The sequence below is a fragment of the Mercenaria mercenaria genome, chromosome 19 (assembly GCF_021730395.1).
Source record: "Mercenaria mercenaria strain notata chromosome 19, MADL_Memer_1, whole genome shotgun sequence".
NCBI lineage: Eukaryota > Metazoa > Mollusca > Bivalvia > Venerida > Veneridae > Mercenaria > Mercenaria mercenaria.
In genome coordinates this window covers 5,481,752-5,625,930 of record NC_069379.1, presented here as the reverse complement: position 1 = coordinate 5,625,930, position 144,179 = coordinate 5,481,752, and the positions used below count along the sequence as shown (strand labels likewise).

At 35.3% G+C, this 144,179-nt stretch overlaps 2 protein-coding genes and 1 long non-coding RNA gene across 4 annotated transcripts; 2 read left to right on the top strand and 1 right to left on the bottom strand.

The window, feature by feature from the left end:
- Positions 1 to 17,929: 17,929 nt before the first annotated feature.
- LOC123541802 (fucolectin-6-like) lies at positions 17,930 to 32,589 on the top strand. The gene is made up of 5 exons (XM_053531442.1): positions 17,930 to 18,109; positions 23,637 to 23,801; positions 29,804 to 30,037; positions 31,195 to 31,393; positions 32,467 to 32,589. The coding sequence occupies exons 2-4, from the start codon at positions 23,720 to 23,722 to the stop codon at positions 31,389 to 31,391; spliced, it is 513 nt and encodes a 170-aa protein (XP_053387417.1). The 5' UTR covers positions 17,930 to 18,109; positions 23,637 to 23,719; the 3' UTR covers positions 31,392 to 31,393; positions 32,467 to 32,589.
- A 34,991-nt stretch (positions 32,590 to 67,580) lies between these two features.
- On the bottom strand, positions 67,581 to 140,210 carry LOC123542183 (carnitine O-palmitoyltransferase 1, liver isoform-like). Of its 2 annotated transcripts, none has more exons than XM_045327882.2 (16): positions 139,997 to 140,210; positions 130,524 to 130,678; positions 129,292 to 129,414; positions 128,639 to 128,747; positions 121,692 to 121,886; positions 117,383 to 117,487; positions 116,221 to 116,407; positions 115,730 to 115,859; positions 114,438 to 114,577; positions 113,840 to 114,039; positions 110,427 to 110,601; positions 104,295 to 104,366; positions 102,761 to 102,921; positions 71,286 to 71,442; positions 69,793 to 69,909; positions 67,581 to 68,216 (listed from the first exon to the last, which is right to left on the bottom strand). In XM_045327882.2, the coding sequence occupies exons 1-16, from the start codon at positions 140,119 to 140,121 to the stop codon at positions 68,019 to 68,021; spliced, it is 2,349 nt and encodes a 782-aa protein (XP_045183817.2). In that variant the 5' UTR covers positions 140,122 to 140,210; the 3' UTR covers positions 67,581 to 68,018. The 2 variants fall into 2 exon arrangements, with proteins under 2 accessions (XP_045183817.2, XP_045183818.2); XM_045327883.2 differs by lacking the exon at positions 110,427 to 110,601 and adding an exon at positions 108,046 to 108,205.
- A 962-nt stretch (positions 140,211 to 141,172) lies between these two features.
- On the top strand, positions 141,173 to 143,254 carry LOC123543160 (uncharacterized). Its single transcript, XR_006684897.2, has 2 exons — positions 141,173 to 142,851; positions 143,124 to 143,254. It is a non-coding gene; the product is annotated as an uncharacterized LOC123543160 (long non-coding RNA).
- Positions 143,255 to 144,179: the final 925 nt, after the last annotated feature.

Below are 144,179 nucleotides of genomic sequence, written 5' to 3'. Positions count from 1 at the left end.
AGACTTCTTAATCTTATGCAGCTCTTTCTCTACATCTCCAATACGGGAATTAAACTGTCTCATTTGATTGTTCAAATCCTGTAATTGTTGAAGTAATTTGTTTTCAACAGAGGACATAAACTGACCAGCTTGCTCGGGTTTTGGTTCACAAGGTCTCTGATTTGCATCAGGTTTATTTTCAGGAAAGTTTGGACCAGCCACTTTTGAAGAGTTAGATGGGGGAAGAGGTTTCCGAGTAACCTGTAGATCTTGTTCTATCTGACGAAGTTCCCGTCTAAGAACATTAAAATTATCGATGGTCTCATACTTGTAACGAGATGCATTGCGGAGTTCAACATCGCGTAAGCCTGACCAAAGTCTATTACAAAGCATCTCATTCTTGGTGGACCAATCTAGTCTGACATTTGATTTACAAAGTAGCTGTTCAAGTCTAAGACTGTAATCAGCTATGGATTCCCTGGGCTCTTGCTGGGCACAGTAAAACTTTTCTTTAAGTTTTTCACCTGTGGCTACACTACCATACACACCTTCAAGTTCAGTTAGAATTTCATATACAGAAGCACCTTCACCAAGATGCAGTAAAACTGTGCGGGCCTTGCCCTTAAGGCTCCTTCTAATAGCTTCCAGGATAATATGCTCTGGATAGAGAGCATTTCTTAGCAAGCAATTAACATCATACCTCCACATTTCAAAATCACAATCACTTTTACCTTCACCTGTAAAGTCCTGAAGTTTAGGAATTCTGGAGGACTGAGATAAGGTCTGCAGAGAATGTGATGAAGGGAAAAGAGATTCCCTGGCAGGTGGTGGAGGTCTTAAGGGTTGTTGTGAATTTTCAGGATCAACAGCTAGGGGTCTAGAACACTCAGGGTTCTTCTCCTCTATGGTTGTTATTGTATAGATGAAATACTGAGGGTTAATATTAGTCTCACCAACACCAAATGTTACTGTAATACTTCATGCAGCTCCGTGTACTCTGTGTAGGGACTGTGACTCTCTCGGCTTTCAACACACACCAGCTTCAAACAACAACCAACTCTAACACAATTCAGTTTTAAGAAAATGTATGCAGAGTTTAAGCATACAGGAGCATCCTGCAATGCACAAAAGAAAAAGAAATCAAACACTAAAATATATATACAAACAATATGGTGTAGTGTAAAATAATATAGTTCTTATTTAATACAATGTTCAATAAAGTACTAAAATTTTAAACTGAGGTCACTGATTCACTCAACTTTGAAAGGTAACTGAATAACTACATGTAGAATTCAAATAGCTGTTATTCCTGTCAAACTGAATTTCCTAACTGCACAGTCTGCAGTGCATCAATTAGATTTCCTTGAAATTGAATGAATTCTGACGAAGAGCTGTTTATCTAAATGTAACTCTGGAGTGATTCCTACCGATAACGAAGTTTATATCCGGATATATTATTCACAATTCTAAAATATTTAATAGATTTTCAAAACTGCATGTATAAATTCCTGAGGATATCCGTGGAAAGTGTAAATATTGTATGACGTATGCACAATTTGTGCTTCACCACTTCTGGCGTTTTGATTGGCTGAATGGAGGAATGCCCTCTGACGTCATGCCACTTCGGTACCCTTTCGCACCTATTTCTGTTCGTACCGTAACATGTCGACCCAAAGTAACACTGGCCACCAATTTGTTACCCGTTCAGATAGTCGGGATTTGTAGGTTCTCTTCAGGTCTGTATGTTAGTGACCTGAAAGGGGCACGCAAACAGCACAAATAAATAAATAAGTCGAGACACAAAGATTTTACGTCCTCACGTGTAATCTCTCTACTGATGTGCGCCTTACAACAAATGCATAATTTCAAAATACAACGAAATATGGAAAATGATGAATAGCAAAATGAAGAACATTGCTTTATATAACTAAACATGTACATAGGTTACCTGAAAGGGGCACGCAAACAGCACAAATAAATAAATAAGTCGAGACACAAAGATTTTACGTCCTCACGTATAATCTCTCTACTGATGTGCGCATGCGTGACAAACAATTGGCGGTTAGGTAAATAACGGAGGCCCGTCACCTATATTAGATACATGTTAGTTATAGGACTCTATTGGATTTAGTAATTATGGGGTTTATAGGAGATGAATATGAATATAATGATAAATGAAAGTGGAATATTATGATATATACCTTGATGAAACATAAATAACAGAAAAGACAAATGAACCCGTGACATATTATCTTTTATTAATTATATAAAGTTGCTCCTGCAACAACGTTGTGAATGTCCGCCATTTTGTTTCCCAGAATTCTAGAGGGCGACCCAGTTTTTACGGGAAAACCTGATTCTAGATGACATCACAATGTAAACAAAAACATTCATATAAATAGGCCGAATTTTAAATGGCCATCAGTTGGGGACTGGATATTGATCTGAATGGTAAAGATAGAATAAGATAAAGATAAAGATAAAAATAAAGATCAAGAAGATATATTGAGCATGAATACTCATAAGATACAGGTATTATTCAATGAATGGTTACAGTTAAATATTGTTGTTGTATAAATAATTATTGACATATTTTTACACCAGGTTGAGTGTGAAAATAAATATAGTAAACTTTTATTGCTTTTGTTATTTAACATTTGGCCCTCGATCCATCCTAACAATATAATATAAATATAATCGAGAAGTGCTCTTATTTCCTGCTACAAGTAAACACCGTCGTTTATATGACTGTATAATTGTTGAAAAAGACATTAATCCCGAACACACACGCACGCACGAACGTACGCACGCACATATATACGTGTTCAAATATTTGAGATATGCTGTCAAGTTATTGTAAAGACTGTTTGTCCAATGGTGGTATAAATTTATCTGTTCAAAAGAAAAATAAAGAAGTCTATTATCATAATTGAAATGATCCATAAGGCCGTCCACTAAAAACTAACGAGATTTCGTTTTGTGAAACTGAAAACTAATTATATATATTTTAATTCAATAAACTGTCTAGAAAATATTCCATACACTTATCTATTTTATATGCTGCTCATTTTTATTTAAGGATTCCTGTACTTTAAATGTTTTCGATAGTTCTAGTTGTACCACACCTTGTTTTTCTTAGAAAAAGATATTGAGAGCTCGTGGAAAGCTAAATTATTCCATGAATTTGTAATTTATAGTTCAGAAGAGTTTATTGCACTCAACGCATTTGATCGAACACGATTTATCTGGAAGAAAGACAGGGTTCAAACATGAACTTCCTGCTAAAACACTATCGAGATATCGTGTTATATTCTTAATAATTATGAAACGTTAAATTCATTTTACAATGGTAGTTTAACTATGGAGCAATTGTTTTGTCTTTGTCTAATTAACTTTTTTTTTCGTGCAGATCACATTCAACCAGGGCAATGTGAAATTTAGATTAATATTCGTTTACTGTATAATTACACAATAAATTGTTTTCTTAGGAAACCTCACTCAGACTTCCGTGATAAACTGAAAATATTCCACGAATTTGTAACTGCTACTTAGATTACCGAAGTTTATCGACTGACACATCCTGTTATATTTCAAGAGGGCACTTGATCTAACACGGCTGAACTGATGTAAGATGAAAGATAAATGAGCCGCGCCATGAGAAAACGAACATAGTGCGTCCGCGCATTATGCTGTTAGCTGACAATTTTTCTAATTGCAATAGAATTTGAACAGTATGGATCCTGATCAGACTGTGTTATGTTGGTTTTCTAACGGCGCGGCTCAAGTATCAAACATGAGCTTCCTGACTGTTTAAGGCTCGAACCCACATCGGTGAGGAGCATGTTATTCAAAGTCAGGAATCCAGTTTCAAAATACATGTATATAGGTGGAAGTTACGTATAATTGTAGTAAAGACATTAGTTTAGTAACTGATTAACAGTGACTAAGCTACTCAGAAGATACATACATTACTCAGAAGATACATGCATTACTTAGAATATACATACATTACTAAGAAGATACATGCAGAAGATACATGCATTACTCAGAAGATACATGCAGAAGATACATGCATTACTTAGAATATACATACATTACTAAGAAGATACATGCAGAAGATACATGCATTACTCAGAAGATACATGCAGAAGATACATGCATTACTCAGAAGATACATGCAGAAGATACATGCATTACTTAGAATATACATACATTACTAAGAAGATACATGCAGAAGATACATGCATTACTCAGAAGATACATGCAGAAGATACATGCATTACTTAGAAGATACATGCATTACTTAGAAGATACATTTATTACTCAGAAGATATATGTATTACTCAGAAGATACATGCAGAAGATACATGCATTACTCAGAAGATACATGCATTACTCAGAAGATACATGCATAACTTAGAAGATACATGTACCGTTCTGAATATTTTAAAGTAAATATTTCTAACAAAACAATTCATAAACTATCATGTACAATTTCTAATATTCAATTTTGAAACGATTCATACATGAAAATGAATGTATAATTTTGCACAAAATTTATTTCTGCACGAAAATCATTTTGTTCAATCTGTGATAAATTAAATGTAACGATTGCCTGGTAAATAACGATAACAAATCACATTTAATCAAATTAAAGACTTTTCCTATATTTTTCCATGTTTTAATCCTACATATATTATATCTACTTCAATGTATACTCTATCAATTCCAGTCATCATTAGAATATCCTACTATGGCCGTTTAGAAGGTACGGACAGGATAAGTGCACCACCAATTTAAAATTCAAACCAAGAACTCAGCAAACGATGAAATAAATTTCATGACAAATTGATTTAATTCACTTTAATTTCATTTTCAGTGTATAAAATATAGCATAACTTTTACACATATTTTTTCCATTTTTTTTATTTCTGTGCTAAATTCTCAGTTATAGTAAAAATGATATTTTTCAATAGGTTTTCTTCTTTTACTCTACAAGTAGCTTATATCATATAAAGCAGAACGAAACCATATAAATCATGTTTATTCATTTTTTTTCCAGAGAATTTCAGATTCATTCCTCCATACTGCACAATTAACACAAGGGAGACAATCTGTTAAGCACTATACAGTGAATGACGTACACGGTGTTCTCCCTTCTCTAAAAAAAACAAACACTGAAGATTACTTTCAAGAATTGATATTTACGCCATCTTGATCTTTATCTTGCTAAATTTCTAAACTCGACTAGTCTATCATTCAATTTGGGCAGTACCATTTATTATTCGAAAGGATGTTCACAGACGGTTTACTAACTGAATAGTGAACAGTGCAGATCATAACGTGCCTGCACGGCTCATCTTAGTCTGCACTGGCCGCAAAGGCAGAATCGTTGCCACCAGGCTAAAGGTAAACGTGTGTTTATATTTTAAGCCATCGTTTAAGTTATAAGGTATCAAAATAGTACATGATTCAATCGTGTGGTTTTCTGTGATGATAAATCTGATATAGGTGGTTAGATCCTTAAATGATGAATGAATTTCAGGACTGAGAAACCTATGGAGGCATTGTCTTGACTAACCATCTCTAAAGCCTATTTGCATAACAGCTATTAAAATTGTCTATATCGTTTGTGCTCAAATGGGAGAAAAGAAATATGTAAAAAGTGTAACTGCTGTACCGATAATATTGTAAATGGAATACACAACTGCTTCAAAAATAGAGGACTCAATCATTGTACATGTCAAAAACAAACAAATTCTACAAACTTGGGGATGTCAGTCATTTTAATGACACTAAGGCCTATGTTACTGTGTCTTTTTCCAAATACTCTTCGTGTCTAATTAAAGTCTAAAGCTAAATTAAACTTTCTTTAACTGTTTAAAGTTCTTAAAGTGACAGTCAGAAAAAGATTTAAAAAACTACAATTATATACTTTTTCCAGATTATATATACCCTGAACCTTCTCTGTCATAAAATGGCTTATAAGGAGAACAACTTTTACATCACTGATGATGTCATAGTGTACATGTGTGCAATTGCAAATAGACTAGTTTCGCTTTGAAAACAACAACTTTTCTAAAAAATAGTTTAACAGGCTCAATCAAACCGAGCCGGCAACATTTTCGTTTTTGTCGTGTTGAGCGACCTGTGAAGTTTCCACTTTTCTCTATTTTATTACATAAGAGTTAGAATTGACTTCTTTATTCATCCTAAAATAAGTATAGTTTTCAACAAAAAACTAGATCTAATTAGGTTTTATAAATTTTAAAATTTATTGCATTAATTTTTAGTGTGGAACTATGTTATATTCTATATATTAAATAATTATATTCGGTGTTCTACAAATATATGTACATCTGCTGTCTTTAATTATGGAAATATATTACTACCCTTCTTAACAATTATCATGAGTATGTTATGGCTGCATTTTTTAATATAAAAAGATTTTCTGTTTTACATAGACTATTTTGGCAGCCTATTTTTCCTGACCTTTCAACGCGAAACTATTCTATATGACAAGTAATGAAGTTCTTAATGTAGGCACTGTTTCTTTTTAATTCTTAGTGAAGAATATTCATTTTCAACAATGGAAACATGAAGTTTTACTCTAAAAGAGTTTATTTCCAAATAGAATATCTTATCATTAAAAAACGTTTATAACTTTTAATGCGAAACTATTCTATGTGCATCTGTTCGTATAGACTTGCTTCGCATTAACACAAAAACAGGTGCATTAGATAGACTATTATGACACATTACCTTTTTGGCATAATGAATCATCCTCTAAGGAAAGATTTTTTTCAGTCTATGCCTATGCCCAAGTTCTTTAAGAATTTGCAATAAAAACATTTTTGGAAAAAATGTCACAAAAACAAGTTTCGCGTTGAGCCCTCGAATTCACTTCTGACTTTTTTGCATCTTATCACTGTCATTCTTTAATTAAGCCTTTTCTAAGGCGTTAAGATAATTATTCTTAATTACCTTTAATTTGAGTTATTAAATTGGCCCGGGAGGATATATGAAATTACGGGCTTCCGTCCCTGCAGCCATATTTTCACGGCCCCGCCTTCTAAAGTTCGAGCTTTTCATTGGACAACACCACCAACACAGAAAGCGAGTTTGAGCCTTTATAAGATACCTTTTTCCAGAGGGTCAGCACAATACTCGCTGACAGCTTAAAGTGTCAAATAAACTGGAAAAGGGATCTTATGAACTTTTTATTCTAATTTTTAGGTAAGCAATTTTGTATTTTCCTATTTGAGCCGTGCCATGAGAAAACCAACATAGTGGCTTTGCGACCAGCATGGATCTAGACCAGCCTGCGCAAGCGCACAGCTGGTCAGGATCCATGCTGTTCGCTTTCAAAGCCTATTGCAATAACGCTGTCTCGTATGTAAGGATCTGTGACGTCACTGACAATGTCTGCTATCTAAAAATAGCACAGGTCTCGATGTGCGGACAAACAGTCGGTGCTTTTCCTGTATATTAGCATCAGTAATTCACAGATTTTGCATTTATCTCCTCGTGTATTTTAAAGTTGATGCATATCAAACGAATGTGTTTCACATAGCTTTCAATTTCTATATACTACGCCTAAATACTGAACAGTAAGAAATTCTTAAAAATGTTGACAGCACAGTTTTGAATTTTTAAAATCCACGTCAGTAATAACACATCGAATTGTCATCAGTATATGAAAGGATGATGTTGTTCTACTATTTGTCTTACACATTCCAGTTACGGTCATATATCAATATAATTATATCCATTTGCTATTTACCTCATTCGCAAGTGTTCAAACATTTATCACTATTCTGCGTTTTTTGCAAAATGTAAATATATGATATCACATGATCACATCCTAGTAATCCGATTGAAATTTCGAAATGTCATGAACAATATGTATAACTGAAAGTCAGCAATATTTCATAACTTAGATCTATAGTTCTTCATTGAAACAATTAACATCTCTGTGAAATGCATCACTATAATGATATGTTACAAATGACACCTTAGTGTGACATGTAGATATTTGACTTTTAGCAATGATATTTAGATGTGATCTGATAAAACATGGTGCTAATTTAATGCAACACCATATACAGTTCTACCTACGTCCTGTCATATATTTTTTTCAATTATGAAGTATTTAATGGACCACGCTTTCAAGTACCTCGTATTGAGGCTCAGCGCGGTGTTGTGTGAACCAAATGTATGGAAAGAAGTACATGTGTTAATGATTGTGCTGATATATGCTTTGAAAATCATGAATCAAAATTATAATCTTGCACTTACTTTTTCGACCGCTGGTGTTTCGAATCCGAAAATATTGTATATTTGTGATAAAGACTTTAAGCCAGTCCTTCTGATGCTATACTTTATTGATGTAATTTGCAGATTATTGAGTAATTTGTATGCAATGTACTGTACTTTTTAAATTTTTTTATTTGAACACATCTTTTTAATGGCCCCGGTCTAACGAAACGCTAAAATAATATGTCTATTTATTTCCTACGTTTATTTCAATATATATGCCTATTGATTCCTTTATTTAGCAGGTTTTTCAAGGAATTTTGTCCAGCCAAAGTGAATTTTCCGTATTTTATTTTTTAAATTCTCTTCGAAGTTTACTGAAAGGTTAATAAATTTTTTTAGTATATATACGTTATATATATAAACAACGGTCCCTTGTCCGCAATTCGCGCATTGCATTATGGTATCTCTGCGGTGTGTTCTATTTATAGAATACGAGAGAGCGCTATTAGAGAAACCGTAAAGCGAACAGCATGGATCCTGACCAAACTGCGCGGAAAGCCATTATGTTGGTTTTCTCATGGCACGGCTCGTATATTTATGAATCGAATACTTTCGATACATCTTATGTAATTGTTTGGAGCAAATGTATATTTGATACTTTGAGTTTAACTTAAGAATCTGAGTGTTGCATTACTTATAGTGCGGTATGTTTAACGAGTTCACATGCACTTAATTTACAAATTATATACCGTTGTTGACAAAATCGTAGAATCTGCCTGAACTCGTCGATTCCTTCTAAACATTTTTGTTTTAAATGTTTTCTGTCATTTTGATAGTCATGTATTTATATTACAAATGTACATGTGTTAGTTATGTCAGTAATTAATAACATGTACATATATTTTAAAAACACAACACTCGCTGGTAGCTTAAGGTTAAAGTGTAAAATAAACTGAAAAAAAAGGATTTTATGAATTTCTTATAAGGATTTTATGAACTTCTTATTCTGTTCTTTTTAGATTCCCCATTATAACAGTTGTTGTGCAATAATCCTAGCACATCAATACCAGCTGGAACTACAGTTTGGACTACTTCGCACGTAACACCGAGTAGTCACTTCCTGTTTGGTGTAAACAGTACTGGAGGTGCGACAGTAGCTATTAGGTGTAAACAGTCCTGGAGGTGCGACAGTAGCTATATTGTTGTAAACAGTCCTGTAGGTGCGACAGTAGGCCTACTCTGCATGCTCAGCTTTTTGTAAAGAACTAAGGAATAACTTGTACTATGATGTCCTTTCTTTGACAACTTCGTCTGCTGACAAATCACTTCCGGAAATACCTTCACAAGGAGACTGATCGAACTGCAGCAAGGAGGATCGTCTGCGAAATCACGTGCAGCGAAATATAACTGTTAACAATAGGAGGAGAAATGAGCATCAACAAGCAATAGATGAAAGATTTGAATAAAACAATTTCACAGATACTAATATAAACGCAACACGTACCTAGCCCTGCTGGAAAAATGTTGTATTTACATGAAGCAATGCCAAAGCCAGAAGATCGGTTTAGTTGCGATGTGTGTCAGAAGTTTTTTCAGTCTAAATCTGCACTTTTATGTCACATTCTAACTCACTTTGACAACAAATCAACGCCCCCCTACAAATGTGAATTTTGCGACCGGTCTTTCGTCCGCATGTGGAGGCTGAAAGAACATAGAATTAAACACACGGGAGTTATTTCACACGACCGCAAATATTGCACAGATACTTTCAGTGATGAAAATGACCTCGGTTTACACATGAAATTACACGAAGGTGAAAGGAAATACTTTTGTAAAATATGTAATGCAAGATTTAAGTATAGAGTTGGTTTAACCGTTCATTTGAAAATACATTCTGGAAAAAAAGATCATGTTTGCGACATCTGCCAGAAAGCGTTCAATTATGCGTTCAGGCTCAAACGACATATGAACGTGCATATTCAAAGTGAAAGTGTAATTTGTGATATATGTAACAAAAGGTTTTCGTGTAAAGATGCGCTTAGCTTACATAAAGTCAGGCATGTATTAACGAAAGATTATACTTGCGACCTGTGTGGGAAATCATTCATTGCAATCGAGGATGTGAAAAAACACATAAAAAATCATTACAATATTGGGATCATGTATCCATGCAGTGTATGTGGCAAGCAGATCAAAACAAAAAAGTATTTAGAAGTGCACGAGAACTTGCACAATGTAAACCGGAAACGAAGAACTGCACAAAAACGTGTACAAAGTAAACCGGAAACGAAGAACTGCACAAGAACGTGTACAATGTAAACCGGAAACGAAGAAGTTCACAAGAATGTGTACAATGTAAACCGGAAACGAAGAACTGCACAAGAACGTGTACAATGTAAACCGGAAACGAAGAACTGCACAAGAAAGTGTACAATGTAAACCAGAAACGAAGGTGAACAATGTAAACTGGCAACAAGAACTGCATAAGAACGTGTACAATGTAAACCGGAAACGAAAAACTGCACAAGAACGTGTACAATGTAAACCGGAAACGAAGAATTGCACAAGACCGTGCACAGTGTAAACCGGAAACGAACGTATATTTGTGATTTGTGCGGTAAATCATGTTTTACTAATGCGCAACTGAACTTGTGCGCATGTCAACCGCCATAATGTGCATGCAGAGGTCGAATGCAAATTTTGCGGAAAGGTATATTGAAGTCAATCAGTAATCTAAATTATTACATGGAAAGGTATATGCTGACAAAATATTCATGTGTAATAAAGCGTTTACGGCTAACAGTGATCTGCAACGGCACATGCGTATTCACACCGGAGAAAAACCTTACTCCTGGTAGATTTGTAACGCAGAGTTCAACTGTTATGCACATATGCATAGACACATACGCACTGTTCATTCTGATGAAAAAGTCTTTGAATTCAAAGCATGTCACAGAAAATTCAATACTCAAGATAAATTGAAAGCGATGGGTTCTAACAATTTCCAAACCCGGACCAGACGGGTTTTAGCATTTTCTAGTGAGGTTGCTTACTACATACTTGGAGCGGTCTTCTGCGCATGTCAGGAAGTGACCATCAATCTAAAGGGTTAGGATTACCATGGTTACAATATATATACATTAAAGATTTCTGCCTTTTTCGATGCCAAGAAGGAGGTATTTCCCCGCGTGATCGGGCGTCATGTGAATGATGTGATTTGAAAACAATAAACTAAATTACCGGTAACTGCTGTAAAGTAACTTCGCTTTTAATGAAAACATTGTAGGATATAATAACATTTGAATTGGAAAAAATGTAAGTGTAACAGCAAGTGTACAAACAACAACTCATTACTGCGAACTACGGTATATTGGTATAACGGTTACACATGTATAAAGGTTACTAAAGTATAGTTCGGAAGATCTTCACAATGGATTAATAAGAACAACTCAAGTGAAATTCACTAAGATTTTTATTCACAAAAATAAAACAAAACAACGTTTTCTGAGGAATTAACAGTTTGGATTTTGATTGACCATCACACCTAATTATACCATTATCGGTAATTGTTAGATGACGAAGGTAATTTCCAAAAATTAGACCATGCCATTGTGTACTTCGGATTACCTCGTCTCCATAGCGTGAAACAACGTTGGTAAAAAAAATGCAGATTGTTTGCGTTTTAAATTTTTGCTTGATGAATATTTACTGGAAATATTTTTGCGACTCTACCGAGAGACCGCAGAAACATTTCCACTGTAGAAATAACCCGCTGTACGGTACTTATAATTCAAATCGCTTGAATCCGATACATATCGAAGTCTGTTTATGATCACAGGCACTCCAGGTCTTTTTTGTCACAGCCATATTCTGTTGTACATACCAGGAACAAACAGTTTCGAGTATTATTTCCTTACTAATCAGAACCAGACAGGTTCTTGCATTTACTGACTTTGGCCTGATACTTCCAGACTTAGATTTTTGCCCAGTGTTATTCACTCGCTTGTGTTCTGCCTTTGTGAATTTTCAAACTTTTCCGCGAGATTTATTTGATGGCATTCATTTCTGATTTGTATAACTGTACTTAAACTGTTTATCACAATAAAATATATCACAAAAAATTTAGTATATATTTTGATATGTTTTTCAAGGTCGCGGTAGTCTTCAGTATAGAAAAAAAATAGGTCATACGGTGATATTCCAGCTTATGATGACGGAAAAAGACCAGTATGTCACTGTAATCATTATTTCTGGCAAGGTGAGAGGGACACCTTAGTAGAACAGCGAACTTTCGTAATCCATAATTACCTAGAAAAATAACTCCTGTACTTTTGAAGTTCTTGGTCTTCCCAGACATGGTATACAAATTGGTTTATTTGAGGTATTCATAAGAAGGTTGAACCTATAAAGTTTTAAATGTACTATAGTATGGTTACTTCAGCCAACTACAAGTAGTTGCCTCAGTCGCATCTAATCATGATCAAACTAGTATATCACTGAAGTTCCCATATGAACCGCCATATGAACACATCTGCGGATGTCTCTGAATTGTTTTAGTACTTGTTACATGTTTAAATATTAAATTCTGCTCAACCTGGGGCTGGAGGGGGTAGTCAGTAGCATACATTTCCGCTACCTTTCATGAACAGGCTCGATCTAACCGAGCCTGCAACATTTTCATTCCCGGCGTGCTGGGCGGCCTGTGGAGTTCGCATCCTTGCGTCTTATCATCACAGCAGTGTTGTTTATACCGTGTGGTGTATTCTCAGTCAGAGCTGTTATACAATGTATTTCGATCTTTTTAGATTTTATGTTGTGGTACTGGTACAGTTTAGTTTTTCAGCTTAAATATTTCGACTTGGGTGGTTCCAATACTCCCGCTTTCATAGCTTTGGGTATTTAATGATCACCTTTTGGATATGACGCCTAGCTTTCACTTTTGTCTTTTGGCAATTTCTCTGATATGCAGGCTCCGTAGTCTCAGATCCTCCTAAATTCTAGTCTGATTAGTTCTGGCCATTGTTTTCTCGTGTTTAGCACCCATTATTTTAACCGGGATCGGCATACGCCGCTTTTCATGGAATTACACAATAATGTATCATTGGAGGTTCCATGTGCCCCGCCGTACGAACACATCTGCGAATGTCTCTAAATTGTTTTCGCTACTTTTAACATGTGTAAATGCTGAGTTCTGCTCAACCCGGGTCTAGAGGATGTGGCCGTTAGCATGCATTTTCACTTCTTCCATGAACAGGCTGATTCAAACCGAGCCTTCAACATTTTTACTTCTGGCGTGTTGGGCTATCATATCATATCATATCATATCATATCATAAAAAAGCAAGTACTTACAGTTCAATTGTTTTACATTAAGTTATTTTCATGGAGCACCGTCTCGCACTATTGTCTGTTTCAATGGATAAAGTCGGTAATTCGGTCAAATGGTATAGTCGACAGAAAATGATCCTAATGTTTCCATTTCTCCACTTTTGGCACAATTTCTCGTAGAACGGATGCTTAAAGTCAAACTTTTCTACTGATAGAGTGGATTCTGCATGAAATGAGAGTTTTCATTTTTATACCTCAACACCGACAAGTTTCGCTGATAATTGATATATAAAAGCTTTAACTGAATGGTTTTTGCATTAAAAAAAAGACACCACTATTTCATCATTTAAGGGTCTAACCACCTATACCAGATTTATCATCACAGAAAACCACACGATTGAATCATGTACTATTTTGATACCTTATAACTTGAACGATGGCTTAAAATATAAACACACGCTAACCTTTAGCCCTGGTGGCAACGATTCTGCCTTTGCGGCCAGTGCAGACCAAGATGAGCCGTGCAGGCTCGTTATGATTTGCACTGTTCACTATTCAGTTAGTAAACCTTTTGTGAACATTCCTTCGAATAATAAATGTTACTGCCCAAATTGAATGATAGACTAATCCAATTTAGCAGTATAAAGTTCAAGATGGCGTAAATATCAAAATACTAGCCAGTTCAAGTAATCTTCGGTGTTTGTTTTTCTTTTCCTTTTTCTTTTTTTTTTTTTTTTTTTTTCAGAGAGAAGGGAGAACACTGTGTACATCATTGATTGTATAGTGCTTAACAGATTGTCTCCCTTGTGTTAACTGTACAGTATGGAGTAATGAATCTGAAATTCTCAAAAAAAGAAAAACATGAATAAACATGATTTATATGGTTTCGTTCTGCTGTATATGATATGAGCCGCGCCATGAGAAAACCAACATAGTGGCTTTGCGATCAGCATGGATCCAGATCAGCCTGCACATCCGCGCAGTCTGGTAAGGATCCATGCTGGTCGCTAACGGTCTCTCTAATTGCAATAGGCTTTGAAAGCGAACAGCATGGATCCTGACCAGACTGCGCGGATGCGCAGGCTGGTCTGGATCCATGCTGGTCGAAACGCCACATGTTGGTTTTCTCATGGCGCGGCTCAATTATTATGATGATTCATTTCGTTTAGCTTCGAACTCTTCCAAATGCGTTTTGTCAATACAATGCAATCAATAATATAAAATTTCCCTTAAAGACCCATCACGGCCTAGTGATCAACTTTGTCGCCCACAAAAACTTCATGAAAATTATTCTTATAAAATAGGTAATATAGAGCTATACTACAAATTTACAGGTGAAAAATTTTGGTTCTGCCTGAATAAATGAGCCGCGCCACGAGAAAACAAACATAGTGCGTTTGCGATCAGCATGGATCCAGACCAGCCTGCTCATCCGCGCAGTGTGGTCAGGATCCATGCTGTTTGCTTTCAAAGTCTATTGCAATTAGAGAAATTGTAAGTGAACAGCATGGATCCTGACCGGACTGCGCGCATGCGCAGGCTGGTCTGGATCCATGCCGGTGGCAAACGCACTTTGTTGGTTTTCTCATGGCGCGGCTGATATATGCTTTCGCAACTTTATCTGCAAACTAATACAGCAAATCTCTTTTCAACATAGTTTAAAGACTATAAATGACTAACTGTCTTACACTGTAGAAACAAAATGTGATTAAAATGTATTTATGTACAGATTACTACACTAATTCAATAAAATGTTAAGACATTAAACACATTGTCTTGGCCTAATATATGTCACTGTCAGCATAATTTCAAAAACATAGATGAATAAACTATCTTACACTGTAGAAACAAAATGTGATTGAAATGTCACTTTATACACTGATTTTTGTACATAGTGCTACAGTTATTCAATAAAATGTTTAAACATTACACACATTGTCTTGGCCTAATACATGTCACTGTCAATTTGTAACTAGAAATTTGTTTTTTCTCATTTTCTTCATGCAAAGCATGTATAATTACCATCTTGGAAACACAAAGAATACAGTTATTTTGTGATGCCTCTTTAAAGCCCGCGGCTCTTCAAATTCTATGGTGTGTATGCAACCAATGATTACAATAGGTAACAGTTAACAGCCACGCACCACACTTTAGCACGCAAAACAAGTATTTTATATAGAATTTTATATAAAGTAAGACTATTTTGACAGGCGTCATCATAGTCAGGATTTTCATGCTTTTTCAGTGACAATTTAATGTCAAAATATAGGACTGGAGCAGGTCTTTAATAAGGGACAAACCAAATTACTAATGTTAGACGAAATTGTGGTCCACCTCTTCTACCTTTCATAGGATGTTTGTGTATGTTCATATATACGTTCATTGTATACATATGTTGTCATAAAAAGGAAGGAATAAAATATGTTTAAATCAATTATGATACTATATACATCATGTTTTTCGTGAAAAAGATATGATGCAATATTGTAGTATTCGCATTATAAAATATTCAAGCAGTTCTATGTTTAGCCCTTACTTTAAATGTATTCTACAAGAAATGAGCCGTGCCATCGCGTTTGCGACAAGCATGGATCCAGACCAGCCTGCACATCCGCTCAGTCTGGTCAGGATCCATGCTGATCACTTTCAAAGCCTATTGCAATTAGAGAAACTGTAAGCGAACCGTGATCATGGATCCGCGCAGTCTGGTCTGGATCCATGCTGTTCGCAAATGGACTATGTTAGTTTTCTCATGGTGCGGCTCATATATGATATATGATCAATCGTGTTAACCCTTAGCATGATAAACATGACTGTTTCTGCCTTTGCGACCAGTGTCTTCACATCTGTGCAGTCTGATCATGATCTACACTGTTCGCTATTCAGTCAGTATCATTCTGGTATGCACCCCTTTTAACAGTTAATGGTACTGTCCAAATTGAAATATGGACAAGTTCATTATAGAAATTTAGCAAGGTATGGGTTAATTGAGTTGCTTGTTTTTTTTTTTACTAAGATTAATTTTAGACCAATCGGATCTCAAGTGCTCCTGTGAGAAAAAATCATACTATTTAGTAAACACTAATCTAGCACTAATAATTTAGCTAGCAATAATACAGAAAATGAATCTGTAAGACTGATTTTGAAATTTTCATGACTAAGACTGTCGTCTGCAGAATTTATGCAATGATTCATTTAACGTACAACTCGTATTTCAGGTAAGCATTTTCAACACCTGCTGCTGCTTTGTTCCTCTAGATGTCTGAGATTTATTTGTTTACATCATTGTCTGTAAAGACAGTTGAAACAATATAGACATTTTCCATCTTTTGATTAATTACCAAGTGTTTCCAAGTATTTATCTATCTCTCATTATACTGAAATCTTCTTAGTGAAACTGAATAATTTTATCAAACGTCTATTTCTATAGAATGCCATATTCAATGCAGTTGTACATAACAATAATGCGTGCGGCATATTTCTATCTTTTCTTTTAATCTTATAATTGCGTAACTGTTACCTCAAAGTGTCCATCGAATAAGCATAAAGTAAATAATATATTTATTACTCATTATTTCACTTGGCTCGACTATTCGAAGAATAAGGAGAATTGATTTTTGTGCTGTAGTCGGCGGTTGGCGTCGGCGTCGGTGTCGGTGTCGGTGGTCGGCGTCGGCGTTGGCGGTTGCCGTAGGCGTCGGTGGCGGCGGTTGATGTTGCTATAACGTTAAAGTTTTGTGGTTCGCTGTATTTTGTTAACCACTACCCCTGTTATCATTAAACATAATGCAAAGATATTCTTAGATACGGGAAAGTACTTTTTGGTTCAAGGGCAGGTACCTAAAGGTCAACTTGTCAATGGGCTCAGCTTTGCTATCGTTTATGTACTGGCCCCATTATTATCAAAGCAATTAATTGTTAATCTAGGAAAGAAACAGATATCTTTCTGTGTAGAGTCACGTGCCCAGAAGGTCAAGGTCGCTCGGTTCAGATATCGAAATAGTGTCGGATAAAGTTACATATTACGGTCTTTCTATATGATCTTATTACTGCTTCTTATTTAGTAGGTGCGCTCCACCAATTATTACACCTAAAATTACGTTATTAAATTTGTGTCAATTATGAGTTCATAACTTCACGCATTCATGCGAACATACCTAAGCCCCGCTCTCATTACTTGTTTCTTAGTAGTCCCAAGCCAGACTCCCTCCCACCGCACACGCACGCACGCACGCACGAACGCATTTCTATTATTTTACTACATATCTGTATTTTATCCACCGCTTATGTGGTGTTCATTTTCTCTTCAGTCGAGCGCTATGTTTAGAATACCTCTTGTATGTAAATATATACTGGTCAAATTGTTACGACAGTCATTGTGAAGGAGAAAAGCGCTTTGATTGCATCTAAAGGAGAATCGCCGTTAGCTCTGACTAATCATAACGGTTGGTGGATCGTCGTTCTCGCCTAAACAGTTTGGAACCCGTTACGCCGACGAAGCCGGAATCTGATTCGCCATTTCATAGGTCGGATATTCCAGAATTGTAAGTACCTTGTTATCTTTTATTTTGCTAGGTGTTAAATTACTGCGACGAAATTTATGTATAGGATAGACAACGAGTGCCGTTGTCTACGGGATATATACAACGAGCAAAGCGAGTTGTATATATCCCGTAGACAACGGCACGAGTTGTCTATCCGACTTAGACCACGTGACATAAAAACTGCAATTACTGAAAACTCTCCCACGCGTTCTATAGAAATTAGGATTAACGTGTTTTTATAAGAGTAATATCATCTTTGTACCGTTAGCGCTTAATTGCCAGTAGGACATATGAAAGAATGCAGGTTATTTGTATAAATTCAGTTTTACTCAAATACCGGATTTACTAAGATTTAACGTTCATTAACACTTTGAGTCATTTGCAGTCACAAAATTAATGCTAAACAGTTAAATATGGATTTCTCAAAAATACTCAAAATTGGACTGCATGCTGAACAATTAGTCTTTGTGAGGAGTTTGCATGTTGGCGAAACACGATGACAGATACGTTGCTTCGTTGATAGCCAGGTTATTTATTTATTTAGTTAGTTAGTTAGTTTTTTTTTATTTGTTTACTTTGTTTATCAGGATATAGTTAGTGCGTAGATGCTCGTAGGACTACGAATACCTTTTACTATATCGTGCCCTTCTTGTAAGAATGATGTAGTTGTTTTACTTTCTAACTGGGCCAAGTTGTTCGAAACTTTAACGGACTGTAATTTAGTTTAGTTTATACTTATTTGTTTTAGCTCGATTGTGATGAAAGCTTTAACTGTTTAAGCTTATTGTAACCACTCTCGAGTCCGTTTCCTATGAAAATTAGTACTGGGGTCATATAAGAAGTCATGGTCGTGACCCCAATGATGCTCGAACCCACGACCACTGCATTAAGCTGTTAAACTAACCGCCTGTTAAATTTTTATTTATGATACTAGTCTTGGTGGGTGGGAAACACTAGTATTATGTTTTAATTTTACTGTAAAGATGGTTTAGTGTTTATAATCCTTAACAAGTGCATTTGATTTTCTAAGTTTTCTAAACTGTCGAAATCTACTGATAAAGTCAATCGACCGTTAACTCAATCGCCTGTTAAAGTTTCGAGCAACTGGATCCAGTTGATTGCAAATGTAAGGATCGTGCTGACATGTCTTTTTTATAACAAGTGAACATAAAAAGTTACAACTGTTGGAAACGTTTCAGTGAATGCGTAAATTACGTTTTTACCCAGCTGGTTCTACACTACAAATATGTAGTTTATTGTAATTCATTTTTATTGATATCTAATAACATGGGGTCATTTTTACAATATTAATATTCAGACGTTGTCAACTGAATTTACCTTCAAGTCAGTCTTATTTTTTATCCCATTGATAACTGGTGAGAATATTGCAAGGTCATATAACTCCGGCGTTAGCCTGTATTGTTAGATGGTAAATTGGCACGAAATTCACGCGTTTTTTGCCCAAGTTTCCCCCGATATATATACAACGCTACTGTTGTATATGAAATATAGACGGATACAAGTCTGCTTTGCGATTGGCTATTTACGGATTATCGTGGTCTAAGGATCTATGTAGGGTTATTTCGCTTATTTTAGGTTTAGATCGGAACATTAGGTTCGACGGTAGCTGAATTCACGGTAACATAGCTTGATAGAGTAAATTTTAGGATTTTTGGAGGATATTCCCATCTGCACCCACAACCAGTGACAGAACTTTCAATAATCGTGTTCGACAAATAACAGTGAAATATTATGACACGAATGTTTTTTTTATAATTATTTACTTACCGGATTGTAGGGAATTCTTGTCCGTAAATTAACAAATAATCAAGGCCCTCCAGTGGTTTGTCGTCTAATCTATCACGGTTCAGAGTTCAGATGCGCAGGAATTTAACCACGAGGGCGTTAGCCCGAGTGGTTTAATATCTGAGCATCGGAAGGATGAACCGGGTTTAATAAGGCGACAAACCAGAAGATTCATTCTTACATGTTCAATGAAACATTTTGATAACAATTATGATAGGCTTCATTTATTCAAGTAGTAATGAACCGGATGTCATGAGGCAATTCGACGTTATAATGCTCTCTTACCGGTCCGCGCGTCAACCGTTGTTTATCGCAAAATATACAGAGCTTGAACTTCTTCTTTGTTTAACTGGCAAGAAAAACGAGCCATGTTAGATTAAAAAATACGCAACGATACCTTATTTTATATTATTGCCTACGCCGTAACGTTATGTATGTTTCGTAAAATGAAGTTTTATGAATCAAGAAACATACTTTAAAAGGATTGCCAACCCAGTGAACATTGCAGTATCGTACACACGAAGTAATCTCTTAATTCAGGTAACGTTGAAGCTTATAATATTCTTATTACCTGACTGACAGAATGATACAAAAAGCGTGGAGGACAGATAAATGAGCCTTTTCTCGGCGTGTGGTACACATTCTCAATACTTACCTTAAACTCTTCGCTCAAATGCTTATTTTTTTTTCACGGACCTAAAAGTCCCAATAGTCCGCTTTGAGTGCGAGAGGTCTGGGGTTCGATCCTCTGCCGGATTATTCTAAAGATGTAAAAAAAATGGTACTGGTAGTTCCCTTGCTTGGCACTCGGCATTTGAAAGGATGGTACCAGGAGGTAAAATTATGTTCGATATATTTCTTAAAACCTGTGTTTCTCATAAAGTACAAATGTATCTGTCGCCGAATAGCGTTCTTATGTTGTTGTTGTTGTTGTTGTTGTTGTTCGTGTTGTGCCGAGACAAAAATTTAAAAAAGTTTGGAAATTACACAGGAAGTATTGAAGACTGTTAGAAGATCTTCTTTTAGCATGTCGGTCATAACCGCAAAGAAATGTTTCAACCGTTAAACATCTACCGCAATATTATTCAACGGTTTCAGTGGCTATTTATTTTTATGTTACTTAAAAATCAAGTATTGCGTCTAGAAATATTCATTGAATAAATAAATAAATCTTTTTCCCACCATAAGATGAAAAGTATACAATTCACATTACTATAAAGAAATTATATGAACATATAATACATAGAGAAACACATCTATTGAACACATCCGTTGAGCAATGATAAAGTATAAAAGCTCTTATTAATAACAAGGAGATAAATGACAATTTATAAATGCTAATATTGAATGTTCAAGAGCTGGTCCATGATATTATTTTAAACAAACATAAACAACAATAATAGTGTAAAACATACTACATGCATATATTTATCTACAGCTGTTTTCATTCAGTAAGAAAATGCGTGCTAAATATATTTGACTGAATATTTATTGATATATTAATCAAGAATGAACTTTCATTCTTGTTAATTTTGGATAGTGCATTACAATTTACTTAACAGTATAACTTATACGAAATGAAACGCAGAATGCAAATAATGCCGACTATGTTAAAACGCCCACTTTACAGAACACCTACGTAGTTTAGCTCTATATTTTAAAGGCCCATAATGCTTTAATTTTTTTATCTTACAATCAGATGAAACAGCTTTCCAAATAGATGTTATGTCTACATACATTGTTAGAAAAACACTACTTTTAATATTGCACATGAACTGTTATAGTTAGAGCCATAAAGGGAGGTAATAAAAAACAATAGATTCAATAAAACATTCTAATGTATTCAGCAATATTCAAACCTTTGGTAAATGTTAAAGAATGTAATTATCAGAAATAGGATTTAACAAGAAATTAATATATTTTATGTTCATAACAGAAAATGTGGCAACCACATTTTAAAAATGGCATTAGGAGCCTTTAAAGTGGCATTATGCGCGTCTAATACTGCACATAGTGTGTTTTGGGTGAGTGTTCTATAAAAGCAATTTCCGGTTGCTGTGCATTTAGATATGTTAAATTAACGATTATGTCACATTAGTATTTGAAGTTGATGCTTTACAAATAAAGAAATCGTACGGATAAAATAATAGATATTTTCTTCAATCTTCTACGCAATGATCTCCCTTACCTAAAAATAGAAATTTCTAAAGTAGAAGGGAAGCAACTCCTGTTTGCAGTTTGACGTTTTTAAAAGGACTGCCCCAGTCAAAATGATAAGAAAAGTCATATTTGGTAACCTATTATTTCGTACTGGTCACTGGAAGAGTTTGGTATGTTCGGTTAAAAGCTATAATTTCCACAATCTTTTTTACATACACGTCTATTTCAACTGGATTTTTACTTGAAAAATGCATATAATTCCACTTTAATCTTTTCATAGTGAACTAATACAAATTTCACCCGGGTATAGGTTGCACTTTACTCGGAATTTATTCTAGACTCTTTGTGTTAAATCCATAAAATATAATGAATTAAATTTGTCACTTTTCCGTTTTATAATAAAAGAACTATATTAGTCTATTGTTTGAATTTAGTCGGGTAAACTTTTGACTTAGTAAACAAATATGATGAATTCAATAATTCATTGTACTATTCATGAACAAACTTATTACTGGACGCCTAGAAAACTATAAGATGATCAATCTGGTCGCCTTTATGCTATGCAATTCTAACGGAGGATTCCGGAGATGGCCGAGGATTCCCGATTGTAAAATGATAAGCTAGGCGCTCGGTTACCGGAAAATGCCGATTGCGAGGATATGTATTACAGGCTATAAACCAATAAAAGAAATTGTTCTTTGTTTCATAAAAAAATTCAGCTACTTCAGAAAAATTTTGTTACAGTTTCTAAATTTTCATTCCGTCGTAGACCTATTTTCCACAAGATATCCATACATCTGCTACAAGAAAACGAAAAGAAAAGGGGTGTTGAATAGTATGCATTGAAATTCAAGTCAACTGAAGTCATGTATCCTCATATTGCCGCATTTCAGAAAGTGGTCCGCAGAATAGACACTCTACTTTCGGTTTAAAGTAAATAACTCGAAAACATGCGAATATTAGCATGAAAAGTGTCCTATTTTATGTAAAGTTCATTCTACGAGTGAAATAATGCCCATCTGGCCCCCGATTTACGCGCAAATGCGCGAAAAATGGAAAAAAATTGATATATTTATTGGGGTCTTCTTTCGACCACGGAAGCACATTTTTGACCGAATTACTGCAATATAACCTATAAGGGGAACTATTTTATTTGATTTTCATTTTGTTTTCACCCCATGTGCGAAAATTTGGTCAAAAATAAAAAATATCTGAAAATAAGTCTCTGTTTTGTGCTCAAATGCCGTTATACGTGATTAGAAATAGAATTATGAAATTGGCACTTTGAGAAAAATACCTGATTTACCACTTATACAGTAGCATGACTTGTTTTATAAATTGCCGGTTCATAGTTTGTGCGTTTGGCCATTCTAGAGTTCAACATAATATATTTCTGTGCTAAAGTCAAACCTTGACGCAAGAAAATATGAAAAATTATTTCTAATTTCTCGCCTTGTTTTACTGTAGACCTGCAAGCCATACTATTCGTAAAACTATAGACTTGCCAGCTCCTCAGCAAGTCGCTAAGTGTCTACTACAATAGATTTTCTTTTCTCTTCAGTTGATTACCCTCTCACTACTTAGAAACAACAAGAGGTAGACGGATTAATTTTGTCACCATCGTGAGAGGCCAGAGAAGATAAAATGAATATATCCGCAGTTCTACTTGTCCTTATTTCTGTGACTACAACAACATATGCAATTACTGGATTGTACCAAGCTATCAGTAAGTCCTTAACTTTTTCGATTTCGTAACCCAGAAATTAGGTAAAGGTTCATCTACTTCAGCCATTAATACATTCATTTCGTGATTGTTTAAGACCCGATGTCGTTTTCTTCCGTATGTCAAACAAAAATTACACTCATTTGTCAATGAGTAAACCTTGTGTATGAAAAATGCGGAATTCTCTCTCTTTGAAAGTATTATTGGCTACGATATTTTAGTAGATTGTTTCAATACTGACTTTCAGATATTAGCAATTTGCTTATGTAACTGTCCTAAATCAATTAAAGGCTCACTATAACAATTTATTCCAAATTTTGACTATTTCTTCCAAAATTTAGGGGTTAAAATACCCCACCCACCCGAGCTACATTTTCGTCATTTTTAATAAGTCATAAAAAAAATAAAAAATTACTGTATTTTTTTAATAAGATATCATCAAATAATTGTGTTAAGATTCACAATTTTATATATTTTCATGAGAAAATATCAGCCGCGCCATGAGAAAACCAACGAAGTGGCTTTTTGACCAGTCTGGTCAGGATCCATGCTGTTCGCTTTCAAAGTCTATTGCAATTAGAGAAACTGTTAGCGAACAGCATGGATCATGACCAGACTGCGCGGATGCGCAGGCTGGTCTGGATCCATACTGGTCGCAAAGCTACTATGTTGGTTTTCTCATGGCACAGCTCATATAATACTTTGCAATGAGTTTAGGTTATAGACAACGTGCAAACATTTGTAACACATATAAATCACATGCTGTTCCTCAATAAATCGAGCCTATTTGTATTTCATAAAGGTTTGAGGTACAAATAATTTCCTTGTATTTTAGATGTCAAAGTAAACCTACTTGTATAATTTTGACTTTTAGATGATAAGATACTTTAAAATGTAACATACGTAACAGCGGCCACTCAAAGATACTTTACAATGTAACATACGTAACAGCCGCCACTCGAATTTTCCACCTTGAAGAATTAGCAACATTGAAAACAAACCAACAACAGCATTAAGTGTACTGAACATGCACACATGACCGTGATGATTTTGTTGAACTTAACCCACCCTGTTACTATCCTCAATATTATATGATGTCGACAAACTACAGTAAAACAATGATGCCTGCAAAGATAGCATAGATTAGCAATTTTTACGGCTTTTGCTTCAAACATAGATAGCATATTGATAGTTAACAATAGACAGTATATGCGCAGTCTGAATATTTTTGACTTTCATTCAAAAGAAATACAGAACATCAGGGTATCTAAGAATAAAATATACGTTACCTAAGTTTTAAAGGTCACCTATTCAAATTGAATTATATTTCGTATATTATTATTCCAGGCTAATGCATAAATCATTCTTATTGGCATGGCAAAGCACCTACACAGTTAGTTTTTACACCATTACAAAGATGAAATTAAACATACGTTACCAATATTACATAGAACATTAAGTAACATAAAGCTAGGATAGGTTTTGGTTTTCGATGGCCTGTGGTGGTTTCAAGATGGAGGTTTTTATATTTTCAATGCGTTCTTTTGATATTTATGGAAGGTAAATTTGTATTCATTACTGAAATCATCGGTTTATATGCATTATTTGTTCAAAGCTGCTGATGTAAATAAACACAGCGTATTCTGAACTTACAGGACATTATACATGTACAGTACAACATGGGTAGTGAAACAAATGTAACTTTTGGTAAAACATATTTCTTCAATTAGTTCTGTTTCTTTGGCTATAGTGACTTTCAAATATCACGTATACTGTGTGACGGAATTACTGAATTACGCAATCATATTACATTTCCTTAATGAAATCAAAGGTGAGACTCTTATTTCATATTGTGGTTGTGGTATAATTGTTGTCAATTCTGAGTTCTTACTTAAATTCAATATTCTACTTTTAAAATGATCAACAAATACAAACAAACTAGTTCTTTCAAAAGATGATGTATTTCAACTGTTACGTATAGATTACCTCGTAGATTGGCTCCCGTCCCTGTTTGTTCTTACTTACACGTATATAAGTGTATTCATTTAGAGGGAAGTAACTCCAGCAGGTTGTTTCTACATTGACATTTTTATTGCCCCTCCGTACATGGTTCAGCCATCAGATTAAATGTGCTATTTTAGAGGCTTAAGATTGTCTGATTTTGCTTGCAGTATTTATAAAAAAAAATAACCATGCAGCCAGGGAGCCAGGCTAATTACCTCGGTATGGAACTGTGTTTAAAACACTAAGTTTAGTAACTACCTTTACCCAAATTCGGTAACGTATATTACATAACTACACAAGAGGACGCATTTTGATATCCATGTACACCATATGACATAAAAATATACTCTAAAAATTGATGCGAGAGGTTGTGAGAAGTCTCTTTTTGGTATCAGTAACACAATAAGTTCATCATACATGCATAGATGCATATGTACATACTTACAAAGTCTGCACCATTTGTTTGGAACACCACAGTCGTGCATTGATGTCTTAATGACAGATATGATACACAACTTCTTGATTCCAGGACTTGCTCAGTTTATAGCTGTGAAGCTCTGTACTACCTGTTCATAATGTCAAGCAAAATGCATAATTATAGATGTATTCATAATAATTTGACACCATTTCAGATGCATTATGATATTTCTGTAAATTTCTATTTCAAACAAACTTTGAGAGATAAAACGTTCAAGCACCACCAAAAGGTACATCAATATATATGTATCATAAATTGCTTTGATAGGTTATCTGAATAAATTCCAATCCCTTGGAAACTTATTTGATTTCTTTTGTGATACTGAATATTTAAACAGTAGTAGCTCATCAATATTTGTACGTGTAACCGATTATATGTGGTCATTTTGTGTAACATGTTTAAATCAGTATCGGTTGATTTCTGTTACAGTTTTGGCTTTTGAAGAGCTATACCTCTTTCATGTCTACAGGTCTGTGTAACTAAATAACCTATTTTTTGTTGGTTGTTTAACAAATTTATTTTTGGGTGATTTAATTACTATGTACATAATGACTATTAAAAAGACTTACGCCAGCATAAAAGAGAATTAAAGTCATCAAAATAGAAAACCTTTGGTGGCATTTATTCATATGTATAATATTTTCGGATTAATTTGAAATAGCTGTCATCTTGAATAAAGACTGCTGGGTCTGCTCCTTATAGGGAACTTCCTTGAAAGTTTTGCGACCGTATCAGCTTTCGCAATACTTTCATCATTTCTACTCCACTGGCAAAGAATATGTCTGACAGTGTGCAAATCGTCCAGAAATGAAACACTAACTATAGATTTGGCCAACTGACATTAAGGTGCAAAGGCATCTGAATTTTTTTAGTTATTATTCATTCATTTTGTTTTCTTTATTGTAAACATGAGGGTTCTGTTCTTTTATAAAGGATAAGAAGTTATTAGATTTCCCGCGTAAGTAAATGTACTAATATGGTGGGTGGGGTACATCAACATCTACCTTTTACATTGTATTCGGTATATTATAAATAGCGTAGCATTATTTGACAATCACAGTAGATTACTGGTTATTGCAGGCATTAAAAGATAAGATTTATCATTGGAAATGTCACATTAATTTCTTTTTAACCATCATCCAAATCAGCGTTATCCCTATGCGATGCTGAATTGTGTTCATTAGACACCAGCGTTTTTAAAATCGTCATTTAATTTTACTGACATGTTGCTCAGACCGACATCCACCCTTAAAAGTTTCCTGAATGATAGTATAACATCGTGGTTAAGCTCAACCATTGCCTAATTTCTGGGTTACGATTTTCAATTTTTTGGCCTTGGCCCACGGACCATACTACTTTATTCGTGTTATTTATACTGTGTAAGAAAAAGACTGGTTCCCTGCAATCATTTTGATGGGAATCGTTATAGGACAGGGAACCATATTACTAGCAAACATATTCTTTCAATATATCATTTACAGCGACGGCTCTTGTTTGGGTCTTCCCTGAAAAAAGTCAGTGTTGTGGCAAACATTGTGTTTTCCTATGAAAAAACTGCAAGAGATTTTTCGACATGCAAGTCACTTATTTTTACATGAAGAAATAGTTAATGACAGAAATTGAAAGCAAATATTCTCGAAGTAAAAACATTTAAACTCGAGCCTGAACGCCATGTTTCCACACTCGAAAGTCAAAAGCACGATAGCGAAAGTCGAATGCAAAATGACGGAAATCGAAAGTCGAAATGAAGATGATGAAAACGCGAAAACACAATGGTAAAGACGCGAAATGATACCGTGTAAACTTACATCATCGTCGTTCCGTGATTTCGATAAACATCATCGTAATTTCGAGTTTTCACCAGCGTGATTTAGACTTTCCATACTGAAGAATTGGATAAAAATCGATACTATTATCTTCCCTTGTTTATTAAGATCAACGCTATACACAGTTGTCTCCCTTCCACCGTCTAACTCAATAAACAGATCAATATCGGATTATTTAGGCACTATACCAATAAAAGAAATTGTTCATTGTTTCATATAAAATCCAGCTACTTCAGATCAATTTTGATACAGTTTCTAAATTTTCACTCTGTCGTAGACCTATTTTCTGAAGATATCCATTCCATACATCTGCTACAAGAAAACGAAAAGAAAAAGGGGTGTTGAATAGTATGCAGTGAAATGCAAGTCAACTGAAGTTAGGTACCCTCGTATTGCCGCATTTCAGAAAGCGGTCTGCAGAATAAACACTCTACTTTCGTTTTCAAGTAAACAACTCGAAAACATGCGAATATAAGCATGAAAAGTGTCTTATTCTATGTAAAATTCATGCCACCAGTGAAATAATGCCAATTTGGTCCCCGATTTACGCGCAAATGCGCGAAAGATGGTAAAATTAGGATCTATTTATTAGGGACTTCTTTTGACTACACGAATTACTGCTATATAACCTTTAGCGAGGAGCGCAGACGACATGCTTCGGCTATTTCCATCGTGTTTTAGACTGTCATCATCGTAGTTTTAAAGGTATGGGGTTCAGAAATATTAACATCGATGATGGGTCAGCCGGAACACCGTAGCTTTTTTTGTTTAAAAAAAAGAAGAAGAAGAAAACCCTTCCTACCTTTATTTCATTAAAGTGGCATTATGCGCATCTAATACTGCACATAGTGTGTTTTGGGTGAGTGTTCTATAAAAGCAATTTTCGGTTGCTGTGCATTTAGATATGTTAAATTAACGATTATGTCACATTAGTATTTGAAGTTGATGCTTTACAAATAAAGAAATCGGATGGATAAAATAATAGATATTTTCTTCAATCTTCTACGCAATGATCTCCCTTACCTAAAAATAGAAATTTCTAAAGTAGAAGGGAAGCAAATCCTGTTTGCAGTTTGACGTTTTTTAAAAGGACTGCCCCAGTCAAAATAAGAAAAGTCATATTTGGTAACCTATTATTTCGTACTGGTCACTGGAAGAGTTTGGTATGTTCGGTTAAAAGCTATAATTTCCACAATCCTTTTTACATACACGTCTATTTCAACTGGATTTTTACTTGAAAAATGCATATAATTCCACTTTAATAAAGTATTACAACAGCGAGCTCCTATCTGATCATAAAATATTTTTTTTGTGAAGTGATTATTCCGTTGTCATAGTTATGTGCAAAGAAGTATAAATACATATATATTGTTACATTATACTTATACCTCTTGGTTATGTGTAAACATTAGGTTCCGATTTGTTTATTAATAACCATTCTCATTCATCTTACAAGCACTTTAAATGAATCGTCAACGGAAAACTGCCGAACAGTCTCGACGGTCGATTTACCGCAAGTTGTTTAAACTGAGATTTATGTTTTGTATGCAAGGACTATTCTAAAGCTGAAGTAATAAAATATCCTGTTCTTGGTGTGTGTGCGTGTTTTTTTTGTTTTTTGTTTTGTTGTTTTTTTTTCTCAAAGTAGCTGTTTCCGGTGTGTTTTCGGCATTTTACATTTCATTATCCGATTTCAGTGGCGAACCTTAAAAAAGTTCCTGCAGGCAAGCCAGCGTACCAATCTAGTCTATACACAAACAATAGTAAATTTGCGGCTTCGAAAGCTGTGGACGGAAACACTAATACAAACATGGACACAGGCTCATGTTTCCATACTGAAACAAACAGGACCAACTGGTGGTACGTCGACTTGCAGCAAACCTACAGACAGATTAGGAAAATAGAACTGTATAGCAGAACTGATTGTTGTGGTAATACTAACTTTTATTTGTTAAAACGACGCAGTCCGTAAGTATAGCTTATATTAATTTAATTTTGTTCATTTGTGAAACAAGTACCACAGACTTACAATAACCACTCTCGACACCTCATTCCTAATGGAAGCCTTCAAAATGAGCGGCTGTGGTTAGAGAGGACAGTTTCTCTTTTAATGCTGAGCTCCACGCAATGAAGCTACAGGTGCCATTTTTTGTATTTGGTACGACGCGGCAAAAGGTCGAACCCGAGACCTACCGCACTGAAAGGAAATGGTGTACCACTAGACTACCAAGGTTGTCTGTTAGTGTTGGGGTCTCATTTTTTAACTGATTATACAGTGTGTTTGTTTGACATATTGCCCTTTCAACAAACATAGCATCCACTTTTCCTCTGATTTTTATTCAGCACTGACAACGTTCTTTAAGAAAACATAAGCCACACACATTTAAAACGTGTGCTGCTGTGTATAATGAATTCATTTAACTTTCTAATTTTGACAGAATGTAAAAACTAAATAGTAAGCTATAAAATTTGTTTTTGCCTACAAAATACATTCCCGTCTTTACACGCCGCCAAGAGGCGGTGGGTTTATTGGTATGCTAATTTTTTTTTCGCGTGTGGGACATGGAGCAAGTCACGTGACAGGTTTTCGATAACCACCTGTTCAGTGAGATGATAACATTTGAAATATAAAGATATGTAAAGTTTCTCAAGTAAATGGAAATGTGTTTACATTACTTCTGTTAGGCTTCTGGTTAGGAAAGTGTGGTTAGTTTGCATAAACTATAGATATTAGTTTTTTAGTATAAAATTTAATATATTTAGATTTCCATGACCTGTAGATGACCCAAATTGTTTTTGAGATCATTAGCTCACAAAATATTGCCCACAATAAAAAAGAACTTTCATTATGACTGATCTGAATACAGTCAAACCTGTGTTAAAGACCGCCTCTGAACAGAGACCACCTGGCTCTAAAAACCACGTGTTTTGTTTCCCATTTTAACATTTACAGTGTATTTTTACCTGTGAATAAAGACCACCTCCCAATAAAGAGCACATTTTGACTCTCCCAAGGGTGGTCTTTATAGACAGGTTTGACTGTATACATTTCTGGCGGCGGAAAAACTTTTGACTTGTTATATTTTAGCTGAGAGAAACAAAATGATTTCTGTGCAGATCGGTACTTCTTTGGATAACATGAGGCAAGTGAAGTACTGGTCGTCTCAGATCGGGGGCCACGAGAAAATAACTTTCACACATGATCAAGTAGCGCGATACGTTAAACTTGTACACACTGCAAACACTTATTTTCATATGTGCGAACTTGAAGTGTATCATCAGTGAACGTAAGTACTGGTGATAGGTCAATTCTTATCAATTCAGAGTTTAAAGACCTGCTCCAGTCCTACCTTTTAACCTTAAATTGTCGCTGAAAAAGTACGAAAATCCTGACTATGAACAGTGACGCCTGTCAAACTAGAGTCTACTTTATATAAAATTCTATATAAAATACCTGTAGTTTTGCTTGCTTAAGTGTATCGCGTGGTCAACTGTAACCTATTGTAATCATGGGTTGCATACACACAATAGAATTTGAATAGCCCTGGAGCAGGGCTTTAAGTTTGCAAATGAAGTTGTGAAAACACTTTAATTTAGGAAGGGCCTAAATATTGTCCACCTGTCATCTTGTAGAATCGTTTTATCAGAATGATTTGCACGAAGTTCATGTTGGAGGAAAACGTATGTCACTAGGTCGTGGTGAGTCTTTAACAGACACCACAAAATAACTTTCCATCATGGTAATTATTCATGATTTGTATTGAGATTGACTGAATAAGTTCGTAGATAAAGTTGTGAAAACGCATTTATTCAGGACGGGTCTAAATTGTCCACCCGAAAACTTGTAGTAGCTGAATATTACCGGTAATAAAAGAATGATTTTCATGAAGTTTTTGTGGGAGAAATAAAGTAGTTCACTAGGTCGTGGTGGGTCTTTAAATGAAGAAAATTCACCAGCCAACGCATCAAATGTACAATTCGTTTAAGAAATGGGTCAACCGTGTTGTTGTACTTATAAAACAGACTGGCCCTCTTTATAGGTTGGTCAGGGTTACAATATGTATTGTATTTTGCCATCAAAATATTTCTAATAAAATGCTTCTTCCCCTTCTGTTTGGATCCGTCCATGTTTACAAATACTTTTGCTTATTTTATGGACTGTAAAGATATGTAACACACGAAAAAAGTGTTTATTTCATGTTGACGTACACGAACATGTATATTTTGTGTTGCCGCACACGAACATATGTATGCGTAATATATCTTTTATCATGACTATAACATGCATTTATGACTGAAATTGGTAAAGTTTGTTCAACATGATTATAGCTATATCATCTGTGTACTCGTTTATTTTCAGAGACATGAATTGCCTGACGGAACAAACACATATACATCGGTGACCATACATGGTTATGAAAATGAAATTTTACAGTATATGTATATGTGAACATTTTGGCCGTCAATAAACTTGAGCATTGAAGTTGTGTTACTCTATTCATTACACTAAACAGCCCAATCTTAAATCTGCTCGATATAGAGGACGCAGATCTAAGGATCGATTCCCGGGCGAGGCATGTGTTTCTCCCTCACGATTTGATAAAGAGTCGCACCATGAAAAAAGAAACAACAACATAGTGCGTTTGCGACCAGTATGGATCAAGACCAGCCTTCGCATCCGCACAGTCTAGTCAAGATCCATACTGTTCGCTAACAGTTTCTCTAATTGTAAAAGGTTTAGAAAGCGAACAGCATGGATCCTGACCAGAATGCGCAGATGCGATCGATGCGCAGGCTGGTCTGGATCCATGCTGGTCGCAAACGCACTATGTTGGTTTTCTCATGGCGCGGCTCATTTCTAAATGAAATTTAATGTTTTCGATAAATCTAGAACTCTATTTGGCTGTACATGTTTAACAAATGGTTTTCTTATAAAATAGTCGTTTCAAGAGTGTTCTTGGTAGATTCTAAACTAAATTATTCCATGATATATATTACAAATCGAATTCATGGAATAATCTGAGCCGTGCCATGAGAAAACCAACAGAGCGACCTTGCGACCAGCATGGATCCAGACCAGCCTGTGCATCCGCGCAGTCTGGTCAAGATCCATGCTGTTTGCTTTCAAAGCCTATTGCAATCAGAGAAACTTTTAACGAACAGCATGGATCCTGACCAGACTGCGCGGGTCCGCAGGCTGGTCTGGATCCATGCTGGTCGCAAACGCACTATGTTGAATTTCTCATGGCGCGGCTCATTTTTTGAAATGAACAGGCTTGTTAGAACAGTATTTACTTTGAAGAGAGATAGCTCTAACACCCTTTTAAATATTAAGGGGACGCATACTTTGAAATTAGAAAAAAGTGGGTGGGGTATTATAAAATTTACCTGCAAAAAAGTACAAGGTTTTGGTAAATGAAATGAATACTGTTTCAACTGTTATAAGTACACAAAGGATTGCTCACTAAAATAAAAATGATAAAAACTGAAACAAGAAAGTTATTGTTGAATTACATAAGACTTCTTGTGTACATTCAAAGTCAACAATTAAGACTTTTTGGTGCGAAAATAATAGTGCTTCACTTTGTCCAAACATTTATCAGTGTCCTACAGATTCTAATTTAAAGAAAGAATGTGAAATAAGTTCACTGTCTTGCTTTTCATTTCACATATGTGAGCTAAAACACATTATTTAGTTTGTTTACAAAGTAGTGCATAAGAAAAGATACGGTGGTCAAGGAATGCCACATTACAAAACTAAAAGAGTATATTCCCCTTAATACATTAAACATTTATCGTTACAGAAGTCTAGTGGCTTACAATAAAGGCCTAGAAATGTTGCCATTATTAATTTTTAACTTGGTATTCATGAACTACAATGCACTTAAATATCAAAACACATTCAACAAACTTTTGAATTGTATTGTCTTAAAAATCCCTAAAATAAGGTATGAAATTTGGCTGAGAGGTCCAATCAATGTGTATATGTGCAAAAGCAACATTATAATCTTGTTCACAAAAGTTACTAATAAACAGCAGGAATGTAAATGATCAAAACTGGACGAATATACAGTTATCCTCACTTTAATGTCATTTATATTTTGTCCTTGAATTCTCCACCATACTTTTCATAATTCTGTTTGCACGAGTTGCACGAGAATGCTGTCATTCACGTAAAAACGGGGTCAGATAAGTTGTAAATGCAATATCATCTAAACGTAATTAATGGATTATGCAGTTCAAGATAAACTTTATCTCATAACGTAACGAACATGTATAATGTTGTAACAACAACTTTACTTACACTGATTTAAGTAGCAGTCGGTTTATAAGTGACTTTATTGATTCATTTTGTGTTTTGTTATTGTTGTCAAAAAGTATAACGGAAGTGCCTCACAACTGAAGCGGAAACCAGTTTGATGCGCAAAGTAGTCCACTGTAAGTAATATTATTTGACAAATGTCCACAGAAATTAATAATTTTCTAATATTAAAGACGAATATCTGAATAGGATTCATTATTTGATAAGAAATTATAATCATCGACATGTTTTTTTTAAAATCGTACACGTGCTGACACCTAAGTTGTCTCCCGTTGTTTATTAGAGTTACCTTTCGTCCGGCGCAGTAATACATTTGCAGTGAATCGCCGAGAAGTCGTGGGAAAATTAAAAACCATGTAAACAAACTAAAATTAACCACCTTTTAAAGATGAATTTCAAGTGATCGACATTATGCATTTAACCCGCCTGACCTGTGTAGCATCTTAGATACCTGTTCTAAGGTATTCATTGTGTAGAATGTCATGTTATGCCCTTGCAATGCTAATCCCACTCTGATTTTTTTGTTTACATTTTTTATCAATGAGAAATATGGCGTCCGTCTCGAGATGAACAGACGTGGCGTTAAATTTTTACATGTTTAAGCAAACCTGGTGTGTTAGAAAGAAAATCTCATCCCTTCAACATTATTTGGAACACTGTTATTGTAAAAAACCTGTATTTTCCTTATACAAAAGCTTAATATTTTGTGTTGAATGTACTTTCACAAAGACCTCTGTTTTCCTATTACATTCATAGTACCACATCCTTATCCACAAAATACTGAATATTACAGGTGTCCATCAGTATTATATCAGTTTAGGAATATGTTTTTTATTTTCCCACCATCGATTTCTTGAATATGCACCCCTTCCGCATTGCTGTATGAACTGTGAATGTAGCAATATGCGTCCCCTTAAGAGACAAAAAAGACTTCAATAGTATGGCATTTGCTGTTTTTTTTGTAATAACAGATCATACATGTATTCAAAAATTCTACCAGGAACGCGTATCGAAATTCACTAGTAATATTATAGTTTCATTAAAGGCCCCTTGCATACAAAAATGAGGATTCAACCCTGTTTTCAGCATCTAGATATGTTTAGCTGTCAAGCTGGCTGTATTTTGTGGCAATTTTAAGTCACTGGTACTGTGCTGGACCTGCTTTAGGAAGCTACAAACACATGCATGAGCACCCATGGAACTGACTGCATAAGACCACGAGTCCATTTTAAGACCTCAGTTTGATCATGATCACTTTTCTCGAGTGACGAAACATGAGAAAAACGCTATTTTTGATTCAAACCTTTCAAAACCTATCTATTTCAAAGAAAAATATGTCTATTTTCTAAACTTCGTGTGCTGTGACTGGCGTCTATGTTATATGCAATATGTACATAAATTCTAAACTGAAACGAACAGTGAAATACTGATTGAAAGAACATACTGCCGAAAGTACCCCTGAAGTCTGTTCCACAGTCCGAGCCGCTATTTTGCTCTTTAAAAGCTTATTGAATAAATAGATATAAACGATTTTGCATTTAAATGCGTTATTCGATAACTTAATGTCACAGAAAACATCTGTCTAGCCAAAATGGTTTCATAACAGACCTATCTTTCATTTTATCTGCTTGTAAAACACTGTAAAACTGACTTTCGTGTCTGAATCCAGTTACAAATGTATCTCTCCTTAATTATTGCTCTTAAAAACTCGCGTTTTGTTTCAAAATAATTTTTAACACCCGCATTCCTTCACAAATTATACCTCTCAGACATCAAATAAATGCACATGGAAGAACTTACAAATCTTAAAGATTTGCCCTTAATTAGGCAGTAAACAGTTTTCAGAGCTTCTCGGCATATTTATAGGTTATTACCTTTGTATCGGGAAATATGCACGAGTTCTTCAGCGAAAATATTGCGCAAATTTAGGAGCGCAATATTCTTCCGCTGAAGAACGAATGCATATTTCCCGATGCAAAGATAATAACCTTTTTATTACATAAGCATCTACACGTATAAATATTATGTAAATATCAGAAATATGTTCAATAGCCTTAATAGGATTGACAGTACTAAACCAAATAGAACAAAATAGTGCAACAACAAACACTGAATTACGTCACGCACCCGATATGAAATTCAGGCGTCAGTGTATGGAAAAATATTGACGTTTCCGGTACCAGTGTAACTTAACGGGGAATAGAAACGAGTATGTAATAATTCCCGATGCAAAGATAATAACCTTTTCATTAAATACTCATCTATACGTATAAATATAATGTAAGTACCATAAATTTGTTCAATAGCCTGGATAGGAATGACAATACTGAACCAAATAGAAAAAAATAGTGCAACAACAAGCACTGAATTACGTCACGCACCCGATATGAAATTCAGGCGTCAGTGTATGGGAAAATATTGACGTTTCCGGTACCAGTGTAACTTAACGGGGAATAGAAACGAGTATGTAATAATATATTAATATTATTATTATTATACCAGATTTATAAAGCGCCCTTTTCATGATCAATTTTACGTTCAAAGGCGCTTTACATAGTTCAAATGCAGCCACACAGGGCGCATAATTCATCCTCTACTAGTACAGACACAGAGCGATCTGACCAGAGGGACAGAGTGAGACAAAGCCGCCACGACAGAGAGATCACAAATCAGATAAAGGCTTGTCCGTCTAACTTAGCCTAGCTCGTTTCGAATAGACAACCTGGTTCTTTAACGTGCCCAGTGTATATCAATGATACACGCAAGGATTGCCTGGGTTTCTGACCAGTGCACCTTTAGTTAGGTGGGAAACACTGAAAAGCGTGTCTGAAAACTCCCGAGTAGCTGCCGGGGATCGAACCCCCGACCTCAGGATTGGAAAGCCAGTTTACTGCCTCCTTTAGAAGTGGTATTGTCCAAACTAATTAAGTAGGGTACAGGTTTAATTCTTGCGAGATTTCGTGTCATATTTAGATAATTTTGAAAACTGGATAAACTGTACTCCAGGTTATGCCTTTGTCTATTTAACTTATTTGCGTGCCGTGATCACATTACTGTTTACTTACTAGGATTAAACAAGATATTGTTTTCTTAGAAAACCCCATTAAGAATTTCGTGATAAACCGAACTATTCCACGACTTTGTTTATTTATTTATTTTGTTGGGCTTTACGCCGCACCGACACATTTATAGGTCATACGGCGGCTTTCCAGCTATGACGGTGGAAGAAGACCCCAGGTGCGCCTCCGTGCATTATTTATTTCATCATAAGCGGACAGCTGGGTAAAACCATCGACCTTCCGTAAGTCGGCTGGATGGCTTTCTCACATGAAGAATTAAACGCCTCGGGTAAGGCTCGAACACACATCGATGAGAGGCAAGTGATTTGAAGTCAGCAACATTTACCACTCGGCCATGGAGGTCCCCACGAGTTTGTAATTACATGTACTACATTCAAACGAGGGCAATCGAATGAAACATCCTGCCATCTCTATTTCAAGAGGGCACTTGATCAAACATGACTGACAATGACCGTTCGTTCGTGTGTATGTCTAACCCTTATCCTGCTATATTTCTATAATGAACTAGTCCATCTTTTAATTTAGATAGTATCATTAACTGTTAAAAGAGGTGTTTACCTAAAAGACACTGACTGAATAGCGAAAAGTACAGATCATGATCAGACTGCACGGATGTGCAGGCTGATCTTGGTCTGCACTGGCCGCAAAGGCAGAATGGCTTACCGTCAGCGGCTAAAGGTTCATAAGGATCCATTCGCCCTTTAAGACACAGTATAGCATTAAGCTGTGTACACGTATACTTGGCATGCCGTTACAGAGAATTTTGAAGCCAAATTTGGAAGAGAATTTACCTCTACGCAATTTCTGTAGAGTATTTTTCGAAAAAATTCAAATAATTTTGAATCCAAAAGTGAATCACTGTCACGGCCAATGAGACCGTAAGTGACAGTGACCCGAGAAGGGACGTGTTTGCATGACAATAGAAAATGAAGGCAAGCATGGTCGCCCTAACAAGGGCGGTTGGAGCCACAAGTTGCTGTCGCTAGTCCCTCGTCGTGGAGTTGATGTGCCTCTCCCTCACCCCACGTTGAGCGTAGGGATCGTGAAGCTCTAGGTCTTCTCTGTATGCCGTCTATCTGCAGGCCATCAACCAAAGAGGTAGCTCCTTTCACAAACGGCCCCCTTTTAGGGCCACTCCCGTCGGCTTCAGTCAGGACACTGACGGAAAAAAGGTCAATATAATTATGACCTAGTGCCGTCAATGTCCTGTGCCTGGTCGAGACGTGAACTCACCGGCGGCTCTTAGAAGAGACTGACAATGAAGAAAGACAAGAACTTCCGGACTGAAAGACCAATAGTAATTACAACTGTTCAAAAGAATCAAGTTAAGGAATTAAGTCTTTCAATTACTATATACAGTCAATATCGGTGAAATGTATAGGTAAACTAGTACATGTAGTAAAACAAGAGCGGTCATAGGAGAGAGCGCGCTCGACTATTTCGATGCTGGAACAATTGTTCTAAGTTTGAACCAGGTCTATTTAGTAATAACTGATTTCGGGAAAATTGGAGCAAAAAGGTGGTCTCTAGAGTGTGTACAAGCATTTCCTTTCATTTGACCCAATGACCTAGTTTTTGGCCCAACGTGACCCAGATTCGCAATCATCCAAGACTTTATAAGATAGAATAACAAGAAGGCCATGAAGGCCCTGTATCGCTCACCTGACCTATTGACCTAAAGATTATCAAGATTAACATTCTGACCAAGTTTCATTAAGATATGTTCATAAATATGGTCTCTAAATGGTTAACTAGCTTTTCCTTTGATTTGACCCGGTGACATAGTTTTTGACTTCACATGACCAAGATTCGAACTTGACCTAAAAATCATCAAGATTAACATTTTAACTAAGTTTCATGAAGATACAGTCATAAATGTGGCATCTATGATGTTAACAAGCTTTTCCTTTGATTTGACCTAGTGACCTACTTTTTGACCCCACCTAATCCAGATTTGATCTTCACCTATAAATCATCAAGATCAACATTCTGACCAAGTTTCATTAAGATACAGTCATAAATGTGGCCTCTAGTGTTAACTAGCTTTTCCTTTGATTTGACCTGGTGACCTAGTTTTTAATCCTACATGACCTAGATTCAAACTGGACCTTAAAACTATCAAGATTAACATTCTGACCAAAATTCATATTGATATAGTCATAAATTTGACCTCAACAGTGTTAACAAGCTTTTCCTTTTATTTGACCTGGTGACCTAGTTTTTGACCCAAGATGATTCAATATCAAATTCATCCCAAATTTTATTGAGGGTAACATTCTGACCAAGTTTCATTAAGATTGGACTAAAATTGTGACCTCTAAAGTGTTAACAAGCTTTTCCTTTGATTTGACCTGGTGACCTAGTTTTCGACCCCAGATGACCCAATATCGAACTTGTCCAAGATTTTATTGAGGGTAACATTCTGAACAAGTTTCATCAAGATTGGGCCAACATTGTGACCTCTAGAGTGTTAACAGTCAAATTGTTGACGACTGACGATGGACGACTGACTGACGGACGGACGACAACAGACGACGGACACAGGGTGATCACAAAAGCTCACCTTTGAGCACTTTGTGCTCAGGTGAGCTAAAAATGTGACCCCTAGAGTGTAAACAAGTTTATACTTTGATTTGCCTGGTGACCTAGTTTTTAACCCAACGTATTTATCAGAGATTTCATGCAGAAAAACATTCTGACAAAGTTACATGTACAGTGAAACCTCTCCAGAGCGGCCCTCTCTACAGCAAAAACTCTCCACAACAGCATCATCAAAATTTCCCATAGTGGAATTTTACTATCAATTTAACCTCTATAGAGCAACAACCTCTCAACAGAGGTCAATATTTGCGCTTCCCAAAGGGTGTTGCTCTACAGAGGTTGCACTGTACTTAAAATGAAAATGCAGCCACTATTGCATATACAAGGTTTTTCTTTTATTTCAACATGTGACCTAGTATTGGACCTCAGAAATATTTTGACCAAATTTCAGTAAGATATGGTCATAAACATGACCTTTAAAGTGTTATCAAACTTTTGCTTTGAGTTGGCTGGATGGCCTAGTTTTCGACCCAACATGGCCCAGATACAAACGTGACCTAGAGGTCATTAACAAAAACATTGTGATCAAAATTTCATGAAGATCCAGTGTAAAATGCAGTCCCTATTGCATACACAAGGTTTTTCTTTTATTTGACCTTGCGACCTAGTTTTTGCCCAAGATTATCCATATTGAAACTTGTTCTAGATTTCAAGAAGGCTGCCATACTGACTAAATTTTATGAATAGCTAGTGTAAAATGCAGCTCCTACTGCCACAAAAGGTTTTTCTTTGATTTGACGGGTGACCTTGTTTTTGACCCCAGACGACCCATATTCGAACTTGACCTAGACTTTATCTAGACAGACATATTAATCAAATTTCATGAAGATCTGGCGTAGATGATTTGACATAGTAACCTGGTTTTCCACCCAAGATTATCCAAATTTGAATGACCTACATTTCATCAAGGAAACTATTCTAACTTAATTTCATGAGGATTCGGTGTAAATTCGGTGTAAAATTTCACATATACCTATTGCATACACAATGTTTTTCTTTGATTTGACCAAGTGACCTAGTTAGTGACTTTGATGACTTATATTCGAATTTGACCTAGATTTGATCAAGACAATTATTTTGACCAAATTTCTTGGATAAATTAAAAATTACAGCCTCTATCGCATACACAAGGTTTTTCTTTGACTTACCTAGTGACTTAGTTTTTGACCCCAGATGACCCATATTAGAACTTGACCTAGATTTTATCAAGGCTATTATTCTAACTAAATTTTATGAATATCCAGTGTAAAATGCATCCCCTATTAAGAGCACACACAAGATTTTTCTTTAATTTGATTTAATTTGACCGGATGACCTAGTAGTTTTTGACCCAAGATGACCCAAATTCGTACTTGACCTAGCATCCTGACAAACATTCTGATAAAATATTATGAAGATCCGGTTTAAAATGCAGTCCATATTGCATAAACAACATTTTCTTTGATATGAACTAGGATTTATTTTTTCAACCCAGATGACCCATGTTAAAACTTGACCTAGATTTAATCAAGGCAATCATTCTGACCAAATTTCAAGAACATCGATTGAAAAATACAGCTTCTATCACATACACAAGGTTTTTCCTTGATCTGAGCTAGTAAGCTAGTTTTTTTTAACCCAAATTATGACCCATATTTGTACTTGGCCTAGATTTCATCAAGGCAATCATTCTGACCAAATGTCATCCAGATCAACTGAAAATTACAGCCTCTATCGGATACACAAGCTAAATATTGACGAGACGACAGACAGGAAGCGATCACAATTACTCACCTGAGCATTGCTAAAAATTGGAAGAAAAACATTGAGGTTGGTGGGGATAGGTGGTAAGGAGTGGGATGGGACGTGAACAGGGTAGTGGGGGTGACCGGGTGTGGGTACACAACTTCACTTGTCCATAATAAATGTTCATAGAAAAAAAATGAAAGAAGTTTAAGGACTATGCTATTTTGACAGCGCAAAATTCCTATGTAAAACTGAGATTGTCGTAACAACGCGAGAAATGCTCGGGGTTCAAAGAGAAACTAATAATAATAAAAAATGTATCTTCGAGTAAATTATAAAGTATCAATGACACTCAAAAACATGTTCCAACAGTGCACAAGAGCAAAATGCACAGGAATTTTCGGGGTAAGTATTTGGTACCGTAAGTCTCTTATATCTATACAATATATATATTCATCAATCAAGGATATGTCAGTGTAAATGAGCTGAGCGTTAGTTTTCTAAGAAAACGTCGTCAAACTGGGTTACACAAATCATACGTGCACCAATATTTTACAAAAATATGTCCGCCATGTTTTCTTCAGTGAACGAAGTAAAAGGAGTATTTTACCTTAGAATTCCTTATTGTATAGTGCGATTCACTTTCTTATCTAAATAAAGTATCACTTTTTTATAACATCCCACTGTCCGATCTTTCTGATCACGTAACGATCACTCGCAATTACAAAATAAAACCAATGTGTCATCAAAATTATCACTTTACACGGCTTCTTGGACATTACGGCCTACTAACATGAAATTTGTAAACATACGCCAACCAAACAAATGATGAAAGATCGGGACTTTTTCAAAGATATGTTTTATTTCCAGTAATTTTCTGATATTCTAACGAAATAGCAACCGAATTCTATGCACAGAAATGACGAAGAAGTTATGCAATATAGCTTTTAGTTTAAATTTTGGATCTATCTTTTTACAGCCCAACAACAGACATGTATGTGTCACAAATACGGCTTGTCCTCGAAATCAGTGTCAAAGGTTACTAGAACATAAATAAAATAAATAAACAATCGCTTACAATGTTCCTGTAAGTCCCATAAGATGAAACGGCTCGTATATATACGTTCATATATATTCTGTACCGGAAACATCGACAATCACAGTTCGATCTTTTCCACGAACATTTAAAAATTACTTTTATTCCTTTATTTACATTTCAAGCATGACGTTTCATATATACATTCAAGAACGTAAATTTCGTGCTTTCCGACCCTCGTGGTGTGTAAATTTTTGTAATTAAAAGTATGGTGTATTCGACAAACCATTTGTAATTTCAGGCGGTAAATATCATTGACAGTATCATTTATATTATCGGGATTTAATTGAATATATAAGTTTAATAGTTGCAAAAGAAAAACGTAGACATAATTGTTCACTTCACAGGAATGAAAATCAGCGTGAGAATTGAATAATGGTAAATATTTCAAACATTACTTCTATAGATGCCTCCATGACCGGATGGCCAAAGTCGCTGACTTTGAATTCCTTGCCACCAGCTGACTTTTCGAAGGTCTCTGCCTCTATCTAGGTACTCAACTGAGCCCCAAAAATGTTTGGAGGGGCACCTGGAGGTTTTCCCCACCAAAAAAAAAAAAAAAAAAAAAAAAAATGGAAAAAGTTTATTGTATCGTTTTGATGTTACTCTAAACCCAACAAAATAAAAAAGATAAACATTTTCCCCATAGTTGTTTGTTTGTTTGCTTGTTTTTATTTTTATATAAATGAATATGCAAAAGGGTATTTGTTTGTATCAGTGTAACGTCAAAGTATAATATTATAATTATACAGTGAACGCCGAAAGCATAATATTTTCACGAGGGGTTAATGCTTTGATTTTACATGTAAAACAAACATATCCCTACTGTATAAAGGTAAAGGTCTCTTTTTATTTTTTATTATAGTGTCACCCTTATTGAAAGGGCCAGTCAAATTGGCTTATGAGACACCTTTATTGTGCTAGCCAACTACCTCCCAACTCCTACCACTTTGCCAGGCGCCATGCGGATAGAAGTCTGTAACCATTCATTCAACTAACTCGCGGCTGACGGACCGGCCTTTTCGGGACGAGTCCCATGACCCCAGTGCAAAATCATCCATGCTAAATACTACGTAGGATATGTTTGCTTTCTCACTCTCTAACACTTCCGAAACGATCTATTTGAGTTTTATCATAGAGTTCTAGTTTATTTTTCACTTTTTATTAAAGCAAAAATTTAAACTTTGAAGTTTAGTAGGTTGTAGCATTCCGTAGGTCCAGCGTATTTTTATTTCCGTGATATTCCTTCTGTAGCCAGTCACTATCTACAAAAATGTATTGTAAAAAATGCTTTTTAACCAAAGTGGAAAATATCAGGTACTTGAAAATGCAGCTTTCTATAAGGCTAGTTAGAATTCTCGATGTCATTTGTCAGAGATAGGCTACGCTTGCAAATAAATAATATTATTACAAAATTAATACTGCTATTTTTGGTGCACTTTTCGGACTTACGATAAAGTCAAATATATATTTAATATATTAATTTGAGCAATACACTCCCTGTAAATGCGCACTACGTACACGCGCTCAGGCCCTTCTCGCACACCATACTTATAGTTGGGACTTCTTTAATGTGTAAAGGCATGTGCACAAAAATGACAAATTTTACCCACACCTGGTTAATTTTAATGTGTTTTTTTTAGAAAAGTAATAAATGGAAATAGAAAAATAGCTCTCAGCTCATTTACACGGATAGTTCAGCTTTACTATGTATGTTATACTTTTTCGCATTTATGCTTGATGATATAGAATACTTACCCCGAAAATTGTGACCCGAACATACTGATAACTTTTCCCACTTTAGTCTTTTAATTAAAGTAAGAGTTCAGCACTGCATGGTTTTAATGTATTGTTACACTGGAATAAAATTTGTTTTACAATAACTTCGAAATTTCTCAGAAATAATATCATGTACCCCACCCACCTAATTCATAATTTCAGAATAACATAGGCCTTAATGAAATTCTACCAATTGGTTAGTTTTTTTATGTAAAAGTATGTGGATTTTAAACAATTAAAGGGCAATAACTTTGAAGTTACTACTAAGATCCTGTCGAAATTGAGTGTGCACTTCCACATTGTGGTGATCTAAATTAATTCAGGTTTCATAGTTCTAGGTGAAACATGTGAATGAAGTATTGCCATGCAATACAAAGTCCCCTACTGGAAGGCACCTAATTTTCTCTACTGCAGTATAACATAATGAACTGATATCTATCAATGATGTATAAACAATATTGTACTATATTATACAATATGTTATAATAACACATTTGGATTAAAATGTACATACATAAAAGCTCACAGTTGTTTTCATATTGAATTTTTGGGCCGATTATAAAAAGGTTATCATATAAATTATTTATAGTAACAACAAAGTGAAATTAATCCTAAAAAAAATCTATATAATATAAGTCCACAAGAAACTCTTTCCAGGTAGAGATAGGTCAAAATACAACTAATAATTGGATGTAACATGCATGTTGTACCACAGAAAAGTGGTCTCGAGTTTTCTCTATGGCCAGTAATAAAGTTACAATATAATCTATTTATAGTAAAACAAAGGGACATAATTCTAAAAACAAGGGAGCCTCATGGTGGTGAACATTAGGTCCAAGTTACATCAAAATCCATCCATGCGTGAAGAAGAAATGCTCCGGACAAAGTCATTCTTGAATTTGACCTTTGACCTCTATGACCTTGACCGTAGACCTAGGGACCTGGTTCTTGTGCATAACAATCTGTCTTATGTTAGTGAACATTTGTGCCAAGTTACATCAAAATCCCTCCATGCATGAAGAAGTGCTCCAGACAAAGTCATTCTTGTATCTTACCTTTGGTCACTTAGTGTGACATTGACATTAGACCTTGGGCCCCGGTTTTGCACATGACATGTTGTCTCATCCAGGTGAATATTTGTGCCAACTGATATTTAAATCCTGTTTTGCATGACAAAGTTATAGACCGGACAGGAAAAAAATCCTATTGACCTTTGATCTCAGTGTGACCTTGACCTTTAAGCTAGGGTTCTGGTTTTGCGCAAGACATGTCGTCTCATCATGGAGAACATTTATGCCAAGTAATATTGTAATCCCTTGATGGATGGCGGAGTTCTTGATCGGACAGGAAAAAAAACAAACTAATTGACCTTTGACCTCCAGTTATGACCTTGACCTTTGAGCTAAGGGTCCGGGTTTTACGCTTGACACGTTGTCTAATCATGGGGAACATTTGTGCAAAGTAATATTAAAATCCCTTCATGGATGGCAGAGTTATGGACCGGACAAGGAAAAAACTCAGTTGACCTTTGACCCCCAATTGTGACCTTGACCTTTGAGCTAGAGGTCCGGGATTTGCGCACGACACGTCGTCTCATCATGAGGAACACTTGTGCCAAGTGACATTAAAATCTCTTATGAACGTCAGCGTTATGGACCAGACACGAAACAGATCCCTGTTCATGCTATGTTAACATTAAACTGCTAAGTGTGACCTTGACCTTTAAGCTAGGGGTCTGAAAGTTGTTCTTGACACATCGTCTTATTACGAGGTACATTTGTGCCAAGTAATATTAAAATCCCTTCATGGATGGGAGAGTTATGGACCGGACAGGAAAAAAGCCCTGTTGACCTTTGACCTCCAATTGTGACCTTGACCTTTGAGCTAGGGGTCCGGGTTTTGTGCATAACATGTCGTCTCATCATGGGGAACATTTGTGCCAAGTAATATTAAAATCCCTTCATGGATGACAGATCTATGGACCAGACACGAAATTGCGGACGGACGGACAGATTAATGGAAAAGCGCATTCCCATTGTCCCCGAAACTGGTTTTCAGCCAGTAGGGGACTAATAAGAAGCAGAAATTGCCATTATTATAGTACCCTGTATAGTTAACAGTAAAATCTACTAAGAGCCATAACTTTCATGTTACTTGGGCAATCTGAATGAAACTTTACAGGCCACATTTCCCATATAGTGGTGATCATGTATATGAAGTTTCTTATAAATATTCAAAACCACTTCAAAGATGGAAAGATGGACAGATGACGCCAAATCTATATCCATTCACCCATTCTCACATCAAAATTAACCTAATTCTTAGTACAAAGGGGCATAATTGATAAAAAAATTGGTGCCAGAGTTATGGACCTTGTGTCATATGATGTGATTTATGATGTGGAACAACTATTTTAAGTTTGAATCAAATCATATTTATCAATAAGCGAGATAGAGTGAAAGTGCACCAAAACTTTAACCTGAACACAGGGGTAGGGGGATTATTCACTATTTTAAGTTCGAAGCAAATGCATCAAGTAATTACAGAGATAAAGAGAAACAAGAGGGTCATCATGACCCTGAATTAAAAAACAAGAAAGTAGGTCAGCAGGTCAAGGTCACAGTCAAGTGACCCCTAATCGCTTGTGGTAACGTGCAAGTTAAGCCATACCTTAGTAACTCGTAAATTAAGCTTTATCCAGTAACGCTGAAAGTAACATATACATGTAGTGACAAAAGTAATAGGGGCAGTGGCAAGTTTAACTTCACCTAAGTATGGTTGAAAGTAACATATATACATGTATTGACAAACATAATAGGGGTAGTGGCAAGTTTAACTATACTGAGGAACCTGGAGCTGTCACTGGGGTGTTTAATGACTCCAATGGTGAAAGAAGATATTGCACAATAGCTTGTTTTCTTTTGTTTGTTTTGGATTTAACGTCGCACCGACACATGATAGGTCATATGGCGACTTTCCAGCTTTAATGGTGAAGGAAGACCCCAGGTGCCCCTCCGTGCATTATTTCATCACAAGCGGGCACCTGGGTAGAACCACCGACCTTCCGTAAGCCAGCTGGATGGCTTCCTCACATGAAGAATTCAACGCCCCGAGTGAGGCTCGAACCCACATCGATGAGGGGCAAGTGATTTGAAGTCAGCGACCTTAACCACTCGGCCACGGAGGCCCCGTGCACAATAGCTTGAGTCTGTGTCAAAAATGTTAAGTTATAAGAGAGATAAAGTGTATCAAAACGCTAAGTAAGTGTAATTCTAAGCAAAAAGGGGACATAATTAAACAAGGGGACCATGATGGTCCTGAATCGCTCACCTGTCCCCACATGACCAAGTTTTGAACTGAGTATGACGTCGTTTTTTTCTATTATTTGACATAGTGACCTAGTTTTTGAGCTCATGTGACCCAGTTTTGAACCTGACCTACATATCATCAAGATGAACATTCAGACCAACTTTCATACAGATCCCATGAAAAAATATGGCCTCTAGAGAGGTCACAAGGTTTTTTATTATTTGACTTACTGACCTAGTTATTGACGGCACGTGATCCAGTTTCGAACTTGACCTAGATATAATCAAGATGAACATTCTGACCAATTTTCATGAAGATCCAATCGAAAGTATGGCCTCTAGGGAGGTCACCAGGTTTTTCTATTTTTAGACCTACTGACCTAGGTTTTGACCACAGTTGACCCAGTTTCTAATTTAACCTAGATATCATCAAGGTGAACAATCAGACCATCTTTCATACAGATCCCTTGAAAAATATGGCCTCCAGAGAGGTCACAAGGTTTTTTTTTATTATTTGACCTACTGACCTAGTTATTGAAGGCATGTGACCCAGTTTCCAAATTGACTTAGATATCATCGAGATGAACATTCTGACCAATTTTCATGAAGATCCATTCGAAAGTATGGCCTCTAGAAAGGTCACAAGGTTTTTCTATTTTTAGACCTACTGACCTAGTTTTTGAACACAGTTGACCGAGTTTCAAACTTGACCTAGATATCATCAAGATGAACATTCAGACCAATCTTCAGACAGATCCCATGAAAAACATGGCCTCTAGGGAGGTCACAAGGTTTTTTTATTATTTGACCTACTGACCTAGTTATTGAGGCACGTGACCCAGTTTCGAACCTGACCTAGATATCATCAAGGTGAACATTCTGACCAATTTTCATGAAGATCCATTTTGAAGTATGGCCTCTAGAGAGGTCACAAGGTTTTTCTATTTTTAGATCTAGTGACCTAGTTTTTGACCGCAGTTGGCCCAGTTTCGAATTTGACCTAGATATCATCAACGTGAACATTCTGGCCAATTTTTATGAAGATCCATTTATAAGTATAGCCTCTAGAGAGGTCACAAAGTTTTTTTCTATTTTTAGACCTACTGACCTAGTTTTTGATCGCACATGACTCAGTTTCGAACTTGATCTAGATATTATCAAGATGAACATTCAGACCAACTTTCATATAGATCCCATGAAAAATATGGCCTCTAGAGAGGTCACAATGTTTTTCTATTATTTGTTTTACTGACCTAGTTTTTGACGGCACGTGACCCAGTTTCGAACTTGACCTAGATATCATCAAGGTGAACATTCTGACCAATTTTCATGAAGATCTTTAACTTGCAATTCTAAGTAAAAGTGGGGGATAATTCATTAAATATTGGTACCAGAGCTATGGACCTTGTGTCATATGATGTGGCAGATACATGTAATTTGGAATAACTACTTCCAGTTTGATTCAAATCCATTTAGTAATATTTTAGAGTGAAAATGCATCAAAACTTTAACCTGAAATTCTAAGTAAAAAGGGGGGATAATTCATGAAATATTGGTGTGAGAGTTATGGTCCTTGTGCCACATGATGTGGGTTAAGATGAGGAATAACTATTTTAAGTTTAAAACAAATCCATCATGTAATTGCAGAGATAAAGAGAAAACAGAGAAAGTGTAAAAAAAAAACCCTTAAACCAAGGCGGGGACGCGGAAGGACGCAGACACCAGGTTGAGTAGGATAGCTCTCCATATACTTCGTATAGTCGAGCTAAAAACAAAAATACGTCGCCTAGCCTTTTCTCTGCGTTGTCTAGCGAGTGGTGACAGACAATTTTTAACAGAAGCTTATAAAGAAGCCAACCATAAAACCAAAATTTTCTTTAAACAGGGTGTCTATGATCAAGAACTAATTAAAAACAAAGTAAACTTAAATAGGGAGACAATGGTTACTCAACACTAAATTGTCTTCAGGTGGTCCATTTTTAACGGAAGTGTAGGATAAAAAACTGCACTTAGTCTTCGACTTCCGCTAGGCGACCACCTAAGACTTTTTTTACTTTATGCGGTAATAGCAGTAATACCAACACAATATATTTTAATTATTTTATTCTATATCACATCTAGAATACAATTTCACTAACAATTTTCACAATAAACAATACACCTAATGTAAAACGTGTAAGTCACTCTTAAAATAGACTGCCATTTAAACAGATGTAGAATGGTCCTCAATATTTTACTACTATAAACAGATACTTTTCCAACAAATTTTGACCGTTCTCGATGTTTTATGACTATACATATAAACTCTTTTACAAAGGATTTTAATAATTTTAGGACTATAAACAGATTGTCTTTGCAACAAGTGTTGATGATCTGCATTTTTGTGACTACATGCATGGACAGACTGAAACAGATGGTTCCTCTAAAATAACAGAGTCTTATTACAGGTTATACAACATTTGATCTTTGATCCTCTTTGTTTAACTGGCAAATAAAATTGAGCCATATTAAAGTACAACTTGAACAAGAGCTATCCGTAAGGCAGCATGCTCGACTTTTCTCAGTGCTTGATTCTTAATTAGAGTTTTGCCAGTAAAAAGTTTAATAAACTAACAAAAAAAGGGGCATAACTCTGTGAAAAATGCAATCAAAGTTAAAGGGATTATTTCTCCTGGTGAAGACTTTGATGGTTGATAAATTTTTTAAGTTTCAAATCCAAAGCTTTGATAGTTACAGAGATAATTGACTCTATCAGTTTTTTTAATAAAACAAGGAGCTGCGTTCAATAAACGCTTGATGCCCCCGGTGGCATCCTTGTCAATACAAAGCACAGGCTTTCAGGTAGTCCTACTTTTTCCTACTTTTTAGGTATGTTCCTAAATTTTTCCTACTTTTTTTGAAAAAACTCCTACTATTCCTATTTTTTTATCAAAAGAAGAAAAAATATGTTAGCAAATGTTGTTAGTCTATTTGTATAATGAATTTTGTTACATAATGTAAAGAGTGATGGCATATTGGTGAGGCTCTAAAGACCTTTGATATGCTGCTGGTGACCTCTTCATTTTGTGAGCTGAATACTGACCTTGATATTAGAGCATAAGAGGTTGCAGGTGGCTATGTACAATTGGGACTCAAAGAATCATGAAAATAGAAAACCCTTATATATTGTGCTGCTGTGTAATTGTGAGTAAATGTACAAGAATCAGGCCCATGCCCCAACCCCTCCCTAGTTTGCTGAGAAGTGACCTATACTCATCAAGGTTGCACCCAACTATTTTGGCCAAAGATTAATATTTTCTCAAAATTTAAACACAAAAGTGCACAAGAAGCCTCTATTTCATACCAATATTTCAAAATTTTCCGGGGGGAGAACACACTGCCCCCTCCCCCACACCCACCCCCACTAAAACAAGAGCTGTCCATAAGACAGCCAAGCTCGACTATTCGAAATATTGTCCCAGAAGCAGGAAAATATTACCCAAAAAGGTTAAATATCAAAAGAGTTTTAAGTTCAAAAGGGGGAATAATTTGACCAAAATGCATATCAGTTATGGGACTTGCTGCTATCAACTAGTTTTATAACCCCGAAGGCACATGTGAAGTTTCAATTCAATATCTGCATTAGCTTTGGAGATAGAAACTTGCATGTAAAACTTTAACCAGAATTTTCAAAGTCCAAAAGGGGGCATAATTTGCACAAAATACATGCCAGAGTTATGGGACTTGATCCAGTGAGGTTAGTAATTGATCTAGAAAAAGAAAAAATAAGTTTCAAATCTATATGCCTTTTAGAAATAGCTGTATGTACTTGCACGCAAAACTTTTAACCAGAATTTGCTAAGTCCAAAAGGGGGCATAATTTGGCCAAAATGAAGGTCAGAGTTATGGGACTTGCTGCTATCAACTAGTTTTATAACCCCGAAGACACATGTGAGGTTTCAAATCAATATCTGCATTAGTTTTGGAAATAATAACTTGCATGTAAAACTTTAACCAAAATTTTCTAAGTCTAAAAGGGGGCATAATTTGCTCAAAAAAACATGTCAGAGTTATGGGTCTTGACCCAGTGAGGTTGGTAATTGATCTTGAAAAAGAAAAAGTAAGTTTCAAATCTATATGCCTTTTAGAAATAGCTGTATGTACTTGCACGCAAAACTTTAACCAGAATTTTCTAAGTCCAAAAGGGGGCATAATTTGGCCAAAATGAAAGTCAGAGTTATGGGACTTGCTGCTATCAACTAGTTTTATAACCCCGAAGACACATGTGAAGTTTCAAATCAATATCTGCATCAGTTTTGGAGATAGTAACTTGCATGTAAAACTTTAACCAAAATTTTCTAAGTCCAAAAGGGGGCATAATTTGCTCAAAATACATGTCAGAGTTATGGGACTTGACCTAGAGAGGTTGGTAATTGACCTAGAAAAAGAAAATATAAGTTTCAAAGCTATATGCCTTTAATTGATGGCTGTATGTACTTGCATGCAAAAACTTAACCAAGGTGTGACGCCGACGCCGACGCCGACGCCGACGCCGACGCCAGGGTGAGTAGAATAGCTAGACTATTCTTCGAATAGTCGAGCTAAAAATTACAAGAGGACCATGATGGTCCTGAATCGCTCACCTCTTCCCACATGACCCAGTTTTGAGTATGACGTCATTTTTTCTATTATTTGACATAGTGACCTAGTTTTTGAGCTCATGTGATCCAGTTTTGAACTTGACCTAGATATTATCAAGATAAAAATTCTGACCAATTTTCATGAAGATCCATTGAAAAATATGGTCTCTAGAGAGGTCACAAGGTTTTTCTATTATTTGACCTACTGACCTAGTTTTCGAAGGTACGTGACCCTGCTTTGAATTTTTTCTAGATATCATCAAGGTGAACATTCTCACTAATTTTCATGAAGATCTCATGAAAAATATGGCCTGTAGAGAGGTCACAAGGTTTTTCTATTTTTATACCTACTGACCTAGTTTTTGACCACACGTGACCCAGTTTCGAAACTGACCTAGATATCATCAAGGTGAACATTCAGATCAATTTTCATGAAGATCCATTGAAAAATATGGCCTCTAGAGAGGTCAAAAGATTTTAATAATTTTAGACCTACTGACCTAGTTTTTGACCGCAGTTGACCCAGTTTCAAACTTGACCTAGATATCATCAAGATGAACATTCAGATCAACTTTCATACAGATCCCATGAAAAGTATGGCCTCTAGAGAGGTCACAAGTTTTTTTTATTATTTGACCTACTGACCTAGTTTTTTAAGGCACGTGACCCAGTTTCAAATCTGACCTAGATATCATCAAGGTGAACATTCTGACCAATTTTTATGGAGATCCATTCACAAGTATGGCCTCTAGAGAGGTCACAAGGTTTTTCTATTTTTAGACCTACTGACCTAGTTTTTGACCGCACATGACCCTGTTTCGAACTTGACCTAGATATCATCAAGCTGAACATTCAGACCAATTTTCATACAGATCCTATGAAAAATATGGCCTTTAGAGAGGTCACAAGGTTTTTCTATTATTTGACCTACTGACCTAGTTTTTGAAGGCACGTGACCCACTTTCGAACTTGATCTAGATATCATCAAGATGAACATTCAGACCAACTTTCATACAGATCCCATGAAAAATATGGCCTCTAGAGAGGTCACAAGGTTTTTATATTATTTGACCTACTGACCTAGTTTTTAACCGCACATAACCCTGTTTTGAACTTGACCTAGATATCATCAAGCTGAACATTCAGACCAATTTTCATACAGATCCCAGGAAAAATATGGCCTTTAGAGAGGTCACAAGGTTTTTCTATTATTTGACCTACTGACCTAGTTTTTGATGGCACGTGACCCACTTTCAAACTTGACCTAGATATCATCGAGATGAATATTCAGACCAACTTTCATACAGATCCCATGAAAAATATGGCCTCTAGAGAGGTCACAAGGATTTTATATTATTTGACCTACTGACCTAGTTTTTGAAGGCACGTGACCCACTTTCGAACCTGACCTAGATATCATCAAGGTGAACATTCTGACCAATTTTCATGAAGATCTCATGAAATATATAGCCATTAGAGAGGTCACAAGGTTTTTCTATTTTTAGACCTACTGACCTAGTTTTTGACCGCACGTGACCAAGTTTCGAAACTGACCTAGATATCATCAAGATGAACATTCAAACCAACTTTCATACAGTTCCCATGAAAAATATGGCCTTTAGAGAGGTCACAAGGTTTTTCTTTTATTTGACCTACTGACCTAGTTTTTGAAGGCACGTGACCCAGTTTCGAACTTGACCTAGATATCATCAAGGTGAACGTTCTGACCAATTTTCATGAAGATCTTGTGAAATATATGGCCTATAGAGAGGTCACAAGGTTTTTCTATTTTTAGACCTACTGACCTAGTTTTTGAAGGCACGTGACCCAGTTTCGAACTTGATCTAGATATCATCAAGGTGAACATTCTGACCAATTTTCATGAAGATCTTTGAAATATATGGCCTCTAGAGAGGTCACAAGGTTTTTCTATTTTTAGACCTACTGACCTAGTTTTTGATGGCACGTGACCCAGTTTCGAACCTGACCTAGATATCATCAAGATGAACATTCTGACCAACTTTCATAAAGATCCCATGAAAAATGTGCCCTCTAGAGTGGTCACAAGCCAAAGTTTACGGACGCACGCATGCACGACGGACACTGTGCGATCACAAAAGCTCACCTTGTCACTTTGTGACAGGTGAGCTAAAAAAAATAGGAAAATATCCCTCCCAGTACTTCAATATTAAGATCAAAAAATGCAACAGAGCTCATCATTTCATACTTGTATTTCAACATTTTCCAGGGGGAGAACCCTCTGACCCTCCTAAAATGACTGGGATACCTCCTCCCATACCTAGAAATTAAGACCAAGAACTGCATTCAGAGCTCACTATTTTATACCTGTATTGCAAAATTTCCAGTGGGAGAACCCTCTGACCCTCCTAGAATGACTGGGATACCTCCTCTCATACCTCAAAATTTAGACCAAAAAATGCACCCAAATCCCACCATTTCATACCTGTGTTTCAAAATTTTCCAGGATGACAGCCCCCTGACCCCCCTCCCCAAAATGACTGGGATACCTCTTCCCATACTTAAAGATTTAAACCAAAAATGCACCAGAGCCCACCATTTCATACCTGTATTTCAAAATTTTCCAGGGGGAGAGCCCCCTGACCCACTAAAATGACTGGGATACCTCTTCCATACCTAAAAATTAAGACCCAAAAATGCACCCAAAGCCCACCATTTCATACCTGTGTTTCAAAATTTTCCAGGGGGACAGCCCCCTGACCCCGCTAAAATGACTGGAATACCTCTTTCCATACCTATGAATTAAGACCAAAAAATGTACCCAGAGCCCTACATTTCATACCTGTATTGCAAAATTTTCCAGGGGGAGAGTCCCCTGACCCCCTAAAAAGACTTGGATACCTCTGCCCATACCTCAAAATTTAGACCAAAAAAAAAATGCACAAATACCACACCATTTCATACCTGTATTTCAATATTTTCCAGGGGACAGCCCCCTGACCCACACCCTCACCCCTAAGAGGAGGTGAGTACCCCTACAGTAATTCTGAACTTAGACATTATGTCAGGGAGAAAATGCACTCATCCCTTCCCCAACTTAGACAGAGGCCCCCCTTCCAAATCTACTCCCTACCTCCTCTTTGCACTATGCAATTTGCCAGTGATGCTTTTGTTCTAAAACTGGCGAGTTTGCTCTCATAAGTTCCTACTATTTATCATCAGATTCCTACTTTTTTCCCTACTTTTCCCTACTTTTCTCCTACTTTTTCATTAAAGGTCACTTGAAAGCCTGAAAGCAGCCTAAGTCCAAAACGAGGTCAAGTTCAAGGTCAAGGTCAAACTGAGGTCAGGTGATGTCTGAAGATGAGGAATGGTCACAGGATACATCTGCATTAGTATCAAGTCATTCTAGTTAGGTGTATTGATGATAGACGAAACGTGTCCAATTTGGTTAACCTCGTACGGACGGACGAACAGACGGACAGGACAATCACTATATGCCTCCCGCATCAGTAGATGCCAGGGGGCATCAAAAATTCAATGTTTTTAGAAAGAGTCAAAATTCAAACCGAGTTTCGGAGCTTGTTTTTCCTACTGTATACTTTGATGGTCAACTATATTTATAGTCTGAAGTCAAAAGCTTTAATTGTAACAGAAATATTTGACATTATCAAAAAGATTCACCAACAGCGATGCCAACACTGACGCATGTGCAACAGTTCTACTTTTTCTTCGAAAAGCTGAGTTAAAAATAAAACAAATAAGTAAAGAATAACCTCTAATAATGAACACAACCCTTCATACAGATAATTATAGTTTTTTCCAATTTGAAATAAATACTCAGCATGTTACTCGATGCAAAGCAATGTCTGTATCATCAGTTGAGCCATGCCATGAGAAAACCAACAGTGGCTTTGCGACCAGCATTCGCACAGTCTGGTCAGGATCCATGCTGTTCGCTAACGGTATCTCTAATTGCAATCACAGGTGGCAGTAACGTACCTAGGATACAGTATGGGTCCATGAGCCATACGCACTTAAATTTATTACAATTATATGTTTTCTTAGGAAAAAAATGACAAAAAAGCCATTTTGTAAAAACTTTTGCTCCTGTGACAATCAGCCAACTACAAGGTAAATATGAACAGTTTGACACGTGCATTGCTTCCAGCTCCGTATTTTTTTTTTCAAAACAATATTTCCTTATCAATGATTGGCCGCCTTTTTGGCAAATGATTAATCTTTCAAAAAAACCTTACTTCAAAACCCATTTCCAAACCGTTTACGCATCACGAGCGAGCAACGGCGTACAGAACGAAATGATTTCTCTACCCGAATAAATCCCACACATTTTTCGCACCGAAGTCTCCCCCCTGTTCATATCTACCTTGTAGTTGGCTCATTGTCACAGGAGCTAATTTTTTTTATAAATGGCTTTTTGTCATTTTTTCCCTAAGAAAACATTATATGTAATAAATTAAAGTGCATATGGCTCATGGACCCATACTGTATCCTAGGTACGTTACTGCCACCTGTGATTGCAATAGGCACTGAAAGCGAACAGTATGGATCCTGACCAGACTGCGCAGGCGGGTCTGGATCCATGCTGGTTGCACAGCCACTATGCTGGTATTCTCATGGCGCGGCTCAATTACTGTTTAGTCTGTACTTAATTGTTGAACACCGGTAATCCTGAACAATCAGAATTTAATCCTTACCCTGCTAAATTTCTATAATGAACTTGTCCATCTTTCAACTGGACAGTTCCAATAAATGTTAAAAGGGATGCTTATCAAAAATATACTCACTGAAAGGCGAACAGTGCAGATCATGATCAGGCTGATCGTGATTTACACTGGTGGCAAACACTGAATCAATGTGTCATGCATGACAAGGGTTAAAGAGTATAAGGTTTCAAGCATAATTATAAAACATCATTTTTTTCTATGCAGCATCCTTTCTAGCAATAAAGCAAACCCCACCAATGCAACCTTCATCTATTCCACTGTTATGCCATATTTTGATCATTTTTTCAGAGAGTGAGATCAAATTCCACCTGATTTTTGTTTCGTTTTGTTGGGTTTAATGTCGCACCAACACAATTATATGTCATATGTCGGCTTTCCAGCTTTTATGGTGGAAGAAGACCCCAGATGCCCCTCCATGCATTATTTCAACATGAGTGGGCACATGTTTTGGGTAGAAACACCAAGCTTCCGTAAGCCAGCTGGATGAATTCCTCACATGAAAAATTCAATGCCACGAGTAGGCTCGAACCTACATTGGTGAGGGGCGAGTGATTGGAAGTCAGCAACCTTAACCACTTGGCCACTCGGGCTCCTTCACCCTATTGACAAAAATAAATATCACAAAAAAAATCAAAACTATACAAATGAAAGTCATGTACATTAAATTCAATTCTTTTAACTGGAATGTACTAACTTTTTACAAATTTTAATGTCCAACATCATAAACTAAAATTTTGTAATTAAAATTTACTAAAATTGCATAAAAACACATACAATACTAAATACAATACTAAACGTCATAAAGAAATTAAAGTCGTTTTAAAGTTGTTCTTCATTTTGTACGAAGTGTTAAAAGCATTTTAAGGTAGTAAAACCAGTAACGACAATAAAAAAATTCTATTATACATTTTCTCCATAATTGATTTCAGCATTCTCCATAATTTTTTTCCCATGTCCCAGAGTGCAATTCGAGGGCTTGGTGCAAAACTATTGTAAGTGTATATAAATAAAGAACAAGATACAATAGTTTTGCACCAAGCCCTCGGCATGTCTTCCTTATAATTTCGCTTATAAGATGCACTCGCTTATAAGACGCACCCCAATACTGGAAATGTACTGGGGGTTTCTTTTTCTTTTAATTTCCTTGTAGTACACATTTAAATTAAGATGCTCCCCACTCTCTGAACTGAAAATATGACTCCCTATAACGAGTCTTATATGTGAAAACATACAGCAAAAATGCTGAAACAGCTAAAAAGAATACCTAGACACATGGATACAGCAAGGTGTCATTACTGGTCCTACAATTTTATCTAAAAATCATGTTAAAAGTGTAATAAAAAAATATGGGATAAAAACTTTCATTTCCAACTGCCTATATATACAACTTTAAACAAAATGAAAGAAATATTATTTACCTGAAATACGACCCTTAAAAGCGCTGCATGGATAAAAATTAAGTTAGTCTATTCATCAGTCAAAATGGGGCCATAACACACCAAAAACTTGGTGGAACGATGGTCAATATTTTGTAATTATGTGCATGTATTTCAAAAATGAATTAAATCGATTCATCCATTGAATAGTTATGACATACTTTCAATGATCCAGATGGTAATAGAACCTGACCAAAATATATATATATATATAAATATATATAAAACTTTTAACAAGGAAAGATGGACATTAGATGAAAACAGTTATTACTCAAGTCAGAGAGCCAATATGGTCCTGTTGCACAATTTCTAATTCAAGAGTTGTAACTTTGAAACATCTGGGACAATGGAGCTGGTTATCAAACATGGCAGAAATGTCATGCCCAAGAATATTGTGAATAAGTTTGGAGAATATCAAGTAATACTGACCACAACTTATTTGGATATCATCCACCTACTGCAGGAGACATAATACATCCTGTTTCACAGGCATATAAAAAAGGAAAAAAACCTGAAACAAAAACAAGAGGCTAAAATTGATCAAAGGCGCTAATCTGTGGAGGATTCTTTGAAAAATATCTGATGTTGGTAAATTTATGCACAAGGCCAGTGTTTCAGTATATCAATTTCTATAGAATTTAATATTGATTGGACATGATTATGCATGTATGACAAAAAATAAGGTATGTCCACAGTTGTATGTATGTCTTTGGCTGAATTAATAATGGAAAATTTTAAAAGAACAAAAATAACACTTATTAAATGATGTGAAAAAAAGCATACATCAAAAAGACATTGTTTAATTTCATCTGCATATAATATCATATTCAGCTAAAACCCATATTTTTTCATAGAGGAATGCACTCACTGATTACACAACAAGAAAGATAAAGTAAACAGAAATATATTTTGTTCATATCAGACTGTGCAACTTAAATCCATAAAACGTAGTCCATGAAAAGTAGTTCATAAAAAACATTCCATGAAATGTAGTTCATAAAAAGTAGTCCATGAAAAGTAGTTCATAAAAAGCAGTCCATGAAATGTAATTCATAAAAAGTAGTCCATGAAAAGTAGTTCATAAAAAGCAGTCCATGAAAAGTAGCTCATAAAAAGCAGTCCATGGAAAATAGACAGTGAAAAAGAAGTCCACAGGAAATATTTGTGGTGATTTCACAGTGTGTGTACATGTATAAGGAATTAATAAAACTTAATTCTATAAACACTGAAAAAAGAACAAAATTTTATGAGTATCATATTACATGGAGTATCTAAAATTAAAATAAATCACATAAATATCTTTGTTGCAACTTAATTCACAAAAACACAATCTAAGACATAAGGAGACATTCCCACTTTAATCAAAGAGCTATAAAGATAAACAGATCAGCAACTTGAAAGGCAAAAAAGAAAATCTCGCCAACATCACGTGGGAACTGAATGAGATCTCGTTTTACCAGTGTATGAAACAAACAGCAGAATGATAAAAATTTGTGTCTTGAAAAACTTTCTATCAGATTGTTTATTTATAATGATAATGGTGATTTTTGTAATGTTATTAGTATTTTCTACATAAGAAAGGAATGAATTTATGCTTGCAAGTTTGAGAAGTCAACAACTGCTGTTGTTTGAAAATTGGACCAGATTCGTTTTATAATGTGCAGTGTAATATTTCAATAAGCGTCAGTTAATTTGATTGCAAGTGACCATGTAAGCAAACGCCTCATTAAAGTAACGCGATGACACGAGCTTACGCGAGATTATCTTATGTTGCCATTCTGTGTATTTTAGCTTCTTTGCTAAATCAAGGTGGAGTCTCTAGGTGTTCTTATTTCAGGCACAGTGAGTACTTAAATGGTAAAATCAACTTCCTTCTGTTGGCTTGCTGGATAGCTTCTTTAGTAAAGAAGACTTTACATTGAACAATTCTATTTCCTTTGTGAGTATTTGAAATTACAATGGGATAAATGAACAAGTCAGCACTCTTAAACACTCAGACACATACAACATTTACAAAACAACCTGTAAACACTCGGCCACATACAACATTTACAAAACAACCTGTAAACACTCGGCCACATACAACATTTACAAAACAACCTGTTAACACTCGGCCACATACAACATTTACAAAACAACCTATAAACACTCGGCCACATACAACATTCACAAAACAACCTGTAAACACTCGGGCCACCTATAACATTTTCAAAACAACCTATAACATTTAGTTTTACAACTGTCTAATTGTTCCAGACATACAATTTTAGACTAGCTATAAAATTGTATACTTAAAAGACAACAAACAATGATTAACTCCCTTGCTGAACATTATTACCTCCCTTGCTTTGCATATGTATAATCAAAGTGATTACAAATATATTAAGATGATGTTTGAATAAAATGGCAGAAAACCAAAGAAACCTTTGGCCTTGTAAAACAAATGCCCTTCAATCCCTGCCTTTCATTTGCAATTTATTCACCTTAACTTAAACTGTTTCTTAAAAGAAATATTCAGACATATATCATCAAGTAACATCGTCAAGAAAAAAAATCAATAAACAAGAATTTGAAATATTTCTAGTATTGAAGGTGAATACTGCAAAAGGGACACAACTGTACATGTGACTGGTCCTCAAAGCAACACAAAAACATAACTGAGCTGTGCCATGAGAAAGTGCGTTTGCGACCAGCATGGATCCAGACCAGCCTACACATCCGCACAGTCAGGTCAGAATCCAGGCTGTTCCCTTTTAAAGCCTATTGCAATTAGAGAAACTGTTAGCGAACAGCATGGATCCTAACCAGACTGCGGAGATGCGCAGGCTGGTATGGATCCATGCTGGTCGCAAAACCATTATGTTGGTTTTTTCATGGCACGGCTCAATTCATTCTACTATCTGAATCTGGTTCTGTTCTAATTTTGTGGCCTAAATACTGCTTCTGTAAATCATTAATATTCGATGAATTTGAGCATACTATAGCCATTATACATGTATTTCTGCTTTTATGTCTGAAGATGAGAGACATCCTAGTTTCATTTAATGAGTACAAACATTACGTTACTTTAACATATATACCAGATATAACATCATCAAGAAATTATAAAAAAATAGTGTTAAAAATATCTCTAAGCTACTGAGTATTAACAGGGCATGCCTCCAAGGTTTTGTATTTTTTTCCCCACAAAATTTAGATTTTTTTTCATCAATTGAAAAACTGAAAATAAGTAAAACTTCAGTGATACAAGGAGTTGTTGTGGTCTGTAAACTAATTTCCTGTTTGTTGAGCTTATAAGTAATACTGTGACTCTTGCAAATTTTGATGGTGGAGGAGGATGCCAGGTGCCATTCTGTCATTGCTTCAGCCACAAAGTGAATCCTTACATGAAAGAACTAGAAGATGCTTTTGCAGAAAAGTGCATGTCTCCTCAAATGCATAGTAGTAAAAGGCAAGAAGTCAATAGGAGACAGCAGCAAAAGACAAGAGACACTCATGGTTGGCTGCAATAAGGATCATCTACTCAGCATGACCAATAATCCAAAGAAGTTTCACATTCTGGGCCTAGTGGTTCTCAATTTATGGACTGATAATGGTCGTCCATGTTCTAGTCACGCGTAGATGCACAGGCTGGTCTGATCATGCTGGTCGCAAAGCCATTATTTTGGTTTTCTCATGGCGCGGCTCATATGTTTCCCCTGGATTCTACACCCCAAAAGTGAGGTGCAAGTGATTCAAATTCTACCAAAACAAATAACTACTCTGCCCATGTGTATATGAAGATAGGCTTTTAAAAGTGTTAAACACATAACAGTAATATATCAAATAGAAGGAATTTAGCTGTTCTATAATTATACAAGCCGCAGCGGCACCATGAGAAAACCAACATAGTGCATTTGCAACAAGCAATTGGATCCAGACATGCCTATTAGCATATTATTCACTTTCAAAGCCTACTGCAATTAGAGAAATCATTAGCAAACAGCATGGATCCTGACCAGACAGCGCGGATGACTGGATCTATGCTGGTCCCAAACTCATTATGTTGGCTTTCACATGGCATGGCTCAATTACAGTCCAACCTGTATTATACATACAGCCGAGGTAAACACAAAATCTGAGTCCTTAAAATGGTTGGCTGCTTAAGACAGATTGCAACTGGAATAAGAAGTCCTTTCGGGAAGTTAGCCAACTGGCTGCTGAAGACAGATTGCAAATGGAATAAGAAGCCCTTTCGGGAAGTTAGCCAACTGGCTGCTGAAGACAGACTGCAAATGGAATAAGAAGTCCTTTCGGGAAGTTAGCCAACTGGCTGCTGAAGACAGATTGCAAATGGAATAAGAAGTCCTTTCGGGAAGTTAGCCAACTGGCTGCTGAAGACAGATTGCAAATGGAATAAGAAGTCCTTTCGGGAAGTTAGCCAACTGGCTGCTGAAGACAGATTGCAACTGGAATAAGAAGTCCTTTCGGGAAGTTAGCCAACTGGCTGCTGAAGACAGATTGCAACTGGAATAAGAAGTCCTTTCGGGAAGTTAGCCAACTGGCTGCTGAAGACAAGTGGCTGCAAAGACAGACTTAACTGAATATATGGAGACAGTTTCTGAAAAAGCTTTTAGCTTCCTACTCAATCCTCTATGTTTGCATATTTATAAAACTTTAACAATTCTATTTGTAACTACAGTCAATCTTGTGTTAAGAGACCACCCAAGGGACAGGCAAAAAGTGGTCTCTTAAGACAACGGTCTCTTAGGACAAAGTACGGAAATTGGGCGTAATATATTGGACTTAAGTTTTCACGTGGTGTATGTAAGAGACACATTGGGTAAGGATGCAGATAAAATACATGTTATTCATATCAATTTAATAGTTTGAAATTCTCTTCATTTGATGTAAGTGTTTCAGAATAAAGATTAACATATGCATGAAATATTTTCATACATCTATAGAACTTTAAAGTGTAATAAAGTGTGTGTTTTACTTCGATAAAATCAGCTGAATTTCACACAATGTTATTACGTTTCAAGAACGAAGCAAGCCATCCCGTCGATGCCTTAAAGTTAATGTCCCCAAGATCGCTCGCGAACTTAAAGAGCTTGAGTGCACAAGATAGGCCCAGACACGGGCATTCTCCTAGCAGTCACGTCCTTAAACCACTCATATACCAAATTGTTTACATCCCCGTGAACAGTTACTCTCCTCGCACATTTACGATCACCTGAAACATTGTTTTCAATATCCTCCAACACTTCTGCTTTCCGTTTCAGAATGTTTTGGATCTGGGTTTTTCCTACGCCCATTTCTTCAGCCAATTTACGAGCACTTTTGTTCTTACTTAATTCCAACACACGAGCTCTATCATCCAACGTTAACACTTTCCGTTTAGACATATTCAAGATCAATCAATTACACATAGGATAGCTTACAATACATGTATAACACGATATGCGATTTTCCTTATTTATCAAGGTCAAGTTATTATTGGAAAAAATGGGCTGATCTTAAAAACAACGACGAATTTGATTGGTTATATCGGTCTCTCGCTAATAGACATTTGCGAATTAATCCGATGCCGAATCCGAATCTGACTTCCGGTATACTTTAGGGACTTTCTCAAAACATTTAGTGGCTCAAATGATAAAAATGGTTGTTGGCTAACATTTTAACGTTGAACTGTTTTTATCGATTGACTACATACTTTTATGCTCCCCAAAGGGCGAGCATATAGTTGTCGCTTTGTCCGTCCTTCCGTCTGTCCGTCACACTTTTGTCCGGTGTATAACTTGAAAAGTATCAATGGCATTTGATTGAAACTTCACATAATCATAGAGGCCATTGCGACAAAGTGCAGTGCAGTGTCAAAGAATCATAACTTTACCTTACCTAGTTTTTGAATTATTTCCCTTTATTATACAAAATGGTGCATTCTGGGCGACCTTAGGTACTTTATAAAAAAAAAAGACAGCTTTTGTGACAAAATCAACCCAAATAACAATTATAGTCCATTTGTTATGACTTGTCAAACTTATTCTTGGTGAGTATCCCGGAATGGAATTTCTAAGCCCGATTTCTGAGGATTTTTATAGGGAGGGGTTACTAGGGCTATTAGCGTAGAAATGGTAAAGAGCGTTATAGGAGCTCATAGAAACATTGTCAGATTTTTATTGTGCGAGCGTAGCAAGCGAGAAAAAATGCAAAGGGGAAACCGGGGTAAGTTGGAACACGGGGTAAGTAGGAACAAGGGCGATAACTTTAATATGTTAATAATGTACACGATATTTGATGAGGTATAAGACTGGCGTAACCAGTACCTGCTATCACCAAAAGTTGCAATGGCGGGAGGTCAAAACAAAAGGCGGAGTGAGAAAAGTTTAATTTTCGACTCCGTAAGTAGATTTTCGCATTTTGTTCATGTTTTGTTTCAAACATCATGAGTATAGTCTAAACATTGTTTATCGTTATGCATGATTTAAAAGTCCCTTTTCTGGGCTAACATCTGAAACACTACAATTTGAATCATTGTCATCGGCGCGTTTTCACAAGACAATGACAGAAGGTAACACGTGGTTGGAGTAAACTGGAACAGCGTGGTCGGGGCAAGTTGGAACACTGTTCCGACTAGCCTCATCCAGGCCTATTGGTCGTTTGGGTGTCTAAAGAAAGCGTTATTTCTCTTTTCTGTCTGCAAAAATAATTTGAATGCAAATGCAAATTAGTCTACGATAATGCCAGCATTCAGTGTAAAATTAATTGCATTGACTTACGTTGGTATACTGCTGTAGGCGAAACATCAGATTGTATCTATACGCTATTTTTAGTTCACCAGAACACGAAGTGCTCAAGATGAGCTATTGTGACCGGTCATTGTCTGGCGTCCGTCGGCGTCCGTCGTCCGTCAATATTTGCCTTGTGAACACTCTAGAGGCCACAGTTGTGACCCAATATTTATGAAACTTGGTTAGAATATTTGTCTTGATGATCTCTAGGTCAACTTTGAAACTGGGTCATATGGGGTCAAAAACTAGGTCAGTAGTTAAGATCAACGGAAAATCTTGTTAACAATCTAGAGTCCACGGTTTAAGTTTGAAACTCATGAGAATTGGTCAGAATGTTTGTCTTGATGACCTCTAGGTCAAGTTTGAATCTGGGTCATGTGGAGTTAAAAACTAGGTCACCCGTTCAATTTGTTCCAATTTACCCCTGTCCGTGTTCCAACTTGCCCCAACGACGGGGCAAGTTGGAACATCATACCTTGTTACTTTGGACTAGTCTATTTTGATAAATACTCATTCAATATACAAAGCGAGTAAATATTCTTGAAGAAATTGCAATGCATTGCTAAAATATTTATAACTGATTTGCCGAATGTGTTAGAAATACACAGAACGGTTCGATGAGTATTTTTGTCCCGACTTGCCCCGGTCTCCCCTCTTATATATTTTTCACCCAGAGCAAAAGATAAATTACCTATGCGAGCGTAGCGAGCGAGGAAAAATGCATATTTTATATTTTCAACACAGAACAAAAGATAAATTACATATGTGCGCGTAGCGAGAGAGAAAAATGCATATTCTATACCTTTCACCCAGAACAAAATATAATTACATATGCGATCGTAGCATGCGAGAAAAAAAGCATATATATTATTTTTTCACCCAGAACAAGAGATAAATTACGTATGCGAGCGTAGCGAGAGAGAAAAAATGCATATTTTGCATATAAATGCATATTAAAATGCATATATTTTTTCACCCGAAACAAAGTCGAATTACCTATGCTCCGGCGATTTTGTGGACAAAATTCAGAAAAAAATGGTAGCAATCTGTTTAATGTCTTCAGTATGACCTGCAGACAGTAAAAGTTTGCATTTATTCGGACGACAACTTGGTAAGTATGGTAGTCAGTTTAGCACAAGGAATCGGTAAAACCGAATGATGCTACCCGATGCATGTGCTTAAGGGAGATAATTCAAAAAGTAGGTAAGGTAGAGTTTATGGTTATTTGACATTGCCCTTCTTGTCAATGGCCCCTATCATTTTGTGAAGTTTCAATGAAATACCATTAACAATTTTTAAGTAATGCTTCGGACAAGCCTTGTCTTTTAAAATAAATGGAGATAATTCAAAAACTAGGTGTAGTAGAGTTATGGTTCTTTGACACTCCACTTTCCGTCAATAGCCTTTATCATTTCGTGAAGGTTCAATGAAATGCCATTAATACATTTCAAGTAAGGCTCTGGACAAGCCTTAATTTGTATAATAAAGGGAGATAATTCAAAAACTAGGTAAGGTAGAGTTATGATTATTTGACACTGCACTTTGTCTCAATGGCCTCTATGATTATGTGAAGTTTCAATCAAATGCCATTGATACTTTTCAAGTTATACACCGGACAAAAGTGTGACGGACAGACGGAAGGACGGACAAAGCGACAACTATATGCTCGCCCTTCGGGGAGCATAAAAATTTGTAGTCAATCGATAAAAACAGCTCAACGTTAAAATGTTAGCCAACAACCATTTTTATCATTTGAACCACTAAATGTTTTGAGAAAGTCCCTAAAGTATACCCGAAGTCAGATTCGGATTCGGCATCGGATTAATTCGCAAATGTCTAATAATTATGCAGTGATTGTGGGATCCCATCAGATGTTACTTACATTTCTCACCTTTTGCAATCGAGAATTAAGTGTCAACACGTTCTCATAATTAATCGGCGGCAGTGTTTGATGTAAAGATGATTTAATATGGACATAGTTAAATTTTAGCGGTCGCTTAACCAAAAAAGGTCAGTCAATTTTGCCGAAAATCAGCGGTCGCTGGTCGCGTTAGACAAAAGTCGTTTAGCACAAATATTTTAATAGTAAAATTGTTCGGGGGGAATTCAAAGTGGTCGTTAAAGACAAATGGTCGTTGAGGACACGTGGTCGCATCCACAATATTGACTGTATATCAATAAATACTGTTTAAACCAACAGTATACCTAACTTGTAAAATATCAACTACTTACAACAGTGATTTTTGGTGTTACAATATCTGTTATAAAATTTGTTTTAAAAACTGAAATTTAATCTTCCTCTTGAAGCATGCCCCTTTAAAAGTGTGGAATGTTGGGAATAAAATGTGCATAAGTTAATAAAACTAACAAACTGTATAAGAATTCTGACAATGAGACAAAATGTAATAAAACAACATACTGGTAACCCTAGAAACTAAAGTTTTTGTTAACTTGCGTTGTTTTCAAAGAGATCTTTCATTTCGTCGAGGGTTTCAAACAGTTGAGTCATGAATAAAGTGGAGTCTGTGCATTTCGAGGATTTTTTCGATGAGACGTGAAAGAAGAACTTGAAATCTCCAGGAATCATGTATGACACTCCGTACCCGTCGTCGGATACCGGGCCAAACCCTCCACCTGGACTGACCTGAACAGAAATGAAAAAAATTAATAAAACACGGTAAGCAACGGGTACCTTAAAATTTACAACTTTCAACTTGACCTGAGGTCTATATTTTATGATACTGACCAACAAATTTAAGATTACCTGCATAACATGGATTATGACATCATTTCGATTTTCAAACCTACTATATCCAATTTCAAAGTGTTTGTGACATCCATTGTGATGTCGTTAATTTTACACTTATATGAAATTTCATACTGGGTGAAATCATTAATATTTGTGGGGGACTAATTTTCCTGGATTTCGTGGTTGAGTCAATACACAAAATTTAATCCCAACCAACAAGTAAAATTCCCATTCATTTTATGTTCAAAAGTTAAAATCCACAAATTCATATCCCCACGAAATTGCCATTTTGACAAAAAAAAAAACACGAAATTTCATGCCCATGAAATTAAATGATTTTACAGTAAAAACATGATGCTGGCATCACAAATGCCATCACACAGTGACATGATACCTGGCCCAGTGATACACTGACACCCGGCTGACAATGGGCTGACCAGTCCCAGTACTTTCCTCTTAATGCTGACCCCAAAACTAGGAAGCCATTAGTACCATTTTTTCACATCTTTGGTAAGACATGGCCAGGAAGTGAATCCACAACCTTCCACACTCAAAGCTGGTCCTCTACCAGTAGGCTACTAGGGCAGTTCTTCATTACAGTATATATAATATTACTTTATACAGCAGTTTATCACTTACCATACCTCTATGTTCAGGAATACCTCTTACCATATCTCTGTACTCTGGTATGTCACTTACAATACCTCTACTTTCAGGAATATCACTTACCATAATTCTGGACTCAACATATCTCTTATTCAGGAATATCACTTACCATATTTCTGTACTCAGGAATACCACTTACCATATATCTGTACTCTGGTATATCACTTACCATATCACTGTACTCAGGAATACCATTACCTAGCTCTGTACTCCGATATATCACTTACCATATCTCTGTACTCCAGTTTATCACTTACCGTATCTCTGTACTATGGTATATCACTTACCACATCTCTGTACTCGGGTATACATGTATCACTTACGATGCCTCTGCACTCCTGTATATCACTTATCACATCTCTGTAATCTGGTATGTCATTTACTATATCTCTACACTTATGAATATCACTTACCATATCTCAATACATGTACTTAGGTATATCCCTTACCATATCTCTGTACTCAGGAATGTCACTTACCATATATCTGTACTCCAGTATATCACTTACCATATCTCTGTACTCAGGAATGTCACCATATCTCTGTACTCCAGTATATCACTTACCATATCTCTGTACTCGGGTATATCACTTACCATATCTCTGTACTTTGGTATATCACTTACCATATCTCTGTACTCGGGTATATCACTTACCATATCTCTGTACTTTGGTATATCACTTACCATATCTCTGTACTTTGGTATATCACTTACCATATCTCTGTACTTTGGTATATCACTTACCATATCTCTGTACTCGGGTATATCACTTACCATATCTCTACACTTGATAATATCACTTACCATATCTCTGTACTCAGGTATATCACAGCTTGGTGAGGATGCTAGTTGCTGCTGTGGTTGCTGGCTGGTTGACAGTGTCCATGGAATGCTCAAACATTTCTTTAGGAAATGACAGTCCTGTACAGAAATATTAACAAAGTTGAGATATCATACTTCTAGTGCTGGACCTTATACTCTCTGAGGGTGCACTGGTCAAAATGACTTAGTAACTTTCCTAGAGAGAGAAAGCCACTGGGAGCGAATCTTGTCTATACAAACTGTGCTGTGTCCTCAGACAAGGAACTTTATCAGCCCTATCAAGGTGTAGATTGGTACCAGCAAATAGCTGGGGGGAAAAGATATAACTGGATTTAACTGTTCTGAGAACAAATAGGGTCACTCAAAAATTTAAGAGCTCAAATACATAACTGAGCTACGCCATGAGAAAACCAACATAATGTGTTTGCGACCAGCATGGATCTAGACCAGCCTGCACATCCACGCAGTCTAGTCAGGATCCATGCATGCTGTTCGCTTTCAAAGTCTATTGCAAATTTGCAATTAGAGGAACCGTCAGCAAACAGCAAGGATCCTGACCAGACTGTGCAGTCGCAAACTCACTATGTTGGTTTTCTCATGGTGCGGCTCATATCTTAATTGTTTCACTGACATTAGACAACATTCTTGCCAGGCAAAAGGAGTTCCATGCAGGAAGGGATATTCTTGTAAACTGAAACTTAACTGATGGACTGGCACATTTTAATAACCTATACCTATAAAGCAGGTTTTATGAAAATGTTTCCTGTTCTTGTAACCTTTATCATGCTGGACACAACTGACTCTGCCTTTGCAACCAGTGTAGATCATGATCTGCACTGTTTGCCATTCAGTCAGTATCTTTCAGTAAGCACCACTGTTAACAGATAATGGTACGGTCAGTGCACCCATAATGACAATTGATAATTTTTCATCCAATGACATTGTCTCCAAATATAATTTTGGTATTATCCAGTTGTCACCAATATTATTACTCATTTACTGAAGAAGAATGCCATTACAGACGAAAATGTGAAAATTGCTAGGAAATTATCAAATGTGATAATGGGTCCATTCCATGTGTCCACAACCTTAAATAGTATCTAATATCAACAGTTACTGCTATCTGTTACAAAACAGAAATCTTTAGACATTTATCTAGAGGTATGTCCCTTTTTTGTGAAAACTTCCCCTCAAGAATCTGAGGAGGAGGACAGACTGATGACCTCAGATAAATTGTATTTTGTCAGTTCATTGCAAAAACCTTTCAGGGATCATCACAGCCTTTACAGTATAACTTGCCTGGCAAAATTCTATTTCAAGTAGAATCAAAGTCTAAGATTTTGAAACCAGACAAAGAATTCTTATTATCTTGCTATTGGTCAGTTTCTAAACTTAGCTCTGAACCAGCCAATCAGAAGCAAGAGCTCTTAGACTGGTCTTAAAATGTAGTTTTATGAATTTTTTGTCATACTCACATAGTCAAGACCTTTGCTGACTACATACAGGGCAAATAAATGCCTATCAATGCCTTTACCATTCATCGCATCTTTGTACATTTTGGCATGCACTTCGCACGCTTTTCGTAACAGTCGAATCTTCTCAGACTTGTCAATTGTCTTGTCTAAGAATGCCCTGAAAAGAAAAAGGACAGAAATTGAAATAACATCAACCTTTAGCCTTCTGACGGAAAGTGATTCTGCCTTTGCGGTCAGTGCAGACCAAGATCAGCCTGCACATCCATGCAGTCTGATTGTGGTCTGCACTATTCGCCATTCTGTCAGAAAATTTTTGGTAATCACCCCTTTTAACAGTTAATGGTATTGTCCAAATTGAAAGATGGACAAGTTCATTATAGAAATTTAGCAGGGTAAGGGTTAAGAATCCTATTTATGTCTAAAACACTACCATTCAGAAATGTGAAACTGATTGTCTTGCTCAGGTGCCAGCCATTGTCTCAAAAGTGTTGGACCGTAGTGAAAATCAGCAAATAACTTATTTTCTGTTTTCAGTATAATCTTCTTGTTTTGCTGGAAACCATTTTAGCTTTGAGGTATACGAACATACGAAGACTTAGTACGGCCTAATGAAAGTACCTAATCACACGGAAAGCCTTTCCAAGTGTCGATCATTACCTTCTTAAGCACTACTGGTTATATATTTCATTACTTACGCATTCTATTTTGATAATTCATAAAAGACATGTTATAAAAAGCCTGCAAGGGCAGTTAGCATATTATATGTGAAATTCCAAGTTTGACAGGCTTTTTCTCAATATCACCATGAAAAGCCCCGAATATCTGTCAGAGATTAAAAACAGTTCCTAGCGCCTGCTACGATGACACTGTTTGTTATAATCACTTAAGCTTATTTACAATCGCCATCAGAAACCCATATTGGTGACTCTTCCAATATCTGTTGGAGGATCAAGTAAGAGATTATGACACTGGTATTTCAGTTCTAAAAGTTTTTCTTGAGTCTTTATTGTGACATGTGTAAAGTATAAACAGAGTTCTTATCCAAATACCCATCCCCCGCAACATGAGAAAGGTCACAGGCATGGTACTGCTCATGACCTAAAAGAAGGACCCTTGTCCCTATTCATTTACAAAAAAAAATATTGTAGGAAAACCAGAAAATTTAGTATTCTGTATATGTAGTGAAAATTGGCTAAGTTCAACCAAGGACTGTGACCTTGACCTTTGAGCTAGTGAAATAGTTTGCAAATGACACATTGTCAATCCATGCTTATCATTTTAACAAGAGGGCCATGATGGCCCTATATATGCTCACCAGAGTTTATCTGGCTTACTGACCTAGTTTTTGAATCCACATGACCAATAGTTGAACTTGACCTAAAGATCATCAAGACAAACATCATTCTGACTAAATTTCATAAAGATTTGGTTACAACTGTGGCCTCTAGAGTGTTCACAAGCTTTTCCTTTGATTTGACCGGGTGACCTAGTTTTTGACCCCACATGACCCAGATTCGAATTTAACCTACAGATTATCAAAACAAACATTCTCATAGTTACCCAGAAATCTAAGCCAATTTGCTAGCTTATTGGCGAAATTGTCTCCCTTGAAAACAGGTTATCGGGTGTATCGATTAGCCATTATCGGTCAATTTACGCCTATTGAAATATAGAAGGAGAAAAACTTTAACACATCAAATGACATCAAAAGCATCATCTGACAATATTTATTAAGTTATTGAAGTAATCTGCAATATTTGCACTTTCTTTCAATATAATTTTTAATAAAATAAAATATGATCTTCGTTTGAAATAAGTAACTAATTTTGATCCCGACTCCCACTGATTTCTGTAGGAAATGACAGATTTTAAGCTTTACATGGTCTTTTAGAATGATTTATTCTTATATTTATAATCATCTCACAACATTTATTAAGTTATTGAAGTAAACTAGAAAAGTTAATCTTTCTTTCAATGAGTTTATTTTTAAATTATCTTTATGTCTTCTTGCTTCCCTAAACGTTTGAATATCACTGATTTTACTAATTTGGAAAAAATTTTGCCTGTCACAGTACACGTGTACTGATGACACCGGATAAACTGAATTAGATAGACATGTGTGTCAATCTAATTCCGTGTTTAATGTCATTACTTTGTCAGATTAAATAAAAATAAAGTTATTTTAAATTACATGTTTAAATAAAAAATATTCCATTTTTTAATTCATTTAATACCATTTTCACAACTAGAATTATTTATTGCATCAAAACATAACATAACATAAAGTTGATTAACATATAGAACTACATGTTCATAGTTAAACTTGAATATTGTACATGTAAATATAACAAGTCCATTGGGTCGGGTGTAAATTTCATGTTTCTTGTTTATAAGTATTAAAAGTAGTCAAAACTACAAGAACTTTTTAAAACAAGTCACTTTATTTTTAACCAACGTTTCGGCTACATCAGCCTTCTTCAGGGTTCAAAATAAACATAACAAAGGAAGTGACGTCAACGTCAAACGACGTCGATGACGACAACGTCAAAATTAAACAAAGAGTTTAGCGTAAAAATCATAAACAGGATCATACTATGATACATAAAAACTGGTGAAAAAATGCAGTATAAGTGCAATGATTAAGGAATGGCACCAGTAAAAACTGATTATGGAATACATACAAGTAATAAAATATACATATATAACAAGTATTTCAGAAAGGCATTAATACAGAATTTTTGAATTCATTCCTTGTGGAGACACAGTGCCCAAACGGTACATCCAGGAAGTCTCTTTTAAAAGCCTTTTCCAAGGATTAGTTACTTTATCAATGGGCATAAAAGAGAAATCCTGGATAGTATGTCCTTGAGAATTAAAATGTTCAGAAACATTAGTAGTAGTTTCTGGATAATGATTGATATCAAATCTATGACTATTCATTCTTTGTGAACATTGCTGGTGCGTTTGTCCAATATCCTGTTTAAAACATTTATTCAAGGGCGTAGGAGCTGGGGCGGCAGGGGCGGCACCCGCCGCCCCAATATTTCGAGGAGCGGCGAAATGCCGAACTCGTAAATTTCTGTAAAGGCTAGAAAATACATCGGTCTTCCATTTATCATGAAGTGCATCGGCGACTGATATGTACACAGAATTTTGTCATATCGCTGACACCTTTCTAGATCACCTTGGTGACAGGGTATTGTGTAAAATCGATAATCCGCAACGACCAAGGCCGCGGTATTTTCACGCCCAGCAGACTCGGATTATAGCTAGGCGATGCATTAATTAATGAAAGTTAATCGTATTTAATTGCTTACTGCTGAACAGATTATAGACACTTGTAATTAATGTTGTGTCTCAAATTCTGCCGACAAAGTATCTTGAGTAAATCACAAACGCAAATCGGGATCTTTAGATGACTTTTCATAAAATATATTAAATTAAATATTTTGACACTTAAACATATTGTTCGAAATATCAACATAGTCGGTTCAAAAGCATCTAGAGTGCTTATGTTGTATTGTTACTTGTCTTGCCGACTCAAAATAAAATTTATCTTACCTTATCTTATCAAAGAAACCAATCTTAATGATTTAATTCAACGCATCAAATGTAGAAAAATCCTCATAGATTTTGCAGATCTAGTTAAATTAACAAGCATTACAGCTTCTACATAAAAATATAAAATGCTAATTACCCTCTCAATTTTGAATTTCCAAATCGATCGTTTGGTAAAAAGAACCCTGAAGTCCGTTTATTCAACCCTCAATGGTTCAAAGAAAACAATGAATTGCGTTTTACCTTTATAATGCTATTTAATGACTAAAATGCTATAAGGATTAGATTACCCCTTTAATTCAGGGTCTTGTGCTCGATCCCCTACTTAGACATTACTGGTTTTACCCTGGCAAGACATTGTCCGTATCTAACATCGTACTTCCATTATGTACAGTGTTTAAACACAGTAAACTAATTATGGGTGAAAACTCGAAAAAAACGAGTATGTTCAACACAGATACTGAGCAGTCCAAGAAGTTGCCAGACTGCACCATTTACTCTAGCTATATGCAAAATTTTCCCGGGGCCACCCCGGACCCCGTTCATAGGAGGGGGACACCCCCACCCAAACCCACCCTCTCTGCCGCCCCAATACTCAAATCGTCCCTACGCCCCTGTTATTACATGTTATTAAGTAAATAACATCAGTTGAATTGCATGACAGATCATGTCTAACATTATAACAAGATGAATTGGTGGAACTAGAAAATGAATTATCTTCATTAATATTTAAACAGTATGTACAGTGACGTCTATAACATTTACTTACACTACAATTTTTGTCTTTCTTACTCAGCCTAGAATGAACTAAAACATCTTGGATATTCTTGGGTCTTTTGTAAGCAACAATAGGTTTATAGTCATTTAATTGTTAAACACTCTCTTGTTGAGAATACTTTAAAAGATTCCAATATTGGTTTATTATTTTACCAATACTGGGCAAAGATGGATTGTAGGTACATACAAAAGGAATGACTTTATCCGTATTTTTGCTACTGCACGAATTAAGAGCATCTTGCATTGATAGAGAAGAGGCCTTCTTTAATGCCTCATTTATAACACATTCAGGGTAGTTACGTGCTTGAAAGTATTCTCTGAGCTTGTCCATTTCCTTGTCAAAAATGGTATTATCTTAAGTAATACGCCTAAAGCGCTTAGCCTGGCTAAAGGGAATACCTTTTTACATGAAACTGAGAGACATGATGAAAATTCTATATACTGATGACTGTTAGTGTCTTTTTCATGAACACTAGTGTGCAGGATACCATTTTCATCTTTTTCAATGTTAACATCTAAAAATGTAGCAGTATCTTTAGTGTAACAATATGTAAATTTTATAGTATCATGAAAACTGTTCAATATGTCAAAAAAGTCTAATAAGTCCTCTTCTGAATGATTCCAGATGAAAAAAATATCATCTAAAAAACGTAACCAGATAAGTGGTTTCTTATCACAGGAGTCTATAAATTCTTTTTCAAGTTTACCCATAAATAGAGAGGCAAAGCAAGGAGCCATTTTTGTTCCCATAGCAGTTCCAAATCTTTGAATGTAATTAATTTCATTGAACTGGAAGTGGTTTTTTGTAAGTATTAATTCTATGATTTTAGAAATGGAGTTAATAGAATCCTGTGATCTACTACCATTTTCCATAAAATATTTGCAAGCATCTATGCCCTCACCATGGGGAATATTACTGTATAAAGATGTTACATCCAGTGTTACCAAGATATGCATCTTTATCTATGCTAGAGAGGTTTTGTAACTTTTTGATGAAATCTGTAGTGTCTTTTACATAGGAAGGTAAAGATTCCATGTATGGTTTCAAGATTGTATCAACATATGCAGACATATTTTCAGTTAAAGCTCCACAACCTGAAATAATAGGTCTCCCTGTGTAACCTAGGGGTAAATCTGGGTCAAACGTTTTATGAATTTTAGGTAATATATAAAATTGTGGGACTCTGTCTACGTTTGAGGGGTATAGATTTTCTAAAGTTGATTCTCTAATATTTTCTAAATTGTTAAGACTATCATGTATGTCTTTCTGAACACTTTCTGGGGGTTTTCATCAAGTCTCTTATAATATTTGTTGTTTTCTAGCTGTCTATAAGCCTCGGAAATATAATCCTTTCTGTTCATTATAACAACACTGGAACCTTTGTCTGCTTTCTTCACGACAATCGTTTCATCTTGACTCAGATGTTTTAACGCTTCTTGTTCTTCTTTTGATAAATTTGATCTGTATTTGTACTTTTTGTCACTAGCTAAGTAAAATTTCATTAGTAACTGCCTCTATATAAAAATCAAGGGTTGAATCTCTACCAGACTGGGGTATAAAAGTAGATTTAGAATTATCTCTCTTATTAAAGTTATTATCTGCAGAGTTATTTATAATTTCAGAGTCAGTAAAAGAGGCAAAGTATTCTTTAAGGCGTAATTTTCTTGTGAATTCAAAAACATCTTGCTTCAGCTCAATAACATTATGATGTTAGTATTATAATATTGTTGTTAAAAACTTCTTATCTTATCTTTTTGTAATGATTATATATGTATGATAGACTCAAATAACGTGTTTGACAATAAGTTAACCAAAATTTTAATGCTGACATATTTCTGTTTATTACCGTTACTAATTGGATTAAGTATCTGTCTGTCTGACATGCCCCGCGGCCTAAAGGGACAATTATTATGGCTCTTGCATAAACACTTTAAAGTTAAAATCTAAATTATGGATATGGAGTTATAAATTTTGATAATTTATCTTACCGTTCAAAATCCAAATTCACATTATTGTAAAGTAAAGTGCATTTATAGGCCACGGATCCATAATTATTTAAAAACTTTTTTAAATTGAAAAGACACATTTTCAAGGAGACCCGAAATACACATATATTTCGTCCTCATAAAAATATTTTAAAAATTAAAGAGACTATCCTCCAGATCGTTCGACAACAAGAAAAAATACTTTTATAGATATCTGGAAATAAATGCTATATTTCTTAAGAAGGCTTTAAAACTTAATTACTGACAAACTATATATTACGGAAATACTTGAGAATTTGCTGTTTTTCTACTTTATATGATGAACAACAACAACAATCGAAAAGCGACTGTAACGCATTACTCAAGGTAAACTGTCTGGATTATAAAAAAATCTATATTTTGAAGTCATAATTCACTTATTCCGCTATAGCGCTATTGGTTTCGACGAAATATTTTAGACACAAAAACACATCTTCTAGTATTAACAAACTTCAATTTGAGAGAAAGATTATTTTTAGCCAAATCTGGAGGTCAGTGCCTTTAAATACATATTTTAAAAATACGTTGAGTAATGGGAATTATATGCTTCCTGACAATTTTTAAAGAAATTCCAGATTATCATTCAAAATCACCAATGGGAAGAAATAAGAATGTTATGTATATCAGGTAATAAACATGTACGTCGATCTAATTCCGTCTTTGTCAAATTAGGTTAAAACTGTTATTTTAAATTACAAGTCTGAATAAAAAGTATTTAAATTTCAAAAATTATTTTTTAATTAATTAACTTTCAATTTATGATTCACATATATTTTGCCCTTAAAAGATATAATCAAATGACTAAATACATATCTAAAATGGAAATATCCTTCCCGGCTCTCAAATTTGAAACAAAAACCCGATTATCATTCAAAATCACCAATTTGAGGAATACACTGCAAATTGCCTCGGGCAAGGTATAAACTCCGCTTGTGTAAAAAGTTTCACAATGTTGTTGCAATACTCCTAATTAACAAAGCCAGTGTAAGGTCAAGATTATCAAGATAAGCGAGATTAACAAAAGTCGATACTCACGTTAAGATGGTATAAAGGGAAACAATCAAATTTAACCGATCTGGCTTAATAATCAAGGGGCAATACTCTTCAAAACACGATCTCATTTCTGGACATGGACTAATTCTCATGAGTTTCAAACTTAAATTGTGGTCTCTAGAGTGTTGAAAAGATTTTCCTTTGATCTGAACTAGTGACCTAGTTTTTGACCCCACATAACCCAGATTCAAACATGACTTAGAAATGATTAAGACATACATTCTGACCAAGTTTCATAAAGATTGAGTAACAAATGTGGCCTCTAAAGTGTTCACAAGCCTTTCCTTTAATTTGACTAGGTGACCTAGTTTTTGATCCAACATGACCCAGATTCAATCTTGACCTAGAAATCCTCAAGCCAAACTTTCTGACTAAGTTTCATAAAATATTGGGTCACAACTGTGGCCTCTAGAGTGTTCACAAGCTTTTCCTTTGATTTGACCAGGTGACCTAGTTTTTAATCCAACATGACCCAGTTTCGAACTTGACCTACAGATCATCAAGACTAACATTCTGACCAAGTTTCATAAAGATTGGGGCACAAATATGGTCTCTAGAGTGTTCACAAGCTTTTCAATTGATCTGACCTACTGACCTAGTTTTTGATCCAACATGAGACAGATTCAAATTTGACCTAGAGATCAACAAAACTAACATTCTAACCAAGTTTCATAAAGATTGGGGCACAAATATGGTCTCTAAAGTGTTCACAAGCTTTTCCATTGATCTGACCTACTGACCTAGTTTTTGACCCAACATGACATAGTTTTGAACCTGACCTAGGGATCATTAAGACCAACATTCTGACCAAGTTTCATAAAGATTGGCTTAAAAATGTGGTCTCTAGAGTGTTCACAAGCTTTGATTTTGATCTGAGCTACTGACCTAGTTTTTGACCCCACATCACCCAAGTTTCAAGCTAACCTAGAGATCATCAAGACTAACATTCTGACCAAGTTTCATAAAGATTGGGTCAAAAATGTGGTCTCTAGAGTGTTCACAAGGCAAAATTTAATGTCGACGGACGACTGACGACGCACGTCGACGGACACCGGACAATGACCGGTCATAATAACAATGAAATCTGATGAGAATGTTTTCTGGTAATGTTGTAACAATGTATTTAAAACATTTACATGGCTAACTCATGAGTTTTCCGCACTGACTTGACGAGGTGATCATTTGACCAAAGTTTCATGATTATCCTTCAATGAGTTTAGGAAATATAGAGCGGACACAAAACTGAAGGCTCAAACTTTTGACCTTGAGGTGTGACCTTGACCTTGAGCCGACATGGCTGACTCCTGAGTTCTGTACATGGTCTTGATGAGGTGATCATTTCACCCAAGTTTCATGAAACTCTTACAAGGAATTAAGGAGAAACAGAGCAGACACAAAATATTATGGATGGACAGACGGAGACCATTCCTATAATCCCCCAACACTCCTGGTGGGGGGATTGAAATACATGCATAGTCCTTACATTCTCTCCAGATATCTTAAAATTGCACTATACAATATCACAACTCCTACAATTAGTTGGGCTTGCTGCTGTTTTGCAGCTCAAGAAATAAGCTATTTTATAGATTGAGAATTATTAATACCTCACACTGTGTCTTATAAATTTATATATACTTGACATAGCAAAGAAAAAATGGGTATTACAACTTAAAACAATCTCTCCATGTTAGTTGTATATATTGCTAATCATTTAGGTTTATAGCAATAATTTAATTTCATAATTTTTCTGTTGATCCATACTTTAAAAATTTCAAAATGTATTTTTTCACATGCCATAAAAGGGAGGTAATTATGCAGTTAAAAATACATAAATAATATTTATAAATTGTGTCAGATCCATAAAAACAATAAATTCAATTTCTAACACATTAAGTCAAACATTCAAATCAGATTTTGGCCATGTAACGGATTTGTTCGAAACTTTAGCATCTGATCATTTACACTCATTTATGTTCACTTAACACTTAATACAAATTAGATTTTCACTGGAGGTATTTTTAAAATTTCATTTTCCTATCCTGGTTGCCCAACCAAGGTAGAGTTATTTTATCATAAGTATAAATTTGATAAACATACTTTGCCTAAGGAAATGTATAAATATTAGACATATTGTAATACATTTGTAAAATATTTGCATTAAAAATTATGTATTTAGATGGAATTCATTAGAAACGCAAATTTGAAAAATTATTATTACCTCCCTTTGCCTATCTTGGTTGCGCAAACAAGATAGATTGGAAATAAATGAATTCAGAAGCTACACACAGCTTCTATTTAACTTGCATTTTGGTTCAGATTGTACAATAGTTGACATGTCTATCAAATGCAAATGTAAAACTAGACATTGTATCGAAATAAAAAGATATACCCAGCTTTTTATATACTTTCATATTAAAGGGGAGTAATTACAAAATTTTAAACAAGAGGACCATGATGGTCCTGAATCGCTCACCTCTTCCCACATGACCCAGTTTTTGAGTATGACGTCGTTTTTTCTATTATTTGACATAGTGACCTAGTTTTTGAGCTCATGTGACCCAGTTTTGAACTTGACCTAGATATTATCAAGATAAAAATTCTGACCAATTTTCACAAAGATCCATTGAAAAATATGGTCTCTAGAGAGGTCACAAGGTTTTTCTATTATTTGACCTATTGACCTAGTTTTCGAAGGTACGTGACCCTGTTTTGAACTTTATCTAGATATCATCAAGGTGAAAATTCAGATCAATTTTCAAGAAGATCCATTGAAAAATATGGCCTCTAGAGAGGTCAAAAGATTTTAATAATTTTAGACCTACTGACCTAGTTTTTGACCCAGTTGACCCAGTTTCAAACTCGACCTAGATATCATCAAGATGAACATTCAGACCAACTTTCATACAGATCCCATGAAAAGTATGGCCTCTAGAGAGGTCACAAGGTTTTTTTTAATTATTTGACCTACTGACCTAGTTTTGTAAGGCACGTGACCCAGTTTCAAACTTGACCTAGATATCATCAAGATAAACATTCTGACCAATTTTTATGGAGATCCATTCACAAGTATGGCCTCTAGAGAGGTCACAAGGTTTTTCTATTTTTAGACCTACTGACCTAGTTTTTGAACGCACATGACCCTGTTTCGAACTTGACCTAGATATCATCAAGATGAACATTCAGACCAATTTTCATACAGATCCCATGAAAAATATGGCCTTTAGAGAGGTCACAAGGTTTTTCTATTATTTGACCTACTGACCTAGTTTTTGGCGGCACGTGACCCACTTTCGAACTTGACCTAGAGATCATCAAGATGAACATTCAGACCAACTTTCATACAGATCCCATGAAAATTATGGCCTCTAGAGAGGTCACAAGGTTTTTCTATTATTTGACCTACTGACCTACTTTTTGAAGGCATGTGACCCACTTTCGAACTTGACCTAGATATCATCAAGGTGAACATTCTGACAAACTTTCATGAAGATCTCATGAAATATATGGCCTCTAGAGAGGTCACAAGGTTTTTCTATTTTTAGACCTACCGACCTAGTTTTTGACCGCACGTGACTCCGGTTTCGAACTTGACCTAGATATCATCAAGATGAACATTCAGACCAACTTTCATACAGATCCCATGAAAAATATGGCCTTTAGAGAGGTCACAAGGTTTTTCTACTATTTGACCTACTGACCTAGTTTTTGATGGCACGTGACCCAGTTTCAAACTTGACCTAGATATCATCAAGGTAAACGTTCTGAACAATTTTCATGAAGATCTCATGAAATATATGGCCTCTAGAGAGGTCACAAGGTTTTTCTATTTTTAGACCTACTGACCTAGTTTTTGATTGCACGTGACCCAGTTTCGAACTTGACCTAGATATTATCAAGATGAACATTCTGACCAATTTTCATGAAGATCTTTGAAATATATGGCCTCTAGAGAGGTCACAAGGTTTTTCTATTTTTAGACCTACTGACCTAGTTTTTGAAGGCACGTGACCCAGTTTCGAACTTGACCTAGATATCATCAAGATGAACATTCTGACCAACTTTCATAAAGTTCCCATGAAAAATGTGACCTCTAGAGTGGTCACAAGCAAAAGTTTATGGACGGACGGATGGACGGACGACTGACGACGGACACCGCGCGATCACAAAAGCTCACCTTGTCACTTTGTGACAGGTGAGCTAAAAAATAATAAAATATACATTTCAAATAGGAATCTAACTCTATGTAATCGGTCTTTTTGTTCCTTAAATAATTCTCTACCAGAATATACAAAAAGTAAAAAATGTCATTAAATGTTGTTTAAATGTGATTGACCACCTTTAAAAGTTAACTTGAATTTAACAATACAATAAAATTATACAATACAAAAGTTTATAATATTCAGCATAAAACATAACACAATTATGCTTATAGCCTTTACAAAATTAAATTTTTTTAACTTTTGTGACTTGAATTTAACAAAAACATAGATATAAACATTTTGAGTTCATGCAATTAGTCCAAATAACAGGCTGTTCTGGGACCATATGATCTGATAACTTTGACTTTCCCTATCCAAGTCCAAATAATGGACGCTTTGGGATCATGTGAAAACATTTTACTTCGAAATATAGATATTTATAATCAAGACAGTTTACCTGGAGTAAAAACATGACAAACTCTTTTCGATTTTCATGGTAAAAGGTAGTAAAAACAGCAAATTCCCATGTGTTTCCCCAAGGCAATAGAAAATTAGTTTTTAGATTCTCATCCCCGCCTGCCCCTATCTGAAACTCCCCGCCTCGAAATTTTTTATTAGTCAAAATCCGGATATCCAAAATTTTATGTCCGGATACTGGTACACTTGCATAAACAATTGCATAATTCTCGAGTTTAAAGAAAATGTTTGACATATTGTGGTGATGCAAAGACAATTTGTATCATAGCTCGGTGTTTTTTCTTAACAAATTTGGTGCAGGTAATTCGTATACACTGAGTACAAGGTGCAGTAACTAAAAGTGTGCAGGTATTTAAAGGTCCATTACTAAGGGAAAGTGAGTTGGCAATTTTTTTCATAGCCATTGCATAGGCTTCTGCAAGACACTAAATAATGAAGATTGGCAGGTCAAAATTTACAGAAGGTCTTTGGAACTCAAAGAAATGTATGTGTATTATGTTGAAATTTCAATGAATCGACAGAATGACCCCCCAGGTCTTTTTAACTTTCTTCATACTTCATAGAAAAATAATTGTACATATACTGCGATTTATTTCGAATTTCTACATACCAACTTTCATTTTCCAATAAAATGAAATAGTTTCTGTGCTTTTTAAAAGAAATTAAAATGTTCACTTTCCTTAGTATTGGACCTTTAATACCCGCACGACAGTTACCGCACTGTTGGAAAGGAAAGTATGCCAGCATCTCTGGAACAATAGACAGTAAAGTTTATTTTATTGATTTTCTGCTCTAGCATTGGTTTATTTTACCTGGGCTTTACACATTTGTAAAGCAAGGATTTTAAGTACTCACTGAACTGCTGTATGTGGCAATGTGGAACGCCTACAACTACCATATATGGATGGCTATGATACAAAACAGAAAGAACATTAAAACTCTCAGGTAAACGATTTATACTCGGGGGCTATGCCCCCTCGTACAAATCGTTTACCCTCGAGTTTCAATGCTCTTTCTATTACATATCGGCAATTCACACAACTAGCAGACGTTCTGGCAGGCATGTTCTAATCTCTGGCCTGGCCTGGCCCGGCCTGGCCTGGCCTGGCCTGGCCTGGCCTGGCCCGATGAGCCCAATTTCCGACTGAGCCGGGCCAGGCCAGGCCAGGCCAGGCCATAGATTTCAATTTCGTGAAAGTGATTTCTATAGCATCTTTAAATCTGACTTTTGGAATAAGTTTGGATATTTCAGACATTATATAAATACATTTTGAACTCCCATTCTGTAAAATTATACACCTGGGAATAAGCCTGTAGCTAACATAACTATTATGTCTAATTTAAAGGTGATGCCTGATTAATTGTTATGACTATTATCAGGGGATCTCCACCTCAATTGACCCTTGACTGGTGGTTTGGTTTTCCCCAAATCGAATAACCTAACTAATTTTATTATTTTGTCTATTGAGGATTATTTAGTATTGTCCGAAATTATTGAACTAGCACTCAAGAATATATTTTGTATGCTTCCGTAAAAAAAAATTGTGCCCAAACATAAATAAAAATATAAATATTGAAAACCAAATAAAATATAAACATTTCTTTACTGCCAGGTCGTACATGCAGATAAAGTTGTGCTGACAAAACGTTCAGCTACCAATCTCGGGACTGTAAGTTCGAAACACCTGTTTGACCATTTTCATTATCATTTTTTTTTAAATTTCCTCTGTAAACTTAGAATGCAGGAAAATTATCACTTATCGTGATTTATTGTTCATTTATTGAAAGAAATACACAAGTATTTGACATTCTTCTACATAGTAGATTATTACCATAAAATGTTGTAAGAATAAAACCAGTATCAATAAAATGACATTATATTGATTTAATGAAAACAATCTGAATTGAAATCGAACCCACGGTAACATGTGTGAAAGTCGGAGAACTTATCACTACGCCACTGTGCCATTGGTAAACTTTGCATGTTATTTTGGTCAATTTAGATATTTTCAGGTTACAAATATGATGTAAAATAAAGAGTGGCACCTGTCAATACTAACGGTCAACAACTTTCAATTTCTAAAATAATGCTACCTCCGTTCTAGAACCTAGGATAGTATGGTGCGGGGAAGCGATATATAAATTTTGTAGTTTAGGTTATACACATACTGAATATTTTTGTAAGATTGTTTTTATATTGATCTAAGTATGTGGAAAAAAAATCATACTAAGTCTTGTGAAACTGGCTCAAGAGCATCTTTTAGCATGAAATATATCACTTAAAAATAACATTAACACAACGCACCATTATTTTTTGTGCAAGAAAAATATCAATAATCTAAAATGCCAACACCCTGACAATGAGTTAGAAGTCCCACAATTAATGAATATTATTTTCATTACTCTTCCATAAATTGAACATCAGCTTAACTAATCCAAACACATCAGAAGTTCAACTGAACAGTTAAAAGGTCAGCTAAGGATAGTAGGGACACAACCTGTAATTACAATTCCCAAAGAGATGTGTTCTCAGTGCATGTAAATATTCAGTTATATTGCAGCAGGTAAACTTATCAATGAAATTAGCCATTAGTTTTAAAACTAAGTGTTAAGTTGACTTTAAATAATTTGATTACAGAAAAAATGGGTAGTTATCATTTAGTTACACCATTTTCTTCAGTGCAAATCTGTATTTCAAATAAGATGAATGACGGCTAATTAATGATTCTCCAGAGGACTGGTTGACATGCAGCAAGTAAACAATGCAGGTTAATACTGCCTGCTATTGTAATTGTATATTTAGATTTTATGCCATTCATTTCTCTATGTATAATAAAATCTGGCCTGGCCTGGCCTGGCCTGGCCCGGCCCAGTCGAAAATAGAGCTCATCGGGCCAGGCCAGGCCAGGCCAGGCCGGGCCAGGCCAGGCCAGAGATTAGAACATGCCGTTCTGGCAACCTACTTTCGATTTCAAAATCTTTTAGAAAAAGGTAAAGTCAATGTATTTTCTTATCCTGATTTGATTGTTATTGATTTATATTGATCAGAAATAAGTATCTGTTGTCTGGATTTCAATATTTCAATTGTGTTTAACAAAACATAAAAATTTGCCTTCGTAGGGAAGTCTGACCAGCCATTTTCACGTGCAAAGTATATTGAATTAACCGATTATTTGTTTCATAGATCTGGAAATAGGATAAAAATATGTTATGTTTGCAAGTGCATCAAATTATGAAACATCTGATTTTTTTCAGGTGTAAAACTACTAGTTCCTCGTATTTTATACTTTAAGTTCATAAGTCAATAGCATCATCGCCTCCAAGGGTATATAGCTTTTAGCACGTACTCAGCAGGAATGACAGATTGTTTACTTTACAGGTCATGGTTGTATTTTGACAGAACTAAGTATTTTGAATTTGCAAATACACAGAGCAGACAAATATTGATTGCCATTGTTGTTGTAGATTTACTTATTTGTACAGGATACAATCAACCATCAGACAAAATGATTTACTATCAAATTATAAATAAGATAAATGTTTTTGACTTGAAATTTTTTTTTTTTTTTCATATATATACATTGTATATACATATATTTATATACAAATTTATATACATAAATTATATATTTCAAAATGGGTTTTGCATATAAAAGCTTTCAAAAACACAGCAAGAAACACTAGAATATAAATACACTGTGATATTTTAAATATTATTTGTCAAATTGACCTCCAGACTACCATATTTCAAAATTAAAAAATAAAAAGTGCCCACCCGCCCCATTTTTTCTCAAAATTCGGATGAGAATCTAAACATTTATTTTCTCTGGCCTAAATGTGAAGAACTACCTTAATGGAGAATGAGACATAACAAACATATTCTACTGTAGATATTTAACCTTTAGACTGCTGGCGGCAAGTGATTCTGCCTTTGCGACCAGTGCAGAGCAAGATCAGCCTGCACATCCGTGCATTCTGATCATGGTCTGCACTGTTTGTTATTCAGCCAGTAAATTTTCAGTGAACACCCCTTCGAATAATAACTGGTACTGCCCAAATTGAATGATGGACCAGTCTATTATAAAATTTAGCAGGGTTAAGGTTAAATGTGGACATTATGTTCTTACAGAATATGGCTCATTTCAACAAGGTACTTTATCATCACTGTTCAACAACTTGACAGTGTACTGATCGGTATAATACCATTGATTACTGTACAATCCTAACCCCACACTTCCTCTCAATGTTTTAGCTTATTTCAGCTTCCAAATAAGTGTTTAAAATAGTGTTTTTGTGTTAGTCTGCAGCTCTGCAGATGAGAACAGTGGATAATGTGGCATAGTCTTCCTATTGTATATTTATACTCAGTATTTCTAACCAATCCAAACGTTTCAGTAAATATTTTAAATCCTTTTTATTGAATCATTCTTCTCTTCTTCTGAATAAATGTCCTAAAAATTTGGTTTGATGATTTTTTTCTGCTAGAAAACTTTTAAACTTTTTGAGAATTAAAGACTTTTACAGGAAAAAGGGAGACAATACGGTAAAAGAAAATCAATACAAGTTGTGTTCAAGTAATTAAAAAGCAATAGAAAAATGAGGTCTATATCGCATTCACAAGCAAAAATAGTTTAAGGGGCCATAATTCTGGAACCCATGATGAAATCTGGCCACTTTTCAAAAGGAACCGAGATATTATGCCAATACAAGTTACGTGCAAGTTTGATTAAAGTTGGTTGCAAAAATTGTGTTCTCTGGCAAATTTATATCTCTGGAACCAATGATAGTATCTGGTAAGTTTCCAATTCATACATTGTTTACAGTTTTTTTGTATGTATTGATGTCACACTTGCCATGTAACTGGACATTTTATGTTGAAATAAATCTATTTAATATGGCTATTTTCAACCAGGTATAGATTTATCACCACTGTTCATAAAGCTGTAACAGCATAAGGATTGGTATAATAATATAAACCAGGAAAAAGAAGATACTACACAACCCCATCTCCATAATTCATAGCATTAAAGCATATTTCAGCTTCCACAAATTTCGAGAAAATTGCAGTTTAATGAGATACTGCAAACAGTGCTAATACTGCTTGCTGTTCCTAAATTCTATAAATACTTACTACATCGAATCAATCAAAAGGTTTTAAAAAGCATTTTATATCCCTTTAACTGAATCATTTATCTCATCTTCTGTGATAAATATCATAAATATTTGGTTTAATTTTTTTTTTCTGAAAGAAAACTTTTAAATTTTGTGAGAATTGAAGGCTTCTACAGGAAAAAGGGAGGTAATAGAGTCAAAATAAAAAACATACATTAAAAAGGGAAGTAATACAGTCAAGTAAAAACGGAATTCTATTTAAATTTTCATATCATGCAACTATAAAACATTCACTTAAAGGTGCTGACAGTAGGATTAAGACAGATAACACTCCTATTCTCTGAACAGTAAAGGTAACAAGTCAAAAGATTTCCTGCAGCCAGAAGTTAAACATTCCAGAAATTGTTATTGACGTTTGTGTGACCACAGTCTAAAAAGTAATTTATGGGTGAAAATCGAGCTTGTTTTTTTATCGTACCATTACGCTTTAATGTAGGAAATATTACTCCATTCTACGTTTATTACAAGTAGATCTATGAAATATACATTTCCAAATAAGTATGAAATACACAGAATCGCAACAGGAGATAATCTATTTTTAATCTAATCTAAATTTATTTTAATAGCTCTTTGGTATTTTTTAATTCTGAAAGTCATTGTTTTGAGCAAAATAACTATATTTCCCTTTTATGTATAACATAGCTTTTATCTCAACTGGTCACATTCCTTGACTATTGAAACACTTTTACTAGAGCTGTCACAAATGTGATTCATGCTTTCACCTGGACGTCGTTGACATATAGAGTAAAATAACACAGAACCATAATCCAGGAAATTAAAGAGCATTTAAAAATCTCTTATGCACAACTAAGTATCAATATTGATCATTGCTGAAAGTTTGAATAAATTATATGAAATAATTAATGAGGAATTCAGATCACAAGCATTTCTCTATATATCATATAGCTCGCCAGCTATACTGCGAAAACGGCGTTCCATAAATGTGATAAACCAATCACATATCGGTAAAAAATCACGTGATATCACCCATTCCCCATGTGCTACACTACTTGTTGCATTCCAATATACCTGCGGCCTTCAGGCCGCAGCTAATAAGAGTTACTGGAGGACAGCATAGCTTGACCTTTTTCCAATCAGTTTCTATAAAAAAATCTGGGTAATTTAGGTGCTTCACTCTTTCAGACATGATTGCAGGAATAATGATGATTTAACGGCAAAAAGAACTAGAGCTATCACTAAAGGTGATGAATGTACCCCCCTCATGCACTGACAAAGTACACTGCAATTTGACGCACACAAGATTGCATAATTATGTGGACTGTATGTATATAGACTGTATGTATACAGTATAGTAACAAAAAACAAAGTCCCATAACTATGCAGAATATTTATCTAAAAGAATGTAACATGCACCATGCACAACTAGGGTTGGTACTGATCACTTGTGTGAAGTTTCATTAAATTGGTTGTAAGGGTTTGGTAGATTAGGCACGCATAAGACTGCATATGCAGACTGTATGTACATAGTATGTTAACAAGAAACAAAGTCCCATAACTCTGCAATTTTTGTTGCTGAAAGAACATAACATGCCCCATGCACAACTACTGTTGTTACTGATCACTTGTGTGAAGTTTCATTAAACTGTGTCAAGGGGATGAGGAGAGATGGTGCGCACAAGATTGTGTCTATGTATATAGTATAGTAACAAAAAAACAAAGTCCCATAACTCTGCAAATTTTTTTTTTTTTCTGAAAGAACCTAACATGCCCCATGCACAACTACTGTTGTTACTGATCACTTGTGTGAAGTTTCATTAAATTGTGTCAAGGGGATGAGGAGAGATGGTGCGCACAAGATTGTGTCTATGTATATAGTATAGTAACAAAAAAACAAAGTCCCATAACTCTGCAATTTTTTTTTCTAAAAGAACCTAACATGTCCCATGCACAACTACTGTTGGTACTGATCACTTGTGTGAAGTTTCATTAAATTGTGTCAAGGGGATGAGGAGAGATGGTGCGCACAAGATTGTGTCTATGTATATAGTATATCTGTTTGTTTGTTTGTTTTGGGTTTAACGCCATTTTTCAACAGTATTTTAGTCATGTAACGGCGGACAGTTAACCTAACCAGTGTTCCTGGATTCTGTACCAGTACAAACCTGTTCTCCGCAAGTAACTGCCAACTTCCCCACATGAATTATCAGAGGTGGAGGACTAATGATTTCAGACACAATGTCGTTTATCAAATAGTCACGGAGAACATACGCCCCGCCCGAGGATCGAACTCGCGACCCCGCGATCCGTAGACCAACACTCTTACCTACTGAGCTAAGCGGGCGGACTTTGTATATAGTATAGTAACAAAAAAACAAAGTCCCATAACTCTGCAAATTTTTTTTCTAAAAGAACCTAAGATGCCCCATGCACAACTACTGCTGCTACTGATCACTTGTGTGAAGTTTCATTAAATTCTGTCAAGGGGATAAGGAGAGATGGTGGGCACAAGATTGCGTCTACGGACAGACAGACAGACGGACAGACAGACAACCTGAAACCAGTATAACCCCCCTTACAACTTTGTTGTCGGGGGGGTACAAAAATATTTCTAAATAGCAAATTTATTCTTGTGCTTGTCTTGTGAAATACATGGTGTCAGGCCATAAGCACTTCGTAGTTCCTAAAAAAAAATCACATCAACTGACCGACATTATCGATTTGTTATTCCCCATTGGTGACATCACAGTTTTATTACATCATTTCTTGCGCATTTAAGCCAGTTAGGTAATGGTACGGGATGAGCACAACGTCTCAGGCTAAATCTAAATGTGTCAGCGCAGTAATATCTGTACATTTACTACGATCTAAAGCTGAATTATAGAATTTGAAGACAAAACAAATATTGGGATGAAACTATACACATAATTATAGCAACCTATACGACAGAACATTGCCAGCAGAATATTTTTCAGGCCAATTTTCTGACCGTAGCTCTCACAAAATTACGTGCATCTGTTACAAACGAACAAAATGGATAAAAAATATCAATATCGGCAGCTTTTCAACCAATAGCAGTTATTTTCAATAAAATATATCTTAAATAACCCAGACAGACTATTAGAATTAAAAACGACTTTAATTCAATGATGCTTTTGCAGTTTGAATTACGTTTGTTTCTACTTTTGTTTTACTGGACGCCATTGACAGGTACATGTACTTCGGCTTGGATAAAATCCTGACAGATCCGTCCTCCATTCCAAACATTGTTTATACTAATTCTTAGCGTAATAAAAAACTTGAAAGATAATTTTTTCATTTTTAATTTTTAAAAACTCAGAAGCAAAACGCGGTTAATTACATGACATGGAAAGGTGTTATAATTGCTGTGCAAACAATTCACACTTTAACTAGCATAATTGCAGAATGTAAACACAAACCTACTGCTGCCAATTAGTGTCAAAAAGCCACTTTTCTTTGATTTGAGATGCATTCTGTTACCAATACTTACTGCTGGTACGAAGCGGTTGGAATCGAAAATAACACTGTGCGATTTCCGCCAATCAGATTCTGATAATGAGTCAGTTCGCGACATCTATATGGCCACCGCCATAACTTTTTTGCCGGTAAATACTGCTTGGGAAAAAAATCTGAAATTTAACTGCGACTAATACGCTAGAACTTTAATTTTCCGACCATTTTCAGGGCAATAATTAGATGCGTACTACACCGCGACCTATACACACCAAAATACGGTAGGCTAAAATTGTGACCTCTAAAGTGTTAACAGTCAAATTCTTGATGATGACTGATGACCACAAAAGCTCACCTTGAGCAGCAGTTGGTGCTCAAGTGAGCAAAAAATCAACAAACCCTAAGTTTATGCCCTGCAAAGTATTCAAATACATAAAGAAATCACAAATGGTAAACCTGTTCAACTTTATCAATGAAAGTGTGCTTGCTCATATACAAGCTTCAAATATTTTTTTGAAAAGACATTTTAAGTTTAAATCTGCAGCACGGCAGATGTGATTTATTTAATCTGCATACTTCAGGAAACAGGGTCTTCCTTTAAAATATATTCTCAGTATTTCTAATAATTAGTTTTTTAAAATATTTGTAATCCATTTTATTGAATAATTAATCTCTTATTCTGATATAAAATATCTTGAAATTTGATATAATATATAATATATATATTTTTTTTTTTATTGAAAACTATTTCATTATTTTGAGAGTAAAAAACTTTTATAAGAAAAAGGGGTATAATAGATAAATGACAGTTACATGGAAATTGTTCTGTATTTTGTTATTGAACCAAACAAATTATGTTATTTCTCATACAGCTACGCCTCTTTGCTGTATTTGTATTCGTATATCGCTTACACAATACAGTATTTTAGCCACAAAACTATCAAGTCTTTGTTTATTGTCCACAAACACAAGTCACTCACATGAGTGGATTTCTTACTTAAATACCCTTCCACAGACAATGATGCTCACATTTCTGTATACTGTTGTAATTCCCAATATTTCTATAAAATGAATCAAGTGCAGCCATACAACAAAGTAATAAATAAAATAAGTGTTATAAGCACAAGATATAATAACAAAATAAATGTTCCGGGTCACTGTGACCTTGACCTTTTACCTACTGATCTAAAAATCGATAGGGGTCATTTGCTGGTCATGCTCAACCTCCTTATCAACTTTCATGATCTTAGGCCCAAGCATTCTTGAGATATCATCTAAAAATCTTTTAACCTGCTGGTCAGTTTGACCTTTGACCTACTAATCTCAAGATCATTACAGGTCATCTGCTGGTTATGATAAACCTTTCTATAAACTTTCATGATCCTCGGTCTAAGCGTTCATAAGGTATCATCTGTAAACTGACTGGTCTACATAAAGACCGACCAACGTAATATATATACCCCTCCTTCTTCAAAGGGACCATTTTGGTTCAAATGAAGTGTATGGAGTGTATTGAAATATAAATATATATATATTATGCCAGATTTAATTTAATATCAGTTAATGACAAAAGTTCTAGTATTTCTTTTATATCAAAGAAAATCTATTCTAACACAAAACTGCTGTTGATGACACTCTTCAGGGGTGCTTAATAACAGGAGAGAAAATGTGTACAGTAACACCTAAACAGAGGGATTTTCCTGCTTACGTGCTGTAATAATAACTTTTTATATATGAGCGTTCCATGGCAAAGCGTAAACATATTACGACCCCAAAGCGGATAATTCAAAAGGAAATGACCTCAACGTGGAACAACAGCTTGAATATTCACATCCATTTCTGGGGAATTTAATGACATTGAGGGATAATGTTTTTATGCATTTTTAGTTTTTTTTCACGTTTTAACATCTTCAGAATCCCTCAGGATATGTTGGTACCCTTGCCCTTAGGGTTCGGATACCAACCACAACCAATCCCTCAGGATTCTGCAGACGCTATAACACGAAAAACAAGAGCTGTCTCCATAGGATGACATATATGCCCCCGATGGCACTTCGAATGAATAGTTATGGCCGATGTTAGAGTTTAGGACCTTTGACCTACGGAGCTGGGTCTTGCGCGCGACACGTCGTCTTACTGTGACACACATTCATGCGTAGTTATTTTAAAATCCATGCATGAATGACAAAGATATGGACCGGACACGCCCATCAATGCACTATCATGAAAAATGACCTTTAACGTCTAAGTGTGACCTTGACCTTTGAGCTACGGACCTGGGTCTTGCGCGCAACACGTCGTCTTACTGTGGTACACATTCATGCCAAGTTATTTGAAAATCCATCCATGGTTGACAAAGATATGGACCGGACACGCCCATCAATGCACTATCCTTTAATGTCTAAGTGTGACCTTGACCTTTGAGCTACGGACCTGGGTCTTGCGCACTGCACGTCATCTTACTGTGGTACATATTCATGCCAAGTTATTTGAAAATCCATCCATCGATGACAAAGATATGGACCGGACACGCCCATCAATGCACTATCCTTTAATGTCTAAGTGTGACCTTGACCTTTGAGCTACGGACCTGGGTCTTGCGCGCGACACGTCGTCTTACTGTGGTACACATTCATGCCAAGTTATTTGAATTTCCATCCATCGATGACAAAGATATGGACCGGACACGAAAATTGCGGACAGACTGACAGACTGACAGACCGACAGACCGACAGACGGTTCAAAAACTATATGCCTCCCTTCGGGGGCATAAAAACCATGCATTATCCCTACACTGTAGCACTGCCTTTAGACTAGCTCCTAGACTTATATATATATTTTATTTAAATTCTTAATTTTAAAATTGTGTATGTAGCCAGTCTTTTACCCTATGTCCAAAGGAGGTATTCTAATATTTCAATTATATCACTGAAATCTTTGTCACTTTGTTTTATATGTTAAGAACACATTCAATTAGAATACTACGACCAATTCTCTATGAAAATCTCTGCAATATCTACATTTGTCACTCGCATAAAATAGTAGACAGTCTGGCGGACAATTTGTTCTGTTTTTTGTTTTTGTTGTGCTTTTTGTAGCACCAACACAATTATAGGTCCAATGGTGACTTTCCAGCTTTGATGGCAAAGAAAGACCCCAGGTACCCCGCCATACATTATTTCATCATCACAAGCGGGCACCGGGGTGGAACCACCGCCCTTCCATAAGCCAGCTGGATCTAGTTTCTTCGCAGGAAGATTTCTACGCCCCAAGTAAGGCTTGAACATACATCCTTGATAGTAAGTTACACAACCCATTCAGTATATAGCTTGTTTCAGCTTCCAAAAATTTTAATTAGTGACATTTAATTAGTGGCGTCTGCAGCACTGCAGATATCTTAACACTGATAACTCAATTAAGTTTTCCTATCATATTATATACTTAGTATTTCTAATTAATCAACATATATTAAGAAATGTTTTAAACCCTTTTTCTGAATCATTCATTTCTTCTTCTGAGATAAAATGTTTTAAAAGTTTGATTAAATATATTTTTTTTTTTCACGAAAACTTTTAAAATTTATGAGAATTAAAGACTTCTTGAACAAAAAGGGAGACAATTACGTCAGAATTATCATTCAATTTGAAAAATTTTACTGACAGGGTTTTTTCTTTCTGTTTTGGGAACATAGCCTATACTCCTAATATTAGAAATTTTGACACATAATTTAAATGTTCCAAATTGGGAAATATATTTAGTCCCATAGGATATAGATCTGTAAGGATGTGCTCATAAACTTGTTTCACATTGTACAGCCTCTCTTACATACTGCCATTACAAAATTGTCCATAATTTGGTCAATGTTTGTGCAATTTTGATGAAATTATTTTTCAGAAAGTAGATTGGGAATTTTTGCACTCATTTTAAGAAAGTTACATACTTCTTGGCATTGGGAATATAGCCCAATAAAACGGCTATAAAAACAGCCAAAAAAAAAACCTGACTAAGGTGTTGGCCGTCACAAAGATGTTCACGCTGGGGTTAAAGAAAACCCACCTATCCTCTGTACTTCCAAGGCAGGGATTTTCTTTTTCACCACTTTGGGAAAGGGACCCCTACAAGTCAAATTGGGATCGGGCGTTTTCCGGGTGTTTCAGGAGCATATAAAATTTCCATTAAAAAAAAAATTATCATTCAATGAAAATCAAAATTTACTTAATTCATTTATAAACAGTTTCATACCTGGTTAACTCTTGAAAGTAATTAAATTATTTAATGAGTTTTTAAATAAAGGGAAGTAATTCAATTATTCTCAAATATTTGGATGTAACAATTTTTTTTCAGTTTTCAAATAAATGGAGGCAAGTTAAGTTTCAAAGTCAGTCTCTAAATGATCATGATGAAATCTTCATTTGAGCCGTGCCATAAGAAAACCAACATAGCGGCTTTGCGACAACATGGATCCAGACCAGCTTGCGCATCTGCGCAGTATGCTATCAGGGGTCCTGAAATAAGCTGTCCGAGTTGTCCGATTCGTGGATTCCTCGGTCCGGACAAGCAGTTTTTAGAAGCTGGCTTGTCCGGGGACAAGTAAAATTTCCGTGGTAAACATTTTATAAAAACGAAACTAATCGGCGTCATCTGTGATTTCCGCATGCCTAAAGGCAATATCTAATGGTCAGATGTTGTTATTATTTGCCGGCTTCGGATTGGTTGAAAAATGTGTAGGGAAACCCGTAACATTCAATGAGACTTCAGCTGATTGGTTAAAAATGTGTTGCTTTGAATCATGAAAATATCCTTAAAATCTGGAAATATAATGTTTTCTGTGCATTTTGAAGTATTTTATAGCTGCCTGGCTATATATTTAACTTTGAAATTAGCAATTTAGTGAAGTCAGTACTTGTTGGAATTCACCACTAAATTCAATGCACAGTTGAGGGTGGTTGTCTTTGAATGGAAATAGAAAAAAAATGGATCCTGCATGCCCATGTAAAAGTGTTATTTTTTTGTGTCTGGAAGGCTATTTGACAGGGTAAATGGCACCTCATGTGTCAACAAAAGTTTTAAGGGGGTCCTACAGAGTCATTTCTTACAATGTAAGCCTATGGAAAAATTAATAGCAGTGTCTGACCTAAAGAAGGTTTCATTTCAGCTGTGACTTAACTGAAGTAACAGGTACAGAAAATAGATTTTGCTATTTAACATGCTTCTGCTAGTGTTTTTAACAGAATCAAAGCTTCCAAGGTTGTTTAGTTCTACAATTGCAGGAATTTAAACAAGTAGGTACATACTTTCAGCCACTATCAAGACCAGAGGTGCTCAAACTTTGTATTATCAATATTTCAAATATGTGTTTTCATGTGATCTAAGTGATATTTCAAGTTTTTGGTGTCTGCATGGATCCAGAGTTTTCTCATTGAGCAGGATATTAAGGAGGGGTGGAGTGTTGGATGAATGCATTGTTATTTTCTTGTAAATCTTTTATTTAGGTCTCAGAACATACTCAACTGGCTGTGGTTCCATGAAGATTTTTGAACAAGATTGTAGGAAAAACCATGTACTGACAGTGCCCAGAATGCTTACTGATAAATAATTGTAGAGGTATGACACTAAAAATACATAGTTACAGGCAGACTTAATTTAAGTTTTGCCCCTACAACCTTCAAAATTGTATATAGAATTTTTTTCTCTTTTCCTTGAAGCAATGAAAGTTTCCGGGGCGCCATTTTTGCCATTTTTATTTCTCTTTTTGTGTGAACAAAGATTATGTATCACATTTTTCAGACATTTTTTACTGATTCAGATGCTCAAAAGCTCAATTTGAAGCAGAAATAACATTGTAAGTAGAAAATTAGAATATCTGTAAGCTTGCTGCTTACAATATTTTATGAAAACAGTACATTAAAGGGCACATGAATATTGTGTAAAGACTCAGCTATATAGACATTGCTCCAGAATCACTTATTCAGTAAAATATGTTGTTTATGGGGTTCAGCTGGAAGTTATATTACAAAAATTAGTTATTTTACTTGTATTGTTTAAGTGGCCAGTCTTCAGTTACATTATATAGGCATTCTAAGGATCAAACAGTAGTCTGTTGTGTGTTGTCTTGTTGGATAGAGCAGGAGAGGTATTTGTCATTTGAACACATTTCTTTGGTGGTAAGCTGATACATATTTTATTTGCTTTCCAGTATGATGAACACCTTTTATAACCCATTTTTAGTCTTGTTGTTAGTCAGGTTGTCTGAAAAATGCCAAAATTGAGCCAAGGATTTATCAGAAATGAAAAAGTAATACATATATTAAGTGAATTATCTCCCTTTAATTGTTTGTAATTCTTATATTTCTGCTTTTAACTGATTCATTGAAGTATTTTGGGCTCTACAATAATTATTTTCATGCAAGAGTAGTTTGTCAGGCATTCTTAATTGCAAAAATATGTTCTAAAATATGTATTTTACATTTCCATGATCAAAATATGTGTGAAAGTAACCTTAAAATGGCACTTCAGAGGTGGTTGACTGTCATTTATTTGAGAGTACAGCAATTTTCAGCAGCAAAATTGATATACCTGGCAAGATTATGCCTCCTTTTGCTTATATTTGCATCATTTTTATATAATTTGTTGTCTTTCAATGGGAAAAATGCTTATATCTATGGCATAGTGGCCAAAAACTGATGAAAAGAATATGCAGCAGAGGTCTGTTTGAAGGACATGTAAGGTGCAAAATGCTCTAATGACAGTGTCAATAGTGTGTAATCTTTATGTTGGTATCAGCTAGTGTTTATTTATTGTATTTTGAATGCTTCAGTCACTTTCAGTAATCCCCTAGGATGAGAAATGTGTTGATAATGCAGAAAAACACTGTTTTTGTGATGGGTGGGGTATGAAAACAGCTCTTTGCAGTAGCATTTATGCTTGAAAGTGTATGTAAGTAGTATTTGGTTGAAGTGGACTATATTCATTCAATATAGGAGGAGTTTCATGTATATTGTCTCAACATTGACTTCATGGTGATCATTTAAATAAGAAAATGCAGTTTTACTCCATATTTTCAATATAGCTGATTTAAGACACTGTGACACACTATAGATAAAAGGGGACAAGAGGCATGGGATTTGGATGAGAGTAAAAATAACACATTTGTTACTTTGGTAAGTGTTTACTTTAACATAATAATAGCTGAAATGCATGTATACTGGAATTTTATATTCTCTTTAGGTCAGATGTTGTTATTATTTGCCGGCTTCGGATTGGTTGAAAAATGTGTAGGGAAACCCGTAACATTCAATGAGACTTCAGCTGATTGGTTAAAAATGTGTTGCTTTGAATCATGAAAATATCCTTAAAATCTGGAAATATAATGTTTTCTGTGCATTTTGAAGTATTTTATAGCTGCCTGGCTATATATTTAACTTTGAAATTAGCAATTTAGTGAAGTCAGTACTTGTTGGAATTCACCACTAAATTCAATGCACAGTTGAGGGTGGTTGTCTTTGAATGGAAATAGAAAAAAAATGGATCCTGCATGCCCATGTAAAAGTGTTATTTTTTTGTGTCTGGAAGGCTATTTGACAGGGTAAATGGCACCTCATGTGTCAACAAAAGTTTTAAGGGGGTCCTACAGAGTCATTTCTTACAATGTAAGCCTATGGAAAAATTAATAGCAGTGTCTGACCTAATCTGTTTGTGATCATTTATGACCCTTAATATAATCAAAACAAAAATGTATGCAGCCATTTATAGACACGTGGACTGGTTTACTACATTTAATGATCATTATTGGAAAATTAAACCGTGAAGTTGAAAATGAGTGCCAGTCTGGGGATTCCCGTTATCTACTTTCATTTTTGATTTTCAGAAAATCCATTAGCTAGGTTACGCTATGTAAAAAAGTTTAGTAGCCAAAATTTGTGGCTTAATTTTTCGAGTCGATTGTTTTGACATTTAACAACTCGGACAGCTTATTTCAGGACCCCTGAAAGACCAGTGCAGTATTCAGTGAGGGTAGAAGTTCTAGGCATACTGAGATTATTTTTGTCAATGGCATGTGTTCAAGTGTTCTTAATTATTCTCTACTCACTAAACTTGCTAGTCATAACATATTTTCAAGTGGATGATCTAGTCACTAAGCTTGCTAGTTATAACATATTTTCAAAAGGATGGTTCTAGTCATAACATAAAAACTTTATATAAGTTAAAAAAGAAGTCAACAGAAGTGTATGTTTGTATTATTTGTTTATTTAGTAATGATAATGCTGATCCTTTCCTTTTTAAACTAAAAAGTACGGACAAGTTCTTCTTTGGTACGGACAAGTGGATTTGTGGGCCCAACTTGTCCGTGGACAAGTAGACTCTGAAAATATTTCAGGACCCCTGGCTATTCGCTTTCAAAGCCTGCAATTAGAGAAACCGTAAGTGAACAGCATGGATCCTGGCCAGACTGCACCGATGCGCTGGCTGGTCTGTATCCATGCTGGTCCCAATGCCATTATGTTGGTTTTCTCATGGTGCAGTTCATTTCATTTTATAATATACCAAACATCCAAAACATCTCAAAACAGTAATTACAGATCTACAAAAAAAGACTTTTTAAAACTTCAGTGGGAATTTCTGGAAGGTTTCTTACTTTTCCAATCACAGTTTCACATTATTATCTATTAAAGCTAACTGACTGAGACGCTGCCACCACATATAAATTGGGTCGAATTTCACCCGAGTTATATTTTTCATTATTTTAATTTTAGGATCAAATGACCATCGTCACATGATTTACTTGAAGGCAGGAATAATTGTTTGGCAATATTCTTGTGCAGTACTTAATTTACTCTTTGTAAATCTACATCTGCACTGAATTAGCCTATTTCAGCTTACAAATAAGTTTTTGAACAGTAGTGATTTCTGCAGCACTGCAGATTTTAAGTGAACTTGCAACTCTGATTTCCTATTCTAGACAAATACTTAATACTTCTAATCAATCCGGAGCTTTTTGTAAGTATTTCAAATCCCTTTTACTGAGTCGTTTATCTTTTCTTTTAAAAAAAAGTGTCTTAAAAATTGATTAAATAATTTTTTTTTTACTTGGAACTTTAATTTTTTTTGAGAACTACAGACTCCTACATGAGAAAGGGAGATAATACAATCTCATATACTTAAAACTTGAAAATGTTCTTGTCAGATCACCTGCTATACTCACTACAGAAACAATATTTACTTTTTTGAGCTTGCAGACCTGTGTACTGGTTTATCAGGGGAAATAACTATTGAAATATACTACAATATAACAACATAAACTTTAAGTGGTTAAGAAATCATGTTTTCCCTTCTTATCACATTTAACCTTGATTTTTCCCAGGAATCCCCGTTTGGTCGGTGGAAGATAGAATGAGAATTTTGATTTGTTCGCTAAATATTACTGTCCAATGAAATAGCGCGTTTCAAACTAAATTAGGCTTGCTCTCCAAGATAGACGCTCCAATAAAAAATTGAAGATATACAAAGATGTTACCGAAAATTAAGTTTTTACTTGTAGAATACAACACAAAAAATCTAGAAGAGACCGTTAAACACAAATGGTAGTGGGAATGGCTAAACTAACGAAAAAGAACTACGAGAAAGAAATTATCGGAAAGGACTTTTTGCGCGACATCGAGGTCACACTCCAGCAGATTTTTGGGGACATGACTGCCAAAAATCGCGTAATCCCATGCTTTTTTACGCGATAAGGAAAACCCTGAATACATGTACTTTTTCTGTTAAAACATCATCACTTAACAAAATTTCTCCTTTTTTCACCTTTTATTATTGTCCAGGTAAATTGAATCAACTTCTCAAACATGTGATAAAATCTTGTTCCAATAAAACTTCAAAGTAATTAAATTATTTAATATGTTTTTAAATAAAGGGAGGTGAATCAATTATACAGTCAGTTTTCTTCAAATTTTGGGATGTTTTTTCAAATAAAGGGAGGTAATTCAAGCTTCTGAATCAGTTCCACAAACTCATTCAAACGTCTTAATAATTTCATTATATAATCAATAACCTTTACTTGTCATCAAAAAATCCAGCTGACTCGTACATTATAATTCTATATTCTAACATATCATAGAATTTCAGAAGGACTTAACGATGTTTTGTCTTGTTGATTAAAACAGGTTTTGCAAAATGACCTACTCTGGCTATTCCGGTTTACTCACTCGTATTTAAAACCACATAGTCATCTGCATTAATGTGCATAGCAAATTCATTATTATAAGGGAGGGGATCAGAACGGCCAAAAAAAACATGTGGCTTAGTGCCAAAGGAAGTTATGCATCGATAACACCTAAAAATGGACTTCAGATTAATATCCATTCTTGGTGTTATTCTAACACGTTAGAATGGCAATAGATTTTATTAGTTTTGCGTACATTGTTGGCAAATAAAACATGTTTTTTCATTCAGATGTGCCGTAATTAATTACACAGGCCTTTGGCCTTGATAATCAGATTACAACACATATGAACTAAAACCTGTGTTTTATTTGCCAACAAAGCACACAAAACTAAAATCTATTTCCAAAACATCTTTAACCCTTACCATGCTGAACACAATTGAATCTGCCTTTGCGATCAGTGTAGACCAAGATCAGCCTGCACATCCGTGCAGTCTGATCATGGTCTACACTGTTCGCTATTCAGTCAGTAAATTTTCAGTAAGCACCCCTTCAAATGATAAATGGTACTGCCCAAAATGGAAGACTGACCAGTCCATTATTGAAATTTAGGGTTAACTTACTTTACAAAAGCAGCAGACTCTAGCGTCAGCGATCTAACAGTCTCTGTTCTTCCCATCAGGTACAACCGTGTCATTGAAGATTCGTACGTAAGACACGGTTTGCCGGCGTTTTTGTAATACGTGATTTGGAGAGCCATCTGTATAAATGCATCGGGGCTCACCTATAATAATCAATGCACAATTAAATTTAATTGATCAGGAAAAGAAATTCTGAAAGGCAAAATTCTAACATAAACTTGCTATTTTTGATCAACAATGTTTTAGGTACACGGATACTTAAAGGATCTAATCTCCGGATTATGGTTAAAAATGATCCTTCTTAAAAGCTGAAGTTGGTCATATTCTAAACATAATAACATGATGTTTTGTTCTTAAACTATCTTACGAAATGGGAAATCCAGAAAAAAGATGAAAATCGTGAAATTGTATGCAAAACATGTATACTAGCCTCTGTGTTATACTGTATAATAATATAGGATACACATCATTTATAATTATTAGAGTATGTTTTTTTTACAGGCATTACATGATATTTCCCGGAGACAGTGTACCTACCATACATGTTACCTGGAGACACTGCGTCCACCTTACATGTTATTGTGAGACAGTGTATCTAATAACATGTTACCTGGAGACAGCGCATACCTAACATGTTACTTGGGGACAGTGTTACTTTGAGACAGAGCACAAACCTTACACATTACCTGATGACAGTGTATCTAAGTTACATGTTACCTGGAGACAGTGCACATATCTTACATGTTACCGTGAGACAGTACATCTACCTTGTAACCTGGTGACAATGCACCTACCTGGTATGTTACTTGGAGACAAAACATCTTCCTAATATGTTACCTAGAGGCAGTGTACCTACTTTACATGTTACCTGAAGACAGTGCACCTACCTGACATGTTACCTGGAGACAGTTGTACATACGTTACATATTACTTAGGGACAATGCACCTACCTTACATGTTACCTGGAGACAGGTGTAAATACCTCACTTGTTACCTAGAGACAATGCACCTACCTTACATGTTACCTGGAGACAGGTGTAAATACCTCACTTGTTACCTAGAGACAATGCACCTACCTTACATGTTACCTGAAGACAGTGCACCTACCTGACATGTTACCTGGAGACAGTTGTACATACGTTACATATTACTTAGGGACAATGCACCTACCTTACATGTTACCTGGAGACAGGTGTAAATACCTCACTTGTTACCTAGAGACAATGCACCTACCTTACATGTTACCTGGAGACAAGTGTACATACTTCACATGTTACTTAGAGACAATGCACTTTATATGTTACCTTGTGACAGTGCACCTAACTTACATGTTACCTGGGGTCACTGCACATACCTTAAATGTTACCTGGTGACATTGCACCTACCTTACATGCTACCTGGAGACAGGTGCATCTACCTTACATGTTACCTGTAGATAGGTGTACATACCTCACATGCTACCTGGGGAGAACGTAACAACCTTACCTGTTACATGAAGACAGTGCTGCTGACTTACCTTACATGTTTTAATGAACCCTTTGCCATAGTTGAAAAACCCTTCAACCCTGTGATCTATATCATCCATTGCCTGAAAGGTAGAGCAAACAATTGTACCGTATGTTTTCGCTTATAAGACGCACTCGCTTATAAGACGCATCACGAAATCAGACAGGCAATCTGGGGTTTCATTTTCTTTTAATTTCTTTGAGGTTCTTTGAGGCTTATAAGATGCTCCCCACTCTTGAACTGAAAACATGACTCCTAATAATGCGTCTTAAAAGGGAAAATACACGACAAATACAATTTACTGATTGTAATATTCAACATAAATATAAAAGTATATTTCTGAAAGTTAATCCTACACTGTCTATTGAATAAAACTCAGTCAGACAACAAGAGTTGTTTCGTTACAGCACACCCGACTATTCAAAATTGATTTTCTATCTATGAATAGGTATGTTGTCCAAATTTATGTAAGAGTTACGGGACTTTAAGCTGTGGTCTTATTTAACTGCACCCAACATCTGTTTAAATTTTCAACTATGTATAACTGAATTTATTTTGGAGACAGCTGCTATTTCTATACAACACTTCAACCTACAATTTTCCAATTTCAAAAAGGGGCATAACTCAGCCAAAATACAATTCAGACTTATGGGACATGCATCTTTCACCATGTTTTATCCACATAAATAACTTGTGCATATAAGGTTTCAATACATTACCTGCACTAAATCTGGAAAGGGCAATTTCTAGGCAAAACTTCCAAGTAAAAGAAGGGGGATAATTTTGTTAAAATTTAGCTTAATTACATGACTGGATGCCATAACCTTATGATATCATGTGAAAGATGTGCAATTTAACATAGTATCTACAACTGTTAAAAACCCAGCAATTGTACTCTTAAATTTTTTTTAACAAATATTTGTATGTTAAAAAGGGGCATAACTCTGGAAATACTGTAAATAGAGTTACTGTAACAAATCTTGTCACAATTGTCACTGTGAGTAAACCCAGCAAATTTCAACTGAGTATTTTAGGTAATGAAGATGATATTAGACTTTATATATATATATATAAATACTTTTACAAAAATTTCTATGGTACAAAGGGATATAACTGTGGAAATATTGTCAACAGGATTACAGGACCTGCCACACTAGCATAAATAGTCAAATAAGTATCTTAAGTAATGTAGAAGATATTGGATTTCATAAAATACTTAGACCAATGAAGAAGCTGGGACAAGTGCAATAGCCCACCTTATTCTTGAAATAGTCAAGCTAAAAGTGATCGTTAAGTAAATCTTTACACAATTCTGTTAGCAAAATCTAAGTTTAGAATAAATGTATATGTACATAGCAGATACCCATTAATAAAAAGTTTTTATCAATGTAAGTATTAAATGGAATAAAGCAAATATACTCTTATAATGTTAAGATAAATAGGAAAAAGAATTAAATATAACTGATAAGCAGACAGACAGACAGTGAAAACATGCACTGACAGACTGATAGTAAAAAACATTCACAGACAGACAGACAGTCAAAACATGCACTGACAGACAGACAGGCAGAAAGACAGACAGTACAAAACATGCATTGACAGACAGACAGTAAAAATATTCACAGACAAAAAAAAAAACATGCACAGACAGATACATAGACAAGACAGCAAAAACGTGTACAGACAGATAAATCAAAGGTAAAAATATGAACAAAAGAAAGTTTAACAGAGGTCAGAACTTAAAGACAGTCAGCCATTCCAAAAATCAGTCATACTTAAAGATTACAAGTTTTTCACTAGAATACTTTTTCATTTCATACTTATGATACCTAGTAAGTTTGAAATTAAACAAGAACCACGAGTTTGTTAAAATCCAAGGAACCTGGATCGGGAAGGTCATTAATAGCTGTTAATGTTGAAGACTGGAGTGCAGTCTCTAGGCAAGTTCTCAAGGGCTTGTGGTGTAAAAATAAGTGTTGTGACCAGTTTAATAATGCAGGCTTACTATTGGTCAATTTTGAATTTGTAGGCAGAAGCAACCAATCAGCTGTTTGAGTTTTTTTTTAATGTAAGTCAAAATTATATAATTGAGCCATGCCATGAGAAAACCAACATAGTGGGTTTGCAACCAGCATGGATTCAGACCAGACTGCGCATCCACACAGTCTGGTCAGAATCCATGTTGTTTACTTTCAAAGCCTATTGCAATTAGAGAAACTGTTAGCGAACAGCATGGATCCTAACCAAACTGCGCAGAAGCGCAGGCTAGTCTGGATCCATGCTGGTCGCAAGCCACTATGTTGGTTTTCTCATGGCACGGCTTATATTAAGTAAGTCACAATCTTTTCGTGTTGTCTCAGACTTTAGTTGACCTTTAAGAAGCATTTTGTCCGATAGTTTCTGAGAAACCTGCTTCTTTGCAAAAATAACTCGTTGAATTTCTTAAAAGGGAAATAATTTTGACAAAATGTTAAGCCAGAATCACATACTGTGAAATCATTAATGTTCGTGGGGGGCTAATTTTCTTGGATTTCGTGGTTCAGTCAATCCATGAAATTTAATCCCAATGAACATGTAAAATTCCCATTCAGTTGATGTTAAAAAGTTGAAATCCACGAATTCATATCCTCACGAAATTGCCATTTTGACGAAAACCACGGAAATTCATGCCCACAAAATTAAATGATTTTATAGTACGTGCCTTATTAAGCTATAACAGGACAGACAAGACTTTAAGGCATTTGATCTAGTAGATTCTTACTGTAACCTAAAGCTTTAGCCTGCTGGTGGCAAGACAAGAGGTTTTGCCTTTGCGACCAGTGCAGACCAAGATCAGCCTGCATGGCCGTTACAGAAGGACATTGCCAACGTTCAAATTCATGATGAAACATGTTAAGTAAAAATTGAGAAATTGAAAAAAAAAATCTCAATTTAAAGTTCCCAAATGCCTAGTGAGAATTATAACTTTAAATTCAATGCACTGTACAGCAGCTAGCCATGGGTCCATTTTTTTAAAACTTATTTGGACATCACGTCAATTTGTTTTTATTATATGTATTTGCACACATACAAATATTATTTGAATGCTAATTTTTCATTCTCACTGTTAAAATCTATTACTTAAATTTATCCAATATTCTAACATGATCTGATTCATTTTCCTATTAAACAAAGAAGGCTGAAAACAGTGAATTATTATTTAACAATTCACTGTTCTGACGTCACAATCATTACGTCATGGCGTCAAATGGCATATTACGGTGTGCTGTAAAAGAAACCAATTGAAAACGGACAAATATTTAATGAATGCCATCAAGGATGTACTTTAAAGTTGCTGGTAACTTGTTTGAATTGAAATAATAAGTCTCATTTAGTGACTTGCTCTTGAATAAAATCATTGTTTGTCGTTCAGATGCCTGCCCCCCTGTGATATAATTCCTTTGCATCTGAACTCCAAACAATGATTTATTCAGCGACAAATCACTAAATTAATGAGACATATTATTTCTTAACTGACGTCAGATAGACAGGCAAATTTTCAACCTAAGGAGAAGAGAAAACATACTATTTCAAGGGGGGAAGGGGGTTGAATGGTATGGGGGTATCTATTTTCTATACACATTTTGGGTTTAAACGTAAACAAATAAATTCATAATAAGCCTGTGGCTGTTGCTGGCCAAATGAAAATAAATGGAAACAAACAGAACAGGAAAACTAAAAACTAAAAACACCACACATGTACAACAAGGAAGTTGATCAACCTGTGATACAATTGAGACAGCCCGTTTTACAGCTGAGCCAAGTGAAGATGGAATATTCCATTGTAACCTTGATGGTTGATTCAGGTCAGATTCAACATTGTCATCAGGGGTAGACCGGCAGTTTCCATATTCATCAAAATAGATATGAGGACGTATCACCCTTGAAAAGACGGTTCTTAACTTCATTTAAAGCAAGTTCGATCAGGTACAACACCATTTCACTAAACAAAATGAAATTAATTTTTCCATGCATTACAAGAACCAAGCTTTTTGTTTCAAGCTTTACTACTGCCATAATAAAAACCATCACCTAAAATGGACCCTGGATTATGCTGAAATCGGAATAGTCTGATGCATTAACCTAAAAATAACATGCAAGCTAGGCTATCATAAATACTCAGCCATAAGTCTCAAGGTTGATACAAATACTCAGCCATAAGGCTCAAGGCTATTAAAAATATTCAGCCATAAGTCTCCACTCAACTATATGTCAACATCATCTAATCTGCCAAAATGTTAGATTTAACTTGAAAGAAATCAATCCATCATTTCAAAATGCCTTCTATATAAGTATTAAATAATTCCCAAGCTGCAATCTTACTAATTTAATTACATAAATTGATGCACCAAGGATATCAAAAATTCATAATCACAACAATACTGTCAATTTTTGTTACTTTGGAAATAGATTTTAGTTTTGCATGCTTTATTGGCAAATAAAACATGGTTTTGAGTAAAGATGTATAGTAATGAAATCACTATGGCCGACAATTCTCATCGAAAGTCAATATCAACCAAGGTAAAACTGTCTACTGTGGCTGAATATTTACACTGTGAAATCATTAATTGACTTAAAAACTATTAATGCATGACAATACTAGTCAAAATCATTATTATCTAAGATAAAACTGGCAATTGTGGCTGAATATTTACACTGTAAAATCATTAATTTTCATGGGGTACTTATTTTCACCAATTTCATTGTTATGACATCCATACAAACAGATCCTAAGATCCCTACGAATATTCAAGTTTTTCTCTCATTGTGTGTTTTAAGAGCTTGAAATACACAGATTTGTTTCCCTAAAAATTAGCTGATTTTGCCGTAACCATGAAATTTTGTGCCCAACAGATTAACTTACTTCATAGTGATATACATGCATTTCAGAACACAAATGAGCCGCGCCATGAGGAAACCAACATAGTGGATTTATGACCAGCATGGACCCAGACGAGCCTGTGGGGCTCAGTCTGGTCAGGATCCATGCTGTTTGCTAACAGTTTCTCTAATTACAACAGGCTTTAAAAGCAAACAGCGTGGATCCTGCCTATACTGCTCGGAAGCGCAGGCTGGTCTGGATCCATGCTGGTCGCAAAGCTACTATGTTGGTTTTCTCATGGCGCAGCTCAAATATTGACCTTTACCTCTAATGTATGATCTTATTACTCAAATGCATTAAATACTTGAGAAACAAACATCAGCCACTGTAATTATTGCAAAGATTTTACTATTTTTATATCTAAGGAATGTACAGTATGACATTTGAATTTTTTATGTGCACTTATCAATTTACAAAGGTAATAACTGATTATAAATAAAGCAGTGAATGGTTAGTACCGTAAATACCCGTGTATAATGCGCATCAATGTATACAGCACACCCATGATTTGAGTTTAAAATCATAGAAAAAAAATAAATAATTACAGCATTTTGAGAGTAGTAACTGTTGTGCTTTATTAAAATGTTAAAATATCATAAAAAATTTTGTTATGAAGTTGTAAAATTGTCCAAATATGTGTATGTATGCACCCACGATTCTCAATGGAAGGAGAATAGGAAAAATAACTTCGCATTATACACTGGACTTTACGGTAAAGAAAATAAATGTTGAGAAATACAAAAGGAGGTAAAGGTCTACAAAAAAGAATTAATCAGGAACAATATACAAACTAGGTTATATGCACTTTCAAGCAGCACAAGCTATGATTATATAAAACACAGAGGAATTATAGAAAGGTATATTTTTAGTACCATAATAAACAGACAGAAACCATAGCAACCAGTTATAGACCTCTTAGAGAACAAAGCACAGATCACTATGGCATCATTACTTTGATCACCACAGCAACCAGAAAGAGATCACCATAGCAACCAAGCTTTGATCACCATAGCAACCAGACAGAGATCACCATAGCAACCAGACAGAGATCATGATAGCAACCAAGCTTTGATCACCATAGCAATCAAATACAGATCACCATAGTGGTCAAACTTTGATCACAATAGAAATTACTATAGCAACAAAACACTGATCACCATGGAAACATATAAATCACCATAGCAAACATGCACAGCAAACATCCCATGTTCCCCTGTATACCTGAAGCAATTTTTTATGAGCCATGCCGATACATCGGGTTAGATTTTCAGGAATGTTCCATATTAGCCTTGCTGGTCTACTAAGTGAACTACCCGAGCTATTTTTAGATTCATGCAGTGTGTCAAGGTCGCAGTCTCTCAGGTCAATTGGTTCAGAAATCAACCCGTGGACGGCTCTACCAAGATAAATACATGGTTAAAAATAACATACATAATAATAACAGACGCACTTTAAAGTCACTTGTTCACAAGATTTCTGATAAAAAAAAAAAATCATCAATTTCTTTACTTCTAAAAGAAGGCCTCTTGTATTAACTAAATAACATACATTTTTTCAAACTTTTACAGTTTGGAAAAATTCCAGTTCATAAAGGCTGAAAAGAGCTGCACACTTTTTGACTTTTTTTCTGCAAGAATCAAGGATTTTGAGAAAGATGAATAAGCTTAAGAAGCTTATCAAAATGTTTCTGGTCCTCCTGAACACATCTTAGACATTCTGCCTTTGTTTTTTTTTTATTATAACCTTTATCCTGCTAAATTTCTAAAATGAACTGGTCCGTCATTCAGTTTGGGTAGTTCCACTAATTGTTCAAATGGGTGTTAACTGAAAAGTTACTGACTGAATAGCAAACAGTACAGATTGTATGAATATGCAGGCTGATTTTAGCCTGAAATGGTCGCAAAGGCAGAAATACTTGCAGCCAGCATGTTAAGGTTCGGCCTAAATCACTGATGTTTCCTGTCAAAATGTAGGTATAGCAAGGATACTAAAATCATTCCTTTCTGAGAACAAGAAACTTTGCTGTTTTCTCAATTAGTACCAGTAAATACAAAAAGATTTAAGGTAGTGCATCCATAATGATAATTCGCAGTTCCTATTTAATTGCATAATAATTTGATGCATTTTACTCTCACTATTTTGTATCTGATCTTCAGAAATTTCTTCAGCTGGCAATGAAAGCCGTGTGTGCCTGTTAAGTCTTAAAAAAAGCCAAAACTATATACATTGAAGTCATTCATATCCACAGAGAACTAATTTTCATGCATTTTATGACCAATCAATCTATGAAACAAGTAAATCTCTCCTTTGTCTTATGTTCCAAACCAGGAATCAGTGAATTCATATCTCCTTTAAAAAGCCATTTTGACCAAAACCACAACATCTTATGTTCCCTCAAAATTTTTAAATGATCTCACTGCACAAGAAAATGCAACTGCATGGAAACCCCATTTCAATTATGGGTACACTACCTTAAACAAACAAAAATAAAATGATCATGCTGTCAAACAAAAATCTACCGAACTGCTGTAAAATCAGAAACTTTTATGAGGGATTTCTTTTCACTTTATTTGTAGACTGTGTGTTTTATTTTCACTTTGTTTACAGACTGTGTTTTATTTTCAATTTATTTGCAGACTGTCAAAACTTGTTAAGATCTAGTTAAAGTGCATTCCACACAAAATATATCCAAATAACAGGAAAACTTTAATCGAAATTACATGCTTTAATTTTGTATCCAAATAAGTGGAATATCCTAATAACCAGTATTCAAATAAGTGGAATGGACTATACTATTTATATATAGTACAAATGCAAAAATATCTGATTTACAGTATCTGCTGCAAACTGAAAAATAATCAAAGTATACAGTCAAACCTCATCCACTTGAACTAGAGAGAACTGGCAAAATTTGTTCCAGTTATCAGCAGTTTGAGCCATTGACCAACTTGTATTATACAGGAATTTTGCTGGGACTTGACAATGAATTTGAGCAAAGGGCAGTGTCTGAATTTATCCAAGTTCGAGTGAACGAAGCTTGACTGTAGTTATATTTTGATATAACATTCATGAATAAAGTGAACTGCAAAATTTAAAACAGTTTGACTATTAACTACAAGTTTAGATTGTATTGATATATTTAAGCTCAACTGTGATGAAAGCTTGGAGCTTATTTGAATCAAGAAAAAACATTATGTTTCTGCTTCCAGAAAAATCCAACACTCAATCTGATGTTTTAGTTATAAACCTGCTCTCTGCAAGTAACTGTCCGAGGTGGACGACGAATGATTTCAGACACAACGTCTTTTAAAAATTCATCACCTAGGACATATGTGCCCCCAACCCTCCCCCCTCGAGGATCAAACTCATGACCTCACAATGCATAGATCTGCGCTCTCCCTACTGAGCTAAGTGGGCCGGGCTCCGAGCACGGCCAGAGCACAAAGTTTAGCTAATGCCAAAATAATTCAAAGTCAGTGCCATAAGCCACTTTGCCACAGATACCACTTAACTGACCCAGTAAGGGTAAGTAAGGGATGCAATATCAATCTAAAATGCGTACGTTTACACAAAATATTTATGGTACAGAAAAAGCTCAACTGTTAAACTATATCAAATTTTCTACATATTAAAATCTTTACAAAAAATATATATATCACTAGTTAAGCAATAAATTTTGTCTTAAAATGCTTCTATTCTATCCTACAAAATAATACCTACTTTAGATTTAAATATATACTGTGAAATCATTAATATTCGTGGGGGACTAATTTTCATGGATTTTGTGGTTGTGTCAATCCACAAAATTTAATCCCAACGAACAAGTAAAATTCCCATTCATTTTATGTTCAAAACTTGAAATCCACAAAGTCATATCCCCACGAAATTGCAGTTTTGACCAAAACCATGAAATTTCATGCCCACGAAATTAAATGATTTTACAGTATACAGCATACTAAGATGATTCACTTTCTTTGTCATGTAAACAAAAAAGCATTTCAAGTGTGGAATATTCTGCAGTAAACAACTACTGGCATGCAGATTGGAGAGAGAGAGCATTTTGACATGTTAGAATGAAAATAAACAATTCCTTCATGTGATTTATTCTCTGATTTACCATGGTTTGTTGTTTCAGATGCTTAAGTCATTTAACCATGAGAGCATACAATCTTGTTGTTCATTGTTATGAACTCTGAACCATTGTGCTCTACTTGACATGCTGAATAACCTACAATGTTTTATGTACCTAGGTTCAATGTTTTTGCGAGGCATGAAGCATAAACTTTTAAGGCTCCTTGATTTTATATGTCATTAATTCAAGGGCTGTAACTCTGGTAGGGCTGAATGAAATCCTTGTTAATACTTTCGCACGCTGATCAACAACTGTATGAAGTTTGATAAGGCTATGTCAAACATTGTTTTGAGACATGCATGACAAAGATTTGGACAAACAATCAGACCAATGGACAGACATAATATGGACAAGGGCAAATCTAAGTGTCTCTCTAATCCAACCTTGCCCCCCGCCCCCAAAAAAATAAATGGGGGGGGGGGTGCTCAGCAATGCAAAGGCTTTCATTATTTTATAAATCAATACATCATCATACATAGAACTAAAGATTCCTGATACATACTCATATGTGTAGTTGTATTCTAAGATGTGACCAATGACCGGTGCATCAGCGTAGGAATGCTCACCATTTAACCCAAACCTGCCATCACGAGAAATTATCAGCGTTAAAGATTTATCAAACCATATTGATTTCCCATCACCAACGAATAAATGCCTGGCCCTTGAAGAGAAGTCTTTATTAACATCGTCACTAAGCCAAACCTGTAAAGGAACGTCCTCATTTACTTCATCATTACATCACAAAACCTGCAAAGAAAAGTCCCTATTCACTTAATCACTCAAGCAGACCTGTAACTCCTCCACCTCCAAGTTATGTGGAGAAGTTGTCCATTACTTCTAGAGAATAAATCAGTCATCCTCCATCTCTGAGTCTTGTGGAGACATGGTCACTTACCTGAGGAGAAATTGTCACTTACTTGTGAAGAAATTGTCACTTACTTGTGGAGAACATAAACTAATTAATCAAGAACTGTGAATACTGGTTAGGTTAACGGACTCCACAGATATTACTGAAAAATATATAAAAACCAGTTTATCAAATATAAGACTGTTTGTAGGGCATATTCTAACTGAATGCTTCACATTAAGAAAATATTTACATGAAACAAGGCTTTTTCCATCAGCGCCAGTGAGTCTGCATTTACTCCATCCATAAAATACTGTTTCCTCAAAATTGCCCATTCCTTTCTTTCTGTACCAGTCAGTGCTGCCAGGCTTCTCTCAGACTCGCTGTAACTTTCTGCAACCAGAAAATAAAACTGGTTCTTATAGAGGCATGCCTCAGACTCTTATTTTAATCTTAACCCTGCTAAAGTTCTATAATGAACTCTTCCATCTTTCAAGCTGGACAGTACCATTAACTATTAAAACGTGTAATAACCAAAAACGTATTGACTGAATAGCGAACAGTGCAGATAATGATCAGACTGCACAGATGTGCAGGCTGCTCATGATCTACACTGGTCACAAAGGCAGAATCAGTCGTGTTTAGCATAAGGGTTAAAATTTATAAAAAAAAAAAAAATGTTTCATTCAATTATTTTGTTGGGTTTCAGGTTATATCTCATATGTTGACTTTCCAGCTATTGACAATTACCCTTCACACTGTAAATTATTTCTAAAATGGAATTGCATATCATTCAATTTGGACAATGCCATTTATTCTTCAAAGAGGTGTTCACTGAAAATTTATTTATTGAATAGTTAACAGATCATCATCAGCTTGAAAAAAGCATATTCTTGCATTTATACTGCAACTGCATTCATACTACTTTAAACAGGATATTTCTATACTGATTTTATACTGCTTGCAATTCGATATCTATGCATCTGTATTGCTTGATGCAGAAAATTTTAGACATCAATTTTGCTTAAAACATGGTATTTATGCATTCATACTGATTGAAACAGCACATTTTGCAATTCATACTGCTTGAAACAGCATATTTTGCTATTCATACTGATTGAAACAGCACAGTTTGCTATTCATACTGATTGAAACAGCACATTCTGCTATTCATACTGCCTGAAACAGCACATTTTGCAATTCATACTGCCTGAAACAGCACATTTTGCAATTCTTACTGCTTGAAACAGCACATTTTGCTATTCATACTGCTTGAAATAGCACATTTTGCTATTCATACTGCTTGAAACAGCACATTTTGCTATTCACACTGCTTGAAACTGCATATTTTGCTATTCATACTGCTTGAAATAGCACATTTTGCTATTCATACTGCTTGAAACAGCACATTTTGCTATTCACACTGCTTGAAACAGCATATTTTGCTATTCATACTGCTTGAAACATCATACTTCACTATAACTCATACTGCTTGAAAGTGTATTTCAGCACATATAAAGATTTCAGCACTTTAGAGAAAGTTACCTATATGTTTTTCAGCATCTTGCATTATCCAGTGTAGTTGCTTTTGCAGACTGACCGCAGAGACCAGTTTTCTATTGCTATCATACATGTCCAGCTTATAGAATATACCTTTTCTGTTTACGATAGCGAACTGAAATATGAAATATCAAATAAAAAAATCACCGTTCATGTTTTTTTCTGTGTTTATTTAAGAAATGAAAAAAAAAATTCATAGGTCATGCAAATTGAACGACAGAATAGTATTGGTTAATCCATGAATCACACTAGCGATTCATGTTTAATTAACACTATATTTCCTTTCCATTTATAAATAAACTAGGTTATATTATTATGTTATGGTCTGATACAGACTGGTATCCAACACTGATTTTTGAAAAAAATCTGTTTTAAGACTGGTTCATTTCCAGTACATTCTGATAAAAACTGGCAATTTCAAATGATTTACGATTTTTATTCTGATTGGTGTACTATTTGATCTAGACTGGCTCTACCTTTGATTCTGAAGATTCATAATGAACAAGTGTGTCCATTTCCTCGCCTGGTACCCTTGTTGTAGAGAAAACTCTCTCATACTGGCTCATGCAGATTGGAATAGTATTACGTATGAGCAATGGCTCCACTTGTTCCCGGTCTATCTTCTGTTTCACCAACATAAACTGATACATGACATTAGCTGCCCTGAAAAGTGATTCTCACAAAATGTAGAATAAATGACTTTCACTTAAATACATTTTATCTTTTCTTATTAAAGTCTATCTTCAAAGAGCTGGTTAAGGTCCCGTCGTAGGAATCCAGTCTATATATTGAGCCGCACCATGAGAAAACCAACATAGTGTGTTTGCGACCAGCATGGATCCAGACCAGCCGCGTAGTCTGGTCAGGATCCATGCTGTTCGCCAACGGTTTCTCTAATTGCTATATGCTTTGAAAGCAAACAGCATGGATCCTGACCAGACTGCGCGCTGGTCTGCATCCATGCTGGTCGCAAACCCACTATGTTTGTTTTCTCATGGTGTAGCTCATATCATGGGGTTCTGAGTTCAAAGCCAACATCTTTTATCAATGTTTTCTGCTAGAATAGTCCAGTATATGGGCATTTTATTTGTACAAAAAAAACTAGGAAAGCTTCTGAAATTGACGCACCTTCAACATCTTTCACTCTCCAAAAAATTCTACAACAATGAACATTCTACTAGAAGTGTTGCCCATGGCAACTGGTAAATGAGCTCCACGCTTAAGTAAGTGCATTTCTGATATATGATCAAGTAAGTGTACATATAAATCCAATTTAGATATATGAATTAACTATAAAGGAATTAGACGTGTACATATAAATCCATTTCAGATATATGAATAACTGGCAACTATTAGGAGTTAGACACATACATATTTATTAAATCCATTTCAGATGCGGAAGAATTAACCCTTACCCAGCTAAATTTCTATAATGGACTGGTCCATCATTCAATTTGGGCAATACCATTTAATATTCGAACAGTGTCTACCGAAAATTTACTGACTGAATAGCCAACAGTGCAGACCATGATCAGACTGCCTAGATGTGCAGGCTGATCTTGGTCTGCACTGGTCGCAAAGACAGAATCACTTGCCGCCAGCAGGCTACAGGTTAAGACTATGAAACAACAGACATACCGTGCCACCTGGTTTGTTGTAGGCTGTCCAAAACTTTGGTCCATTATGTAATAATTGCTGTTTATTGGTAAAGGACTTCTCCCCATCAAATACACATACTTCTCCCTAAAATAGAAAGAAAATTCTTCAGTACTGTTCAGTATAAAATAATATTTATTATAAAATGATTTCTCCTTTTAATGTTTGCATAATTATTTCTCCCAACAACAGAGAGTTTTTCATTAGTTATAAAACAGTTACTGCCAATTTTTAGCAAGCATCTAATTCTCCTTAATGTTTACATACTTTGTCCTAGAATAGAACATGTTTTGTTCCATATAAAACATTTATTTTTCATTAGTAAAATGATTCAAATACTTCTCCCAAGTATAGAAAACTTGTTTGGATACAAAAAAGAGAATTATTATTAGCAAGGAAAGGACTTCTCCCCTAAATAACAACAAGATGGTCATTGACCCTAAAGCGATTAGTGTGTTTGTATAATGTAATGGTACAAGTACAGAGTTAGGTTTATATAAATATCAAGGTTCTAGCTTTCATGGATTCACAGAAGAAGATATTAAGTTTCTTTCATATTAGCCTAGATATTATATACATGTCAAACACACTGGCATAACTATTTTTGAACCAAGGGCAATAATTTGAACAATTGGTGATGGCATGATCACAACAGATCACCATCTCAGGTGAGCTTAACAGTCAAATATCATCAGCAAGGAAAATATTCACACACTTTTCCCTAAAATAGAGAAACACTTTGGATACAAAAAGACAATTATTATTAGCAAGGAAAGGACTTCTCACCTAAACAGTCACACACTTCTCCCTAGAATTAACACTCTGGATACAAAAAGACAATTATTATTAGCAAAGAAATGATGACTTCTCCCCTAAATATTCACATACTTCTCCCTAGATTAGAGAACTTGTTTGGACATACCAAAGAAACCACAACAATTTTTGTTAGCCATGAATGGACTTCTCTCTTAAAACCTCATTGACAAATACTTAGACTCAAATTCTTCTCCCTAGAAATGAGTTGTTTTGATAGGAAAAAGATAATTAATCCTGGTAAAAAAAGGACTTCTCCATTTCAGATATGCATACTCCTTGCTGGAAGAGAAGATTAAATATATAACAAACTAGGGCTGCTTTTGAGAAACGTGCATGTCTCCCACAACTGCCTAATCATCTGAATAGTAGTATATGAGTCAACCATGCACCAAGACCTCAACTGCCTTATCAGACTTTCAGTGCTTTGATTATCAAAAAGAAGTTTCAAGGGCCATAATTCCGAAGTGCCTGGGCCAGTTTGGCTAGTTATCAGACTTGGCCGAGGACTTATTGGCAAACACATTTTGTTCAAGTTTGGTGAAGATTGGATGAGAAATTTTCAACTTAGAGTGCGGACAAGATTTGTGACACAGACAGACAGACAGACACACACACACACAGACAGGAGTAAATCAATATGTCTCCCACACCACTGTGTGGTGGGAGACATAATGAAGTAACTGTTAAAGATCTTTTATCCATCAGATTTCCATGCTTCCTCCTGCTAGATCAATTTCCAAGGAAGTAATAAATAATATTATGACTCATAAATTGCCAGTCAATATTTTGTACTACCGGTACTGACCATTCCAACACAAGTTTACTGAGCTGACGTCACGATCTGAGAGAAAAACTTTCTAATTTATTCCTCATGTCATGTAATAAAACTCTTACTGAATGACTTGCAAGTCAAAACTGTTATTTTTGAATTTAGCAGCAATTTACTTATTAGTTTATACTAATTTATTCGATTGTGAAGCAAGTTCTACAACTTATATTAATCACTCTCAACATCTCATTCCTGATGGAATCCATCACCACGAGGGTAGGAGAGAATAGAGGCCAGTTTCCCTTTTTAATGCTGAACGCCAAGCAAGGGAGCTACTGGTACAATTTTTCACATCTTTGGTATGACATGGATGGAGATTGAACCAACAACCTCCAGCACTCGACGCAGATTCTCTACCACTAGGCTATCGAGGCGGCTAAAAATTTACTTAATAAGTATATAACTCCAAATAAATGTGGACTTTAATGGAGGACTTGCAGTTTGCAAAATGGTGCATTTATTAATGGTAGGGGGAGTGTTTATATGGGAAAATATGGTAACTGGTAAAAAGACATCATCATATAATTATAACCATTTCCTCATTGAGCACATTTTTTTTTAAAGTATATAATGTATATAAAGTAGTCACTTGAACAGAAATCTATGTGAAATAACTAAAGTCCTTCTCCCCGGCTATTCAAATTCTATTGTGTATGAAACCCATCATTACAATAGGTAACAGTTAATGGCCATGCGCCACACTTTAAAATGCAAAACCACAGGTATTTTTATATAGAATTTTATATAAAATAGACTCTATTTTGACATGTGTCACTGTTCATAGTCTGGATTTTCATGCTTTTTCAGTGACAATTTAAGGTTAAAAGGTAGGACTGAAGCAGGTCTTTAAGTCAATCAAAAACAGCAAAGTCATCTCACTTAATAATACATGATATGTATAAGATGAGTCGTGCCATGAGAAAACCAACATAGTGGCTTTGTGACAAGCATGGATCCAGACCAGCCTGCACATCTGCGCAGTCTGGTCAGGATCCATGCTGATTGCTTTCAAAGCCTTTTGGAATTAGAGAAACCATAAGCGAACAGCATGGATCCTGACCAGACTGTGCAGATGATCAGGCTGGTCTGGATCCATGCTGGTAGCAAAGCCACTATGTTGGTTTTCTCATGGCGCAGCTCAGATAACGTTAGATGTTCTTTGTGGGATCAATTTCATTTAATAAGCTATTTCTGTAGCCAGATGAATTTCTATGAAATTATTCAAAAGGATTTAAAATTACCAAGACAACATATTCTTTACTAGTTTCGACCTTTATGTCTTCGTCCCAATTCTAACAATGGATTTCAGAGGAGAAGGTATTCTTATAAAACCTGTAAGGTCATTTGGAAGCATACTTGGTTTGATACAGTATTTCATGAGGTAATGAAATGTGCAACATTCCTTATACCAGCTAGCCCCAGCTTAAGCGGAATTCTATTATTAGTAAAAATGAATGGATTCAATGATACCAAAGGAATTTAAAATTGAGTCCAAAGATGCTATATCTTCTTCTATGGGACCACTTTTTAGCAATTTCTGAAGATGGTCACCAGACAATAATTCTTCTGAGATAGGTTTCTATTCTGTTCATCAATTCTGAAGAAGATATCTTAAGAATTGTGTGTATGTACACAGCAAAAATAAGTCCCATCAATAATTTTTTTTTCTTCATGGTCTTAATATGACCATTTCTCTCAACACATGTATGTTTTCACAGCAGATGACATTATGTGGACTTTTATACCTGCAGATGACATTATGAGGATTTTCACAGCAGCAGATGACATTATGAGGACTTTCACAGCAGATGACATTACGAGGAATTTCACAGCAGCAGATGACATTATGAGGACTTTAACAGCAGATTACATTATGAGAAATTTCACAGCAGATAATATTATGAGGACCTTCACAGCAGCAGATGACATTAAGAGGATTTTCACAGCAGCAGATTACATTATGAGGACCTTCACAGCAGATGACATTATGAGGACTTTCACAGCAGTTGACATTGTGAGGACTTTCAGAGCAGATGACATTATGAGGACTTTCACAGCAGCAGATGATATTAGCAGTACTTTCACAGCAGATGACATTACGAGGATTTTCACAGCAGCAGATGACATTATGAGGACTTTCACAGCAGCAGATGACATTATGAGTACTTTCACAGCAGATGACATTATGAGGACTTTCACAGCAGCAGATGACATTATGAGTACTTTCACAGCAGATGACATTATGAGGACTTTCACAGCAGATGACATTTGTAAAGACAAAGGATGAACAGAATGTGATCAAAATTGCTCGGCCTGCGCCTTTGACTAATGGAAACAAATAAAACTTGGTTCAAGCCAGCAATGTTCTCCTTTTACTTTCTAATTAAGTCTATGTTAATTCTAACACAAACATACAGTTTTTATTTTATTAAGGGCCTTAGTAACAAGGTCAAATTGAATTGTTTTGTTAGGGGTCTACAAGGCAGAATGGATTTATATTGTAAGGAATAAAAGGCCAAGTAGATTTTTAGGGGCCTATAAGGACATGTAGATTTATTTTGCTAGGGGCTTGCAAGGCTAAGTGGATTTATTTTGCTAGAGGCCTGCAAGGCTGGAAGGATTTATTTTGTACATATTTTCCCTTACCAAAAGTCTGTCACATAGTTCTGAGCCCACCACGACTTTAGGTATAAAATTCTCTGTAATTTTGGTCCCAATGTCTTCTGGAATTCTTTTGATTCTTTCTTGAGATCTTGAATAATTTCTGAGTTTTCCCCATACAGTGGCTTCAACGACTCAATCAGACCTTTTAACGTCTGTTTCAGAGGAGGAACTGGCTGTCTGAAAATAAGAACAATTACATAGACTGTAAAGCACCCCTTTTAACAGTTAATGGTACTATCCAAATTGAAAGATGGACAAGTTTATTATAGAAATTTAGCAGGATAATTCATCTGAGGCTAAACTAAACAAATTTTGTGGTTGCACAAAATACTAACATGAAATTGCAACAATCAAATGAAACACCCATTCATTCCATTTTAAACAATGAAAAGCCAGAACCCATGTACCAGTGAAATACGGAAGCCATTTTCCTATAAAACATAATTTTTCATGCCCCTGACATCAATCAATTTTACATTTCTTTATTTAGCCAAGAATGTGCATTATATTGACAATTTGTTCAGGAAAACACCTGTTTACTATAAAATCATTTATTTTCGTGGTTATGAAATTTCGTGTTTATGGTCAAAATGGCAATTTTGTGGGGATCTGAATTTGTGGATTTCAACTTTTGAACATAAAATGAACGGAAATTTTTCTAGTTCGTTGGGATTAAATTTCATGGATTGACTCAATCACGAAATCCATGAAAATTAGTCCCCCACGAATATTAGTGATTTCACAGTAGTTTACAAGATATTTAGGGTTGTTTGTTGTTGTTTTTTTCCAAAGAAATACATGTAAATAATTTATGATTATAGTATCTTTAGTTGACAGTGTTTAAGTAGTATAAATAAATCATTGATATTATTTCTGAAAAAAAACACACAAAAAACTGAATATTCTTTTAACATTCAAGTATTTATCTACCAATAACAAACAACAAAAGCATGATCATTCATAAATTGTTTGTATATCTTCAGTAGTATACTAAATCTTATCAAGTTTTTATTAGATATCAAATCATACTGATTAACTATCTATATACTGTCAATTATATATATACATGTAACACAGCCAACTGCAATTAGTGGTTTAATATCAATTTAAACTTCACATTAAAGTCTGGCCAATGGCCTTTAAAGGGACACCCCTATAGATTTTAGATAATAATGATAGAATTTTAATTAATGATAATACTGGTAATAGGATTAATACGAGTATGTTTTACGATTATGTCTGGCTTTTTATAGTAGAAGTCAATTTTATCTGTTTTCATAAAATTAAAGCATCAATGACATTATACACTGAATTAATGTTTTTTATGATCTATGTTGTATACTGATGTAAAGTGAAGACTATAAAAAGAATAAATATATAGATTTATGTAAATTTTTTCGCAATTTAAAAACTGCATACTTTAATTAGTAAAGGCCAAAGAAATAAAATGCAAACATTATATATTATGTATGTGTTTTGGAACTTTTAACCTACAACAGCACTCTTTTAGTCAATAAAACATCATTTGAGCCGCACCATGAGAAAACCAACATAGTGCATTTGTGACCAGCATGGATCCAGATGTGCAGTCTGGCCAGGATTCATGCTGTTCACTAACGGTTTCTCTAATTACAATAGGCTTTGAAAGCAAACAGCTAGTCTGGCAATCACTAAATAATTTAACCATTTTGAAATTTTGAAGTTGATCTGTCCCTTTAAGGTTATCTTGACATTATATACTTAAATTCTGAGGTCAGTTTGCTCAATGTATGTGGGCCTTCCTGTAAAGTTTTAAAATTTTATGCGAAAGATCTTTTATACAGGTTATGGTAGTGGACTAGTGGGCCAGAAGGGAGGAGGGGTCATATTGGAAAAATGAGGCAAACTGGTGTCTTTAATAATACCATGGAGGTAATATAGAGATGGAGTGCGGACGAAGGCACTTCAAAGGTACACTGTGCGGCACCGCGGCTTTGTTATCCTCTGATAAGTACCTGTCAATCAATAGTAACTAGGTGTTAATCGCATGTCATGTTATTCCTTACGGAGTTTATCGATTGAGACCCTATGAACAGCCGGAATAGTCCGATGATGGGATCGGGATGTTCCGATATTTTCCGTTTAGTAACTACCTGACATTTCAAATACACATTCTGGCGTCGTCATCTTGGCAATTAAAACTGACAAAATACACGCATTTTCATGTCATCCATAGTCATGCAATTATAATTGATTTACAACGAATGTGTTCTTTTTGGAAAGACTTTATTGTAAGTGTTACTTATGGCATATAAAGATTACGAAAATTAAGATTTTTAAGGGATTTTCTTTTCCAATGAATTAATTCAAGTAACAGGTAACAGGGATGTGGAGTGATTCTGACAATGGCTGGCCATATTGACACGTGAACACCCAACGATAGAGAAATGATTAATTGCGAACATGTAAAATGCGAATTTGATTGGTGGCACTATTTATGCGCAAATTTGAAAGCTGAAACTATACCGGAGGGTCCCTGGATATGTCCAGAATGTAAAGACAAGAAAGATATGAATACGAAATTTCACTTTATAATAAATGAGATTATAACGTAATATTACTGACTTACAAATCCAATTTTAGCAGTACAGAGTGTATATGGATATAAAAACATGTCTTGTCAATATGCTTGTACATTCTAGGCGAATAAGTGAAATGCAACGCACATATTTTTCAACAACAACCAAAAAAACAAAAAAAATGTCATTTGCAGGTGCTGTCCTCCAGATCGTGCTACAACATTGTAGAAAAATGTTCCTTTTTAACAGTGAGATTTTACACCAGCTTCAAATCTGCGAAATAAATTAAATAATTGAAAAAATGAATAGATATAGAGGATAATTGTTGGTTTCGGTGTAATATCACGTTATAATTTCACCGAGTGGGCACCAAAAGTGATATTTTCACGAGTGGCGCAGCCACGAGTGAAAATAACAACTTTTGGTGTTCACGAGTGAAATTACCGTGATATTACATCGATACCAACAATTTTTCTGTTTATTTTATGTCTAAAACTCTACTTTTGTTGTGTTTATTTCAATAAAATGTCGAAATTTGCGGGAAACTTTATCAGGAAGCATTGCAAAGATGACGTCATTTTAACGACGTCATCGTCATATTGTTTCCGGCTTTCAGTACGCTCGGTTAACTTTTTGACGTTAATCCGGGTATCAGATTTGATAATTTTCACTGAGTGGCCAGTGAGTTTATCAGGATATAATTCACCGTTATATTTCGATAAACCACCGAAAAACATAAAATAAATATAGATAAATACACGAAGTTCTAAGGGGTTTGCTAACTGAATAACTGCTTAAATAAATAAAATTCAAGGTATATGAACGACTTACATAAACTTGTAATCAAGACCAATTATGTAAAATATGCAGTCTAAAACATGGTCATTATTTGAAATGCTCACAACTGCTCACGTTTTTAATACCCAGTAAATGAAAATTTGATACCTTAACTTTAATTTAACATGTCTGCATATTTTAGGAAATTTTAGGAAATCTAAAAGAATTTAGTTTAAAATGACTACATAGAAAACTGTGAACGCTTACTTTAATGAGTCACTGTTATCTGAAGAGTTTCAATATCACAGAAACGCATGCTTTAAGGAGTAGTACATTTATTCTACTGATGAATCCCCCGCAATGCGCATTGTTTGTATTAATTAGTTTCAAAATATGAAACGTGCGCATATGTCACCCACAACTTCCGTTTTGTTGAAATTTTGATGCATCTGCTGATTTACGATAAAACCGCGGTGCCGCACAGTGTGTTCAAAGGATTATCTTAATTACATGTAAAGTAGTGATAATTAGGTGTCTGTGGTGATATCTCTCGTAGGATTCTGAAAGGAGCTCAGCAAGGAATAACATGTGGTATAATAAATAATTATCACCAATTATCTCGTCCGCACTCCATCTCTATATTACCTCCATGATAATACACTACTCCTATTTCATTACAAGAAACGCGGCAATGCCACGAAACCAGGTTTTCAACACTTTTCATAAGAATAAACAAGAGTGCCAGAATGTCACAATATACGTCCGTCACAGCAAATTTCTTTACTCTAGCACCTGTATTTGCAGATGTAATTTTAATTTTGTGGTTGTTTAGTAATCATTGTAATTCTTTTGTTTTTCTAAGTCCACAAAAAAACTCCTTACCAGGTAGAGATACCTTAAAATACACCTAAAATTAGAAAGTAACAACTATGTTGTACCACAGAAAAGTGGTCTTGGTTTTCCCTAAGGTCAATTATAAAAAAAGTTACAATATAAGTTATTCATAGTAACAACTAAGGGAATTTAATCTTAAAAAAAAAAAAAAAAAAAAAAAAAAAAAAAAAATACAAAATTTTTTTTTTTTTAAGTCCACACAGAAATCCTTACCAGGTAAAGACTGGTCAAAATACACCTAACAAGAATACCGCCTTGCGGGTGCTGACGCTCATCTGATTGTTTTTGTATAATAGAAATATTGTCCTACCCATGATTTTCTAAGTCTAAAAAGGGCCATCATTCTTGCAAAAAGCAGGATAGAGTTATGTTTCTTGATGTACAGTGTCCACTTATGATGGTGAAAAACTGTTGCAAGTTTTAAAGCAATAGCTTTGATAGTTTATGAGAAAAGTATACTTAAACATAATACTCAACCAAGAAAATGATTTTCTAAGTCCAAAAGGGGCAATAATTATTGCAAAAAGCAGGATGGAGTTATGTTGCTTGCTGTACAGGGTCAGCTTATGATGGTGAACAAGTGTTGCAAGTTTCAAAGCAATAGCTTTGATAGTTTAAGAGAAAAAGTTCACCTAAACATAAAACTTAACCAAGAAATCTGATATTTTCTAAGTCCAAAAGGGGCCATAAATCTTGCAAAAAACAGGATGGAGTTATGTTTCTTGCTGTACAGGGTCAGCTTATGATGGTGAACAAGTGTTGCAAGTTTTAAAGCAATAGCTTTGATAGTTTAGGATAAAAGCTGACCTAAACATAAAACTTAACCAAGAAAACTGATTTTCTAAGTCCAAAAGGGGCAATAATTCTTGCAAAAAGTAAGATGGAGTTATGTTTCTTGCTGTACAGGGTCAGCTTATGATGGTGAACAAGTATTCCAAGTTTCAAAGCAATAGCTTTGATAGTTTAGGAGAAAAGCTGCCCTAAACATAAAACTTAACCAGGCAACGCCGACGCAGACGCCGACGCCGACAACCGCTCAAGTGATGACAATAACTCATCATTTTTTTTTCAAAAAATCAGATGAGCTAAAAATTGGATGTAACATGCATGTTGTACTACAGAAAAGTGGTCTCGATTTTTCCCTAGGTCTAGTAATGAAAAAGTTACAATATAAGCTATTTATAGTAACAACAAAGGGAAGTAATTCTAAAGAAGGGAACTGCGCAAGACACTTCGTCTCATGATGGTGTATAATTGTGCCAAGTTACAACAAAATCCCTCTATGCATGAAGAAGATATGCTCCGGACAAAGTTTTCATTCTTGTATCCTTTGACCTCTAAGTGTGACCTTGACCTTAGACCTAGGGACCTGGTTCTAGCGCATGACACTCCGTCTCATGATGGTGAACAATTGTGCCAACTTTCATCAAAATCCCTCCATGCATGTAGAAGATATGCTAACCCTAACCCTAACCTAACCCTAACCCTATTTTTAGTAACAATGACCTTGACCTTGATCCCAGAAACCCCAAAATCAATCCCAAGCTACAACTTTATATAATTTTTCTATACACCAAGTTTCATCATGATAGCTCATTCCTAAGTTAAGTTATTGACCGGAAACCCTTTTTCTATTTTAAGAAACAGTGACCTTGACCTTGACCCCAGAAACCCCAAAATCAATCCCAGCCTTTGTCTTGATATAAGCTACATACATACCAAGTTTTATTCAAATATCTTTACCGAAACAAAAGTTATTGACCGGAAACCCTTTTTCTATTTTAAGTAACAGTGACCTTGACCTTGACCCCAGAAACCCCAAAATCAATCCCAGCCTTTGTCTTGATATAAGCTACATACATACCAAGTTTTATTCAAATATCTTTACCGAAACAAAAGTTATTGACCGGAAACACCAGTTTGACGCCGCCGCCGCCCGCCCGCCCGACCGACATCTACCCCAATCTAATAACTCAGGTTTTCATTGAAAGCCTGGTTAAAAATACTTACCATTAGACACTGATTCAAAATTTGGCAATGCTCAAATCAAATATATTTACCAGTATCTTGGCTAAATTATATACAAGAGGAGCTATGATTATATATATTATACAGTAACAGATGTGTGTTTTAAAAAAAGTCTCAAGTTTTTTTTTTGATATATTTATTCTTCTCAACATATACAGGGTTATTCCCTCTATAATTTTACCTCCAGAAAAGGAGGCAATTCTAAACAAAAAAGTGTTTTTTTTCCAAATTCTGAATTTAAAAATTCCATAATGACTGTTATCTTTATAAAAGCACAACTGTTCATTCTAATTTTACTAACTGTCTTTATTTTTCAATATAAAATTTTGGGTGTGAACAGCCAGGAAACAATGGTTAACTGCTACAACAGCAGACAAATACTTTTTTTACTGGATTTCACCCTTATCCTTCTAAGTTTCTATAATGAACTTGTCCATCTTTCAATTTGGACAGTACTATTAACTGTTAAAAGGGGGATCCACCTAAAAGAGTTAACATCACTACACATTATATAGGTCATATGGCAACTTTCCAGCTTTTCGAGGTGCAGGATGACCCCAGGAGCCTCTCTGAGCATTATTTCATCACAGGCAGGCAATGTGGGTAGAACCATCTGCCTGGGATGGCTTTCTCACAAATATAAAACTCAACAGATAAAACAAAAATACATACTTTGGAAGACTCTGCTGACAGCCATACAAAGATGGATGACTTCCGCTGACCAGCTTTACCAGCAGTCCCCAAACCACTGTAGATAATGCCTGAGTTTTGGGCTGTTCATCTACAAAGGAAAGAAAAATATTCAATTCCAAGGTTATAAAACTGAGCTTGGGAGACCAGTATAAGTTTGCCACACTACCACTGGTCAGTTTCAGGTTTGAAATTCAGGACCAACCAATCAAATGTTAGAGTTTTTAGACTGGTGTCCTAATTTCAGTTTTAAAACCTGAGACCTTGGTTATTTTTTCAACAAAGTGACATACAGTCTATAAATTCATCTTTGTCACGAGACATACAAAATTTACATTCAATTGTTATATACCACTACTCGGTGGTAATTAAAGACCTGATTACAATGATTAGGCCCTATTATGATACCCCACCCAGCCACATTATGCTGGCATGAGCTGACAAGTCCTAGGAATATCCTCTTAATGCCGAGTGCCAAGAGAGGTAGTTTCTAGAATCATTTCTCATGTCTTAGGTATCACGTAGCCAGAAAGCAAACCCACAACCTCCTGCACTCAAAACAGGTGCTCTATCACTAGGTTAATGAGGTGGTTAGGAACCAAATCCCACTTAACTTTAAATAATATAAAGCTTACACATCCAGCCTCTGTATGAGAGAAGAATCCTGAGTGAGTATCTACGTATATACAACAATATAATGAAGAACACAAATCCTGCTACACATGACGTCAACAGACTTCTAACTAACAATGGCCATTCTGAAATGTAAAGTAAGAGGAAAATTAAGTCAAAAATTTCAAGCTGTGAACAAAAATGCAATCTTATCAACTTCTGATTTATAAAAGAGTAAAATTTGACTGTGTCACTGCAAACTTATATTCTACTGATCAATTGGTCATGAGTTCAATTCCAGTGCAAGGCATATGTTCACCATATTTATCTACCAGTGCTATATTACATACACATATATCTAACTCGAAATAACAAATAAGCGTTATAAATCTAAATTCAATATTTCAAAATGGGAATCTGTAATAACGTGGGTATCAATGACATCCCTAGTTTAAACATGCAATTCTTTGATATATTGGTAGTTAATCAGATATGTTGTTGCTAGGCATTGTTGCTTTGATGATAAAAGCTTGGATCCTGAATCAAGGAATAATTCATATTCAAAATGCATTTGAGCCACGCCATGAGAAAACCAACATAGTGGGTTTGCGACCAGCATGGATCCAGACCAGCCTGCGCATCCACGCAGTCTGGTCAGAATCCATGCTGTTCTTTTTTAACACCTATTGGAATTGGAGATACTGTTAGCAAACAGCATGGATCCTGACCAGACTGCGCAGATGCGCAAGCTGGTCTGGATCATGCTGGTTTCAAAGCCACTATGTTGGTTTTCTCATGGCACGGCTCATTTAAAGTTCCATAAGGCTTAAAAATTTATGCTAAAAACAGATAAAACAGCTGTCAAAACAGAATGTTATACATAATTACATAATCAGAAAAGCATTACTTTCAATTTACTGCACATGAGTTATTTTATTACTGCACATGAATTATACAGTTGGAGTCATTAATGAAGGTAAATAAAAGTAATGGATTCAATAAAACTTTCTATATTGTAATCAATATTCAAATTTTCACAAATATTGCAGAAAACAGTTATGGAAAATAGGATTTAACAAGAAATTGATATATTTTATGTTCAGTACCAAACATTCTGGCAAAAAATTAAACAAAGGCATTATGAGGCTTTAAGTTAAATTCCTGACTTGTGTCTTTACAACTGAATCAAAGTTTCATGAGAAAAAATCTCGAGGAAGTTGAAACAACTGAATACTATTGAATAAACTTAAATCACCTTTTGGTATATGTAAACATTCTTCCATCCAGCGAAGCTTTGCTGTGATTGGCTGAGCTATTGACCAGTCAGTAACGAGCAAGATGGACAACAGACCAATCAGAACTTCCAGGTTCCATAACTTTGTTGGCCACATGCCATTCTTTATAGAGTTCCTGAAATATGTAGTTTAACTTCTATCAGAGAAAAACAAAAGCAGGGATTTGTTTTAAGTAACCCATACTTAGATTTACCCAGCTATAAGATGATTCTTCTATAAGACGGGCTCCCAAAATCAGCATTATTTTGCAGACTCTTTTATAAATACTTTAGGTCAATGACACTGACTCACTTATTAGGTGAGGCAACAGATTACCGTAGGTCTGATTTCAAAATAACAAAACCTGGTGTTACAGGAGAGTAAACATGGTACATAAGTTTTGTTATACTAGATGCCATTACTTTTAATATCACAAAGTCTTGTCAATTTCAAGTATAATAATTAGACATAATTTATAGCAAAAAGTGTTTTAACCCTATTTAGGCATGATGGGTGGTTATACGTTGGGCGTAATAATTTATTATTAGTGTGACGTCGCGTATTACCACCTGAGTGTATAAATAGTGTTAAAGCATGATTTTGGTATAAATTATTTCGATTCTAATATGCCCTTAATCTAAAACAGTAGATACAATATAGTAGCACTCTTTCTTGGTCGCAACAAAAACATTGACGTCACTGTACGTTTAACGTGACATCATTCTAGCGTAAGAGTGTTTTAAAAGAGAAAAGCATATTAGAATAACAAATATTCTGAAGACTATAAATTAAAAAAAAAAATTCTAAAAAAATGGTACTGTCCAAACCGAAAGACAGATAAGTTCATTATAAAAACCAAGCAGGGTAAGGGTTAACTGCTTTTTGAAGTTATATAGATAACCTTTACTTTGATAACTTATCATAGCAGACTTTGTAAATATTTATTAACTGTACATATTAATAATAACATACAATAATGTATAATATTATGAGCTTAAAATAAGTTTGATTTTCCTTCTAACATTTTTTTATTTGGTTTAAGGTTGCACCAGCAATATTATTACACACAGCCACCTTCAAGCTTTGTTTAGGCCATAATAAATTACCGGTAATTCCTAGATTATCACACAAATTTTAGGGGAAGTATTTTATTTTTTATTTTTAAAACTGTATGCAGGGGTTTCATTTTATCCTGGAGCAGGGATAATTTCACTGTTTATCAACATGAGAATACATTTCAGTTTAAACTCACAAAATCAAGTCTTTAATACTGTTAAATCATTAATATTCGTGGGGGACTACTTTTCGTGGATTTCGTGGTTGAATCAATCCAAGAAATTTAATCCCAACGAACAAGTAAAGTTCCCATTTAGTTTCTATTGAAAAGTTGAAATGCACGAACTCATATCCCCACGAAATTGCCGTTTTGACCAAAACCACGAAATTTCATGCCCACGAAATTAAATGATTTTACAGTATTCAAAATGACAGTAATATATAAATCAAGTCAAGGCAAACAGCAGAAACAGAATAAAGTAAAAACAAACATGCAGACTTTCTTTTTTACTCTCATATTACATATTATCAACGATTCAACATAACAGCTGGATCGGCCTGCGTTTGTGATGAACCAACTTTAAATCAACCAACAAACACATGTTTACAGCTCACTCACAGGTTTCGCCATGATCATTCAGCACTTTATGATCTAGACTGCCCGAAGTAAAGTCATTGTACAAGTCTAGTAAGAGTAAAGCATCGGAATAATTGCACACAAACCTGAGTCTTTGAGAGCTTTTTCACATTGAAAAGCCACTACGATTATGAAATCCATAGTGAAAACAATGCTCTTAAATCGGAGGAGCGTGAGTGTAATTTGCAACACCCTTTATCATGTTATTTTGCAGCAGCATTAGAACAAAAATATACCGTAGGACCCTTCCGCAGTTCGTATAATTTTTTAAATTTTTTTTCTTTGAGAGAGAGAAATAAAAAAGTTCAGGGTGGCATAAAAATGAGGGGGCGGGCGGGGATGATAATCTAGGAATTAATTTATTATGGCCTTAGTGAAGGAAGACACCACATGCCCCTCTGGGCATTATTTCAGGAATTAGTGGCCAACTGGGTTGAACTACTGACCTTCCGTCAGCTAGCTGATGCGACTTTAAACCCAAAAGCAGTAACTGTTGTAGATACATAACAACTTATTTCTATGTCTTTGCCATGATAGTATATCCATCATAAATTACCCAGGGATGGCCTTATAGTATTAGGCCAGTAACAAGAAATGGCATTATGATATCCAGCAAAATACTGTAAAATAACTGATATTTATAGCAGGCTACTTTTTGTATAGGGGACTACTTTTTGCGTTTCCGAGTATTGTGTTTCAGAGTCAATCCGTGAAATTAAAATCTTAAGTATCTTCCCATTCATTTTTTATGTCCAAACTAAGTTAAATTCCACAACTTCATATTCCCAAGAAACAGCTGTGTTAACCATGAAAAACAATGATTTCACAAAACATCACTGTGACAAAGCTTCGAAAAATTCAAGTGTTTTGATAGTGTCTACCTGTAATGAAAATTGGTAATTCTCGTGTGATTAAGTATTCTTGTTACACGAATCGGTATTCCTTGGATGTAAATATTGCTCAACCCACACAGGGCTTTCCATAAACACAAGAGAATGATGAAATCGCACACAAAAACACGTAATTTGCAAACCACTACCTTAAGGCCTAAAAAAAATTCTCTGGCTCCTGTAACATGCTCAAAAAAGTTAGGGTAGATAGGTCGGAATTTTTTTGTATAATTTTTTTAATTAATCTGTTTTAAGGTCTAAGCGGCACATGCACCTCCGATACTGATAAGCTGTTGCTAATTTTGTAAGCATTTTATTTAAGGTAGATCAACATGTTTGGTTAAATAGAATTTTGTTAAGGTGTTAAAAAAAAATTGTTTGTTTCCGGTATCCTGACCTACCCTTAATTTTTGGCCCGACCCTAAACGTTTTTATGGCCTTAGAGAATTATTTTTTCAACCTTTTAACAAAAAGTTGCAAATTTGCACTTTAATATTATGCTTTAAACAAGAAATCAACCTACTGATGCTCCAAAGGCATAACCCCCTTACTTGTATTCTTTTCTGACACAAAAATAATGTCTGGAAAGTCCAACTTAATGATAAAAAAATCAAAAAAAAAATTTACAGACCTACCTACCCTAATATTTTTGAGCATGTTACCAGAAACTAACAATTTTTTATGCCTTAATGCTTCATACATGTAGTGAAATTCAAATACACAATTTAGAACTCATCATTTTAAAGTGAAAATGCAATCTATTTGTTCTGCATGAATGTTTTTAGATATATCTTTGAGTCTGATGATGGCTGACCTTGATGTAAAATTGAAAATCCATAAAAAAATTCTCAACCGTGAACTATGTTATATATATGTACTAAGTATCTGTAAAGTATGTTTCTCATGCAGGATTAATTATCACTCCATTAATTGATGTTTTTGTCAGATTAAACAGCATTTTCTTTTGAATTTGTTGTCAATTTGCAGCATTTCCCGCCATTTCCAAATATTTCCCACTTTTTGCAATTTTTGGACTATTTTCCAGGACGTGAATTCCCAGTAAATACCAGTGAGAATTCCCGTCCCTGGGAAATACCGGCGAACCCTGACAAAAAAACTAGTCCAATCAGATATTTTCATAATTTCAATAGTGAAATCTTCCTGTTTCTGGTTTTAAAGAGGATAATTTCACGACATTTGCATCAAGTATCTAAAATAAATCAAGGAAAAATAAAATGTTACAAGGAAAAGTATTATTACAAAGATAGCTTAAGTAGTTGAAGTTTGAAGTACTAGTTACTGAGTGCAAAACGATGGTGAAAAGTTGATCATCAAAAAAAGAACACTTTCAAAGTTTGATTTACAAGAGGAAAATATGTATTGTGAGGCTAATAAAAAAATTGTCACTAACCCGAGTACTCTCAGATAACTATATTTTCTTTCTCTTTAAGTACTGTTGTAGTTAAGAGTGTAAAGATACGCTAGTCTAACGATATATGTATTATCGGGATACAGATGCACCAATATGGTACATATTGTGATACAAGTTGTGTACTGTAACGTAAGCATTCATGTGACAAAATGAAAAAAAAAAAAATTCCTACACTTGGAAAGTGTAACTTGAAATTTTGCTTTAAAGCTAATCTGTTTAGTTAATATCTTTAACACTGATTGTATGAAAGTTTTCATTCAATGTTTCTACTTTTCACTGTATCGTTTCTGTATCTTGAAACAGACCTATGATATGAAATGATATGCGTATCGCCAGACTAATATTATAGTGAAACAGTGAATTTCAATATATCGTTACATCCTTAGTTGTAGTTGATTCATGTAAGACAGCTTTGGAAAACCTGAGTAGATTGTATTGGTTGACTTTTAACTAAGAAAACCAAAGTTTCAGACAGTTTCCTGTCAAACAAGGAGGCTACTGGTAATACTTTTCACATCTTTGAAACTATACTGCCTTGGAGCAAACCCTAGACAACTAACACTCAACAAGCGCGCTCTACCACAAAGCTACCGAAGCAAGAGCTCAAAAAAAATTGCTGCTTACTTCAGTTGCAATATACAATTGTTAACAGTCAGGGGTGTAACTATTTTCAGTTATGTAACCTATTTCAGTTACTTTTTTAAGCATTTTATAACCTGTATTAGTTATAAAATATAGTTAACTCAGATAAGTTATTCAAAAAAAGTCTTTTTGCTGTTCTCACAAGGTGACCATTAAAGTGACATTAGTAGCAAACTGTGGTTAATCAAATTCTCTTTGAGTCTGATCATGACCTATTAAGCATAAATTGATGATAATGGGATGTTAAGAGTTTTACTGCTTTAAATCTTTTGCATCAGCCTTGCCTAAAAAAATTTACTGCATAGCTGGAAAGATAAAGGTTCAAGGATTCAGGAAATAACTGCATTAGTCTCATTCAAAATAAGGAATTGGCACAGGAGGGCTTTGTAATATTTAATGATAACTGAAACAAGTTATGAAAGAATAAGCAGTAACTCAAATGGGTTATAAACTGAGGTAATTTGAAACAGTTACACCCCTGACTGGTTAAACCTAATCATGATGGACACAACGGATTCTGCCCTTTGCGACCAGTGTAGATCATGATCAGCCTGCACATCCATGCAGTCTGATCAAGATCTGCTCTGTTTGCCGTTCAGTCAGTATCTTTTTTAATAAGTACCCCTCTTAACAGTTAATGGTACGGTTCAAACTGAAAGACCGACAAGTTCATTATAGAAATTTAGCAGGGTAAGGATTAAAATAAAGTAGACCTATCTTTATCTTTACATATGATCAGTCAAATAATTTCAAGATAGATAAAAGTCATTACAACTTATATCTTGACATGTGATTGATCAATATAAACAATGGACACTGATAAAAGCTGATGATGATACAACCTTACAACATACAATTATCCCTATTTGAGTGCAGGTTACTTAGTACATATTTATCGACATCGGTAGTTGAAAAGGTTTCCGTTGTTTCTGTAGCACTGCCATTTTGTTGACGTTAAGACTGAGCTCAGAAAATCAACCAACCAGATTTCAGTCTTACAAACTAGAAAGAGCAGCTGCTTTGTATTCAAGAATGTGGTTGGTACTTCAAACTCAATCTCAGTAAAACAAAACAAAAATACACTTCTTCTCATCACTGTTCATTAAAGACCTGCTCCAATCCTATCTTTTAACCTTAAATTGTCACTGAAAAAGCATGAAAATCCTGCCTATGAACAGTGACGCCTGTCAAAATAGGGTCTATTTAATATAAAATTCTATATAAAATACTTGTGTTTTTGCGTGCTTAAGTGTGGTGCGTGGCCATTAACTGTTACCTATTGTAATCATGGGTTGCAAACACACAACAGAATATGAATAGCCATGGAGCAGGGCTTTAATAGTATGAGGGTCCTCCATCTATTCTCTTTACTTGTTACAGGTCGATTTTTTTTCTAAAGTGTGTATATAATATTCATGTTTGGGTGATCTACGTACATGCTGTATCCAGAATAATGTTTGTGTACTGGTTAGGAACCAGTATCCGGACAGGACCAGTTTCCAGACACATGTAATAACCACTTTATTTCAGCATTATTCACGCAATCGCTTCATCTGGACCATTTAGTTTATACTAATACATTTTAGCTTGATTGTGATGAAAGCTTCAATCTTATTGGAACCACTCTCTAGTACACTGCCTGGAAAAACTAGTACTGGTGTCATATGAGAAGTCATGGTTGTGACCCAAGTGGAGCTCTAACCCACGACCCCTGGACTGAGAGGCATACACCTTATCCACTAGACCATCATTTGGGTGTTTGTTCTGTATGTCTACAGCAAACCATTGTTTTACAGGGCTGTTTAATATCATGTTTTATGATCATACCTCACTAGTCATGTGTTTATGAATTATCTTTACTTTAGGTCTTAACAGTGCACAAATATAGCAGTGCACATGCACAGTACTTTAAACTTCCCGAGGTATCAAGTGGGAAAGAAGGAGCCCAGATCTGTGATTTGGGGAAAAATAGCTCAGGCCTAAAAAAAATTCTTTGTTTCCGGTAACATGCTAAAAAAAATTAGGGTAGATAGGTCAGATTTTTTTTTGAGGTGGGTGGGGGAATTTTTTTTATTAAGTGAGACTTTTCGGAAATTGTTTTTGTGTAAAACAAGAGCACCGCCTTGCGGGTGCTGACGCTCATCTGATTTTTTTTGTATAATAGAAATATTGTCCTACCCATGATTTTCTAAGTCTAAAAAGGGCCATCACTCTTGCAAAAAGCAGGATAGAGTTATGTTTCTTGATGTACAGTGTCCACTTATGATGGTGAAAAACTGTTGCAAGTTTTAAAGCATAGCTTTGATAGTTTATGAGAAAAGTTGACTTAAACATAATATTCAACCAAGAAAATGATTTTTCTAAGTCCAAAAGGGGCAATAATAATTGCAAAAAGCAGGATGGAGTAATGTTGCTTGCTGTACAGGGTCAGCTTATGATGGTGAACAAGAGTTGCAAGTTTTAAAGCAATAGCTTTGATAGTTTAAGAGAAAAAGTTGACCTAAACATAAAACTTAACCAAGAAATCTGATATTTTCTAAGTCCAAAAGGGGCCATAAATCTTGCAAAAAGCAGGATGGAGTTATGTTTCTTGCTGTACAGGGTCAGCTTATGATGGTGAACAAGTGTTGCAAGTTTTAAAGGAATAGCTTTGATAGTTTAGGATAAAAGCTGACCTAAACATAAAACTTAACCAAGAAAACTGATTTTCTAAGTCCAAAAGGGGCAATACGGTAATTCTTGCAAAAAGCAAGATGGAGTTATGTTTCTTGATGTACAGGGTCTGCTTATGATGGTGAACAAGTATTCCAAGTTTCAAAGCAAAAGCTTTGATAGTTTAGGAGAAAAGTTGACCTAAACATAAAACTTAACCAAGAAATCTGATATTTTCTAAGTACAAAAGGGGCCATAAATCTTGCAAAAAGCAAGATTGAGTTATGTTTCTTGCTATACAGGGTCAGCTTATGATGGTGAACAAGTATTCCAAGTTTCAAAGCAATAGCTTTGATAGTTTAGGAGAAAAGCTGACCTAAACATAAAACTTAACCAGGCAACGCCGACGCCGACAACCGCTCAAGTGATGACAATAACTCATCATTTTTTTTCAAAAAATCAGATGAGCTAAAAAATGAATACGAATAAGGGGTTATGCCTTTAGAGCATCAGTATGTTGATTTCTAACATCACTGACCATGTTTAAAGCATCAAAAAGTGCAGTTTTCTAACTTTTTGTTAAAAAGTTGAAAAACATTCTCAAAGGCCATAAAAAGTTAGGGTAGGTCGGGATACTGGAAACAACCAAATTTTTTTTTAAGGCTCAGTAGATCTATTTTGGCAAAGGGCATGAAAAACCTGATGTGAAGTCAATTTTTGGGAAAAACTGCAAGATTTAAAAGAAATTTTCTGAGGGAAAGGGGCATGTGTTAACAGCCCTATAATAATTATAATAGAAGGAAAAAGACATCCTGCATAATTTAGAGCAAAAACTGCGCCACATGTCGCCCCCTTCCATACCAACCTCACTCTGGCACAATGCATCTGAATGCTGAAAGCCTCATCCTCAGTTTGTGTGCCCCATTCCCAAACAAATTTCTGAGCCCTTGAACTTTAGCGGTCCCTATAATAACAGAAGTTTAATAATGTTTTTAATATTAAAAGTTATAAGTAAGGATAACATTTTTGCGATGAATATGTATGGATGTAGTCCAACAAATTTGACGCGATATTGAGATAATTTTTTAATATGGGCAATATTCCCACTTGCGTTAAACACTTGAAAGACCAAATCAGTGGAAGCAATTGCTGAGGAAACTTTCATCACTGCCGACGTTTTGCTTCCTATAGGTTTAAATGCTGATTATGTCAAGAATTGGCAAAAAATTCAAAATAAATTTACATGAATCGAAACGGGATTGAATTCCTCATTGATTTATCTAAAAATTATCAAATAATATCCAAAATTACAAATTTTCTGGTGATTAAAACCTATGTATTTACTGCACACGCTAAACTTTTACCATGTCTAGTAGACACACTCTGCAAGCCAATATGCACAAGTGATAAAACCTACAATTTTATGTGACTATGTACTGTGATTTATTTTGGTCCTTCAAAGTTTTGATGTTTAGATTGCTCCGTCACAAATGTAAAACAATCTGAACGTCAAATTATATTGACTAGTTTGGCTGCTGTTTTCACACCCCTGCTTTGTGTCCAACACCCACAAGTTACTGGCAATGCTGCGCATGGGCATTGTAAGTTTCCGTGAAAAGCAAAGGTGCATTCTACCCAGGACTGTAAAACAAAATAAGGGACACCTGCACTTTACCAGTATGCACATTCAATAAATACTCCACATTCCCTGTAAACATGATGTCATTGGGCCAATGACGGAAAACGTCAAAGGATAATCGTTGTTGGTCCAACAATAATTAATAAGCAGTTGGCCCAACGCCTGTCTGCTATCTGGGTTTATTCTTATTGGGGCTACCGCCACCACACCCCCATTAATTCTTTTTTTCTTTAATGAACAGATTATTGTTACAATTTATTTAAATGATTGTAACGAGCACACCCTTCCTTTTACAATCCTAGCAGGAAGTGCTCTCAGTAAAGAGGCCATCAGTAAAGGGGGTAAAGTGCATTCTAGCAGTAAAAAAGATTTATAGGAGGGACAAACCAGCAAAGAGAGTAATCTGTACTTTGAATAATTCAACAAAGACCCTCATACTAATTTGCATAATCAATAAAACTAATTTCATCAACTAACGGAACACATTAGAAAATACAGAAAGAAACCTGATTCTGAAGAATCTCCGGATAACGTACGCCCGAAGACCGAGCAAGAAATCCTCTTTCGGGTTACGTCCCTCTTCTATCCTGCCAACCCTTGGCTCGGACACAGCGCTCCTTGCTTCAGCCATTTGCAGACGTGCATGCAGTAATCCACTTACAACAATAAAATACCAGCTAAAACATGTGACAATGTGCACCAGTGCAGTAGCGAGTGACAACAAAACAATTGACAGCTGGTGTACACGAATTCAATTTGAACGAAATTTTTTCAGGTATTAGACCACTAAAATTAAAATTTATCCTCCTGATGAACTAGACTCTTTCACACGTCAAATACTACGTATTAACTGTATTCGATAAGACAGATCAGTGTAACAGACTACCTGAGGAACTTAGACTGGGTATTTAAGTTGGAAAAAAATGGCAGAACTCACTCTTGCAGGATAAAATTATATTCTATCTATCTTCGTGTACTCTTTAATCTATCTAATATGAGATAAGGCAAAGCCTCAAAGCGAGCTCAAAGAAATCGGATTTATCTAAAAATATTATGCATCATTTATTTGTCACAAAGAAACTATTCACTAGTCACAAGAATTCAGGAGAACCTATTCACTTGAAAAAATCTACATTTAGTGTCACCAAACCTGTAACAGTGAATATCATACGTTGCAAAATTTATGGGTAGCCGGTGTCACGGTGACGTCATTACCGCGTTCCCGTTTCTTTCTGCTTATTAATGACATTTTTTCCATTTTCTGGCCGATGCTTGATCTTTTAAATGAAAACAATATTTTTTTTTCAAACAACTGGAAATCATTCTTTCATTATGGTTGAGTGATGAATATTTTTTAGCAATTGAATGAAGTTCTGTATTCACTCCGGAAAGAAGTACTTCCTGTGAGCACCTATCCGCTAGGGTGCGCTTTTTAAAAACTTCCGACGAAACTTTTCAAATCCATCACCAAGTGTGCAAGTATACTTGCGTTACCGTAAAGCTCGATTCTCGAGCAGGCCCTTCGGGCCTGCTCTTCGAGCTCGCTATAAATACTGCATGACACCCTTGCGAATATTTTATGCAGGTGCGCGTCAGTGCATAAGAGTTTAAAAGCAGGAATGTACAGGAGAAATAAAGTAATACATAAAGTATTTGTGAGAATTTGAGACAAAGCTGATAGTGCTACCCAGTAAACACCTGACGTCGTACCGACGTTGGTTAGACGTTGGATTTTGGTCGCGACGTCGGCGACCTGAATCCAACGTCTAACCAACGTCATATCCACGACGTCTAATAGACGTCAGATTTAGACGTCTAGAAGACGTTGGAATTAGGTTGGATAGAAAGTCTGATAAATGTTTTTAGTTATAAAACTAACTGGTATAATTTTGCTAGTATAGTTTAAAGATATTTACTTGTTTTCATAAAGGCCTGGACGTGCGCTTATTAATAATAGTTCATTCTCACAACAAACATTATATTAATTATGTTACAATATCGCATGAGATTGTCTATTTTCGGAGACGGATTTTTTCACGAACTTTAAACTGTTCAAGATAAAAATGCATTCTATACACATGTATAAATTATTAGCTCACCTGAGCACGAAGTGCTCAAAGGTGAGCTTTAGTGATCACCCTGTGTCCGGCGTCCGTCGTCGTCCGTCCGTCCGTCCGTCCGTCCGTCGTCAACAATTTGACTGTTAACACTCTAGAGGTCACATTTTTGGCCCAATCTTAATGAAACTTGGTCAGAATGTTACCCTCCATAAAATCTTGGACGAGTTCGATATTGGGTCATCTGGGTTAAAAAACTAGGTCACCAGGTCAAATCAAAGGAAAAGCTTGTTGACACTCTTGAGGTCACAATTTTGACCCAATCTTAATGAAACTTGGCCAGAATGTTACCCTCCATAAAGTCTTGGACGAATTTGATATTCGGTCATCTGGGGTCAAAAACTAGGTCACCAGGTCAAATCAAAGGAAAAGCTTGTTAACACTCTAGAGGTCACATTTTTGGCCCAATCTTAATGAAACTTGGTCAGAATGTTACCCTCCATAAAATCTTGGATGAGTTCGATATTGGGTCATCTGGGGTCAAAAACTAGGTCACCAGGTCAAATCGAAGGAAAAGCTTGTTAACACTGTAGAGGCCGCATTTATGACTATATCTTCATGAAACTTGGTCAGAATGTTAATATTGATGATCTTAAGGTCCAGTTTGAATCTGGGTCATGTAGGATTAAAAACTAGGTCACCTGGTCAAATCAAAGGAAAAGCTAGTTAACACTGTAGAGGCCACATTTATGACCATATCTTAAAGAAACTTGGTCAGAATGTTTATCTTGATGCTCTTTAGGTCAGGTTTAAACCTGGGTCAGCTTCGGTAAAAAACTAGGTCACTAGGTTAAATCAAAGGAAAAGCTTGTTAACACTGTAGAGGCCACATTTATGACTATATCTTCATGAAACTTAGTCAGAATATTAAACTTGATGATCTTTAGGTCAAGTTCAAATCTGGGTCATGTTGGGTCAAAAACTAGGTCACGGGGTCAAATCAAAAGAAAAGCTAGTTAACACTGTAGAGGCCACATTTATGAACATATCTTGATGAAACTTGGTCAGAATGTTAATCTTGATGATCTTTAGGTCAATAGATCAGGTGAGCGATACAGGGCCTTCATGGCCCTCTTGTTCTAAATTCACATACTAGATCTTCTCTTCTACACATGTTGTCTATTAGTCACACATTCGCGAGATAAGCCTGCATCGGTTTACACAGTCTTCCTGTAATTTGATATTTATTGGGATAAGATAGAGCAAGTTTATAAATACTTTACACAAAGGGAAGGATCCGCAACGTGAGTAACAGATTTTTAAAAATTATACTTATTTTAAAGTTATATTGATTTATATTCCGTATTTTTTTTTTAAAAAATTGACTTATTTTTGTTTGTTACTTTAAAAAGCAATTTCATTTAATTACATTTTACGAAGTTATAGAATATTTTTTTCATAGAATTTAAAATATTACATATTTGTTTGGCACGTATTAATTATGCTCTAAGTAATAGCACTAGTATATTTGTATATGTTAAATAATGAAACTGTCAAATTTTTATATACATTTCAGGTGGAAATGTTGGCGGAGTTGAAGATTCATACAAAAATGACGAAACTTGAAAGTTTCAATTACTGCATTACTTTTTGGACTTATTGTATTAGACTTACGTCGCCATAATATGAAATAAAGATGATAAAATACATGTGTTGATTACTTGTTTGATTGCAAATTACGTTGAAAATTTGGTCAGATTTTGGTTGAAAAGTGGTTAGATTTAGGTTGGAAAATGATCGGATTGCGACGTCTAGCCAACGTCAGGATCCGACGTCTAAACGGTTTGCAAATCCAACCAAAATCCAACGTTAATCCGACGTCGGGGTCCGACGTCTATACGACGTCTAACCGACGTCAAATGTCTACTGGGTAATAAGAAGGCGGAATGTACAGTAAAAGGATTAAAAACAGCCTGGTCACTCAGAAGTCCTGGCCCAGTTTGGTTACCCCTTGCCTAAACTGGTCCAGGGTAGGTGCCTGAGCAATGTCAGCCGGCAAAGAATTCCAGAGAATGATGGTAGCCGGGTAGAAAGAGAACTTTTAATAATTACAGGGTGTTTGAATTTGCCGGAAAGATAGGGAATGCATGTGTCTAGTGAGCCGGGTAGGAGGTAAAATATAAGATGGCATTGGCACTCTTGAACTTTTAACATACGTGCACAAGTATTGGCTAGTGATACAGGATACAAGAATCTTTATTTTGAGTAGGTTGTTTAAACATATAACATTAATATTTTCCTAATTTCCGACTATAAAATAAAATACATTAAAGCATTAAAAAATCCTGTACCTAAAAGATAAGATACAAATTTATTTTTAAAAAATTAAAAAAAATATTAAGTGAAGATTATAAACAAGAATACATACATTTTAAACATGGTTAAAACAACATGACATACAATAAATAGGATTAAAATAATATATGTCAACACATTTTAAGACAATGTTAAAAATATATAGACTAGCGAGCATGCTGACTAGCTGTAACTGAAAGATATAAATTGAAACTGTAAATAAAAGACTAAAAAAGCATGCAAAAAAGGAAGCACGCAACTAACATATTGTAATAAA

Excerpts from the sequence above, each read along its gene's own strand:
- LOC123542183 (XM_045327882.2), bottom strand. The coding sequence starts at position 140,121 with ATGGCTGAAGCAAGGAGCGCTGTGTCCGAGCCAAGGGTTGGCAGGATA. Across the intron at positions 114,578-115,729 it reads AGATGCTGAAAAACATATAG|AAAGTTACAGCGAGTCTGAG; the intron begins GTAACTTTCTCT and ends TTCTGGTTGCAG. Across the intron at positions 68,217-69,792 it reads TACCTGAGTACAGAGATATG|GTCAGTCCAGGTGGAGGGTT; the intron begins GTAAGTGATATT and ends ATTTCTGTTCAG.
- LOC123541802 (XM_053531442.1), top strand. The coding sequence starts at position 23,720 with ATGAATATATCCGCAGTTCTACTTGTCCTTATTTCTGTGACTACAACA. Across the intron at positions 23,802-29,803 it reads TGGATTGTACCAAGCTATCA|TGGCGAACCTTAAAAAAGTT; the intron begins GTAAGTCCTTAA and ends ATCCGATTTCAG. Across the intron at positions 30,038-31,194 it reads TAGCAGAACTGATTGTTGTG|CTGAGAGAAACAAAATGATT; the intron begins GTAATACTAACT and ends GTTATATTTTAG.